Source organism: Onychostruthus taczanowskii, unplaced genomic scaffold (genome assembly GCF_017590055.1).
Source record: "Onychostruthus taczanowskii isolate IOZ18803 unplaced genomic scaffold, ASM1759005v1 scaffold25, whole genome shotgun sequence".
Classification (NCBI taxonomy): Eukaryota; Metazoa; Chordata; class Aves; order Passeriformes; family Passeridae; genus Onychostruthus; species Onychostruthus taczanowskii.
The window spans coordinates 5,687,455-5,815,661 of record NW_024499796.1 but is presented as its reverse complement, the minus strand read 5'-3'; the positions used below and the strand labels follow the sequence as shown (position 1 = coordinate 5,815,661).

Below are 128,207 nucleotides of genomic sequence, written 5' to 3'. Positions count from 1 at the left end.
GAGGGAGGGAGGGAGGGAGGGAGGGAGGGGGCGGCCGCGACCCCCCCGTGCGGAGAGGAAGGGGCAGGAGCGGCCGCGCTGTCCCCAAACGCCGCGGCTGCTGCCCCCGGACAGCCCTGTCCCGCTCAGGACGCCGCAGGGCTGAGCGCCGCTCCGCTCCCCTGCTCATCCTCCAAACAGCTTCCCCTCCAAAAAAAATCGCAATTGAAAATATAAGCCCTGTAACCCCCTGCCCAGGCGCAGAGGCAATGCGGGAGCACTGCTGAACGCGCCGGCGCTCGCTCTGTGAAACCAGAGCTGGATGCTTTGACCGGAGAAAATTCACCCATGGGGACATGGAGAAGTCCCCTCCCTGCTCCGGCCCCTTGGGCCGGGACCCTGGGGGCCTCCCCCGGCCCCATCCCGCTTCCTTGCCCCGGGAGTCGAGGCTCCCCGGCACGGAGGCGGCTGGAAAGGGGCCCCGGCAGTGGGATTAGGAGAAGCAGCAGCTCCTGCGCCCATAGCCCTGGCTGCTGCACGCAGTATTTGGGGGAAGTTTTAAACCCAGGCACTTCTGCGGAAGCCCACAGGTCAGCACGGCTGGCTGCTGAATCTTAAACCCAAATCCTTTTCGTACAGCCCCTGCTCCAGGCAGCCCAGCCAGACAGGGTCCAACAGCCACATGCACACGCTCATCACCCTCCCAAATCGCTCCCCATCTCCCAGACCCGTTCCTGCAGGGTCCCACCACCCCAGGCGCACCTATCCCTCCCAATCGCCCCTCTCCCGGGGGGAACCAGCTCTCGCCCGCCTTCACAGTGGAAGTTTCTGGGGCTTCAGTCAAGGTTTCAAAGGCTGGAATTGGCAAAGACGCCTCCGCACCGCCGGTACACACACGGGGAGGGGGAGTCGGGGTGCATATGCCACAGGGACACTCAAAAATCCCTGCCACTGAGGAGCGAGGTGATCCCACAGCTCCGCGGAGCCGCGAAGACTCACACGCTCTCGGTGGCGCAGTTATTTATTTATTTTAAACGCTGGTACATGACATTTTTCTTCTTACGAAGGCGGCAGCAGCAGAAAGCCCATCACAGCCTCTCCTGAAAGCAGAGCCTGGAAACCAGAGTCTCATCTGCATATTCATAAGTACCTGATAAATTAATCATGATGGCAGAAGCATTCAGGCTAGAAGGGAGGTGACAGGGGAAGGTTGCACCCCCCAACACAAGCCCATCCTCACTCTCGCACACGCTCCTCGTCTTCCAGGCACAAAATGTTTTGATCCCTTCACAAGTCGGCTGAACCCCCTGGGTGCTGCGGGGAAGGGGCTGTGCCCCCCAACACGCGGTCGGCACCCACCAGCCCGCCCCCCACCCCTCCGGTCCCTGGCTCCGGTGAGAGATGCAGAACAGATGGGCTGGAGCGGGGTGGAGAACCCAAAATCTGAGGGAGCTCAGCTGCCGCCGCTGCACCCCGCAGCCCAGCCGTGGGCTCTGCTCCCGTGTCACCGCCTGTCCCCAGCGCGGTCCATCGTGCCCGACCTTTAGCTGATGCTGAAGAGTTTGACCCTAAAAATCCCTCCATGTGCTCTCTCCCTTTAGTGCTCTCCCGGCTGGGGGCGAACGGGCATCGCCAGCGTTTCGTGCCCGGCAGCCCTGGAGCGGGAATGAGGCACAGAGGGTGCTCTGGAAGGGACAGGCGGAGTGCGGCTGGCACAGAGGTGCGAGATGGGCACAGCCAGGGGAGTCCTGCGCCGTGCCAAGGCAGAGGCTGTGAGCGCACACCGCTCTCTCTGCCAGCTGCGAGACACATGTGGCTTTCCATTCCCAGTGCGAAATGCTCTCCACAAGCAGATCCGCTGCTGGTGTTCTCAGTGTCACCACGGTGAACTCCCTTGTCTGGGGGGAGTCACCCTGCCCGGAGCAGAGACGCTGCCTCCGGTGACAGGGGCAGAAATTCAACCCGCGGCTGCAGCAGCGCCCGAGCCCAGCCCGCTTTTCCTCAGCGGGGCGGGCAGGAGGGACAGGAGGCACCAGGGAGCTGCCTGTGGAACCCAGGAGGGTCCAGATGTCGCTTGATTTCCCTGACCCAGAGGCGATTGCCAAGGTGGCTGCCGAGCTGGGCTGGGCTGGGCTCACCAAGAGCAGAGGGTCAGCACAAACCCAGCACCCGCCGGTCACAGGGCTCTGCCCTGCACCCTCAACACCCCCCCAGTGCTTGGAGGGCTCAGATCTGGCTTTAGGGAGTCACAGATCAAGCCCAGTTCAAGCCAGCAGTTCAGCCAAGTCCTCATGCCACTGAAGCAGCTCAGCCCAGATGTCACTGCACATCCACAGGTCTGTCTGCACCAGGAGGGACAAACATGGACACAGTGATGGAGAACTGACCTTCCCATCTCCCAGGCTGCCAGCCCAGCCCACCCCCAGCTCCCAGGGAAAGGCTGGGCACTACCCGAGGAAAACCCACCCTCACACCACGAGCCAAGCACCAATTCCCAGGTGCTGACCCACAGCTGGAGCAGCTCCATGTCCTCCTACACCACAAGTGCCAAGAACAACAAGAACAAGCCCATATCCAGTCCCAGCAGCCCATCCTCAGGAGAGCAACCTTGTGCTCTGCAGAACCCAGGCAGGATCTATCTGTCCTTCCTTCCATCTGTTGATTTTGAGTCAGGTCCCTCCCATCTCATCTCCCCGGCTTAAACACAAATGAGCAGAAGAATATTTTGGGATCTGCACATGTGAGCAGATGTTTGCAGGAGTCCCCTGCAGAGAGAGCAGTAGGAGAGCAATGGGGGACCCAGCAATGTGGTGGAGAGGCCGCCGCCGTTAGCTGTCTGTTTAATATGTTGGGTTTGGTCTGGGCCTGGGTAATTAGCACCTGAGCAGTAATTATTCACACTTGGCCTTTCTATATCCTGCTTATAGATTTGATGATTAATGTGGCTCCTTGAGTTAAGCCTGTCCTGGATTTGCCAGCACGCAGTGGGAAAGTTAGGAGGAGGCTGTTGTGTGGCAGAAGCTGCTGTCCCTCACATCGAACAGCAAAAACAGCACAATAGAAAAATTAGAGTAAAAAGCACTTTCCACAGAAGCAGCAGCCACTAAGCACAGAGCAGCCATCTCAGCAACACTCTGCCACCACCATCGATGCACGAGGAGCTTGGCTGTACAGCAGGAGAAGCAAAAAACCTCCCTCAGCATTCAAAAGACACTGATGCCAAATGATTTAGGGGTTTACTGGCACCCCAGAGACACAAGCTGGGCAGAGCTCTGCAGCAAAGTTGGGGTGCACAGACCCCCTCAGCCACCTTTCCATCAGAGAAACACAATGAGGGGTCTGCAGAGAAGGACCTGCTGCCCCCACAAGCTGGGAAATGGGGAAAACCAGCTGCTAACTTCTCCACTTTGGGACTTACTCAGCTCAGCCAAGCACAATCCATAATCCATAAGGTGGGCTCACCTGCTCTCCTAAGCACTGGCTCCTCTGGTGTCACTGCTGGTCCTGGGTGAGGGGGCTGTGCTGCCAGTGATGGTCCTGGTCACCTGCAGAGGGACCTGGGGCTGCTTTGCAGCACTGCTGATCCAGACTCTTGCAGGCTGAGGGCTTCTCCAGCTGCTCCTCGGGGCAAAAGACATTTCCAGCAGAGTTACTCTGGGATTTCTATGCCAGGCAGGCAGGACCTTCATCCAAGATCTCAGCCAATGCCAAACAGCACGTGGAGGTTGGCATGGAGAGAAGGAGACGCCAAGCCCAGAGGCAGAGCCCAGGCAGAGCTGCCCTGGCTCCCTTTCCTCAGGGAAAACACTGACTGACTCCATGGCTTATAGATAAAGGACCACAGAGGGGAGAAGCCCCCACCAAACCTGCTCTTACCCTCACTCCTTGCCCCATAACCAGTCCAGCTGAGCAGAATCACCTGTCCCACACCTGCAGGGAGTGAGACAGAGCATTAACCCCACCTGTGCTTCTGCCCAGAGGAAGGGAAAGGGTTTTCCCAGGGAAACTCCCACAGTCATGGTGCTGCCGTGGACCATTCCTGCTCCCTGCAATCCTCCTTTTCCTGGGGCTGAAGCTGCCCCTTTTTGCCTGGCTGGCAGGTCCCCATCAGGCTGGATCCATGTGATTGCTCCCCCATACCTGCTGTCCCAAACTGATGAGGACTCCTGTGTGCCAGGGCACAGCCTCTGCACCGTCCCCCTGCTCCCACCTTTCCCGTTTGGGAAGCTCCAGCAGCCACTTCATGGCCCCACTGGGCTCAGCCCCAACAGACAGGAGCAGCTTTGGGGCAACCCCACCTGCCTCAGGTCCCTGATCATTTCCACACTTCCATTCTGGGAGCTCAATTTCTAATAAAGAACCACCAAAGCAGCGCTTTCTCCCTCTTCTCCTCACTAAAATGAGACTTTTGCATTGAAATATGTGAAGCTGCATTTTTTTCCCTCCCTTTTTCCCCAGGTTTTGCAACATGAAAGTGGATGTTGATGTGAATGGAATTTTGAAATTGGAGACTGGGAAGTTCTGTGCTGGGAGGTGACTGTTTGCTCACAAAATCTCCCTTTTTCAAGCTCCCCGATGAAATTCTGCACAATTATTTTTGTCTCCTCCTCACCCAGCCAGCCCGGTGCCCCGCACTGCTCCTGCTTTTGTTTCTCCTCTTCTCCCTGGTGAGGATGAACAAAACACCAACCATTGCCCATGCCCACTCCTCCTCCTCCTCCTCCTTCTCCCCCTCTCAGGCTGCCAGCGCAGCCCGGTGCTGCCCGCCTGGCAGGGAGTGCTCAGCATCCCGAGATATTCCCATGGACTCCCCCCAGCAGAGAGCCAGGGATGCACAGCTCAGGGAAGGCCATGCCAGCACCTCACCCTTCTGTTTGCTTTGGTGCTGGAGAGCAAACACCAGCCCAAAATACGTGTGAAGGGACAGGCTTTCACCCTCAGCAGCCCCGCGCTGGTGTGAGGCAAGGGAGAGCTCTGCAGGCAGCTTCCAGCAGGGGCTGGGATGGGGGATGACCCTGCACGGGGGTAGAGCAGCACCCAGGGTGTCTGGGGAACATTCAGGACCAGAGGAGAACCCCACATCCAGGCTCTGTGGCTGCTCTCTTCCATCACCCATCACCCCACAGCTTGTCCCCACAGCACCATGAGCATCCTGGCTCTTCCACATGCACCAGAAGGCAAGGAAATGCTGAAAAGCCCAGGAGCCAGGACATGGAAACCCCAGGCCCCGTGGTGCTGTGCCCTCAGCTCGGTCACACGACGGATGAGGGGGAGGACTGAGCCTCCAGTTTCTCCCCCTGGAGTTACACTGGATTAACTCAGCCTTAGGTTGTTTCAGGAGCACTCACATCCAGAGCTCCTTCAGCCCGGCCCACTGGTGCCTGCGGGGTCAGGCAGTGCCTCTGGCTTATTCCCGGGCTCAGCAGCTGTTGACTCGGGAAAATCCTCAGGTTTTGGAGCACATCTATTAAAACAAGCAGCACTGTGGCCATCCAGGCTCTTCCCCTTCTGTCTGTGAACCATGGAGACCTCGTGCTTCAATCCAGCAGGAGGGGAAGAGTAGCCAAGTTCCAGCCAGGGTGGATCAGCAACTCCCAGCGGGGCTCAGGACAGGGTGTGATCTCCTTTCTTTGTCCCATGCTCCTCACCACAACAGGCAGTGACCAGAACACCCAGACACGTTTGGGATAGGCAGGATAAGGGGTGCAACCAAAGACTGACAGATGGAAACCCTGCAAGAGGGAGGAAATCTGGTCCTTCTCACCCCAGTTTCAGATTTTCCTTGTTTTTGGTACCTCAGGCTGCAGTAAACAGGACAACACCACCAGGCTGGGTGGAGGGGACACACAACGAGCTGCTGGAAGCCAGCTCATGGTCAGCTCCCCACATTTCATCTGACTGATGTATTTATGTCACCCCATGCCCAGATTCACTGGATTTGTACAGCAGGATGGTGTTTTTATCTTTGGTCTCCAGGTGGGAAAGGGAGGCAGTGTCCTCAGGTAAGGCTGCAGCAGGCTCCAGGCAGAGCAGGCAACTGAACACACAGATCCTGAATCCAGTGGCAGCTCTCTCATGTATATGAAATTTATGTCTGACTCTCTCCCCAGGGATTCATCTCCCATCTTTCCCCTTTAATTATAAAAATTAGTAGGTTTGAGGTATATTTTGAGGGTTTTTCTTTTCCTGTGTTGACAAAGTGCAATACTTGATGACTCTAACCCCAAATTCTCTGTGACACAGATACTCTACCAATTATAAAATACTTCCAAGCTCGCTCCATAAACCCCTTTGCTGTTGCTATTAGTATGCATTAACATTTTATTGGTGTTACAGGATGAAACATCCAGTCTTGCAGCTCCAGTGGGCTTGGGGATTTCCAGCATCCTGCAATATGTATCCGTGCAGAGGAAATTAAAATGTGGATGGATCAGCAAGATACAGTCAAATCCTCTACAGTAATTTGGAGAAGACTAAACTCTGGTGCTAGTGGAGCATATTCCAAGCTATCTAATAGAGAGTTGATGATCTCTGTAACAGCCTTTTTGTAAGTTTTATTCTTGCCTACAAGGGAATTTTTTCAAAGTGAGTATGTAATACCTAAACTAATATTTTTAAAGGTATATGCTCTAAACCTGGAAAAGCAAGGCCCTTTGCAGAGCAGTCACTTCCAGTGATTAGCAAGTACTTGATAAAAGAATTTACTCTCATATCTTACAATCGAGCTGCAATTTCCTCCCACAGCAGTCATTTCTCTATAGTTTGTATCATCATAGGACACACAAACTCTTAGGAATATCATCATGCTTTGGTCTTTTAGCCATAGTACAACCAGATATTCTTCAGCAGCATCAGCACTTGAAGCCTGAAGTGCTGTGTCCACCCAACAGCTGTTGGAGCATGGTGCTGGTGTCCAGCATCACATACTTCACCATCTCAAAGAAAAGCCCAATTTTCACACATAAAACTGGGAGGAATTCACATCCAAATGGAAAGTCTGGGTAGTTGACTTGTGCAGCGCAGTCTGCTTGGGTTTATCTCTCCCAGGTGCCTTAAAACACAGAAGTAATAAAGAACTGATCCTCTGCCTTCTCTTCTTCCTCCATTTATAGGGTCAGGAAAACCTTAATCTACTTTCCAAAAGGAAGGAAAATGTGCTCAGGAGGACTCAACCCCACACCTCGTTGGGTCAGGCCCTGCAGTGCCACCCCTACAGGAAACCCCTCCTGGGGATTTTTTGTTTCCATGGGTGTGACTGCACCAAGCATTAAGGAGCCCAAATTCTAATGAGGGATTTTGATGTCATTTATTTTCTGTGTTACAGTTGCAACTGGGAACATGGGGAGGGACTCGTTCCAATTTTAGCGACAACTGCATTAATGCCCTGCACAGAGCCAGCCCATGTAGACATTCCCAAGCCCAGGCTTTTTATAGCAAGCAGAAGCAACCACTCCACCCCCTGAAAGGCCTTTTCCAACCTCCAAAACCTGCTCACAGCCTTGTGCTCCTCAGAACAAGCCTATCTCCAAGCTGATGAAGCCCATCACAGTTCAGCCCTCGCTGAATCTGATGTGGAGACAGCCCTTTTTCAATTTGGCTCATCCTAGTCTGAAGTTTGGCACAATTTTAGAAGACCCTGTGTGTCCCCAGGATGTTCAAGGAGTTTTCTCCAATGTCAATGGCAAGAGTGCTCATCCACCAAAGGGGAAGCAAAGCTAAACGATGAAGATATCTCCTCTTGGATATTGGAGCATGAAATTACCTCCAAAAGCTCTGCTAAATTCTACCTCAGAGCCAGGGGAGTCCTTGTTGAAGCAGCAAGAAGATTCTTTGAGCTTCTCAAGTGTACAAGGTTTCCACCAGTACGCTGGCAGCGGGAGAGTTCAGGTAACTTTAGCAGTTATCATTAACAACCAGTTTCACCTCTTCCAACCCATTTCTGCCTCCTTCCCTCTCTCAAGAAGCCAGTAGAGTTGCAAGAACACAGTGCAGAGTGCAGGGCTCTTGTGTGGTTCAGCAGCAGGTCCTTGGGGTACAAAGTGCACCTTCATCTTGGCAAGTGCCCACTCAGATTTTGCAGGTCCTGCTGTGGGGGCAGCTTTGTTTATCCACTCGCAGGATCCCAGCACGGCACGGTGGAACTGAGCCACACACCAGGGACAAGTTAATACAGCAACAATGACATCAAGTAGTTCTATTTTTTATTCTGTTACTTCTATCTCCACATGAGGCTGCTTCTCTCAACTCTTACTTCATCACTGGCTGCCGTAAGCGATCATTTATAAAGGAGGGCTGTGAAGGAAGAGACAGGGCAAGGCTGCAGCGACTCAGGAAACGCACCCCGTGCAAAGGCAACAGCTGTTAAAGAGCAATATGAACTGGCCCACGTATGGCAACGCCAAAGATCCAGCTCTGAAAACTGAATTTTTAAAAAAATAGCTTGGTCAGTGGCTGAGGGGGAAGATGGCCAGAAACCCACGCTAGGTCTGCTTCCCCTTCACTGCGCGTCATGTTCACTGAGGGACACGCTCAAGACAAATTCAAGTGCCTTCAAAGACAACATTTGTGATCCAAGATGACATTTCTGCTCCCCGTCCACCCCTCCACACCGCTGCTGCTTTTAGCAACACGCGCTCACAGTTGGCCTGTGTTGATGGAGAATGTAACCCAGAGACAAGAAAAGGAGCATTTGCTAAGCACAGCTACACTACCTCCAACCATTTGAGAGAAGGTCTAGGTTTAATTTAATCCAGGTCTATTATAAGTCCAACAAAGCTGCTGAACTACACTGATGCTGGAAGTCCTGAGTCAGCTCCTACAGCAGGACAGGAAAAACATCTGAAGGAAAAGGTTCCAGTTCTCACCCTGCCTTAGAAACAAGGCTCAAACATCCTTTGGTTATAAGAGTCTCTGATCTTCAAGAGGTTTGCTGGCCTGGGATCAGGCTTTGCACATCGCCTACCTGCCAAATGCTAGATGAGATGGGGGGTGGACATAGCAAAAAAGTTAATAAATAAACCACACAATACAACAGAAAGACATCTTGGAAGGACACAAAGACAGATCAGATGTACTTGATCATGCAGTTAAATCAAGAATCAATTTTAGTGCAAGCACAAGGTCAACCACCAACATGGCAAGTGCACCAACAGGGCCCTTCCCTGTGCCGAAGGCTCCGGCCATTGGCTTCGCTGGCTCTGCTCCCAAAGCAGGAGCAAACCCAGTCTGAGAGAGACCAACACAGTCACCAGTGCAAAACACAGAAACTTTAATTAAACCTACAACACGGGGTGAGGTGGGAAGTGCTGCTTGGGACACGGAGCAGCCCTGGGTGCTGCCACGCGTGTGGGCAGAGGAGCTGAGCCCTGGGATGTCACTGGGAGCAGGAGGGAGGCAAAGCAAGTGGCAGCCACGTGACAGGGGCACATCCCAAGCGGGCTGAGAAGACTCAAATGAGAATTAGCTGCTTGACATCCCAAAATCCCCAGCAGGACAGATGTGCAGACTCGGGCAAACAACAAACACAAAGCTGTGCGTGAGCCTCCTCCCACCGCCTCCGCAGGTCCCAAGCCCAGGGACACTGTCCCAGGGAGCAGTGCTGCAGCTGCAGGGGAAGGAAGCACCTCTCCACCCTTTTTTGGTGCTGTCTTCCACATTTCTGGTGCTGTCTTCCACATTTCTGGAGTCCCTCCCATGTATCAATGTCAAAATTTCCACCCATCCTTTTGAATGGAAGTCTCATTTCCACAGGACGACCTGTAGAGATGTTTTGCTGACCCTCAGGGAGATAAAGAAAACCAGGGGCTTTTGCTCAGCCATTGCTGGCCAGATGCTGCACAGTCATTTAAAGTATGGGGACACCTGCCAAAAGATACAGCAACGTGAGGGGACACAGGTGGAGACACTGTGAGTCTCTGCTCACGCACAGGCTGCTCCACTGAAGATGGACTCATCAAGTCCCAGCAAGCACACAGATCTCCAGCAACATTCCTGGAGTGGATCCATTTGAAAAGCAAAGACAAAACACATCCCATTTAGGAGTAAAGCAAGACTTAACCCCAGTCTTCCATTTTCATTTAAAATACAAGTTTATAGAGTTGTTCCAGGCAGGTCAAAAGCTCCTTGTCCCCCACCCCCTGCCCAGGGCCAAGCCAGGAGCAGACAGGACAGCAACAGTGCCAAAAAGTTCTGCTTCAGCTCTGTGAACATTTCACCACCTCTTGACTTAGACTATTTTCTTACTCTCCTTCCCCTGAGTGCCTGCAATAACCTTTACAAGAGGGAGTGAGTAGGTTAAAAAAAAATGAAAAAACAATTTAAAAAAGAAAAAATCACAACCATGTTTCCTCCTCCCACCCCAGCAGTAAAGCAGTGCAGCAGCAAAAGCTCAGCAGCCTGGCTGGGGGCAGCCCCTTCATGGTCTGCAGGAATGCCAGAGGAAGGATTCCTGCTGGTCCTGACCCCCAGCAAACACCAACCAGTCCAGTCCTCTGTCCCTGCCACACCCAGCCTGGAACCCCAAGAAACATCCCCACTGCAGCTGCAAAGCTGTGCACCAGACAGCTCACCTCAAAAACAGCACCAGCCCCTTCTGCCCTCCAGTGATGCTGCTGGTGTGATCCAGATCACCTGTCTTCAACACAGTGCTGCTGGTGGCACTGCAAGTGTGGTTCCCCTGCCTGAGCTCCAGCACAGCAACATCAGCAGGGAAGGACAAAGGAAAATAGCTTTCTCCAGGTATAACCTGCTGACCTGGGCTACTTATACTTTTTGATTCCAGCACGAGTATATGAATGCATGAGAAGCTGCATGCTGTCCCCTCATGCTGCCTGTGCTCCAGGGATGTCCCCCTCGAAGAGCTGAGGATCGTGCTGCTTTGTGGGGAAATCCCTTTGCTATGGGGTGTCACTACAATTTATGACCAAGCAGGAGCAACCACAGTCACCTCGTGCCACTGAGGCCAGCCCAGCCCCAGAGCAGCAAAGCACGGGGATTGCAGAGGGCAGGTTGGACCCAGTTATGGATGTGTGTGAATTTGTGTCAGGGTTTGTGCCAGTCATGAGGGGGCCTGAGCAGTGTCTTTGCATAGCTGTTCCCGAAGAGCTGGGTCCCTCCAGGGACTTTATCTCCAGCTCCAGAGCCAGCTCAGACGCCTGCAACCCAGAAGTTTCCCAGCTTCACCCAAGAGAAGAGGTGCTAGTGAGAAAGGAAGGCCCAGGAAACCTTGCAGAAGAGGTGGAGGGCACTCTCCTTGCCCAGAAAAAGGGAGAGACGGTACCCTGGGCTTCCACAACCTACAGACACTCCCTACAACTCCCTCTTCCCAGTTCAGACCTCCAGTGCAGGCAGAGCTGGCTGATCCAGACACGCACAGGCTCACACCTCACCCCGCGCACTGGTTTCCCAAAGCAAACAGCAACAGGAAACTCCAATGAAATTCAAAAGAGAAATTGCAGTTACTGCTGCCCAACACATACACACGTGCCTTCCTCCCCTCCACACCCCTTTCTCTTGGGAAGCGAAGCAGAGGGCCTTTCCAGCAGGGCAGCCCCTGCTCAAACCCATCCCCATTCCCGGCAGGGAGGCGGCACAGCGGAGCAGCGTGGCCCCGGCTCGGCCGCTGGCCAGACGTCCCAGGGTGAGGATGTGCAGGAGGAGCTGCTCCAGGTCCCATCTCCTGTGCCAGGCCAGCGAGTGCTTTGGATCTGTGGTTGCCGATGAGGATGTGCAGGAATGGATGGGCTGGGTGGTGAGGAGGGGTGAGGGGAGGAGGAAGAGCGCCGTGCTGTGCCTCCGCTGCCTTGGCTCCTCCTGCGCTCTCCTTAAGATGTCACAGGTTGGATGGGGAGCAGGCTGCCGAACTTAAAGTGCTGGATCACAGGAAACTTCTCCAGGCACTGCAGGAGGAGAGATAAAGCGAGGTGAATTCAGGAGACATTTCCACCTTACACACACAGCCTGAGCCACATCCTGCCCGCAGGGTCAGGGTTCGGGGCCACTCAGCTCAGACAAAGGCAGAGGATCAGCCCCATGTTTGCCCCCCCACATTCCAATCAGACTTCGCAGGCCAGGAGCATTTCATAACCTCATCCCCTTCCCTTCAGCCAGAGTCTTTTTCTTACTGAAATTCAGTATAGGGAGGCCTGGAGCAGAAGCAGCATGTCTATGTCAGCAGCCTTCTCCCTCACCACTCTCCTTGCCCGAGCTGATGTCTTTGAAGAGCTTCACCCTACAAACACTGAGAATCCCCTGGGCAGAGAGACTCTCCCCTCCAGGCCAGTGCCAACACTCTGGGTTTGAGGCACCATTCTGCAGCTGCAAGGCACTGCCCAAACTGCATTCCAGACTCTCAGGTCTTTGATGGACAAGCACCAGTGATTTTGCAGCCATAGTTTAAGATACGATCCTATTTCTAACAACCCCTCACCCCTGGGAGGTTAGCAATTCCCACCTCCCACTGAAGAGTAATGGATCACAGGTCAGTCACATAGATCCACTACAAAGCAGAGTAGCTCAGAGCTGCTTCCTGCAGCTACACCGGGCTCTGTGTAGGGCGAGTGGGGCTGCAAAGGCACAGCCCCTTCCACTCACCAGCCAACAGCAGGAAGGTCATGGACTGTGGTCAATAACGTCAGAGTTTGCCAGCACTTGCCTGGCAGAGCCACTCAGAGCTCTTGTTTTTGAGTCACTGCAGACTCAGACTGCCCAAACATCATGGAGGGCACAGAGCAGGCTCCACTCCATCACACAGAGCTCAACAGTCTGTGTTCACCAGCCATGATGTGTTTACAGCTCTCCATAGGAAGGAGTCTTGTGCTCTCCATGGGGCCAAACTGGACTTGCTGCAGCAGGGAAGACTCTGGGGCTGGAGAGGAAGCTGTGTGCTGCAGACAGCTCTCACCCCAAGGCAGGATTCGAGCACAGGCACTCTGCCCTTGTGCTGTCATCATGGACAAGCAAGATTAGTGCCCAGAAGCCCAGGCCTACAGTAATCCCTTCGGAGCCAGAGGTCAGGCAACTGGCTCCAAGCACCAGCACACTGGAGCCAAACAAGTTTAGAGGTGGTGAAAGTACAGCATGGCTGCATCCACTCCTGGGGAATAAGAGCCAGACAGAAAACCACAAATCTCCATGGCAGGGCACCAAGAAGTAAGTCCTGCGAGCATCAGGGCATGTCACCTTCAAAGCTTCCTAATGCTCAGAGCTGCTGCTGTCTCTCCACACAGCCACTTAGACAAACTCTCAGAGGAAACAGGGCTGGGTAACATGGGCATGAGTGGAGAGCAGAGAGAAAAGAACACTGGAGATGCTGACAGCTTGAAATGTCAGCCCAATTAGCTCCAAGGAGTCCCATGGAAGACCAGACTGGTTTGAGCTCCAGATGGAGAGACTTTACCACCAGTGGGAAGAAGGGGTATCCATTCCATGTAACACACCACCAGCTCAAGAGGAGACAAGCAGAGAAATTTCTCCTCCTCTATTCAGAAGGACTAGCACAAGTTTACTGAATTATCAGCTGTACTGAGCAACAGGGCCTTCCTTGCATCAGCTGTGGATGAAACTGAACCCAATACTAGCCCAATTTCAGGCTTATTTCTTCTTGCCACCATCTTGATCCCACTGAAGGTCTGCTTGGGACTCTACTCTACTGGGGAGTAGAGTAATGCATCAAGTCCAACCTTTAAAGATGGAACTGGGACTAGATTAGTTACAATGGAAAGTATTTCCTGACTGACTGCAGAGAAGGAAAGGTCAGGAGACTCAAAAGCAGGCTCAGGGGAAAAACATCAAGGCTGCAGCTTTAACCACACTCTATTCTGTCAACTTCTTCACTTGCCTTTGATGGAGAGAATAAGAAAAGCCCATGGACTTTCAAGCAAACACGTCTTCACCCATTATATTATAAATAGACACATTTGGGATTTCATAAACACACAGAGTTGAAGACACATTGTCTTCAGTCTACTGCTCATCTGCCCTGGAGTGCCTGGATCCAGAGCACAGCTCCTGGACACACAGACACACCTGAGCTTTCTGTCAGCTGTTTAAAGCCATCCCATAGAGGAGACAGAGAAGAGATAAAGCCTTTGAAGTGCTTTTTAGATGAACTAGGTCTGGGGGCTGCCCCACTCCCACCAAGTGGGATTTCTCCTGGTCTGTTTCCAGCAAGTGACCCCCTCCTCTGCTGCTGCCCCCACTCAGTCCCAGTCCTGGTCAGTGCTCCTCAGCCACCCCAGGCATGTTACAGAGCTGGAGCCTCCAGCTGAGTGTCTGATTTCACCTGATCTAATTGCAATGGGTGATCAGAGGGGCAGGGAGAAGGGAGGGGAAGACAAATAAAACCTGAAATCTTGCTCTCACTTTGCCAGTTAGACAAAGCAACACCACAACCCCAAACCTTCCCTCTCTTTGCCATCACACGCCCCAGGCTCTGCCACAGAAGCTGCCTGCCTTGAGCTGGACAAAGACCCATGCCAGTACTTGAGGGGTGCTGCTGACTTCTCTTCTGCTAATGCTGGCAGTGGCTAATTGCAGAGACAGCACTGGTGAAGGCTACACAGAGAGCAGAAATACACCAGGAGCCAGCAGAAAAGAGACAAGGTCTCCAGCAGTGACTTTGTACCTGGCTGAGACACCCAGATGGATTCAGTTTGCAAAGGATGAAGGTTAAGTGACTCCTAACCTTGTGTCATTCCCAGAAAATCAGTCTAAGAGATCCTCCAGTTGCAAATGTTGGTGTAACCTGCAGGGCCAGGCACACCATAACTGAAAGCTCTGCCCAGCCATACTGCCATGTCCACATCTACACCCCTATCACCTCCCAAGCCAGGCAGGAACTGGCTGAGCCAGCATCAGGGTAGAGAACTTCCCAGAACAGATTACATCTAAAGATATATATCTATTGTACAGAACCCTTAGGACCCCTGAGCAGGAGCAACCCCTCTCCTCTGCCTATCCAGGTGAACACAACTTCCATGCCATGGCAAGAGAGAACATTGCACAAGGATCATGTTTTTAGGATTAGTCCTTTAAGACCTACAAATATTACCTGAGGAAAAAAACTAAATTTAAAGTTCTTTGGTTGACTCAATGTTTTTTACACTTTAGCCTAAATTAGTACCATTTACCCTTCTAAGCAGTTTTTGCATTCTCCCCTTGACACAGCTACATCTCAGCTATTTCTAGAAACCCATCCATACTGGATCCAGCATTTTCACACATAAAGTAATCTGCTAATCAAAACAGACTAAGGCCTTCAGAAAAGACCATGTCTTGGGTGCACATAGAAGAGCCAAATCTAGAGAATCCCCAAGCTGTGCTCTCTCCAGCCAGGGGACAGGGATATCTGCCAGCACACACTGGCCCCAAGTCATCAGCAAATGTGTGCACTGCACTGTGGGCTCATCACTGCCAAGCTCCTCCAGCCAGGTACAGGTGGGAGCAACCACAGCACAGGGCATGTGGGGTACCAGGCAGGAGCAGCTGAACATCCTGGGGAATGTGGGATGCCAGGGGAGCACCCAGCTTGTAAAGGAACTGATCCAAAAGAAAGGAAGGACCGTGGCAAGGCTGTTGAGGCAGCAGCAGACCACACTGAAGCTCTAGGTCTTAGGATACTCATGTTTCACTTTAAAGGCACTCACAGCGCTGTGGTCTTCCCTTCAGACCCCTCAGCTCTCACAGCTTAGCCTCCAGCTCAGGGTTTTCCAGCAGGCAGTGTCTCCAGCCCTTGTGACAGAGCTGCAGCCCAGGGACAGCCCCCTCTCCAAGGAGCAGCCCGGGGCACCCCTCCCAGGAGCAGCCAGGCGAGGGGGTCGGCCCCCAGCCCCACTTCTCCTCTTTGGAGGCTGGGAGGAAAGCTGAGCTGGGGGCGGAAGGAGCCAGCGGGCCTGGGAGTGACACCTCACAGATTAGAGAGGTATGTGGCCTGGAACCTAAACACAGGATGTGCAGTGCAGAGGAAGGGCTGGGGGAGGGAGCGGCCGTTCGGCACAGTTAACCCCTTTGTGCGCTGGGCCTGAGCAGAGCTGTGTGTCCCAGCAACGGGAGCTTCTCCCAGCTCCCAACAGGAACATGGCTGACACCAGCAGCACTGCTGGGTGTGGGATTAATTCTTTCAGGCACCACCAGTCCACGCCCCCCAGTGCCAGCAAGGAAGGAGTTCCTCCATCCCTGCTCCTCCAGCACTTTAGTGCAGCCAACACCGTCCTGCAGAGCCAACACCGTTCCCTCTGGAGGTTCCTGTCCTGCTTCCTCAAGCCCAGGGTTAGCTTGAGCAGGAAGGAAGATAAGGGAGAGCCAAAACTGCCCAGTTCTCCAGGTCAGGGTTCACCAGGAAAGCCTGGGGCAATGCCAGCAGAGCTGGTGGGTGGAGGGTGGCCAAACCAAAGAGGTGGCTGTGGTCTCACTGGGCTGGCATATGGCATGGATAGGGCTTGTAGAAAGGGTAAATCAGTAGGAAGCATTCAGCCTGCTCTGGGGCTCTTGAAACATGGGATGGTAATTTAAAATAAGTCTGCTCTAGCTGGTAAAATAGTGGTGGACCAGAACAACAAGCAGGTCAAGACACTAGCCCTAATCTGGAGATCTGCACTTGCACTATGGTAAGACAAGACATGGCAAAAGTCACGTTTGCAAGGAATGGCCACTTTGGGATTGGTTTTGGGGCAAACACGAGGCAGGAGCTTCCTTCAAGCCAGCAGCACCTGAATGGCCAAGGGCTCCCAAGCCACAGCCAGCAAGGAGTAACAAATGGCTGTGATGGGGTCTCCACACCTGGAGCAGCACAAGAGCTGACCCAGGGTGCTGTGAGAGAGCAGGTGAGTGGCCGAGCAGCCTCCCCCTGCCCACAGCACTCACCTCTGCCTTGTACATGCGGATGAGGCCCTGGTTGACCTTGGACCAGGAGGGCACGGCGCTGATGTTCCAGAGCTGGTTGGAGTGCTCGGCAAAGGGGCCTGTCTTCATCTGAAAGAGACCCAAGCACAGGGCTGAGGGAGCTGGGCCAGCCAGGAAGCTCGTGCACCAGCAGTGACTCATGCTCACGCTCTCTCCAAGCAAACATTCCCACCAAGCCCAGTGACCCACGCACCAGCCACCTCACTGCGTCTTCCCTCCCTCCCTCCGTGCTCCCTCCCGCTGTGGCCACATCACATGAAGCCGTGGCAATCCAGCTCCCCTCCTTCCCTGATAAAATTAAGCCTTTTCCTGCCACGCTTTCCTAATCAGACCTCCTTCTGCACACCTCCCTTTTAATGACTGTATTAAAAAAGCCCCAATAAGTCTCGTTCTTCCCCCCAGTAGAGTTTGGCTCAACGCTGTTCCTATTCTACCCAGAAACCTCCCAGTGCAGCACTGCTGGGCTTTCCAAGAAAATGACTCATTCCCCATTCAGATCAACAAGCAGCAGCAGCAGCAGCCATTGCTGCCTTCCCTGAATACAGAGGGCAGTGCAGGTTGGCAGCAGCTCTGCGTCCACAGCCCACTCCACACCTGCCTCTCGCTGAGCAGGGCCCTAGGGGAAGCAGGAGCAGAGGGGACATGCTCTCCAAACTAGCTCCAGAGCCACGAGCTGCTGGCTTGCAGCAGATGCTTTACATTTTTTTTCTTTTTTTTTTTTTTTCCTCCACTGTTTCTCTTCCCAGGGTGAGTGGTTTGGAGGAGGGAGGGCAGGAGCGAAGCTGCAATCAGGGGCAATTGCATGTAGATTCCCTGGGTGGTTGTCTCTCCTTCTCCTCCATGAACAAAAACAGACCCTCAGGGAGAAAAAGAAATACAACGCAGCCACTCTGACTGAGCGAAGTTCCCATGACATCAGAAACCACAAGGCCGAAGCTCACGCTAAAGAGGAGCGTGGGGAGAGAGGAATCTCTTGGACTCTCATTCCCGACCTGGGGCTCAAACAACTAACCCCTTCCCTCTGTGCACGCACAAGCCTGGAGAGAGGGTGGGAAAAGCACCTCCAAAACAACCTCTCTGCTCACTAAAAAAGCAAGCAGGGCCAATCAGTGTGCTTTGGGAAAATGCTGCTGCCTTTCTGCAATGCCTGTGTGACACCAGCCTGCAGCAGAGAAAGAAAGAAAGAAAGAGAGGGAGAGGGTGGGAGGACCCAAAAACCTCACTGTTTGGAGGGTGATGTGCTTCAAACCCGCTGGCCTTGGGGCTGGAGCAGCAGGGGAAGCGGGTCTGCAGCTCTGCTTGGTGCCGGGAGAGCGCGGGTGCATCTCCACTTCCCCTCGGAGGTTCCTGAGAGCTGGGGGATGACAGATGAGCCACTCCCTGTCCCCTCCGCCACACACTTCCCTCGTGGGCACGAGATGAAACGTGCACACGCACAAAGCACGGCGCTCCCCGGCAGCGCCGGCGCGTTACCCAGTGCCAGGATTTGGCACCCAAAGCAGCGGCTGCCAGGGAGCTCTGCGCCAGGCGGCTCCAGCAGAGCCTCCCCTCCCCACACAGGAGGTTTGGCTGCCTGAGTTTTGATGCCAAACCTTCCTTCCCCCGGTGTCACTGCCCTTCACAGGGGCACAGCTGCCATCAGCCACCACCACCGCGCCCTTCTCCCTTTCCCAAGTCAGAGAGCGCGAAGGAGGCAGGCACAGCTGGCCAGTCCCACGCTCATGCCTGGCACGGCCACCACTGTGGCCCTCCTCACCCAGATGCCCAGCAAGGGATGGCTTGGCTATGGCTTCAAGCTGGGGCGGGAAAAATAAGAGGGATGAGAAGGGCAACAAAAAAAAAATCATCTCCTTCCAGCCACAAAGGGCGAAGAGGGAGAGCTGGGGGGGGGAGAGCGAGAGGCGGCGAGCGCGCTGCAGTCCCGCAGTGACCCCAGGGGAACGGAGTGAGTCAGAGCAGCCATATTGAGCAGGAAATTACTCACAGACGTGGCGTTCCTGCCTCTCGGTTCCCAAGAGAATCGGCCTTTTGTAAATGGTTCCTCTGTCAGTGCAGGGGGGAGGGGGACGGCTGAGGCCGTGCTTTCCTGTCAGCTCCTTCCCTTCCAGCAGAAACCCGAGCCCTCCCTTCCCAAATTTAGAAGCCAGATTGAAGCTGAAATTCCTGCTGCCTGCCCTGAGCTCTCGAAGGAGCATCTGGGCAAGTGCACTGATCCCCCACAACAGCTGGGGTGTACCCAGCTCCCCTCCTCTGCACACCCACAGGCAGCCCTACATCACTGTCCTCTACAGCCCCTGTGTGGCAGGCACCACAGGGATGCTCCTAAACCCTCCTCATCCTCACACTTTCAGGTACCACACACACCCCTCTGGCAGGCAAAGGCAGCAGCAGGGGAACAATTCGAGTCCCAGCCAGCTTTGCAAACCTCACCCTGTTCCAGAACCATGTGTTCACGTCCAAACCCACCCTGCAGATTTCCCAACATCAGGTCAGCTCATGCAAAATTCAGTGCTGTGCCTGGGCGCTCCTCTAAGGAGGATGCCGTGGGGGGTTTAGCCTGGACATCATCTTGCTGCTGCTTTAAAAGTCTTGAGGTTTAAATACACGCCTGGCAAACACCACAACAGCATATATTCATATTCCTGAAACATCACCTGGGAGCTGAGAACAGTATCTGCTCAAGAGAATATTCTCTCAGTTGACAGAAAACAACCTTCCTCAGTTGTAGTCTGAAACAAAACCTGCTCTCATGTTGGCAAGACCCACTATGGGAACTGCTGTGGTGTTTGTTACATGTTTAACACCTTTAAAGGAGAGCTGTTTCCAGATGACAAGCTCAGAAGAAAATAATATCGTTCATTTATTAAAGTCTTTAATCCCTTCTACCTTTTTTCCCTGCTATTTTGTTTTGTTGTTGATTTTGGAGAGAAAGGATTTGGAGGGCACTGAGGCTGCCTCGCCCCCCCTAGTGGCAGTCACGGCCTTCCCGGGCGCTTGGGAGAGAAAAACCCAAGTTTTAAAAAGAAAATCTTTATAAAAATGAAGCAGTAACCCGCACGGAGATGCACTGAATACACCATGGATTTGGTAATGCCGGTTGCTGCCGTCCCTTTCAGCTCGCGGCAGGAGGGCCGAGAGGGCTCCTTGCCACCAGGTGGCACTGGGGATCTCGGAAGAAACACTGAATTCCATGATTCACAACAAATGTGCGGGAAAGGAGCTCAAATCACTTATTTGAAAAGCCTACTAAAAAGCTGACTTTCTGCAGGCAGAAGCAGAGTGACCTGAAGCAGCAGGATTGTGCTGGGTATTTTAAACTTCCCCTGTCAACTGGGCGCTGCAGAATCTTCTACACACGTTTCAAGAGATGTATGTTTTTTAACAGGTCAGTGCACTGTCTGCATATCACACAGGCCTAACTAAAATAAATCTTTGACCATCTTGGCTCCTGATTTCCTGTCCTCATCTTGATCTCTTCCACCAGCACCTCTTTATTACCCATGCTATGATTTATCTTGGCATTAAGGGTTAAACCCTGTGAGGTGCTGAGTACCAACAAACCCTACCAGATTTAGCAGGACTTGACACAGCATCTCCTGGGGCTTGGGCCAAAGGCTCCTATAAAGATTTCCTACATGAAAGGCTAAGTTCATAGTCTGTAACCTCCCTTCCCATCTAATCACTAAATTAGAGAGGCAAGGAAGGGGGAAAGTGAACAGAACAAAAGGGAAGAACTGCACTCTGTCCTTCAAAATTAATCCCATCAACTTCCTCCTGCCAGAGACAAGAAATCCCTCACCACAACAGAGCGGGTAGCTCTTGCTCTCCCTGTCCAGACTGTGCAGTGAAGGAACTGGGAAAAACACAGCCAAATCCTCCACTGATGCTGCAGGCAGCAAGCCATGAGCTCCCTCACTGAGAAACAGCCCAGGGCTGCCAACAAGCTGAGGATCACCCTCCCCTCTCCAAAGGGCCCTGCAGTGCCTGAGCAGAGAGAGTCCTGAGAGAGAGCCAGCTGGGGGAATCTCAGCACCACCTCTGCTCTAGGTCAGCTGCAAATAAGGTGCATTTAATGGGCAACTCTTTTAGTAGAATCTGGAGGAGACAGAGAAGCACAGAGGTTTGGGAACCTGCCCTAAGCAAGGGGAGGCCCAGGGCTGCCAGGCAGCACCCAAGGGCTGCAGGGAAGGGAGGTTGTCTTGGCAAGCCCAGTCATTTTGCAGCTCCTACTTCATCTTCCGAGTTTATCTACAGGAACCAGTCTTTTCCATCCAAGCTCCCACTGACTGATCCAAAGTTATTTGTTTGCACTTGTTACAGCTCCCTTCAACTAGAATCCACAGCCCATCCAGCTTAATTACACTTTCTTCTCAACATCCCTGTCTCAGCTCATTCAAGGAGAACACCTCTGCCATGCAACAATGGTTCATCTGCACAGTTCCATGAGAGCAAACAAACAGGCAAAGGAGGAAGAAAAAAACACTGCCAGAGCCAAGTATCTAATGTCAAGAGAACATCCCTGTGGGACAAACCTTCCATTCCTCACCTCTGTAATGAAGAGGATACACTCCAGGAACATGAAATCCTTATGGTTTTCATTTACCACCTTCTCATCAACAAAGTGCCGAGGCTCCAGACTCGGATGGTCTGAAAAGAGTAAGAGACAACAGGAAGTAACCTGTATGGCAATCCCCTCCTGAGAGCAAGTTCAACCAGGTGGTGTGCTGCCCCTCACCCAGAAACAACCCTCCCACCAGAGCTCTTCAAAAGGCAGCACAGAGTTGCTCCCCTCTATCTCATCTCCCACTCCAGTGCCTCTGCAGGGACAAAACTCCACAGAGCAGAAATTGAATTTTTTAGCACCAAAACCAAGATTGGCCTTTTAAAAAGCTTCATTGCAGTCACTGCAATACAGAAGTACTACACAAGGAAGCTTTCCATCTCCCAACCAGCTTTACTTGGAAAGCTGAGGTAAAAAAAAAAAAAATCCAAGCCCCAAACTCTTCTGCTGTATTATACACAATCTGATGTATTTAAATTTAAAAGTCAGCCCCAAGTCCCTTCATCTTTACAACCTAGACAAATGGGGCAGAGGGTAACCCAGGACACAAGAAGATTTTTATTAGTACCTATCAGCTGGGAACTGCCCCATATGAAAGGCAGGAATTGGAAGTCATCCAAGCCCCACACGCCCTGGCTGCCAGCAGGTTCCATCCTGTAGGTTTTCTGCAGTTTTCGCATCACTTCCAGGTACCTGAGACCAAAGAGAACAGGAAAGGTTAAGGCAAGGCTTCTCCTGTCTTTGACTTTTGTGAGGACAAGAAAAACCAGTTGGGGAAAGGACACAATTTATCACTGGTAAGCAGGACCCCCCACATACAGCACAGTTCACAGAATACATATATTCAGCTCTTTTGCCATAGAAAGCAGCCTGATGGTACCTAACACCAAATGCACAGAGAAATCCAGTGGCAGGGGTTTGTTTTATCTGCAAAGTCTTATGATTGTGCACATCCTTCCTCATCCCCACCATTATTTGAAAACATTGACACTTCACATCCCTTCACCAACTTCCAAAAGAGCACAGAGTTTTCTACCTTACAGCAATCACTACTTCCACTTTTCAGGTGGAAAATTAAAGCTGGAAGTACTATAGAAGGAAATTGTTCCCATGCCACCAAACAGTGATACAGCTGGGATTTCATCTCTGGACTCCAAACACCCATTCCACCAGTTTCATCACTATCAGCTCTACCTCCTGGGCTGGAAATACATCTAGAGGAGCAGTGGAGGCATGCCAGTTGCATATTTTTTTTTTATTTTTGAAGCCTGAGGAGATGTTAGATCCTCTGATCAGATACTCCTGTCTATCACAAAGCACAGCCTCACCCACAGTGTTCAGTAACTTGTGCTCCACTAAAGTAACTTTCCAGAAGGACACTGCCTCTGAAGACAAGGGGCCATCAACTCTTTTTGAGATAGTTATAATGGGTCAGTGTACAGTCCATTAAAATGTACATCTGCTCCTAATTTTGTCTAAAATTGTCTTCAGCTTTCCCATTCTACCCTTCCCCCCCCAAAACAGCCCAATACTTCAGCCCTTCTCCTCCCATTACCTCACCTGTTAAACACTTTGAAGACAATGGCCATCTGGTCATCCACTCTGAGCACACCGATTTTGCAGAGGCAGCAGAGAAAGGCTGCAAATGCAGCTTCGTGCCCTGGAGTTAAAAGACATGAAGAGACATGACACAGGTGTCTCTGGCCCCCAGGACAACCTTTCTGTGGGCACCACAACAGCTCTTCAGCAATCACAGCAGTCACAGTCCCCTCTCAATCCTGTTGTCACTGTTAATGCCATGAGCTGACAATATTTCATCCCCCTGCAGCACCCACCCAAATTATACCTTCTAGACATTCTTAAGGTGATCATTAACTTAGAGAGAAGAAGTTCTTAAGGGAAAATAGCTCCAACTGGGCATGCTGGGAGCAAGGCAGGGACTTTCCCAGGAGCTTGGCACAGCAAGGGAAGTGGAGCACTGCAGAGTCATCTGCTTGGGGGATGCAAGAGAACCTCACATCTGCAAGCAAACAGATTTCCTCCTGCTACAAAAATATCTCCATGTTGGAAGGATGCTGATCCCACAACACTGCCAGGAACAGTTTGTCCCAGAAGGTACTGGGATCTCAGGCTAAGCCTCTGCAGCTTGGCCCTCCAACAGCAAGAAAAAGAAACAACCAGCAAACCCAGAAATGTCTTTTAGTGGGAAGGACCACGGAAGAAGGGAGAGTACAAGATCAGCAGTTCCACACTATAGACAGGTACAGCTCCCAGTGTAGGAACAAAATGCACCCATAATCTGGACACTGTGAGCCAGGACATGGGTCCCTGGCCTGGGACACAGGGATGGAAGGAGAGGTTGAATTTCCTTCTCTGAGCTGACCAAACCCCATCCAGCCTTTCCAAGGACAACATCTCCCCCTGGTGCCAGTGAGCCGCAGCCAGCACTGCACAGCCTCCAATCCTTCAGCCTTTACCCACAGCCTCCTCTTCCTCTCCCTGCCCAAGTGTCCAAAGCCATGTTTCCTTCCACTCATCCTGCTCTCCTGCCTTCTGGGGAGGACACAGCTATTCTCCAGAGGAGCAAAGCATGCAGAAAATTTTGTATTTAGTTCTTACTGAAGCCTTTGTGGCTACTTCACCTGCAGTTCAGTATCTACTCAGGTGCTTCTAACTTCAGATTTCAAAGCCCCTCTGTAAGCAGTGATTCCCTTCTAGGGACCATCAGACCATGACAATGTTCCTCTAGAGACACTTCCTACCGAACATGAACAAGGTTCTCACTCTAGTTCTGATTCAAGCCAGTGTATTTTATCCCTTTAAACTGTCTGCTGCAGGACTGCTGCATGCAGTGAAGCATGTCCTACAGCTCAACCCAGAACAGCTTGGTTCCCATCTCCTTGGATGAGATGTGAAAGGGTGTCACAGCTCTAGCACAGCTCCCAGCTCTCAGTCACAGCCCACACAGGGCAGCGGGGTGAGGGGGCCCTAAAAAGAAGGTGTTCATTTCAAGCTTGCCCTAAAAATAGTGGTAATGATATATTTGAATAAATACAGCACCCAACTCCAAAGGTCCCTTCCTGACAAACCCAGCCCTGGCCAGTGTGCAAGCCCAGGTACCTGTGCCATAGTCAATGCGGGTGGAGTTCCCCACGGATTCCTTCAGGTACACAGCCACTTCTGGGGCAGCATCAGCCAAATGCTTGGGAATCACTGCTGACACCAACTTTTCTGCCTCCTGAAAGACACAAGACTCCCCTGGGTGAGCACAGATCTGTCACAGTCCCCAGGGACAAGGCGCCCTGTGCTCAGATGCTGTCACAGCGTGAGGGCTGCAATGGTGCTCTGCAATGCCTGGAGGTAGCATGAGAGAGGAGCAAATTCTCCTGTTAGAGAAGTTATCTCTAGAGATGGAACAAGTCAAAGAGAGCTTGTCCTGAGACCCATTCAGGCCACACACATCCTGTAGGACAGAAAAGCCTCATCACCCAAGTACACTGAACCAGTTACCCACTGAGCCATCTCCAGGACAAAAGCATCACTAGAGCAGCTGCAAGGCCACTGCTGCTGGGACTGGGGCTGTGCCACCTCCAGAGCTTGGTGCAGGGCAAGTGCTCTGAGCTGAAGGAATTCAAGCAGTTTTCCCTGATCTTTCTCTCATTTTGTGACACAGTGGGCAGCTACAAAGCAAAGGAATTCCTTGGGCTTGGACAGACCATGTGACTCATCCAGAACTTGGAAACCCAGCCAAGAGCATTTCCATGGCCCATATGCTCTCACAAGAGGAAAAGATAGCACCAAGTCTACGGTAAGTGATGTGTATCAAGGGGTGGATCCTTCAAGGCTTATCTGAGCAATTCCTCTGTGAGCTGCTTGGCTGCCACACAGTGACAGAGCCATTCTCCCACCCCTGCTGGGCACGCTGCCCTTCTGTGGGAGCTGCAGGTAACACTACACAGCACAGACATGCTCACCTGGTCTAGCTTGGCGTACCAGGTCCTGAAGGCTTTGTTCCCAAAGCGAGAAGGTTGATCCACTGGTGGGGTTTCATCGATCCATCTGTCGAGGGTGTTCAGCAGAGCCACCAGCTTTTCAATGGGCTACAGAGAGCAAGAGGGTGAGGGGTCGCAGGGACATAAAACAGAGCAGGCCCTCAGTCTCTGACATCTCTCCCATTGATGGGAGTCATTAAAGCCCACACCATTTTTCCCAAGAGATGCATGTGGAAATGGGCTGCGCCAATCCTCCTCAAAATGCAGAGGGGACAGAAAAACCATTTTTCCCTGCAGGAGAGTAGTCCAGTACAAAGCCCAGCCTGAGGCTGACTCCTCAGTCACCCACACAGTCTTCCATGAGCTGTAACAGCACTGTGCTACAAAATCTCTTGGAGAAGAGCTGCAGAACAGTCCTCACAGGACTGAGAGGCAGGGAAGGGACCTTCCACACAATAACTCAGGCTCAACAGCTTAGGGTCCTGCACTCCCTGTAGGATAAAGAACAGCACATATACAGTGCTATGCATCCTCACCACTGGCTGACGATGTGATTTAAAGGCCCTTCTCAAGGCTCTAATAATTGTCCTGAAGTGTCTCTTAGGAGTGAGGATTAGCAGTTGATGCTGTTAAACCACAACGCATTTGTACAGCAAGTCAACCTTTTCAGCATGATTCCTGTTGCTTCAAACTCCTACCAGCCAGACCACCAGGCAGCTCCAGCCCAGGGACACCCACTGCATGCGGCAAAATAAAACCTATCCAGGGCAAGAGGCAGCCTGGTTAGGCCAGTGCTCTCATCAGAGCAGGAATGAGAAACTCTCAGAGAAATGTCTCAATTCAAACACAAAGCTGATGGGAAGACAGCAACAACAGCAAGACCACAGCCGTGTTTCTCACACCCAGTGCTGGAAGTGACGGACCCATGTGGAAGGAAAAGAGGTGCAGGAGATGGCACAGCACAATGTCTCCAGCTGTGCTGTCAGACCAGAGCTGGCCAATGCACACCCCACCTCCCTGCACGGCCCAAATGGCTGGAGAACAGCTACACCCCCCCATACCAAGAGGCAACACCACAGGCAGCACTTTTAGCAGCTCCAGACAGTTTCAGGAGGCTCTGCTGACAACTGGTCAAGCCTGCCAGAGGCTCTGGGATTCTCCCTGCCTGACTCCAAGCAGCTGGAGAGCCATCAGCCGCCACAGCAGCTGGCCAGGCCCCGGGCAATGTAGGCTCCTCTGTCTCGAGAGGGGATTCCTCCTTCAAGGGGACAAAGAGGACAGCAGAAGCAGCGGCTGGTTTGACTTTGCTGGAGGCATCGACCGTGTGAAGCTGGCTGGTCTCCTGGGTTGTGGTTCAATTCTTCACGCTGCTGTCAGGAGGACAAGGAAACAGCAGAGCCCAGCAAGTTTCCAGCCCTTGAAGTGCCACTCAGAAGGGGTGGGCAGAGGCAGGCATGGCAGAGCTGTGCTGCCACTGAACCAGCTGCAGGTCACTCTTGGGGGAAGGGTCTCATGGCAGACACAGCCTTCCACAGACAGTGACTCCTGAGGTGCCACCCCAAGGACATGGAGGGATCAGCCAGTGAGAACAAGCAGGAGAGGGATCCTCCCACCCCAGGACCTCGACATTTGGCCACTGAGCCAGACCAGAGATGAGACAAGACCTGAGCACACTGAGAATACAAAAAAAGGGACGAGACAGCCTAAAGCTCTAGGTGACCCTGAAGGCACAGACCAGTGCCCCAGATACATGTGGACCAAAGCAGCACAGCCCCCTCCGCAGCAGCTCCCTGCTCCCGAAACACTGTAGGAATCAAACACGTTCCCATTGCACTGGGCCATGTTTGGACTCAGCCCTACTCCTTCCTGGCTATTGCATTCCCCTCCAATTAAGCAACAGCATCCCCAGCACTGGGTTGCATTAAATAATTAAATCGTGCTGGTGATTTATCCGCCGGCACCAGCAGCTCATTATGAGCAGCCACCGTATTTCAAACCCTCTCCACGAGCACTCGGTGCTGCCTGGATAAATGGCTGGCATGGACCAGCTCCTTCCCTGGGGAGCAGAGAGCCCAACCTCCCCTTCCCCACTCGCTGGCTTTAAAGGGATTAAAAGCCCAGCCCCACTGAACACGGGAGAGCAGGACCCAGCTGCTGGCTCAGCCACATCAATAAATAATTAAAGAGCTGTGGCTCATTTTGGGCTCAAGGCCCTTTGAAAAGGGGGTAACTAAAAGAAGCAGCTTCCCATTGTCCAGCAGAGGAAGCCTGTACATCCAGGGCTGACCCCTGGGGGGGAGAAAGCAGCTTATGGGAACACAGCCATCAGCACCACTGCAGCCTGTTTTGCCTGGCTGGGTTTTTAAGCTCTATTTTTGCTTTACCTTTCCAGTGATCAAAGCAAGGGCAGCCTCCCCCCTGCTCTCCTTGCTCTTCTCGTTGTGCTGATTTTGCATCTCCTTGACCCTGAGTCTGCCACCGGTCCCAAAGGCAAACCACAGGGCTTCCTACAGAGCACAGACCTGTCAGCAGCTCTCAAGAGCAGGGGCCAGGCAGACAGAGGTGCTGAGGAGGCATCACGGCAGCGAAAGCTGCCCGTGGCGACCAACTCTCCCCCTCTGGGCTCCTCAGGCCCTGTCAGAATGGGGAGCTGCTAAAATCAGAGCATTTGCTGCTTCCCCTACTTCCTTCCTGGAAGCAGAGCAAGCCACAAGACCGACCAGTTTCCCCCAGTGCATTGGGCTGTTTGACGGGAAGGTTGCTCCTTGCATGGCAAAAATTAACCTCGCCCTCCTCACTGCACTGCACCTCTGATCCAAGCCACTGCTCCAGGCTGCAGCCCCAGCAAGTTGCTGATAGATCCCCACGTGGAAAACACTCCCTCCAGGAGGGGAAGGCAGGTCACAGCCTATCACTCACACAACCTTGTGCCAGACACAGTGTCTGTGCCAGAGTCTGCTATCAGTGCCTGTCAGATGCCTGCAGCAAACCCTGGACAGCTCCACACAATGTGTCAGTAGGAGCAGAGCAAGCTCAGCAAGTCTCCAAGGGGGCTCAGCCCCCACAGGATCCAGCAGAAAGGTTGGTACCAACACACACTCTTTGGAAACCACTAAGCTGCCTCTTTCAAAGCAGAGCAGACCATACTTCCAGTTTTTATTCCATGGCAAAGCAATACCAGTAAGTCACAGAGTGGATATGCATTCAGCAGGAAGGATTTCAGGAGGTCATTTGCCAAAGAAAGGTGTCCCTGGCATTTGATCAGGGAGGAAGATGGGATGGCACAAAAGCACATCGGTAGCAGGTACAGCAAAAGAGAAGAAAGCTGAGCAGAGATGCAAGAAGAGGCCACGAGGGGCTGAGCCTTTAAAAGCACAGATAAGCAGTTTGATCTACAAAGGAGCCTGTGTGAACAAGCAACCTCATCAACAAGACAACCCTGGGGATGCTCCAGCTGTGCCTCAAGTCACAGGCTTCTGCTCTCCTCAGCATACGGGAATGAGATTTGTTCCCTGCCACTTCCCAAGCAGGTGGGATTGAGTCTCATGTTACTTGGACTGTGGATGGAAAACATTCACTCCAAGAGGGCTCTTCTGCAGACACAGCCCTGGTACAGCTTTTCTTGACAGCTCAAAGGGCTTGTGAAGAGGGTTGGGTTTCCCCCCCACCTCTTTGTTTTGTTCATTTTTAATGCTTTCTTTCCCTAGAAGTGCTCTGTGAATGGTTGGGAACAAGCGAGATCATGACAAAGACAAAACTCAAAGGTGAAATGCAAACAGCAGAAAGCAAGAGCAGCATTTGACAGCAGTTTCTACTTAATTGAAGGAACAAAAGAGGGACACAAAGCCTGTTAGGGAGAGACTCATTATCCCTGATCCCCTCCATGAACTACAGGGGAGTTTCTCATTCACACACTGGCTCCTAGAAGGGAAGGCTGGACACAACACAGTACTTCAAACATGAAGACTGGATTAAACACCATCAGCTGCCTTCCCACAGCAGAAGGAAGCTAAAAACACAGGGCCCAGTCTGCTGCCTATTTTGCCCAGATCTTTAAACATCACTCTCAGCTTTCTTGCACAGCCTTGATCAGTAAAAATGTATCCAAGAATCTCCTCATTGCACACAGACCAAGGGAGGGGGATTCAGTGTGCAACAAGGAAGCCAAGCTGGTGACCAATGTGTGCTCCGTGGATTGGCAGCACCCAGAGAGCCCTCAGGGCAGCAGAGACACCACTGAGGGTGCCTGCCCTTTCCCTCTGGCTCCACCATGACCTGAGAAGGTGAACAGCCATTAAAATTGGTTCTGGCAGCAGGCAGGGACAAGTGACAGCCACTTTCATGCAAAGGGAAAACCAGGTGCTTTCTGCTTAACACCTTGGAAGGGGCAATCCTGCCCCACGGGTTAAACCTCCCAGCCCAGCATCCCTGTGAGCTCTGCAGGCCCCAGGACTTTCAGCAGGACCCTGGGCAAGGCAGGTGCAGCCGGTGACACACCTCGAGGTCACAGCTGTCCAACCACAGCTGGCACAACCTGGCTACAGCCTGGGCTGAGGAGATGGGTGCAATTAACACAGTCTGAGCAATGAGAAGGGACAGGGAGAGAAGTGGTTTGCCCATGGATTTTCCTACAGAAAAACCACTTGGGGAACAGGAATGGGACAGACATGCCAGCCTTTTGCCTGCAACCAGGGGGGAATATCACATCTTCAAAGCATCACTTCTGCTTCTGCCCACTTGCTCAATTTCCCATACACCAAGCACATCCAGTGTCTCTGCATCCTGAGGGGAGGATGGCACCCTGATATTTGCATTCCCAACCATAGCCCAACACACAATCTCCCTTGCTCCCAGATGAATTACTAATTCATTCCTCACCCAGAAAATACTCACTGTAGAGGCAAAAAAAAAAAAAAAAAGGCAGGAAAGAAGTAACAAGGGGATCCAAACTCTTGTCCTACCTCTGAAACTTTGTATTCACATGTCAGCTTCTTGCCCCTGACACCTTCGTTCAGAGTGAGGATGAAGCCCATGTAGTCTGCATACGCCTGTGAAAACACCAAGAGGGAAGAGCTTTAGGGAGAGCCCAGGGTGTGCCAGAGCACCAAACACAGCACAGGAGCATCCTGCATCCCAAGGGAACCTCTCCCAACACACAACACTGCTTCCTTGGAGACACCCAGGGCTGCAGGGCTTGCTGTGAAATTGCTGCTCTTTTTGGCAGCCCCAGAAGCAGTAGGCAGGTGGCGATTGCATTGCTGTGAAAATTACAGAAAGGAGAATCCTAAAAATGCTCACACTGACCCCAAAATCATTCCCTCACCTCCCATCAGGTCAAATTCAAACTCCTCTAGTTCTGCAGAGTCTCAGCTGTGCCCAGGCATCGTGCTCTGCACTGCTCCTCCCAGACCTGTGCTGTTACCTTCCCTTTCTCCCTTGGACTCTGCCCCTGTGCTCACAAAAGGGAAGTGGGAGACAGCCCAGGCTCCTCACTCCTTCTCTCTTTAGATTTGCTGCTTTGGAATCATCATCTCCAGTGCAGCTCCACAGCAGCACACTGCCACTTCTCCCTCCCTGTCTCAAAATCCTGACCAGGATCAAGTCCTTAAACACAGGAGACTGAAACTGGAAGCTGCACCCAGAGGTTTGCTTGACACCTGGCTATAACCTCAGTTTCTCTCAAGACATCTCTCATCAGTCATCAAGCAAGAATTTGCCTCTAAGAGGTGGGACAAGTCTGGGCCAACACCCCAATCCCTCAAAGGCAGAACCTGCTTGTTCCACCAGCTCCGAGCTTTAGGGAGAGCCCAGGGTGTGCCAGAGCACCAAACACAGCACAGGAGCATCCTGCATCCCAAGGGAACCTCTCCCAACACACAACACTGCTTCCTTGGAGACACCCAGGGCTGCAGGGCTTGCTGTGAAATTGCTGCTCTTTTTGGCAGCCCCAGAAGCAGTAGGCAGGTGGCGATTGCATTGCTGTGAAAATTACAGAAAGGAGAATCCTAAAAATGCTCACACTGACCCCAAAATCATTCCCTCACCTCCCATCAGGTCAAATTCAAACTCCTCTAGTTCTGCAGAGTCTCAGCTGTGCCCAGGCATCGTGCTCTGCACTGCTCCTCCCAGACCTGTGCTGTTACCTTCCCTTTCTCCCTTGGACTCTGCCCCTGTGCTCACAAAAGGGAAGTGGGAGACAGCCCAGGCTCCTCACTCCTTCTCTCTTTAGATTTGCTGCTTTGGAATCATCATCTCCAGTGCAGCTCCACAGCAGCACACTGCCACTTCTCCCTCCCTGTCTCAAAATCCTGACCAGGATCAAGTCCTTAAACACAGGAGACTGAAACTGGAAGCTGCACCCAGAGGTTTGCTTGACACCTGGCTATAACCTCAGTTTCTCTCAAGACATCTCTCATCAGTCATCAAGCAAGAATTTGCCTCTAAGAGGTGGGACAAGTCTGGGCCAACACCCCAATCCCTCAAAGGCAGAACCTGCTTGTTCCACCAGCAGGAACAGGCTTGTTACACAGGCTGTAAACAAAAATTATCCAGGAAATTGAAGGGCTCAGCTCTAGAGCCCGTTCCAGAACAGCACAGTGGGAAGAAACCAACCCAGGCTAGTGCTACCAGGACCAGGCAGCAGAATCATGTCTAAGGTGAGCTCAAACAGGGCTGGGTAAATCCAGTTTGGTTATAAAGTACAGGCCAGGCAGGATGAAACAGTCACCAGCTTCTCATCCAGCTTGTTGGGAGGAAGAAGTAACCATTACTGCCAAGTAATTTTCCTACAAACAAGCACCAACTCTTTTTCTTTAAAACACAAATTCAATTATTTCCCATTCTCTGCCCAAGCCTCCTTTACTTCCTGGCTGTTCCCAGGCCAGACCTGGCTGCCACCAAAAGATCAGCAGCATTTCCCAGTATTCCCTGTCCCCAGAGCCATACCTGAGATCGCTTCCACTTGGCCATGTCAGAAACCACATTTATCTCCTTTTTGGGGACCACGAAACATTGCTGGACAGGAGGAGCCACCTCCTCAGAGGTGCCTGGGAGATGCAAAAAAAGAGATAAAACAGAGGCACTGAGGAAGGAGAAATCCTCTATTTTTCTTACTCAGAAATGAGTTTTATTTCTCAGGAGATACAAAGCACACAAATCCATCCCAGCTGAGCTGTAATCTCACCAAGTCCTCCTCACCAACATCCTCCTAACGACACTGCAAGCCTTCAGACAAAAGCATTATGTCTGTTTTCATTGTTAAAGATGCATTTCCCCTTCAGACAGAGACTAGTGCAGGAGATAACAAAAGCAACATCCAGCCAGTTTAATTATTTCTGTCTAGTGCAGCCAAGCCTCAGGTCATGCAGCCAAGCTCAAGCTGAAGCACTGAGCTCTCCTACAAACTAACTCTGCCTTGTTTTAAAGTGTTAAGCCTGACCTTCATTCCTCTAGAAAGGATAATTCCTGCATGGACAAGCTGGAGCAGTGCAATAAAGGCAGCCCAGAGCCACAGCCCTGGTCCAGGCAGCACCAGGACTTGGGGAATGATGGGACACAACCTCTTCCAGGTGGAAGCTGTGAAGATCATTTAATTTCAAAGCCCTCTCAGAGCTAAGATGCAATATTCAAAGCAAACACCAGGACTTGGGGAATGATGGGACACAACCTCTTCCAGGTGGAAGCTGTGAAGATCATTTAATTTCAAAGCCCTCTCAGAGCCTAAGATGCTCTATTTAAATATTTAAAGTAAATGTGAGTTGCTAATGAATTAGAGGGGATCTTTTCCCCAGCATCTGAACCCAGGGCCCAACTTGCAGAACCAGAAAAGTTCCAGGAGATTGAAAGTAATTTGTATTATGCTCCTATAAGTACAGCTTTTAATAGCAGAGACAGTGCAGAGAGCACTGTCAAGGAACCTGGGCACTAATGTCAACTTATTAATTCTGTCAGAGTCACTCAGTTCACCTTTTTAAACCCAGAAAATCTGCAGGCACTTATGCAGCACCAGCTGCCCTGACACACTCCAGCCACTGCTGTCCTCAACCCAGCCAATTCAGGCACCACCAAACTCCAACTCCTTAAAATATCATCAGCTGCATTTACACAGAAAACAACATCCAGAAGCATCAGCAGCCTTTTCCACAATTCTCTCTAGCAGGCAGATCAGATTAAAAGGGATCCAAAGTCCCAGGAACCACACAGAGTCCGCTGTAGATTTGTCATACAACCTTTGACAGTCATTTGACTTCTCTGCCTTTCACATTGCCCATGCACAGAATAAATTCAGCCTCATCTCCTGCCCTGAATGTTGCAATGTTCAGTTCATTCCTGCAGAAGTCACAGCAAAACTTCCAGGTATGGGGATGAGAGGGACAACATGTGATGAGTTTAAATTAAAGACACGTGTGTCTCTCTTCTGAAAATTCAGCACACAATTCACAGTGACTCACACCACAGCAGTGGAGCTCTGCTTTTAAGAGTTTATAACATGAAAACCTCCCAGGCAGTGAAGTGAAAAGGCAAACACTGATGTGTCCATCAGTACAGGTGACACATAAATGCCAGGGCAGAGCCCTGATCTGGTGTTTGCCATTCACAGAACTCCTTTCCTCTCTCTGTGTTTGTTTCTCAGCCATCACCGCTTCTGATCCACACTTTGTGCAATTCCTCTTGGTGAGGAGACCAGGAACAGTCAAGGAAGGAAAGAGTGAGGGCTGCAGGGGTTACAGTATTCTGGGATGAGCACACAGGAGTCCAAGCCCACTGGTATGATGGAGCGCGGCGGGTCAGCTTTATGAGGAGAAGCAGCTCGGACAGAGGAGGCACCGTCAGGCTCGTGTCACGGCGTGAGGAGGGGAAGTCAAAGGCTCCTCCACACGAGAGCCAGGCACAAAACCGGGCTGGGGGCCACAGGGATCCCCGATCCAGAGGCTCAGTCCCGACCACCGACCTCGCCCTGGGCTGGTGCGAACACTCGGGGCCCCAGGTCCTTCACACCCTCAGCAAATCGCCCCCTTCCTCCCTCTCTCTGGGCCGGGCGTTGCTGCCACCGCGCCCCGCAACCCGGGCCCGGCGCCCTCGGCCCAGCACCCCCGGAGCGTGGGGCCCTGTACCGGCGCTCCCCGGCCCCGAGCGCAGCCCACCGCCCGGTGGTTCCCAGAGCCCCCCGGCCGCTCCTCACCTGTCCGCCGCTCGCTCTCTGCCATCTTCCCGCAGCCCGGCCCGGCCGCCCCTCACCTCCCACCTCCGCGCACGCCGAAGCCGCCGGCGGCCATCTTTGAGTAGGGCACGCCGCCCGGCCCTGTCGTTCCCGGGGCTGTCACACCGCGGAGCGGCCCCTGCCGGCCACCGTCGTGCTCGCGCCGCCATGTTTGTGCAGGGCGCGGCCCTCCCTGCCCACACCGGGGCGGGACGGGTGTGCGCGGAGGGCAGCAGAGGGGCGAGAGACAGGACCCTCCTCACCATCTTCCGGACAAGGCAGCGGAGAGAGGGGCCACAGGACGGCTTCGCCACCGGCCGCGGCGCTCCTTCCGCTCAAAGCATGACTCTGCCTTTCCCAAAGATGGCAACGCGGGATTCGCCCCACTCCAAGATGGCGGCGGGGCGGCCCCGCCCCGGGGCGGCGGAGCGGCGGCGGCCGGGGTGTCCTTGCGGCGGGCCCGGGGCCCGGGCTGCGGGGCCATGCTCGCCTTGGTGGCCAGGGCTGCGGTAAGAGCGACACCGGGAGGGGCGGCTCCGCCAGGACCGGCCGGAGACGGGGCGCGAGGTGGCGGTCGAGGGTCGCTACATCGGGCAGGGGACAGAGTGGGAGGGCGGCGAGCCCGGCTCCGTGCGGGGCCTTTAGCCGGGGCAGCGCAGACGGTGGCTCCCGGCAGTGTCGCTGTCGGGTCCGGCCCGGAGCACAAGCCGGGTCCCCGGTCAGGGCCGTGCGCTCGGATGGGCTCGGTGCCACCTCCCCCGGGAGCGGGGCAGGGACCCAGCCGAAATCAGTCCCTCAGGCCCGCTGGTTTCTTCCCGTGCCCGGCGGCAGCGTGCACGGTGAAGCTGTCCGGGGCGGAGATGACAGTCCCAGAACTGTCAGGGCTGGGATGGATCTCTGGAGATCACCCTGTCCAACCCCCCTGCCAGCGCAGGGTCACCTGGGGCAGGTGACACAGGAAGGTGTCCAGAGAGGGAGGCTCCACACCATGCCTGGACAGGCACTAGGGCACATTGCTCTGCCATCCTCAATGTGAAAAAGTTATTCCTCATGTTGAGGGCAGACTTCTTGTGTTTTGGTTTATGGCCATTGCTTCCTCTCCTGTCACTGCACCACTGAAGAGAGTCTGGCACCACCCTCGTGACGCCCACCTTGGTGATATTTATATGGATTGTTGAGATTCCCTGTCAGCCTCCTCCTCTTCAGATTAAACAGGATGAACTCACACAGTCTCTCACTCTCCTCATACGAGAGATACTCAAGTCCCTTAATTATCTTTATGTCCTCCTCTGGACCCTCTCCACTGGTGCCTTGTCTTGTACTGAGATGTCCAGTTGGGGCTGGACAGCAGGAAGGTGCCTGCTGGACAGGGAGGGGCCGGGGAAGCCCAGGCAGGTGGCATTGGTGGCTCCCAACGTGCCCATCCTGCTGCACACACAGCAGAGCTGTCAGACCCCTGCCAGGCTCAGGAGCTGCTCCTTGCAGTCCCTTTTGGGTCCTGACAGGAGGAGACAGAGCAGCAGAACAGCAGCTGCAGTGTGGATCCACTCACAGTTACTGAGGGACCAGGCAGGGCACCCAGTTGTCTCTGGGCTTAAGGGGCACTCCAGATTATGATTTAAAAAATAAAAGACAAACCTCTGACATCCTGGCACTCAATTCTGTGGCTATGCTAAGAATCAGCTAGGAAATTCCTTTTGCCCCCCAGCAGGTGGATTTCCTTTCCCACCAGCTTTGCAGGCTCTGGAAAAGGTTCTTTGCTGTGCTGGAAGGTGGCTCAGCAGCGATGTCAGCCCACAGGCTGGCCCAGTCTGCACACCCTGCTCCACTGGTGTTCCTTTTCCTGCTGCTTGTGGCAAGGGTTGGGCTGTTCCCTCCGTTTGCTGCCAGCTGTCCCCTCAGCTCTGATCACTGTTCCTTCTCCCACCAAATCCTTCAATTTAATCCCAAACCAAACAAGAAGGGGACAGAAAAGAGGGAAGATAACAAATGCATTCCACATTTTAACAGACAGTGGCTTCCATGGGTTTGTTTTGGGATTTTCATTGTTACCCCATGGAAAATCTGCAGCTGTTTCTTTGGGATCATCATACTCTATTCAAGCTATGCAGACTGTGCTTTCTGCCCCTCAGTTTATTAGACAAACATGAAGGAGGGGTTGATATTCCTTGTGACTGCATGGCACTCTGATTGCCCTGCTATGGAGATAATTTTTGTTTGGTTTTGGGGTTTTTTTTAAGAGTTGACAACCCAGAACTGCCCAAAGTCTCAGTTTGCAATAATGACCACACATGCATGGGGAGGGAGGGCAGTTAAGGTACTGCCCATGGTGCCACCTCCAGGACATAAACTGGGGTCTCTCCTGCCTTATGTCCACGTATCTCTCCCAAAAGCCACATCAGTTTTGTGGTCCAGGCAAAGGCTGAAGGAACAGCATCCCCACTTCTGCCCCAGAGCTTGCTCAGAGCGGGGCTCTAGCCAGGTATTGATCAGCTGCCCGGAGGGGCACCTTCAGGGCAGTTGTCGCAATCAGTGATCTGATAATTGCTGTCCCCTGCCGGGGCCGTGCCAGCCCTGGAGCCCTCTGATCGGAGCAGTCATGTGGCAGCTGGCTAATGAGGTGACGCCCTGCATGGGCAGCACATTGTCAGGTGGAAGAGGAGACCCAGACAGGCCGAGGGAGAGGTTTACGGTCTCTTCTGTCCTACCAGCCATGGATAGGAAGCAGAAGCAAGCACAGAAGGTACAGTATGCCCAAGCTGCTGTGATCAACACCTTTCTTTTCCTCCCAGTCCCACTCTTCTTTTATGCTTCAGTAATTTCTTCTCCTGTTGTTTTTCTCATTCCTTCTCCAAACCTCAATCTCACAGCTCTTCTCACAAAGGTCCCACAAAGACCCTGCTGCCCAAAAACAGGGCAGTTTTTAGGGGGCTTTGTCACCTTGTACATTAGCTCTTTCTTCTCTGTGCTTAACTGCTGGGAGGAGGTGTGGGGACAGCTATTTTCTCACTGCTTTGGAAGTCAAAGGGAATGTTCTCAGTGGCTTTGCATTCTCAGTACACTCACTGACAATGCAAAGTCCAGAGTCCTGCAGGAGTGTCTGATTCAGTAGATCCATGGGAGAGGGAGGTGCAGGGGAACTGGAGACCTTGAGAGTACTATTGAAACATCTTCAAGCTCAAGAATGTCCAACCCTGTTCATCCAAAAGGATGTTGTTATTCTTTTTGGGGAAAACTGGTGAGTTGATTTCCTGGTGAGCACTTGGGTTTGCTCCATTATATTTTTCCAGCCAGGGAAGTGGTTGGTGCTTTTGCTCCCACATGACCCATTTGGATCGCAGGAGCCTTTTGGCATCACCCAGAGTTTCCTGGATAGACAGAGAAGAGGCATTTTAATCCTACCCCAAATTTAGCTAAATTCTGCCTCCTCAAAGCCAGAAGGGTAGTTTGGCTTGGCACAAGGGTTCTGCTTTTTTAGCTTTATGCTTTTGTAAGAAATAATGAAAGTTTCTGATAGTACATAAGATGATTATTTTTTTCACAACTTCCTTCCCACTTACCATGGGATGGAAGGGTTTGACTTTGTCCATCACATGGAGACTCTCAGCTGGAAGGTGTCCACAGACTGGGGAGATGTGTCATTATCCCAGCAGCATTTTCCCTGAGGATCTGAGAATAGGTATCTTGGAGATGGAGTTTCTCTTCCACAGCTTTCCTGGATGTCCTGCACCCTCTCCAGCACACAGCCGTGATCTGCTGCCAGGCTGGGACACCCATGTGCCCGCAGAGAGGCTGGGATGGAGACTCCTAGACCCAGGTTCTTTGCTGCCTCGGGGGAAGCTCTGTCTCGACATGTGCTCTGTGCTTTGCAGGCCAGGCCCTGTGGCCTGCTGAAGCAGACAGCTCTGAACAAGATCGCGGGCAGATTCCAGCTGCACCAGGAAGCGCTGCCCCAGCTGCCCGTGCCACCGCTGCAGCAGACCCTGGATCGGTACCTGCTGGCCCTGCAGCCCATCATCAGCCCCGAGGAGCTGAGCCACACGCAGCAGCTGGTGGCTGAGTTCCGCAAGCCGGGAGGCGTCGGGGAGAGGCTGCAGAAAGGCCTGGAGAGAAGAGCCAGGAAAACAGAGAACTGGGTAGGTCAGGGCTCTGGCCCCAGCTCTGGTTAGGGAGGGTGGAGGGCTGATGTGCATCTCTTCCCTGTCCTGGCTGCATCCACTGGTACCTGTGTTTTAATGACATCACCTTCCTGACCAGTGATCTCCCCAAGCTGTGCAAACTCCTCACCAGGACTTGAGTGAGCAGAGAGATTATGGCAGAACAGGGAGTCACTGGCCCTGCCTCTGGCTGCTGAAGGCTTGATCCTTTCAGCATCACACAGCTGCCTCAAGAAGTTGAAGGAAACCCTCTGCTCAAGCCCTCCACCAAAAGCCACCCATGCCTTGCTCAAATCCTCCTTTCTCCTTCCACCTGCGTAGTACAAACCCCAAACACTTTGTTTGCAAAGTGTGGGACGGAATTGGGGGCTGGATGCTGAGACCCATCAGCCAGGATTGGGTTGGACAGCAGCAACAGCTCCCTGCATGTTTTCTTTTTTCATCCCAGCTCTCAGACTGGTGGCTGAAGACAGCTTACCTGGAATATCGCTTGCCAGTTGTCGTCCACTCCAGCCCAGGTGTGGTTTTACCTAAGCAGGATTTTCTGGATCGACAAGGTCAGCTCAGGTAAAATCCTTTTCTACCTTCCCTCAGGTTATAGGTGGGATGAGCTTTCTGTGCTCAACAGGGATGAGGGTATTAAGGCAGACTGGGAATGAGTAATGTGGTCCCCAGGTCTGAGCTGTCTTTGCTGTAAGGGCAAGGCTGCCAGGCTGTAAGGAAACTCCTGGTTGCACCAGACTAAATATTTCATCAGGGAAGAAAAAAGAGTCTAGTGGTTCAGGTATTAAACAGGGACTGAGAAACTGCATTTAGGTCTTTGCTCAAGCACAGATCTTCACTGCAAAATGGTCCCATCATTGGCTGAAGACATTGTGAGGATGTATTGGAGGCACTGTGATTGTGTGTGCAGTTAAAGGAGGCAGAAAAAGTAGCCCAGGCATGTAAAGGAGATCACCCAGAAATGCCTCTGAAGTTTGCTAGTTTATAGGGATGGGGGAGCCTGACAGGGACCATCCCCTATTGTGATTCATAGTTTGGGAAAACAGTGACCAGCCTTCCCACTCCACAGGCTTTTCCTTGCAATCAGACCCTGCCATGCCCTCTCTTCCTCATGGACTCCCTTTAAATTTTAACCACCACTAGCAGTGTGTTGAATCCATCTGCAAAACCTCAGCACTGACCTTTACACAGGTACCTTTGCCACAGTTACCAGTCAGCACTGCCCTGGCAGATCTAAAGTACCAGCCAGGGGATCAGTGAGGCTGGGAACAAATCCTCCCTCCCACCCCTCGATACACCTGAGCAGAGGATTAGCCTCACAACAGTGCAAGAGTACACAAATGTCTTGAAAGCTCCCTGTCATATTATTCACTCCTAAGTTTTCCAAATAATCTGGGGAGCTGCAAGTGCCCAACCAGTGGAATTCAGCAGCTGCGTAAGAAGGGGGGCTCCTGTGTGTTTCAGTAGTTTGTGGCTGCACAAAGAAGTTACAGTGCAGCTTGAAATTAAAGCTTCCAAAAGCAAAAGGCAAATTTTGAAAGTGGTGTTTTTTTACTCCTTAACCTGGCAAAACTGCTGGCTGAAAACAAGTCAACCAACCTCTTCCATGTCCTCGAGCCCAGACTCTGCTTCCAGGCTGTTAATTCTCTGGAAAGGAACACAGACCCTCTTACTAGAGTTTCCCTCATGTTTTGCAGTAAGGCTGAGGAATTTTAATTGAAAACTAGTTTGCAGAATGTCTCACTTCACAGAACCCTTAGGTTCTTGGAGTTGTGTCCTTTGATCTTTCCTAGGCATGGGCAGGCTGAGCCAATCTAAAGGATACTGCCTGCAAATGCCAAATGTTGGCACCATGTCACTCAGCCAACAACACAACCTCCTGTCCCAGTGACCTCCTGCCTCCTTCCTTCAGTGACAGGGGGGAACTCCCATGTCAGAGGAGGCCAATCTAGCTAAGAAAAGGTCACTTCTAGCTAAGCAGCTTGATGTGGCATGTGACAGCCCTGCTGGGAGCTGGCACTGGCACTGTTTACGTTGATCCTGGTAAACACAACACCTCAGTGTCCACATGCAGCACATCTGCTTTGTTTCCAAGCCCTCAGTGCCAGAGAAATGTTCTCCAGAGTTATGTTAGCAACAGGATGTTCACTGGGGTGGGAACTCAGTCTTAGATGCAGGGAGAAACAGCTGCATCTTGGCTTGACACTCCTAGGTGGCCCCTAGCCAGGGAAGGGCAGAAATCCCCTTCTCTTGGTGCTGCTTTAATGCTGAGAATCAGAAGTCAGATGTGATAAAATCGTAGCACATCAGTAGCAATCACTGCTATTAGAGGGTCATTAATGCATTACTGAGTCCTTCTTTCTTGAAAGCTGTCCAGAGTTCCTTGGCTGTGTAGTAAGACACCCAAAAAAAGAAAGTGCCACACAGTAGGACTATCCAGCAGTCTCAAATCACAGCCCAGAGTGGCTGTGTCAGTGGACCAGAGATGGGCACAACAGGGACTTGGCAGAAAGGCTGAGCTTTCTGAGGAGTAGAGAACAGCTCTGCTAATCCTCCTCAGCTCATCCCTCAGCCCCAGAAACATCTGTGCTTGATCTCAGCTTGTTACATTTGGTATTTTTCCAGGTTTGCTGCCAAGCTGATCGAGGGTATCCTGGATTTCAAGAGCATGATTGACAAGTGAGTTACGGACCCTCCTGAGAACTCACACCTTCTTTAACGTCACAGAGAGGCTGAGCCTTGTCCATAAATCTCCCACCTAGAAAGGCCAGAGATGACAGCACAGATTTGGAAAGAGATACTGTAATCCCCAGTCCCCTCCAGTGGAAAAAAGCAAACTTACTCTTCTGTCTTCACGTTCTTTGTTTACCTTAATGCTTTCATTGGCATGGGAACATGCTTGGAGGGAGCAAGCACAACTGACAGTGTCACGGAGCTTTGCACTTCTGTTTGCTCACAGGACAAGCTACAGCTCAGGCAGCAGGAATTTGAGTCTCTAACATTGGGTTCCTGGTGTTTCTCACCTCCCAGCTAGATAGAATGAGCTCTAGAGAAATTTGTTCCTCCCTTACCCCTTTTCTTTTGGTCACCAGCAAATCTCTGCTGGATGCTGGACACACCTTATTTAAAGTCCAAAAATATGTTTACCAACACCAGCAGTCAAAGTTCAGGGTAGTTGGAATATGACTGCAGAAGCGAGTGATTGAGCCCCTGCCTAGTTCATGAATCATATCAGCACATCAGACACTCATCACTCAGAGCTACAGCCATGGAGTACATCCAGAGACCTGATTCTCTGGTGTCACAGAAAGGACAGTGTTTTTTCCCTTCCCAAATGAAAGGCCACTAAACAGACATTTTTTGTAGCCTGTACTAAGAAAGCTGCTAGGAATGGGGAAGGACAGCCCCTTTAGGTTTTGCCAGAGGGAGGGAGGGAATGCACCTGCAGGGCAGAGCGTGTGGCCTGTGTGGCAGCACAGGGCTGCTCACACTGATCTGATCTCTCTCTCCTTCCTCCTTGCCTTGCTGTGTGTCCAGTGAGACCCTTCCAGTGGAGTACATGGGTGGGAAGCCCCTCTGTATGAACCAGTACTACCAGATCCTCTCATCCTGCCGCATTCCCGGGCCCAAGCGGGACTCCATTGTCAACTATGCCAAGGGCAAAAAGCAGTCCAGACACATCACAGTGGTTCACAACTTCCAGGTAAGGCAACTGCTGGGCTTTCAAGGTTTGTTGAGGTGCAGGTGTCCCTTTTGCTAGCTGTTATCCAGATTTCGGAAAGGGAATAACAGTCTCTGGCCTCAAGGTTTTTCTCACTAGGGATATGTTCCTGCTCCCTTTATCCCCTTTGGCCAGCAGCAGAATTGCCATGTGTAAGCAACAGACTAGAGGCAGAAAAATACTGTGTTCCTCTGTTTCTTGTCCCTGTAATTCCTGTCTCTCAAAGCCCAGAGACCATGTCTGCAACTGGAAACTGAAAGTGAAAACTGGATAACAAAAGCCTCCCACTGCAGCTTAGTCTCAGAAACAGGAATTCCTCCTTGGTCCTTGTTACCATGGCTTCATAAATCCAGGGCTGTATTTATGCCCTGCAAAGGAAGCTGGACTTGGGTCTCTCAATTCTGAGCATCCTTCAAAAGTCTTGCAAGCTGAGTTCTTCAGCCAGGCCTTACCTTCTCAAAGTAGCTGTTGCCAGTTTCTGGGGCTAGACAGTTATCTTCTCTCACTGTCTGTCTCTGTCCTTGTCCACTCTTCTCACCTTCAGTTCTTTGAGCTGGATGTTTACAACAGTGATGGATCTCCCCTTACTGCTGACCAGCTCTTCATTCAGCTGGAGAAGATTTGGAACACCTCCCTCCAAACAAACAAAGAACCTATTGGGATCCTCACCACCAACCACCGAAACAGCTGGGCAAAAGCCTACAACAACCTCCTGAAAGGTCTGTAGAGCCCCTAACACACATGTGCTAACAAACAGCAGATCCTTGCATAACAAACCTCCCCACTGTGCTCTGCTCAGTTCTTTTGTTTGGAAGCTTGTTTTGGACAGATAACAGGAGCCTTCCACCTTAAAGAAGCAATCATTGCAATCTATTGTAATTTTTGGGTTGGGAGGTGTGAAATTTAGTGAAATCCCAGAGTTTGTTGCCTTGCAAACGAGTAGGATGTAAGAATAGTGAAAAAGGAGGGTGAATGCAGCATCTTCACACCTGTAACAACCTAGCTGGCTGCAATTTTAGTAGCTGTGTATACCCCCACTGAGGTACAGTGGGAAGCCAGCACTGCGTCCTTCAAACCCACTCTTTCAAATTTCTCTCCTTCCAGTGACACAACCCCCTCTTACTCACGGTTCATTTCTGTCCCAGATAAGACCAACAAGGAATCCGTGCGTGCGATTGAGAAGAGCATCTGCACGGTGTGCCTGGATGCCCCCATGCCCCGCGTGTCCGACGACGTCTACAAGAGCCGCGTGGCCGCGCAGATGCTGCACGGCGGCGGCAGCCGCTTGAACAGCGGCAACCGATGGTTCGACAAAACCCTGCAGGTAAGAACTGATGCTCTAAAGGTACTGAAGAGGTGGCTCTGGAGGTGTTCCCTGAGATTACAAAAGTCCGGAAAATCCCAGGAACCTTTCGCAGCAAAGGTCCTCAAGTCAAGAGAGTGGAAAAACAAGGGAGACAAGGAGTGGTGGCTGACGGTGTGAGATCCTGTGGTTCCCTGTGCAGTCACCAGCATTTGTTGCTGCCTCAGGGACTTGTTTCTTTTCTGCCTCTGCCCACGTTTATTCAGTGCAGCAGGTCTTTGTGTTCCTTATAAATCAATTTTCTGCCTGCGGACAACAATGCCTCATCTGCTCGGAGGCAGCCCAAATGATGTCTGTTCCTTGGATCTCCTCCAGGCTTGTCACTTTTCCTGGTTCTGCCACAAGCTGCCCAATGGCATTTTGTTTAGTTTTTTGAAACACGCACTGCCATCCCACAGCATCCCTCTGATCTCTTCTCCGTTCAGTCTTGTCAAGATCCTTCAACAGCAGCTGCTGTTGGAGCTTTTTCCTTCATTAGCTGGTATATCCTGGCTTGTGGATTGTAGCAATGGTGCTTTAGAGGACTCTTCTCATACCTGCTAAACTGTTGAGTGTTTTCAGTTGTTTTGTTCCTATTTGGAACTCTTCATCAAGGGGATAAAGTTTAGATGCTCCAGCTTATTGAAAAGTAAGGGTAAGCTAGTATGTGGCAATGTTATTCCTGTATTGTGGGTGCATCTCAGTAAACCAGAACCACCGAACCTCTCTGTGTGGCCAAAGCACTGAGCACACCAATATGTCAGGCACACCCTTATCCAGGGAATTCTGCAGAACTCTAACAGTGCTCTCAGATCTTCTGCACCTGCTGAAAGGATTCCACTGCTGTGCTACTAAAGGAGAGCTCTCAGTGTGCAAGCACAGGCTCTGACACAGACAGGGAGACACTGAGGTCTCTCTGGGTATCTTCTGCCTCACATACTGCCTGTCTTCAACACTGTCCTCTCATGCTTCTCTCCCAGTTCATCGTTGCTGAAGATGGCTCCTGTGGTCTTGTATATGAACATGCTCCCTCTGAAGGCCCACCCATCGTTGCTCTTCTGGATCACATTGTGGAGTTCACGTGAGTCCTGCCCCTGCTTTTCCCCAGCATTGGAGATCCCTTATGGGCACTGTGAGGGGTCTGTCAGGCTGTGACCAGTGTCACGAGGTGTTAGGGAAGGTCTCCTGTGCATTTCTATTCAGGCTGTGGCATTCCTAGCTGAGCCTCATGCCAAAGGTCTGGTCAAACAGAACCATTTCTCTGTGCAGGAAGAAACCCGAGACGGGCAAATCGCCTACAATTCATCTGCCAATGCCCAAAAAGCTGCGGTTTAACATCACCCCGGAAATCAAGAATGACATCGAGAAGGCAAAGCAAAACCTCAACATGTGAGTACAGAGAAGTGGGTGGGTGACTGAGGGAGTAATTCTTGTCCCCGTTTGGAGCCTGTCAGTGGTTTAATGAGACCTTCCCCACTGCAGGCAGTGAGTTTTCCCAGTGATTTCTGGGTTCAACAGCATTGAGCTGAGCTGAAAAGCACTGCCAGGAATAAGGTCAGAGGTGCTAGAAAAGGGTTATTACTGATTCATCCCATTTGCTAAGAAAGGGCAAGGCTTTACTGGATCCAGTCAAGAATACTGGAGCATAAACACACACATGACCATCTAACCTGGTGAAGATTTTCAGTAGTGGCCAAAAATTCTTACTTCTGTGGTGCTGCCCAAAGAGATCTCTGTGTGCTACAACACTCTGTCCCTGCATAGGTCAGAATCCAGATGACCTGTTCCCTCTGAGCCTTGTGAAAGCAAATCCATGCCACTGTGTTACAAGAATGAGCAACAAAGGAACAGTTCCTCTTTCTTTCCTTGTAGAATGGTTGAAGACCTGGATATCAAAGTCATGGTCTTTCATCAATTTGGGAAAGGATTTCCCAAGTCAGAGAAGATAAGCCCTGATGCTTTTATCCAGCTGGCCTTGCAGCTGGCATACTACAGGTAAGACCACGGTTATTCCTCAACCTCTGACAGACTCAAACATGTGAGCTTGATAAAGCTGGCACAGACAAGGCTCTCCCAGGGCAGACTCAGCTGTGTGGCTTTCTCCTCCCCGTCCCAGGATGTATGGCCACGCCTGTGCCACGTACGAGAGCGCGTCACTGAGGATGTTCCGCCTGGGCCGCACCGACACCATCCGCTCCACCTCTGTGGACTCCCTCAAGTTTGTGCAGTCCATGGACAGCCCTGACAAATCGGTGAGGATCTCAAAGAAGTGGAGTAAGAGGAATCCAGGAAAGAGAAAAGCTGTTTATTTGGCTAACCTCTTGTCATCTGGTTTCATCTAAGAAGGGCTGCACCCCATACTGAGCTAAACCATAGCTTGCAGTATCTTTACACATCATGGGTTTGATTTGATTTTTCTATCATATGTACTGAAAGCCTGGGAAACAACATGTGGATGTTTCTGAGCCCACCAGAAAGTCCTTTGTAAGGCTGTTCAGCTACTCAAACTGAGTTCTGCTACTGATGGATGAACTCTGTTCAGAATGAAGTAATGCTGCCAAACAAAATGATGTAAAATTAAATCTAGTAAATATAAGTGAGTTTCATACAGACACACAAAGCAGAAATGTCCTCCATTCTAGAGAACAGCCAAAATGAGGTTCTCTGTTCTGCAGAAAAACTAAAACAGATTTTTGTGTTCTCAGGACCAGGAGAAAGCAGACTTGCTGAGGAGAGCCACACAGGCCCACAGGGAATACACAGACATGGTGAGTGTCCTCTATGCAGACAGGCTTGGGAGTTTACCCAGCAATTGAGAGTTCTGGGCAAAGACAAGACCTGAACATCTTTTGCTCCTGACACAGCAGTGTGGCCATCAGTGTTGCATCAGTGTTACTGATCTGGCAGTGCTCTAAAGCCACAGACTTAATCCTCTCTAGCTGGTGTGTTCATGTCCCTTGTGACTGACCTAAAGGAGAGAATCAAGTATTACAATAGCTTCATTTCTTACCATCATTGTTGCTGAAAAACAACGAAGTTGCACAAGGAGCCCTTAAACCAGAGGGAGTCCGTGGGCAGGAAATGTAAGTTTGTTTCCACTGGTGTGTTTAATTTCACAGTCCTTACAAACAAGATTATTGGTCTTAAAGGCAACGTCTAGTTTCCTTCTAACTTCAAACATTGAGAGACTTTTTAAGAAGTGTTTTCTTTAACCCAAAGTTTTGCTCACTTCTGCTGGCCTGGCTTTCATCTGTCCATCCTTGCTTTCCTCCAGGCCATACGGGGCAACGCAATAGACCGGCACCTCTTGGGGCTGAAGCTCCAGGCAATCGAGGACCTGGTCAGCATGCCTGAGCTCTTCATGGACACAGCCTATGCTGTTGCAATGCACTTCAATCTCTCAACCAGCCAGGTACAACTCATCTGAGCCAAAAGCACTCTGTTCCTTATGCCTTCCTTCTCCATGTTTCTCTTCAGTTCCTTTTTGTTAGAAACTCATCTACATTGGGTCAGAAATTTCTTAAGCTGGCTGTCAATCCCACAAAGCTAGAGATCTGATCTTACACATGCCACAATCCCTCACAGACATGTAAAACAGTAACATAACCAAAGCCAAGATCACCAAGAGTGTTTGGTGTCTAAATCAAAGTGGTATCAATGGAAGTCAGCAGCCAAAGAGCTTTGTGTTAAGTGCTGTGTTCTGATTCTTACTGAACAGTTCTACTTGTGACTTACTACAAGCTTACCCTGGGGAAAAGCACTCCTGTGTTAATGCAGAGGAATACCATTGCTGCTAAATGGTAGGATCCAGCACATGTGGTGGGAGGTGAGGGTGACCAAAGGCCCTTCCAGAGCAGTTTAATGAGATGAGTTTCCTCTGTTGACAGAGCTGTTTCCATTTGATGGTTTCATTTTTCTCTGACTGGTCAGCAGGGTTTAATCACGTTGTCTCCACAGGTCCCAGCCAAGACAGACTGTGTGATGTGTTTTGGTCCCGTGGTTCCAGATGGCTATGGAGTGTGTTACAACCCCATGGAGGAGCACATCAACTTTGCAATTTCAGCCTTCAATAGCTGTGCTGACACAAACGCAGCCCGCATGGCACATTACCTTGAGAAAGCACTGCTAGACATGAGGATCTTGCTCCAGGCTGCTCCCAAATCCAAGCTGTAACAGGGAAACCCCCCAGTTAAATGGGCTATCCCTGATGCACTGAAGCTCCCAGTTCCTCAGAAAACGATTCAGAGAACAGCTTGCCCTGGAACCTAAGAAGATGTCTACCATTTGTTTTCAGCAAGATGTTACAGAATAGTCACCCACAGACATCAGACTCTGTAGTGAGAGGAAACACTGCCTCATAGCAAAGTAGAACTGAGTGGGCCTCTCCCATCAATGCAAAGTGCACCTTCCTGTCCTCAAAGAGGACACAAATATAATTTTTATGAAAACTACTGTAAGGGAATACAGAAAGCACAGTGCTTGCCAGTGTCTAAACCCATTTGGTGAGGAAGGTAGTTCTCGTGCATGAGAAGCAGGGAATATTTATTGTATGACAGAACTACTGCAAGACCAAGTCTTTTTCCTGGTTTCATCTTCTGAAGAGCATCTTCCAGTCTTGACTGAAGATTTTTCTACTGCTCCAGCAAAGCCTCATCATTCAACTTCAGCAAGGGGAGAAGGAACTTAAGCCAGGGCAGATCCAGTCTCGTTAGAGTACCCTGCACTACTCATCCCAGGCACTCCAACCAGTACAGGTTTTACAGGAATGTTCTCTTCCCCTTGTTCAGGACACTGGGATCTCCTTTGTCTTACACTGACCCTCTTAACAACAGGACATGACTTGATACAAACTAAGGTGATTTTTACTGTTTCAGGTTATTTTTGTTGTTCTTGCTCTGGGCTTTTTGTTAAGCTTCCTGCCGTGGTCCTACCATTGATCATCCAGCTCAACCTTAAGCTTTTTCCCCATAAGCTTCTACAAAACTCTCCTCATGCAAGTTTTGCCAGCTTTGGCTTTAGGTACCTTCACATCTGCAGAGATGAGAAGGAATTTCCTAGGCAACTAGCAGGACACTTGCTCCATTGTACCTTTCTTTGGAGCTGAGGAAAAGAAAAAGATGCTGACTCCTTATTAACAAGCCACATGCCTGATGTCCTTCAGGACACACACATTAACCCAATGTGGTTTTACACCTTGCTTTCAGAAACAGCATTTTTTGTGCACAATGTTATGCCTGAGCTGTGGACAAACAAGGATGTTTCTGATGGGAACTCCAGAACATACTTCCATTCCTGGCCCACAGAGCTGAAATCTGTTAAAGGGCAAAGGAAAAAAAAGCTGCAGAAACCCTTTTTTCACTCTGCTGTAACAAGGCAGAAAAATCTTGAAAAACAGGAAGAAAGCAGGGTACACATAACCCTGTAGGTTTTTTTCTGCACTGTGGCAGCCACTGTTCCCGCACAGCACCTTTTCTGCCACTCTGGGGAGTTATTTCTTACTGAAATACTTCTCCAATTTGTGCCAGCTTTATTCTGTGAGAGAATGATCTCATATGATACTGTTTTTATGTTCAGTTGACAAACTTGAGACAGTAAAAGATTATATATAAACATTAACATACAATGGTAGCATAGGAACTGCTTCCAACCAACCTGTCAGAACCCAAGCTCCTGACTACACTTTTATTTAGTAAAACCATAAGGTAATAAAGGAATCTAGTGCTCTTTCTGCAGTAGGAATTCTGTATTTAAATTGCACACCCTTCAAGATGTGTCTGCTGGGATGTCACCATAAACAAGAAGCATTAGGAGTGTGATGGCCTGCTTTGTTAACAGGGAAATAATTGCAAGGGACATGGATCAAAGTGCCTTGATGAACATACATGAACAAATTTGCACTAAAGCTTTTTAAAGTAAAAGAAGAAAAAATAATTCTAATTTGCTTCTCAAAATATACATGCCAATGCTTTGGCTTTTTTTTTTTTTTTTCCTGAAAGGATGTTATTTCAAAGTGTCTATCTTATACCTAATAACATACCTTTAAAGAGGAAAATTTAATTGAAACTCACCTGCACAGCCAGTGATTGTATTGAACTTGATTGAACTGCCACTTTCACATCATCTACATGGATTTAGTTGATCTTTTAGAAGAATCCTGAATGGAGCCTAAAAACATGAATAGGAGCACTACAGACCTGCAAGCAGAAATCCCTGCTCTGGTGACTCCTCTGTATCAATCAGACTGAAAACTGCAAGAGGATACTCAGTATTATCAAACTCTAAATGATTGTGTAAATACAACAGACAAGAACAAACCTTACTGGAATAACATCTGGATTTATGGAGCCTTTACATGGAAAAAAAATATTCCTTTTGACAAAGTAATCCTCCCCCCACACTGAATCAGCCTCTGTTGCCAGGGGATGAATTATTTTTCCATGTCTGCAATGCCTTCAAGCACAAGTAGCACCAGTGAAGTATTTGAAACTGGCCCTTTTCCACTTCTGTCTCAAAGGGGAAGGCTCTCAAAGCAAAGTGCCTATTAAAGACTAAGCATAAGCATGTGCTGCTGAAGACTGTACCTCAGAAGATTGGATTGATCTATTCTGCATCTAAATCTGGACATCCCACTAGCTTCAGCAGAGTACAGCTGCAGGGAGAAGACTGAAAGAGATACAAGATTCCTAAACCACCTAATGAAACCTTATTAAAACACAGAGCTGAAATTCAGATGAATGAGGTTGATTTTTAAAGTGCTTGAAAGGACACTAAAATCATTACAAGGTTTTTCCTTTAAAAAGTCTTTTCTTATGGCACAAGTTCTAAAATGTGATGTCCTTCTGGTTTGTATCTTCAAGATTTTTTCACTCTTGACTTACTGAATACTGTTCTCCCTGTTTCTGATTGTTTTATCAAGAGAAGCCCATTGTCTTAAAGGCACATTAAGTAGAAGAAAGTAAAGCTCCAGAAAAATGACTGATTTGGAACAAATTATTTCAGAAATTCATAGACTGAAAATATTCAGATAACTCTTGGGGTATGAGTGCAATTTTTGACACAGCCTGATAGTGTTGCATGTTTTGCTGGTTAGCTGTGTTAAATACTATTGGGTAGTGGGATCCATGTCATGCAAAGTTTGGAAATGTTTGTTGAATAAACTGGGACACAATAAACAGATAAATGCTACAAAAAGGCTTAAATCTCCTTAAACACTGCAGAAGTTACATAACTGCTCTTAATGGGACAACGTTTGTGTGGGGATATCAAGAACAGTGAACCACAGCATTCTGTCACCTTCCTTTTATTGTCATATCTCCATCCAGCCCCCTTGAGTACAGGGGAGAAAGAGAAATCATCTGCTTGCAAAGCCACATATTCCAAAGAAAACATTCCATTTCAGAAAACTAGTGGCAGGAGATTTCATACAAGTGTAGGATAATAAGGCAGAGCTCAAATCTTTTTCCTGCACAGCACCATTTAGTTAAGAAAATCCATGGAATCACTAAGGAATTTCTACTGTATATCAAGTATTGCAAAGATTTCTGAAAAGTTACAGCAAAAGTAGGCAGAAGATGCAGATTACAAACAACTCAGAGAGAACAGAGGAGAGTTTATTACAGTGTCTTACAAGAGCTCTTCTTCCTCTCCCTCACTCCTAAGAATTACTGTAGGAAGCTTGGGTTTGAAGGCAACATGAAGTAGAACAGCTTTTTACACTGCACTGCTGTCCATGAGGAGATGAACCCTCTTCCCTAAGCTCAATAGGTGTTTCCATATATTTATTTTTTCCAGCAGTCTGTCATAACAGCTCGAGAGGCTGGGGAAGTGCTAAGCCACTCCTGAAACAATCCACTCTTTCAGCAACCTTGGAAGAGAGGTGTGATCTCTGTTCTGGCTTTGTCAGTGCACTTACAAGAGATATAAAGAGAAAATGAATTGTTTTGCAAGACATTAAGTACCAGTTTTCAGACTGAAACATGTGGTACCACCATGTCACGGGACCTGTCTGATGTCCTGTCTCATCCCAACAGAGCTGGTCTAAGGCAGATCAAATGTCCTTGTGAAAGCTGCAAGATGCCTCTTGATTATGATGCACCTTCAAAGCAGACCCAGTGCTGGGGTCCTTCAGATGTTACAGGATTGCTTATGTTATGCAAGTGCTAAACAGTTTTTTAAAAATTTATATATAAACTTGCTGTACCAACTGAAAACAGTTAATTTACTACCCGTAGCTATTTAAACACAGAAATTTAAACAGCCTTCATTCCTGATCTCCTGAATCAGGATCACTTTCTATAGTTTACACTCTGGGTGTCCAACAGCAACTCCCACTCCACACAAACACACAAACTCCTATAGCAACAGGCACAGATGAAAACTTTAAAAAAAACCAAAAAAAAACAAACCCAGGATGAACAGGAAAAAAAAATCTCACTTCAAGCAGCTTTATAATGCAGGAGTCTGATTAAAGTGGAGATAGTAAAACAAGCAGCAAGACTGAGATGTGACAGTCATTTTACCTCTGCTCATGACTGCATCGAAGGCACAGCGATGACCTTTGAGCCAGTTCTGAAGCTGTCCTTTATCTGTGAAAGTTCAAGTCAATTGTGCTTTGAATAAATACTTCTCTGTAGTTACACTTGAACTGCTGCATTATATACTAGAAATACAGAAAGTGTCCATGCACAGCCCTGAAGCACTTTGAGTATAGCCCTTGCCAGGTCAGTTCATGGGTCACAGAGGTCGTAGGCATCACCAGCACACAGAGATGGCAGGCACACTCCCACAGAGACACAGCATCCAGAGCGCCACCGGCCAGACGGAGAACCGCAATGGAAGAAGGATGGAAAGCAAAACTTGCTTGCAGGAGTTCAGCATTCAAGGTTACAGCTGCAGAACCCCGACCAAGCTACTGTGATAACTGGCAGGAGCCTCTGCTAGGACAAGTTTCCTACTTGGGGTTCATGGATGGAGTCTAACGAGGCTCATCAAGGAATAATTCAGAGAGCAGCTGAGCTAGTTGTTAGTCATTTGCCTTGTTCATTTGTGGTTGTCACTATGTTCATTCTTAAAAATCCCTCCCTTAAGCTTTAACAGAAAAAAAAAAATCCAGTGCTTAAAACAGAGACCAGCAACTGAATTTTGTAAGGCTTTGGGCTGACTCTCACTGGAGCACAGCACTGCTCATAACCAATGGGCTTCCCAGTGCCCTCGGCACTCTCAGTACAACAAAAGCTGTACAGAGCACAGCAACCCTGAGATAATAAAAGTATAAAGGAAGAGATGGAATAAGTGTGAGATATGTATGATAATCCTGCCACCTAGAAGAGATTCTCAAAAGGACACTCTTGCTAATTACACAACAGGAGCAGCAGTGGAAAAAAATAAGTCAGTATATTTGTGTTTTTCCTTTGTTTTACACACACACTCCCCTTCACTGGTATCCATGCAGGATTCCCTGCAGAACTGTCACTAGTGTTAAAAATCAGATCTTTATAGTCTGTCTTTTTTTCTCTACCAAGTAGAGTTGGAATTGGTTTTGATCTCCCAAACTGACTGCAGAAAGGAAGGTCTTCCTCTCCCTTCTGTCTAGGTCACCCCTCCTAGATCCCCTCCCTCCTAAGAACCATGTAAGAATGAGAAGCCCTAATTAAACATGACCAACTTGATATTATAGTTTTGTCATCTTCTTCCAAAAAAATTTTTTAAAAAAAAGCAAAACACACAATCAACGCCTCACCCACCCCATAAACAATAGTTCCATTTAAAAAAATAAATAAATAGTGTGTATATTTCATGCTGAAAAAAAAAGTCACAGAAAGGATTCATTTTTTGGTTTTCCCTCCCCCGAACACGACACCAGGCATTTTCTCCCCCCTCCCCTGACGTAGACACGATGGTACATCCAACCATGTGCATCTGTGTTCAAAATGAGTTTCTACTCCTGCACGGTCCCACATGCATCAGGGAGCATCCAGCTTAGCTGCTAAAGCAGAGCAAAGGCTTTCAGGTTTTGGGTATGGTCCCTGCCTGTTCCTTTGGTCCGTCTCTTAAAAGGCTCCTTGCTGCTCCCAGGTCTCTGCTCTTGTCCGTCTCCGTTGAAACGCGCCCTGGTCCCCACGTTCCGGTCACTGCAGCTTCGTACCCAGCTTGCGCTGTCTGTTCCTGCAAGGCAACACGGGCACAGGTGACACAGGGGACCCCAGCCCCATCCCAGGGGGCTGCAACAAACCACAGGGAAATACAGGAGGATTGAAGTGTGCCTCTGCTTAGCTACACACAAAACTGAAGTGCCCCTGCCATACCCGCCAAGCTGATCATTCCTTCCCTCTCCCCACACTCCCAGAACACCCACCCCATCCTCAGAGTACACAGCTCACGTGTGGATGCAAGATTATAAACAACTGCTTGCAAAATCCATAAGCCAGGGAGCCGAAATGGTACCTAAATGAGATTAAATTATTGAATCACACCCTCTAAGGCTCACCTTGCAGATGCAGTCATTAACCCACAACTTGGTATTTCCTTACTTTGAGCTATTCTACCCACAGCAGCCAAAAATTATCAGCTACATATCAGAAAATTAGTTAATAACTGCATCTGAAAGGTCAGAGCAGCAACAGCTCCTCCATTCCCAAGAGAACCTACCTTGCTTCTGCTCTCGTGACTGTGTATTCAAACCACAGGATGTTAGGAATGAGGCTGGTATCTCGGATTAAAAAGAACTCTGAAATTGGCCTGAAAAAGGACAATGTGGTGGAAAGGGGAAAATAATTAGACTTTCTTCACTGGAATTTTGATTTTAAAAAAAATTTAAAAAACCCCAAAACCCGCTCTACTTAACAGTACTACTCTATCACTTCAGGCCGTCAAAAAGATTCTTTGTTTGATTTTAAAAAAACATTTTTTCTTTCCTTATGCAATATTTCCAGACTATATTACATGTAAATAGCTCTGCAATTTGACTAGGTCATTAGACATTCATTAAGAAAGGTCTGCTGTTCATCTTGCAAAGCTCCTCCAGCAGGCTTGCCACACCTCACAGCTTTAGCAGGGCTTTACAAAACGTAGCAATTGATTGAATTCCCTCTTCCCCACCCTTATCAAGGACACATGATCCTTTGTATATATGCATGCACAAGAAAACATGGAGGAACAAAGTAGGTTACACAACAGCCAGTATGCAAAACTGGGACAGAGCCCAGGAATTCTCATTTCTAACATCCCTAACAAACCTCCACAGAATAAACAGACTTACCACGCAGCTATCCTCGGGAAGAGGGGAGTTAGGATCTCCTGTGTGAAGGCAAACCAGGCTATGGCCATGATGCTTCCTGCCACACCTCCATATAGGACTTGGCTCCAGGTGTGGTAAAGCAAATAAACCCTGCAGTGGAAGAGGAGAGTCACCAGACAGGCTTTAAAACAAAAGGAGCCAAGACTCAGGAGCTGAGGTGTCACTGGACTCACAGGGCGCGAGCTATCCTCCTGACATTAAAAGTGGATGTCTTTTTTCAGTAAAAAGCTGACAAAAATAGTGGGGGGTAAAAATTGGGGAAAATTCTTCCCTGCTACAGCAGCTTTGGCTTGGAGCACTTCTAGTTTGAGCTTAACTCAATAACCCTCCACCCATCTTCGGATCAGCTGAAGAACTAATACTGTTAGTTCCCACAAGAGACTTTTCCAAAGGCAGTAACAGGACAAGTCTCCTCCAGGCCACCAAAGCTGGGGCTTAAAGGCTTTTAAGAACATGGACAGCATTTTTTTTTGTGATTTTGGTGCTCTCCAATGTGACAGGCACAGTGGCTACAGGACCAATGTGCTCACTGTGACTCCATTCAGAGCTGCACTGTTGGCCTGAACAAGCTACATTCAAAATTCTTTTTGCTCACATATCATTATGATCATCTTATCTGACCTTCTGTCTAACATAGGTCACTTGATTTCCTCTAATTTTGTTTTAATTAGACCATATACTGCTGACAAATTTGTCCTGTCAGGCTTTTAAAATAATTAGTAATAAGTAATCAGCTGTAGTGTACAGTCAACTGTGCCAACAGGTAATTACTTTCCTGTGGAAAATGTGACCCTATTTCTAGCTTGAATTTGTTTGTTTTTCCAATTACTAGAGCTCACTTTACATTTAATCTACTAAAGAGAAAAAAAAATCATGATCACAGTTCCATTTTCTTTATCTATCTCAACACAACTAAATCTTGCAAGCCAACAGCTCTAAATGTTTTGATTAACTAATGCTCAAGCAAAACAGTGGGACTGCTCAACTGTAGCCATCCACATGCTGCAGACGCTGCTGTGCCCAGGCATGGGGCAATGCCTCCACACTGAGTGCTGGAAAAAGGGCAAGGCAGTGAGGCTGGATGGAGCATGGCACTGAAGCCCGTGGGGAACTGGCACAAGTTCAGCTGATTTGGGGTTTTGTAAATGCTTCTGTGAAGCACCACACACGGAGAACCTTTGTTTATTGAGTCTCATGGCAACACTTCTACAAAGCTCTGACTCCTGTGGCACAGTGGAGAATTAGGTGGGAAAGGCAGGGTAAGGAATGCCAGGGCTGCTGGCTGGGACAGGCCACGAGGCTGTATGAGAGCAGAAGAGGAACAGTTGCTGCATACCTGCTATATGAGACTAGCAAAGCCACTGTGACGAGGCAGATGGACAGCACATGTCGCCATAGCAAATCCAGAAACCTCGCATTGTTTGTTTGGTGCATTCTGAAAGACATGGAGAGCCATTAGCACAGGGCAGGGAGCTGAGCAGTCCTGACCTCCCTCCCTCTGAAACCCTAGGGAAGCTTTACTCCACTGGGGTCATGGGCAGCTCAATCCCATCCCAGCAGCAATCTGTCCCACTGGCAGAAGTTAAAGAGCAGCCAAGAAGCCACACGTGTTTCTCTCCAGCTGTGAACAGGGATTGCTGTGATGGAAGGCAGGATGCTCACACTGATGTGAGAGGCACGTGCTGGGCATATGCAACAGGGAGCCAAGACAGAGTCCCTCCATCACCTACAGAGCCAAGAGGAACTGAGTTTTGTCTTCCTCCACACATAGAGCCACGAGACAGAGCCATGCCTCAGCAAGAATTTCATTAAAGCACAAGTAAACCCAGTACTTGGTAAGGGAAGTCAACTAAAAAGTCATACAAGTGGACAGATGGTATTATCCAAAAGATTGTAGATAATCCCACTGAAACTGAGACAAAATGAAAAAGCAGCTCTTCATTTCTCCTCCCTATCCCCCATCTCCTCCCTCACACTGGGGCACCATCACAGCTTAGAGAAACTCCAGCCCTACATTCAGATTGAGACAGACATGCTCCAATCCCACCCGAGCCACAACAAATTGTGCAGGCCCTCAGATTTAATTCCATTATCCCACTCAAGTGACACCCAGCAAGGGAGCCACCCATTTCAGGTGTTTCAGCATATTAACAGCCAAAATCTGACCTGGAATTTTTACCTTAAATAAAGGAACAGAAAGGAATAGACAGAGAAAAACCACATGAACTGGGAGTGGCTGGACGGCATCCCATATTTTGTGGTCACTGTTGAATGGGCTTCTGGGAAGAGAAGAAAAAAGAAGAGTATGGTCAAGGTATGGTCAGCAGCTGGAACACTCCAGATGTGAAGCCAGACCGTGCTGCTGGAGCATGCACAAAGCTCACAGGACATGTCCCTGCTCAGGAAGCTCTGTCAGCTTTTTTACACCCAAACATCCACAGCCAACATGAGACAAAGGGGGAAAACCCCCCTAACTCCCCCCAGTCAGCATTCCACCCCAAACTCCCCTGACACCACCACACTCATGGTCCATACCCTACCTTCGCACGGCCGAGGCTCCCGGATTACATTTTTTATTAACCAGTTCACTGCCTCGTTGAACACCAGCCCTCCCAAGAAAGAGATCTGTGAAGGCAAGACAGCTGTGTCATCCCCTCTAAGAGATCCTTCTACTTACCAGGCTCTCTCTGTTGGTAAAACCCCAAACATTATGCTTCTAATTTTCTTTTTTGACTACTAGAGTTAAAACCAATGGCTTCCAAATTCTATACCTGAGAAGAAAAGTATTTATTTTCATCTCACTTTCTATGTGGCAACATATTGTGTACATGCAGCTTTTCAGCAGCTGACACACAGAAAGACAAAAATGGCACAGCAGGGCACTTCTGCCAGCACCTTGCACCACTGAGTGCAGAAAGTGACCTTTTTAATAGGGCAGGTTTTTGGGAACTGGCTTTTCCCAGTGACCAACAGGGGGAGTGCAGACACTGTTATTTGGGTAAATAGTTTAAAACAAAGGTGACTTTTTAGGCTTTCTGGCTTTTCCCTCTATGAATATTTTAATCTTGAAGCTGCTGTCTTCAGTCTAAGATGAATTCACATTCTGAGCTAAGCCAGACCTGGTAGCATTTATTTTTGCTCTTCAACTTCACAGTTCATACACCTCCCCTAAATTAGTCCTGCTGCTGTGATCAAATTCCCAGCTGGTGATGACACTGCCTCCTTAGCACTCAGTCCTATTCCACATGATGAAGCAATTTTTCACTCCACATCCTGAGCCACAGCTCAGGCTGCTGCAAGTCAGCCAGTGTCTCTCCCCAGCCCAGTGGTGACTACCCACACGAAGAACTGAGACTCAACCTCAACACTTGTCTCCTTACCAACACCAAACAAATCCCTGTACTGGGAATCCTATAAATCTGTGCAATAGTTACTCTGGCTTCTTTTCTCTTTTGGGCCAACACAAAACCTGTGAGTTGTCAAAACTGTACAGCTGCCTTCCCTAGTTAAAAGTCCTATTCCCTTGGGCCACTGGTTCCCATGACACTGCGGCCCCACATTTGAAATGTGCTGTCAAAATCCTTTCAGTGGCCCCTGTTTTATCTGTTTACTGAGGACAAATGCTACAAGAGGTTTATAAGTCCTAGAGGGAGCTTATCCATGACACTGATTCCCAACTACCTGGCAGAGCAGATAAAAAGCATTTTAAGAATTTGGATTGAAACAAGTCTTTTCTGCCCCTGGTATTCAACTCACATTTGAAAAGCAGCTCCTAAAGACAGATGCAATCCCTTGGAAAGCTTTAGGTTTTATTTTTATCCCCTTTTCTGCCTCAGTAGTTCAAAGAAAGTGCATCCCCCTGGGTTACACACACCATTTCCTGGATATGCTGCCCAGTGCTATGATCCTACTGGATCTTGGGAGTGTTCCCACTCTGCAACAGCATTCTGTACTTCCTCAGACATCTCCCTCGATGGCTCTGGACAGATAATGTCCAAAACACACCAGCATAACAGAGAAGTCAGAAAAGGCTGGGCAGCCTTTTAACCTGGTACGGGTGCTAAGTGTCTCCTGCTGTTCCCTGACAGGAAGATGGCTTTCCTCAGCTTGCTCCTTTTAGAGAGAAAAAGAAGTGTGAATACAGGAGCCCCAGGTGACAAAGGAAAAGACTTTTGTCATAAGGAGAGGCTGGGAAAGGAGAGGACTCACCGTGTGAAGCTCTCTCTTGAATATGATGAGTGTTACAAAGCCAACAATAATGAATATTGGACCAAGACTCAAATAAGCTAAAAGCTGGCCAGAGAAATCACCTGGGGAAACAAACGAGAGAAACCAATCAGTGTGAACTTCACAGGTACTTGCCTGCCACCACCACATGGGTCAGTCCGAGCCCTGCATCACAGAGGGGCAAACTCAGCAGTGCAGCAAGTCCCTGTGATCCAGAGTGACAGAGGAGCTGAGGCAGGGGGACAGCAGCGCTTCCTTGCAGGTTCAAAATCAAGGGTGAAAGGAACCTGGAATCATTCAGCAGAGATTACTGCCATCCACTTTACAACAATAACCATGGGTGTGGGCCCAGAGCCACTTTAATCCAACATGAGCACAGGCTGCTGCAAAAGAGGCAGCATCTTTCCCTTCTCCTCATTCCTATTTCTTCTCTGAGCCAGCAAACAGTCCCCAAACAAATCCTTTCCCACTCCCTCACCAAAATGGGTTAGTTTTCAGCTGGATCAGCTTCCTAATCTGTCTCACCATGTGTCTGCACAAACACCAGCATGAGCAAAATGGGAAGGAAAAAACAGCTAAACATAGCAGGAGATGTCAGGGAAATAAAGGAGATTCTGCCTTTTTAACCAGTAATCCACTTGTACCACACAGAGGGGGATTTGGGCCTCCAACCCAAATAATTAAGAGTCTAGTTATCCCCCAGGGAGAATCAGGGAGCAGCAATGGGGCCTCACAGAGGTCATAAGGTCCCTCAAAACCTTTATTCTGAACTGCAACAGACACAGAAGTGGGCAGCCACAGTAAGGAGCAGCTGTGCATTTTGATCCAAGTTTCTCTTGCCTCTCTTCCCCAAAAAGGAATGCATACAGAAGTATTTGGAGAAAAGATGTCAGCACAAATTCCGAGGACACAAAAAATTATCAGAGCAATTTTGCTCCAACATCAGCAATTTGTATGAGAAGAGCCAGAACTGTCTGCCAGAGAATCTTTAAATACAGAAGACACAAACTCGCTGTATGAACCCAGAGAGCAACAGAAGAGATGGGTACTTTGAGTATTGGTTCTCACAGACCAGATCCTCTCCATCCCATCACTGAACACAAAAGGCTCAGCCCCCACATAAATTGGTCCCTTCTTCCCTCCTCTCAAAAGGAAACAGGATGCCTCTGCAAGTCTGAGCATTGGACTCTTTCCTAGATCAATTCCACTGCAAGGCACCCAGGCTCTCCAGCCCACACACCCACATTTCAAAGCAGCACTTGGCAAAAAGGACTTTAACCTCAGCCTCTGAGTGCTGGAACTGATAAAAAAAAAACAAGTTATTGCTCCTTTACAACAAAGTTCATGCTGCTGCTGTTATTGCCACATAGTTGTGGTTACATCAGGTATAGTGCATGGAAGCCTCTGGAATTCCAAACTCTGGGTTAAATTTGGGAAGCAGCAACATCACCAGCAAGGATTACTAGCAGGAGTTAGGTGAAAGGAGGAAGATTTGGAGGACAAAACCCCCAGGCATGCTGGGCTTCCACTGAAGTGAGGTTCTGCTTTGGTTTTAACCCAAAAAGCATTGGAAGACACTGAATTTTAAACTTTTCTTGCTCCATATGGCAGGTTTGTCTTGCATCAGGTGCATTCCAAATGCTCCCAAAGCAATGGGTTATGGTAACACAAAGGGGATGTAAGTGATGGTAACACAAAGGGGATGTGACAGTACCAGTTACTTGGCAATAGACAAGCCCCTTATGGTTTTACAGAAATCACAAACTCTCAACAAAATGAGCTCTGTCATCAATGATGAGGGAATTCATGAGAGAAGGCACCTTGTCAAGAGACAATTAAACTACCCTGAAAGCCTTAGGAATACTTTCCAAAAGTCTCAATTCCAGCATTACCAAATAAAGAGAACTCATCATCAAGAGATCACCGTGTTTCAGATCACTCATTCTGTTAATCCACGGTACATAAAGGCTTAGACTTCCCCATTAAAAGCTATAATTTTGTCAAGTAGAAATAAAACCAGATTATTTATCTTCTCAGAGGGTTCTATTTCTTGTGCAGATGGTGGAAAGGTACTTAAACAAGTAGTCTTTTAATTTAAAGAGGATCAGCAGTGGTGAACTCAAAATCCTCTGTTATGTTATATCATAACAATCCCAATAAATCAAATCACCCAGACTTCACAGGCACAAAAACCACACCTGAGAGGGGAATCAGACACCATCACTCCCTCCAGGCACAAAGTCCTTCACTCAATCTTAACACAAAAGCTCCTCAAATATTTCAGCAGCCCATTTAGAGCAGATATCACTAATAGTACTTCATGTTCCTGTGGCTAATGGCAATTAAACACAGTCACATTCTGAAGCCGCTTTTTCTACAGAGGAGGCAAATAAACAGCTGGGCACTGAAGGCAGCACTGGAGCTACCCCAGGAAGGCACCACAGCCATCACAAACAGCCCCACTGGATCAGCAGCTCAAGGCAGAGCTTCAGTGAGTAACCCAGCTCGGAAGGACTGGAAATCCCCAGAGGAGGAGGCAAAGTGAGCTCTGAGAGAAAGGCCAGCGCTGCTCAGCGCTCCGGGGGCCTTGGAGCGTGATTACTTCTGTCACTCCCGTCTCCTCTCACGCTCCAGTGCGCTCCCAGACTTATTCCCAGGGAAAGGAGACGTGCAGGACAGCCACGGTTTAAAGTCCAGGCAGATCTAGCAAGCAGCACCCCTGCCTTTTTTTATAAAAAATTAATTTTCCTTTAATTTGCTAAACTTGGGAATTTTAAAGCAGTTCCTCCAACCAGCAGGAACAGAGACAAAATCGCTGCAAAAACGCAAAAAGAGAAACTGCTTAATATATATCTTGGGCTTCATTTAGTTTTAAATTCTGCTTTTTAAAAGTCCAGCCTTCCCTGGACATTATTTGCATCCTTTATTTTTGCTTTTTAAGCTCCAACTACCCCATTTTTGGGCAGCCAAGAGATAAGTACGTGCAGCACTATACATAGCTCAGACACACGCTATTTTTTTCAGTCTTCATTCAGCATCTACTTCTGCTCCAATTGAACATTTTACCCAGCATCCTGTCGGTGGAAATAGCTGAGCTTCATCAGATCTCCTTAACCTGTATAGGATGTAAAAATGTGAATCAACAGCCCCCAACCACATCCTACCACAAGACTGAGCTTTGCCACCACCACTTCCTATTGAAGGATCTATTTGTGGCACTGACACTGGTTGTGTGCTCTTGGCTAAGTGCATATGTGCAAGTTGCACAGACAACATGCAGTGTATGAGTGTCACTAAATCACTAGATGTTCATGATATAAAAGAGTCATTTCCTCTGCTTGTGAATATCCCCATAACACGAGCTGTGGGACAGCAATAATATCTACAGGAGGCTTCAAATTATGGCATAAAGGCAGGAATGAGACATAACTTCTGCAAGGAGATTAAACATAAACCCTGCATTAAAGCAGCCAAACAAGAGTGGGATCTGCTTCTTCCAGGAGATACTGTTCAGCTCTGGAATGAGCCCTGACTTGTGGGGCCTGCACAGAACCACAGGAGGGTTATCAGAACAAACATTCCAATAGGAGCTGCATGTGCTGATACTGAACAGCAACAAGAACTGCTGAGCCAAAGCACAGACACAGCACCTTTGAACCTCTTCACCCACTGACTGATTCTGCACACCTGCCCCTCCAACTCTGCCTGGCTGTAGGAAACATCCTGGAGACACTGGGAAAATGGGAATATTCTGTCCTTCTGCAGAGAAAAGGTTTGGCACACCAGGTTTCTCTCCGTAAAGAATTTGTCCAGTGTGAGAAGGTCCAGAAAGTCCCAGAGCTCTAAGAATCCCAGCTGCACTGAAGAGAGGAAGTTTTCTTTCTTTTCTCCAAATAATAATAAAAAACCCAAACAAACCAGGAACTCAATGTTTCTCCAGTGAAACTCACCCTACAGGCAGGAAGTCCCTGAAGATGAGTTTTAAGTCTGCAGCACAAAGTCATCCCATGCAAAGCAATGCATACGGGAAAAAACAACCCTAATTATACCCATGACATGACAGGATTCAGTTCAGTTGTTATCAAACAAAAACCCTCAGACTCAGTGAGTGCCAATACCTTCAGACTAGCATCCAGTGCTCTGCAGCAGTCAAAAAGGCAAGAAGAACATTTTTAAGAGCACAACAGAAGTTACTGTTACAGCACTACAAAAATTTATTATGCAATTGTGGTGTCACCAGCTAAAAAGGGAGAGTACACACAGAAAAGGCAAGTAGAATGGGGACAAAGATAAGTATGCAACAGCAGCCATTCAGAAAACATCAAATAAATCAGATTTTCAGCTGCAAAAGGAAAACAGATGATACAACAGTTCTATAAAGTCATGAATTATATGGAGAAATTGACAGCAAACAATTGCTGCCTCTCACTGCACATGAGAGAGTGTTTGATGAAATTACTGAGCAGTGGACTTAACAGAAAAGAAACAACAACCACATTAAACTACAAAGCTCAGTGCCAAAGATACCGTGAGATCCAAAGTGGAAATGGATTCAAAGAACAATTAGAGATACAGCTTTTATAAATCCATCAAGGACTTCACAGTCCTGATGCAATCACCAGCTCATTACTGGAAGGACACAGGGAAGAAGGATTACTCCTGCCTACCTGCCAGCAACCTGACACTATGCCAGATCATTCCTTGGTCTCACCAAAGCAGAGCTGGTAATATTAAATGCTCCAGGATCAAAAAATTCTGAAAGCAGCATCAGGATGATATTTTTACAGGCTGTCCTCTGCAGCAGCGTGCTTTAGCACACGCAGGCAGCACTGCCATGGCTGATTTTTTTTCTCCCTATGTTTAATCCTAACATTCCCTATGGGTAATATTTCAGTCAGGTCTCCAAGACTGCATTCCTCAGACCAGTCTGCAGTTGATTACCACAGCATTCATTTGCTGTTTCTCATTTATTTTGCCCAAAGTGGACATCACAGAAAGCCCTGGAGAGCTGTGCAGCCACACAAGCAACTAAGGATGGGTCTGATGTATCACTATTGATAAGGAAACATTAGATCAGAACAGGGAGTGCCTTTCTGGAAACACCTCTCCCCTTCACAGTCAGAAGCAGAAGCTCAAATCCAGGCTTCTTCTGCCAGGCAGGAACCAGCAGTGACAGGTTTTTACCCGGTCCCAGGGAGCAGGACCATCACCCATGGCAGATGAAAGCTGGGGTTCTGCACTGGAAATCTTTAAAGATGTGAGATTTTCAGAGGTGGTTGCCACAGCAGCTCAGCAGCCTCTGGGATCAGCCAAGAGCCGAAGCTGTTTGCCACAGAGCAGTGCATGACATGCCAAGAGAGCTTAATAATTGATGTTGGTAAAAGCAGGATCTATTTCTCGTTCCGACCCTCTCAGCAGCACAAGGCTGCATTAACTCCACTGTGCTGAGCACGCTGCCAACACCACTCCTGTATAAATATACATTATCTAGGCACTTTATGGACCTGGACTTCAGATGTGCTCAGGCTGAACGTAAAGAGCTTTCTAAATAAAGTTAAGAGCACTTTCCCCAAATCCAGGTAAAAGCTCCAGCCCTATGGTTTACTGCAAGTCATTCTTTTATACCAAAGTGTTGTCTACCTTGCCTCAGTAAAGCCTTTAATACTGCTTTCCACAGTATTCTCCTGGAGAACATCCACAGCTTGGATGGGTGCTCTGTTTTCCAGGTAAAAAACCTGTCCAGGCCCAGACTGGTGGGGAATGGAGCTAAACCCAGCTGGGGCTGGGCTCAGTCCTGAGTCAGGTTCTGTTTCATACATTTATTAATGAACTGGCCAAGGAGATCGAGTGCACCCTCAGCTCACTGATGACACCAAATCTCCCTGTGCTGGACACTGCTAAGGCCCCACCTCAGATCCTGGGGGCAGCTTCGTGCCCCTCACAACAAGAAAGACATTGAGGGGCTGAAGCATGTCCAGAGGAGAGAACAGAGCTGGGGAGGGATCTGGAGCACCAGGAGCAGCTGAGGGAGATGGGGAGGCTCAGCCTGGAGAAAAAAGGAGGCCTGGGGAGACCTTCTGGCTCTGCACAACTCCCTGACAGCTGGGGGCAGGCATCAGGCTCCGCTCCCAGGGAACAGGGACAGGAGAAGAGGAAACAGCCACAAACTGCACCAGGGGAGGTCTAACTCGGATATCAGGAAAAGCTTCCTCACAGAAAGGGCTGCCCAGCCCTGGCAGAGCTGCCCAGGGCAGTGGTGGACTCCCCGTGCCTGGAGGGATCTAAGAGCTGTGTAAATGTGGCACTTGAGGATGGGGTTTAGTGGTGGCCTTGGCAGTGCTGGAGGAACAGCTGGACTCTGTGATCTCAGGGGCTTCTCCAACTTAAATGATTCTATGAAAATAAATTAACAAACTTTTATACCTCCAGCTGCTTTATTATTTTAGTCCTTTGTCTCCACTTTCATACACACATTTTATCCAAGACAAACACAGTGCCCATCCCCTCCAAACACAACCCTAAGCTGGGTGGTGATTTACCCCTCCACACAATCATCTCCTCCCTTTGCCTAAGAGCTCTCAACGCAGAGAGAAAATATTCAGGTTATGTCACACTGTTCAAGATCTGACAGATAACCCTTGAGCAGCGATTTCCACCACCTTCATTTCCCAAACCAATCCAACAAATGGAGCACAGGACGCTCTGTGTATACTGCCAGGTTCAGATAAGGAGATAAGACACAAAGATGAATATATCAGTGCTACTGGCAAGATTACTTCCCATCTCTCCCAAACTGACACATTAATATATTTGAGAAGGGGGATGGCAGAGGAGCTGACAGTGTGGAGGAAAATGCAAGACAGAAAAGGAAATGCCAGTATTTCACATAAAGCATCAGAGAAAACCATGAAACAGCCATAAGGGGGAATGCCAAGAAATAATGCACTTCCAGTGCCAGATATTTTTTCAGTGTTGTCACATTTCAAGTCTCCTAGCTAAATGGGCACTTTCAACCCAGAAGATCCCTAAGCACTTTAAAAGCTTTAGGAATTGCACTGCTGAGAGGACCTTTCATCATAAACTAAAATTCAGTTAGTGAAACAGGACATACAGCAACACTCCATGGCAAGTTGGGGGTCTCACTAGAACTGGAAATACTGAGAACAGTGTTTAGACAAGATTTGGATTTTGAGCAATTGGTTAATACTGTAACTCTGACACTTCATTTTTCTATTATCTCTGATTATAACAAGCACCCAAACCCAGCACAGCACAAAGCACCCACAGGAGCTCCAAAGGACCACAGGTACTGATGGGACACAGTTTAGGCATATGCCAGCTAAACACAGACCCATTTGCTCTTGCACATCAGGAATTCATTCCACCCGGCTCAGGCTGCAGGCTCTTAGTGGATCATACCTATCCCAGCTGGAACAGCCCATCCTGCACTCAGGCACCCATTGCTCCTCAACGCTGCCAGGACACAAACCCACCTCGCCAACAGCTGAGCCACAAAACATCCTGTGCCTGGAGTGCTCGGGCCATTTCCCTCAGCGCTGACTGCCCAAAGCGCCCCCAGGAAAACCACCAGGTCCAGCTGGGACAGGGACACCCGGCCACCCCCACTCCCAGCACAGCCCCCAAGCCCCCCGGCAGCCGAGCCCACCCAGGGGACACGGCCACCCTGGCACATCCCCGCTCCCCGGGGCGGCACGAGGGACCCCAGAGTCCGCCGGCACGGTGACACACCAAGCCAGACCCTCAGGGCACGGAGCAGGGAGGTGACACCGACACCAGCACGCTGCTGGGGCGGCAGCGGGAGCTGCTGACCGTGGGTGGGACCCTCGCCTCAAAGCCGGGGGTACCACACATGGCCAGAGGGCTGCAGGGGCGGCGAGGCGGCGGTGTGGAGCGGGCAGGGCGGCGGTGGAGGGCCCAGAGGCTCCGGGATCCCCGGGACGGAGCCGCCCCTTCCGAGCCCATTCCCGGTCCCCTTCCCCGACCAGCCCCTCAGCCCGGAGCCCCCACCGCGCATGCGCAAAGCCGCTCCCGCCGCGGCTCCCAATCTGGCAGAGCGCCTCGCCGCCCCCAACGCGCACGCGCGCCCTGCCGCCTCAGCGCTGCTGCTCAATGGCTCACAATTTGGCAGCCGCCAGCGCGGCCCTCGGCGGCGCCGGGGGGCGGCGGGAAGGGGCCCGCCCCGCCCGGAGGCGCGGTGGGGACGCCCGGCAGCGGCGAAACGGAGCGTTACCTGCAGGATACTCGACGTGAGTGAGGGAGACCGGCCGCCACGGCGCGGGCAGCGAGCACTCCCCGACTGCGGCCATCTTACCCGGATACCGGGCCGGGCCGCTATGGCCAATCGGGACGCTCTTGAGGGGCGGTGCGGCCAATGGGCGGGGGCGCGGGGAGCGGCGGGCCAATGGCGGCGCGCAGCAGGTGAGGCGCCGGGCAGCCCAGCACCGCCCAATTAAACATCCAGCCCGGGGAGCGCCTCAGCCAATCGGCTGGCGGCACCGCGGCCCGGCAGTGGGCGGGCGCAGGGAGAGGCACAACCAGTCGGAGGAAAGGCGGGCTCCACGACGTTTCTTCATTGGCCAGAGTTGCCGTGCGGATGGGCCAATCAGCAGCTCGCTCTGGCTCCAGTTTTCAGCCAATCAGCGGCGGCGCTGGCGCGGCGGGCGCGGGGTGCTGAGGCGGGGGCTCGGCGGGAAAATGGCCGGGCTGGGCTCCCCTCAGAGCCCGGCGGGGACGGCCCGGGCTCCCCTCACATCCCTGCACCCGGCGCGACCCACCCCAGGTTCCCCTCACACCTCGGCGGGAACAGCCCGGGCTTCCCTCACCTCCCTCACACCCCGCTGGGAACAGCCCGCGGGTTCCCGCTCGGGCTGCCCTCACACCCCTCTGCAGCCGCCACAGTTGCTGTAAAAAAAAAAAAAAAAAACAAAAAAAAATCCACAGAAATAACTTTTTTTAAAAAGTATTTAAATGAGAATCGTTCATTTCAGAAGGGTATTACTACATTCAGCTGTACATCACGCCATCTACATCACTGCCCTAGCCCGGGCATATTTCTCTTTTCTCCCCACAGAAGTGATTCACTGGTAACGTCCAAGAGCTGCTAAAAGTGAATATTTGGATTTTTTTATATAACACCTAGGAACCACAGGTGTAAAGAACAACCAGCTCCCGTGCGGGTGTGCACACGTGAAAATAAAAACCTGAAGTAAAGTCATTGAATGTCAGAATGGTTTGTTTGAGAAAGCACATTAAAGCCCATCTCACCCCACCCCTGCCATGGCAGGGACACCTTTCACCAGCCCAGGCTGCTCCAAGCCCTGTCCAACCTGGCTTTAGCCACTTCCAGGAATGTGGCAGCCACAGCTTCTCTGGGCACCCTGTGCCAGGGCCTCACCACCCTCACAGGGAACAATTTCTTCGCCAAATCCTGGCAGAAAATCCTTTAAAGATTCCACAAAGGCCAGGCAAACACCTGGTCCAGGTGATACCTTTTTTCCCCCCCGAATACCTTTAACTACAGAAATCACTTTGAAGACCAAGCCAAAAGGAATGTTCCCATATGTGACCCTAGAAATAAGACTTACCTGGGGAGCCTCAGGAAAAGCAGAACATGGAGCAGCACTGGACAGAAAAGCTTTCAGAGGGTAAATCCACCTTCAGACCAAACAACCAAAGTTAATTCAATATTATAAAAAAAAAAAAAAAACGTGTAGAAAAATAAATATGCAAGAGTGATCAACAAAGGCATGGGGCTGCCTTTAATTTGCGTCAAGGAAGCACGTGGACCAGGATTTCCATCCCGTTAATTAGGATTTCAAAAAGGGCAGAAAACTCCTTTTCCTGCAGTTGTAACATACCCTCTTCAATTATGATTATGTCCCATTAATTTCAACAAGCTCTTCGTAACTGACATTCTCCTTGGTATTTCAAGAAGTAAAATAGCATTAAAGTCTTATTATTTGGAAAGAAAGAGAAAATATTTACTGCAGGAGCTCAGTTCGTTGCAGAAGACTGCTATGAGGGAGCATGAGTGATTTACTCCTTTCATTACTCAAGTTAAATAAATCTCCTCCTTTCCAAGCTATTGAATGTAGAGTTATGCTGGCAGAGTGGATTACATTTGATCTATGTACCATGACAAGTACTGAAAATTGTGGGCTTCATTGCTGTATTCACCCACTCCTTCCTGAACAGGAGAAAAAAGTGTCAATACACGGAGCAGCCTTTGCTCTGTGCCTCAGCACAAGAAAGCACAAAGCTGCTCTGGAGCTGTAATGAGTGTGGAGTCTGACTCCATGGAAACTGAGACAAACTCCTTTTAACTCTCTCAACTAATGATCAGGGTGTGGCGTGAGAAAAAATTTTCCTATCCATGAACATTTTATTTGCATATATCCGAGTTCATGACAGGCTTGCATTAATGCTAACAGAGACTCGTTTTTACTTTTTTTTTTATTTTTAAGCGTAGGGATGAAATTTTAATCACTGTGGAAGAATCAGCCAATCAGTTTCAGTCTGGTTTCTCTATCGTTTGAAAATGAAAGTATTTAAATCCACTGTAGTTGTTTCAGGAGAGCAAGAAGATGATTTTCTTGCCTTGCTCAGCAGATAAGCAGCTCTGATACCAACCCACAGGCTTTAGTCTGGGTTTCACAGTTTGGGAAGCTGGTAAATGCTGCAGGAACTTGGACAATGTTTGAGAGGTTCTGCTCCTCACTGGGATTTCTGTTCTCTCTTCATCACAGCCTACTCACACCACACCCCAACACAGTCAAACCACCACAGAAAAATCTGAAAAATGAAACCCCACAGTTTCCAACCACAGCTCAAAGTACAAGGACTTGTTTTGTTTATTTTATAGACCACTTCATCTGTGGACTTTTCAGCAGACCCAGGAAGACTCCCCATGCAATCGAACCCTTTAACTTTACATTTAAACCTTTCAAGTTCCTCATTTTAGCCCTAGGAACAGCAAGCCTTGTCTGATACCATCACTAGCAGCAAAGGTGCCACCACAACTGCCACCTAAATAAGAAACAAAAGACTGAGTTTCTAGCATGTTTCTCCAGGAAACTGAGGAACAAAACCACAATCATGAAGGAAAGTTTTATTTTACTTGTAATGCCCACATCCTAAGATTAAAGATATTTTTAAAAAATTAGCTGCAAAGAAAAAGATAAAAGCAAAACAAGAACAGATTTTTACACCTTTAGGAAATCAAGAAAAAAAAATAGGCACAAGTTTACATTCATTAGTTTCAGATATGGCAAAGGAATGTTCTACTGAAGAGGGATAAATAAAATCCTGCTTTCCCACTTCCCTGTATGAGACAACACAAGTCATGCTCTTCAAAGCCACACTGATCTTGTAGATACAAGGCAGATTTCTCCTCATAATTTTTTTTTTTATTAATGTGCTTTAAAGACCATAAAGACCCTCCTAGAGCCATTTGGCACAGTCTCTACATACATACTAAAGTACCGAGGATGTACTTTATACTTTAACCTCTGGTGAAGCTTGTTACAACCTCCACATAAAAAATGAAAGTCATGCATATTTTAAATTCTGTTTAAGCATCAGACACTATTGAGGGATTTTATTTCATTGCTGCTAAGCCCCTTTAAATCCCCATCAGTGTTAAAATCTTGCAAGTGTCAGCCCAGGATGATTTAACCCCTTGACCATAAGAGCTCATCACTAAAAAAGGTGAACCTCTTATCTCAAGGGGCTCTACCCCAATACACAGCTGCTACTAATACTGAAGAATTTCCATTGCTAAACACAGTCAGCTGGGGAAGGGGTTTTCTAGGGATCTCAGGAAGCCAGAGGGCAGGCAGGTGTTCCATCACACCCTTTAACTCTACCCTGCAATACAGCTGAGTACGAGAATCACCTTTTGGGCTGGGCCCTGCTCTGGGTGGGATCAGTGGAAGCAGCCTGAGGGCTGCATCCAAAGGACTTGAACACAGCAGGTTCCTGACACCTCTGCTCAGGCCAGGGAAAGCTTCTGCCACAGGAACAGCTCCTGTCAACCCCTGATTCCTGCAGTTCCCTTCAGAGGCTGCAGACACCTTCCTGCCTTTCCTCGAGCTACACCAGGACTGGGGAGGGACAAAAAGCAGCAATGAAGTGAGGGGGAGGTGTAGAGAAGTTTAACATCCATCCCAGTAAAGATAAAACCAGTTTGTCTCGGCAAACATCCTTGGCTGGTGCAGGACCAAGTCACTGCTGGTGGGAAAAGGCGGAGAACTCGACCTTCAAGAAGCTGCGGATGTTCCCGAGGCAGATTCCTCTTTACCTTCACTGGGAGGGCTGTGTAACCTACTTGCAATAAGGGCTAAGGAAAAGCATCAAGCTGTAATAAAACAGTCTTTCTTCATTTGATTGATAAGGAATTTACAATTTCTCAGCTTCAAAAGCCACAGTGCAAGTTAGTGTTTGCTTCAGGGGGACCCTGTTTCAGTATCCTCTCCCGCAAGGATGCAAAAGCCCAAAGTCAGCAGCCAGTGTTTTTGTCTGTACACAAAACAGGCAGGCTGCCCAAGAACTGAGGACAAAGACACTCAAAACAGTAAATAAATACACATAAAACAACACTAAAAACAAACAAAAAAAAATTAACAGCACTGATTGTTTAGAATTACAATCCATCTCATTATATTAATCTTCACATTTTAGCATCTTTTTAACCACTATACAAAAGCTGCTGAAGTGACTTTCTTCTAAACCAGGAGCACAAAGCACTGTCAACATTATTTTTTTGGCAAAGTAACTTGCTTTCAGAATATACTATACTTTCAAATCACAGTTTACATGTAGCAGGTGTGTCATTCTAATACAACATTCTCCATTTCTTTTCTTCCTGCACACTACCAGGAGCAAGACATCTCAGAGACCCTTTCTAGTTTCCACTGCTGTCCCTTAAAGCCTTCTCATAACAGTTTATTCCACGCAGCCTCACTTGGGGCAGCTGCTCCTAATTTCTGCCTCAGCATTGTCCTGTTTATTGCATTAATCTGGTTTCCAGGATAAGCCACATCAGTCTGATGTGCTTACAGAGCACCAGATGTTACTGTGCTCTACACGCACCCCCCTGCAAACAACTCAGGAGCATTTCAAGGAATCACAGAACCACAGAAGGGTCAGGTTGGAAGGAACCACAGTGGGTCATCTGGTCCCACCTCCCTCCTCAGGGAGGGTGTCCCTAAAACACATGGCACAGCACATTTATCTGCTTCTTTTATGTCCTTCTGTTTACTTTTTTTTTTCTGTTTATTTCCTTCCTGTTTTTACCAGCAGAATCCACATTAGATATCTGAAGAGGAAGAAAGCATTTGTATTCTCCAAGCCCACACAGTGACTTTCCACTCATATGGAAATTCCAGATTCTTACATATTTTTTTCACTTGCAAAAATACATCTGGGTAAGCCTTGTGTCTTTCACCCATAACAGGCACAAGGGGTAACTAATCAGTCTGGAACAAAAAAAGGCTCATGTTTTTGTGGAAGTCCTGAAAACCTCCTCATTCCGAGGGCTGGACTTTGACCTGTATGTGGACTGAAACAGAAGAAGGCACAGGCTGGATCTCTACTTTTATCTGTGGCATTGTACTCACAGAGGACTCAGCAAATCATTGCAAACCTCAGTCCTGCAAGCCAGGACTGCCTCAAGTCAATAACATGAAGCTGACTCAGGAGAGGTTTAGGTTGGATATCAGGAAAAGGTTTTCTACCCAGAGCGTGGATGGGCACTGAACAGGCTCCCCAGGGAAGCGGTCACAGCACCAAGCCTGACAGAGTTCAAGAAGTTTGGGCAACTCCCTCAGCTCATGGTGGGAATGTTGGGGTGTCCTGTACAGAGACAGAAGTTGGGCTCAATCCTGATGTGTCCCTTCCAACTCAGCATATTCTATTATTCTGTGATTTTTATGATTCACTAAGTCCAGCACGCTCCACTGCTGCTGTCCTACACGAGTATCCAGCTCAGCTCACATCCCAAAGCAGCCAGATTCCAGGTGCTGGCTGGGCAGTCAGGATCACAGCATTTGAGAAGCACTACCATACACACATCTGATCATTACCCAAAATCATGCTGTATTTCTTAGAACTGACAGACTGGAAAGACTCATTTCCTCTCTAGAAACTTGATCTCAGCTCTCCAACTATCCACACACATAACCTCACATCCAGCATCTACACCTCTCACCACCCTGTGCACAAAAGCAATAGGCACCACATTATTACCCCTTCCCCCTGCTTGTACACACCCCACACCTCCTACCCAGCAAAAACTGCTGCTGGCTCATTCTGAAATCCAGCAAGGCACTTTGATGGGTGTCAAAGACTTTGTGCAAGCACAGGCAAGATGCAAATCCCCTCCCTCCTCACACTAACCTGCCTTAGGGGCAAACACAGACCTCAGCAACCTCCTAAGCAAGGATGACCAGGACACAGAGCTTGTCATCTGGTCTCCAAAGAGCAGCAATACCAAGGGAACAGACCCATTTCCCCAGAGCTTCAGACTGCTTACAAAGTCTGCATTTTACTTCAGTGCTTTACAGAACTATTTCTTCCTCCCCAGGAAAGAAATCTTTGCTAGTCACATTGCATATGGTATCACACTTAAGGTACAAATCAGCAGTAATTAGTGTCTGTAGGAACACAGCAGAGAAGAACAGTAATAAAAATCCCAAAGCAAGCAAAGCCTCCTTGAGAAGCTAATGGTCAAATGGAGAATGTACCAGCGATATTCCTGTTCCCACACACAGTCGTAAACATCAGGGATTCACCTCCCAGAAAACACAAAGGCAAAACAGGTACATACATTGCCCTACTCAAGAGAACTGGGCAAAAATCTGGGCCCAGGCAGTTCAGCACACGATGTATATATGAAACATTAAAAGTAATAAAATGACAGGAAGGTGGAACAAAGAAGAAATTCAAACCATAAGTTGGCAAGTGGTCCTGGATCCATCCCAGCAAACACTACTGGCTACAAAAAGCAGAAGGTCCCACCAGATTCCTGTGTGTTCACAAAGTCTTGCTGCCACCGCTGCACTTTTCAGGTAGTTTTATCCATCTCTGGGAGGAAAAGGTCCTTGTACAAAAGTGTTTTTCCTGCACTGACATCAGATGAGCTCCTCCTTCAGCGGCTCGGTTTCCCCGGGAAGCACGCCGTTCATCTCCGGGGAACTCTCGGTGCCCAGATACCCCAAGAGGATCTCGCTGCGCCGCCGCGACAGCTGCAGAATGTCCTCTGCCAGCAGCTGCACGGTCGTGTACCTCACGTTGTCGAAGTCAAACATGTCCTTCAGATACTGCACGATCTGGTGCTGCAAGAAAAGGAAGGTTACAGTCAGACCTCCTTCACCTGCTGGTACCAGCCACCAAGAGCACTCAGCAGCAGCTTTGAGCCAGCAGACAGGAGTCCCACACAGATGAGGCACAGAAAAACCACCTCACCTTGAAGAAACTGCAGACTTCAGATAGCTGCTGCTTGGGCCCCAGAAAACCAAAGGCTAGAACAGGACTGACATGCTCCGATACGGAGTAGAAATGAGAGATAAAGCCATCTGGTACCTGTCACAGGGAAGGACAGAATTAGTTGGTCTTCATTCTCAGACAGAATTAGCAGCTTATTCCATATCAGCCACCAACTCCCCTGCCAGAAAGCTTCAGTATCTGAAGTTAAGAGCTATTTGGAACATCTCTTCCTGCAAACTACATTTATCTTTCAGAACCCTTGAAGGATGACTAGAGCTTTTTATCTTCATGTTTCTAAACTGCTATTTCAAGAGGAAAATGAACAGAAGAAAATGAAAAGCAATCACCAGCAAGCCTTTATAGCCTCTATTTATAATTTGCTGACCAGGCCAGGAAAGGACATGCAAATATCCAAGGCAGTGCTACTGCATGACAGTACCAGTAGAGCTTCCAGTTCTCTCATTTCTCTCTGTGCCATCTCAGGAGCCAAACCCCGTCGTACCAGCTGGCTGTGGGATTGAGTTGAAAAATTGCCAGAGGCCACAGACCCTGTGGCAGAACCAGGGTTGTGAAGTTGTGGTTTCCTGTTCCCCTGCTCCATAAACTCATCTGCTGTGATACTTTAGGAAGTCACAGATTTAAGTGAAACTCATCAAGTAATGGCTAATTAGCATCAGCACTGGGGAGTGGAGCAGTGCCTGAACCTTCCTTTTGCTACCAGCAAGGAAAACACAATTCAGGAGCAGTCCCTTGTTGCTTGGGGTCTGTGGCCATTCCTGCAGTATTGTGAGCAGGGAGAGGGAATTCCAGACAGGCAATATTGTCATTTGAATCCTCACATTAAGAAAAAGGGAGAATAAACTCAGACTGATTCAATAAAATACTGGCATAGCACTGGAGCAGTGACTGCAGGACCCCAGGGCTCTAAAGCATCACAGAGAATGTGACTCTGTTCAGTCTTCTACCACTTAAGATTTCACACTTTATCAAGATCTATGTGTTCACTTTACAGCCTCAAATACATTAGATTCTTTCCCTTTTAATTTTGCTTACCATCAGAAGCCTTCTTTTTGCTTTCAAAACTGACCAGCAAGCAGTTGCTAGAGCCTACAATTACAGAGAGACCGTTAGTTATTCAGATTATTTAAAAAAACCCAAAGTTTACCAACACATTGTCATCAAAACATCAAAGCAGTCACCCTTTTGGGCCAAAACCTCTTTAAAATGACAAAATTAAAGCAAACTGGAAGCAGATTTATCCACTTCAGATCCATTCCAGAGAAGCCTAAGGGTTTTTGAAGATTGTTAATATGATCTGACATAGCTGCCCAACAGCCCACGATCCCCTGTAAGCAGACAGCTGTTACAAAGTTCCATTTTACTCTCAATCTATCAAACTAATCAGTCTTAAAAATACAGCTGGGGGGCAGAACTAAAGGAAAGCTTTGCAATTTGAGCTTCACTGTCTGCCAAGGTACTGCCAGAATGAACGACCACATGCTAAAACCCACATATTTTTCCCTACATTTTGGCCCTTTTATTCTCATTCATAAAAATAGGTGCTGTCATCTTTTAACATCTCCATGGCATCACTGATAAAAGCCCCCAGAGCCATAAGTCTGGTTGCCAGCCAGATGCCTTCAGAATAAGGAAAGCTTTCCTGTAAACAATTTCCATGCACAAGAAGGCTGTTGTTTAGAACTTCAGGAAAGCGTGGCATTTATAAAGAGAGAATTCAGCTCAGCTGGGAAAGATGAGGTTATGCTCTTTTCTGGCCTTGGCACTGGTCTCACACTCACACCAGCCCTCCCTGTCTCACACACCGTCTCCTTGAAGCTGTCGGACAGCCAGCGGTTGCGCAGCACAGCCAGCACGGAGGAGGGAGGGTTCTCCAGATCCTCAAAAGCATCCATGAGGATGAAGTCCAGCACAATATCAAAGAAGCTCATGCACACCACCTGTCAGGGAGCAGAACAGTCTGTAAGGAGAACAGGTTTTTAAAAGAGAGACAGGCTCTTTTGGTTTGAAGCAAGAAGATGTAACAAGCTGAAGTCAATATAAGTGTATTTCAACAGCAAGTCTTTCACACCTGGGCCATTCCTACACGTGCACTGTAATAGTCACAGTGATTTGGCTTGTAAGGGTCTTAAAAACCACCCAGTTCCACCCCCTGCCATGGGCAGGGACACCTTCCACTAAACCAGGTTGCTCCAAGCCCCATCCAGCCTGCCCTTGAACACTCTCAGGGATGGGAATTCCACAACCTATCTGGGCAAGGATTATCTTCTATCTCCTCTGCAACTCTGTAAAGACAATGTCTTTACCAACCCCTCTTCCCTCAAGCTCCTGCTGTGTGGTTGGCCAGGTCTCCTGCTTCAAGGCATAACGCAGCATCTCCTCATAGCTTTCCAGGAAAGCTTTGGGATTCTGGAAGAGCAGAGAAACAAAACAGAAGTTTAACTACTTGGATTTGAGCTGACATCAACATCACAGTAATCACCAGCATGCAGATGAAGTTTTCTTCTTCCAACACGCTGGAAAAACTCTGAGTTGGGATGGGGGAACAAGTATCCCTGTGCTCAAGACACAGTTTAGTTGTTACACAAACTTCCTACCTTTTCAGCTTTTGTCATCAGTCCTATCATCATCTGCTTCCCAACCTCCCCAAAAAACAGCTGATTGCTTTCATCTTCCAGCAGCTCCTGCAAAGGGAACACAGATGTCTCTTATGAGCACCTACACACCCTCAAATTCTAAGCTGGAAAAAACCCAAAAGGGCAGGACATGAAGTAGTGCAATGCTGCACACACCAGTGTCGTTAACCTTTAATAAGCTGGAACCTAGGAAACAAAACTGCACAGCCTGGGAGCCTGGAGCCATTCTCACCTGGAATGCCTGCCTGACACAATGCAGCTTTGCCAGGAAATCCTGGTCACTGTAGCAGCCAAGGAGCTCTGTCCTAAAGGAAAAAGGGAAGAATTGTGTAAATTCCAGTTCTGATGTCAGTGTTCCTACAACTGTGGTCCCCTACAAACAAAAAACTAAATTCCCAGTCTGTGCATAGGAGACAGGAGCAGTCACATCCCCTTTATCCAGCTCCCTGGGGGAACAGAGCACCTCTGCCAGGCTGGTGCAAGACTATGCCAGCCTCCCAGAACAGTCACACTTCCTATCACTAATTTCCTGGAACAATTACTCTTTCTTAACATGCAAGTCCCTAAAATCTGGGGTTAATTCCCTGGGAAGGCCGAACCAGCAAGAAGGATGGTATGATTTTGACCCCAATGGGTTATTCTGGTTATAGGGCTGCTCAAAGGCAGATGATGTGTTCACAGAGGGGACACCAGGTCCCACAGCTCCAGCTGGCTCTTCACCTCAGCGTCCGGCACGCGACCTTCCCTTCTTTCACCAGCTGCAGGGCTTCTTCATATGCTGCCACTGGCTTGGAGAGGTGGAATGGTATTTGCTCAAAGGGGAGAGAGTCAAAGAGCTGTAGAGGTAACAAGAGACATGGGAAGAACAAAATGAGCTCATTAAATATTTGCAAACAGACAAGTGAGTGCACACAAGCAAGATGGGCCTTCAGAGAATCTTCAGCTAGCAGAGTTTGTCAGTGACAATTGTTTCAGGCAAAGACATTTCTTTTTTCACCAAAAGCTGTCTCAGCTCTGACACTGCTCAATATTCCATAAAATTTACACCACCAAGCCATCTTAGATAGATAACAGCACTTTCCTAGCTGTTATGGCGTGTTTTCTGTAGTGGATAAGAAGACAACATGGATGTGCTGGTTGGAAAAGCCTGCCCCATGCCCCTCATTAAAACCTTTTCCTAACATCCATCGTGAACCTCCCAGCCTGGGGTTGTTGCTCTGTGTTTGATCATCTTCCTTTCCCAAGATATGTTTGGCTCTGCTGCCTTTGTGCCTTCCCTCCAAGCCACACAGGTGACACACAGGTGACACCTCAGTCACCTCTGCTGCAGAGAAGAAGGAATCCTCTGAAGTGGAGCTGTCCTCATCATCCGTCCGCAGCCGCAACGATCCGTCCGCCAGTGGAAGCATCAAGGTCTTCTCTGCAGGAGAGAAAGAAGCCATGTGTGTTGGACTTCATGGACCAACATTCCTCTTAGCTCCTGTGCTCTCTTCCACTCCCACTTTGTCACTCCTTCACCTGGCTTATAGAAAAGACATAAAACCAGGCAGGAAATTGGCGTTTTACTGCAGCCACGTGCCCTACCTAGATCCAGCAGCACGCTGTCCGACGGGAGAGAGGAGCCAAACTCTTCCTGGAGGTGGTAGGCTCGGTGCAAGAGGGACTCCAGCTTCTCAGCAAACTCCCTTTTCTGGGACTCCTCCTGGAACACACAGAAATGTCACCCTTAGTTAGCCAGCTGGGCACAGACAGATTGGACAGCACGAATACGGGAGGAAATTTTCAGTAAAAATGGGATTTGCAGTCTGCAGATTAAATGATTAAAAATAAAAAGAGAGAGGAGTCATTAATCCTACAATGCAGCTAATAATGTATGGGGAGGGAAGCTTTTACACAGCCTACTCAAACCCTCTGGCTTTTGAGCTTCATAATTTTGTTTTCCTGTTAAAAAGGGAAGAAAGAACTAAAGACCTTTAACCTGCCAGCCAGAAAAACAGATATTTTAATAAGTTATACACCACTTAAATCTCCTGACTTTTGCCTTTAGCCTAACTTCCAGGAGAAATCGCATCAGGAAACCTGAGTTGAATGTAACAGGATATCCAGAACTGGATAACAGAATATTTATATTAAGGTGCTGGGCATAAGCAAAGTCTGCTAAACAACACAGAAGGATGGGAAAAAACAGAGGAAAATAAGACTTAAACAGCATCTTGCCTTCATGCCCCTATGTTTGCATGAGTATCTCACCCAGAAGACAGGAGCATTAACAAGAAGCACAGAATCTATTTTCATAATGAATCAACCAGTTTTAAGGCAGTTTTAGAAACACTACAGGGCCCTTCAAGGAGAGCCAACAACAACAGAATCCAGATTTGACTTGGATAAATATGATCCAGCACAAAAGACAAATGTCCCACATAGTTACTACACCAGACTCTGTTTACAAAAGGCTGGGAACACTTTTTTTTTTCCAGTGAGAACTCCTGGAGAGTTCGGAGTTCAGCTCCTTTCACAGTCCTGAGTTACAGCAGGTTTTTTTGGCTTTGTGGCTGTCACTGAGCCATTCTAGTTTAAATCTCCTTTAACACAGGTCTTTCATGAGGAGTCCTCAAGTCCCAGACAGCAAGGGTGTCCTAAAATCCTGCTTTCTCTACCTGCAGAGGCTGAGTGAGGTACACATCTCCCTGCAGGGACCAGGACCATACCCAGCTCCAAATTCCCACTGCTTTCCTCCTCCACACACACAGAGCTGGGCTCTGCTCTCCACCCAGCTCCCAGAAGTATCAGTGACCATCAAGATCTCCATTTTAAAGGCATTAAAAAGTTACAGAGACAACAGTGCCAGCCAAAGCAGTGCTGCATTCATCACAGCCTTTTCTCCCCACAGCCTGTGCCACGGGAGGACACGTGTGACAGTGAGTGACACGAGGCTGGAAGGTGGATGGAAACGCTGGGGAATGAGGGGGCGAGACGTATTAAAAAGAGAAAGAAATTAAAAACACCCACTCCCATTGCATAAGGAAGCTGCAGATACAGACAGCTCTTAAACAGAGTCTGGCCTGACTCTGCCCTTAATTTGCTCTCCTTTTAACCTCCCACCCAGCACCCAGGCTGGCCTTCCAGCGTGCAGGGACCTACCTCTGAAATGTTCTCAGACATGCTGTCTTGCTGTTTGCTGCTGTCCCAGGGCACAGGGGTGCTGGTACAAGCACTGTCCCTCTGCCTGATGCTCAGGGCCTGTTCCCATTTCTGTAGGGCCTCTTCAAACAGCTCCATGCCTGGAAACCCAACCAAAAACTGGCTGTGAGAGTCCCAGGGCACTCAGGAACAAAGAGATACAGGATGAGTCTTTGCTCACTCAGACAATCCAGCAAAGAGGGAAATCCCAAAATAAAGAATAAACATATTCTATTTCCTTCCTGTTTAAATATGGTTTACTCTGGATTAGAAGGAGAACATCCCCAAACTGGTTAAGGCATCATCCACGTTACTGCCAAAATACTGTTCTCTGCACAAGGTGAGCCTGTTGCTCAAGAACAGTATTTTGGAAGCAAATTATTCACTGACAAAAAAGGTTTGGTTTTTTGTAGGAGAAGATGGGATTTCTATTTGAGCTTAAGCTGAGAATGGAAGGGATCTTTCTGTTAGAGCTCTACATTGAGCTGCTGATGCTCTGTGTCAATTCTCACCCTCTTCTTGCTCTCACAGTGATTAACAACCCCCCCAGAGCAATGCTACCCTTGTGCCTGCTTACCTTGAACATAGAGGCTTTCTGCACTGGAATCACCAATGGCTCCAGCATCTCCCATTGCCTGGGCCTCCCACATCCCTGGGGGTACTGGACTTGAGGAGTTGACTGCTACCATCTGCAGGAAGGGAACAGAGAGCAGCAAATGCCTTTTGAATTCTCTTAAAGTTAGAGATGCTCAGATCAAACAAACACCAACAGCCTTCAGCAAAAAGGCATTTTCCTTCCCCATGTTTGCCCTTGTGCTCCCCTGCATCGATGAGCACTGAAAGGAGAGCCCTGATGGAGGAAATAGCCCAGGAAAGATCCAAAGCAATTGCTACAAAGGCATCAGGACTTTTATGGAAAGCTCACATCAGCCCCAGCTGCCTGTACAAAAAACACTGGAGATGGCAAGGAAGCAAGCACAGTCCTAACAAAAGAAACAGTTTCCCAGAAAAAATACAGCTGAGGATTTCCCAGAGGGCAAAGGGAATCCTCACTCTCCTCTTTGTAACCAGACCCTCTCCTGGGAGGGCTGAGCTTGACAATCCACACAGCAGTGTCAGTTCAGCTTTGTCCAATTTCCTACAAGGGCATCAATGTCTTCTAAAGTTTGACCCAATAAAGTGCTGGATTCAACACTATCAGTGACCAGTGTTTTCCTGTGGCTTACACAAGGATGTCCAAACATGAGCCTGGTACTAAAAAAAAGCTACAATAATCAGCTGACAGATGAATTCCTGTCCTGCCTCCATTGATCAATCCCTGTGGAGTGTTAATAAATCACCTTGAGATCCTGAACTGCAAATCATCAGTTCTCTGCTGCCAGTTTACTTACTGGATGGCAAAGAGGAGCCCAGGAAGCAAAGGAGAGCACAGGCAAAACCTGCAGCTGTGCAAAGGATGAGCTGGTTTTTCCACCATGTAATATAAAAACTGTAAGTACAGGGTCAGCTCATCTGTACAGAAACAGATGCCTCTCCATGGGGATATCCCCAGCCAGCCACCATCAGTGGAAAAAGATATTTATTTATGGATTGCTTTTTATTTAAAGAAAAACAGAACTTCAGTGACACAAAACCTGGACAGCATCTGTGTGAATTGAGAAGCCACGGGGGAATTACACGGCTGTGAGTCCCTGTGGAGGGGAAATAGCTGGACACAGCTCGGTGCTCAGGGACACATCCCACCACACCGCAGCTCCCCAGGGAATGCCGTGCCTGCCCAGCGCCGCGCCGGCACTGCCGCCTGCTGGAGACACGCTCCGGCCAGCACGGGTTCGGGCAACTCCTGGTGCCTCAGCTGTACTGAAAACAGCAGCTCCAGCATGTGCTGAGCAGTGCTGCCACACAACAGCTCCTTCCAAAGGGGTGATTTTTCCCCTCTCCCTGCCCCATCGCTGCCAAGCAGCCTCTGAGCCGGGCTATGAAAAAGAACAGCTTTGCAGCAGCTCACAGAAGTTTGCAGGAACTCACAGAAGTTCATCTGTGCCCCCCTGCTCCAACAGAACGTTAGCTCTGAGCGATGGGGAGGTGAAACAGGTCTTGAAGACACAAATTCTTCCAGTTTAGGTCTCACAAAAGGTGGATATAAGCACTGATGGTTTCTCCTGCCTGGTTAAGCCTGAATTACCTGTACCCATAGGCTGCTCCTTTCATTTTGGAGTAGGTAGAATGACTGGGCTGTGTTCTCACCCTGTTTCCTGAACAGAGCTATCAGATTTTGGTAGCTGATTTGGTTTTAAGAAGAAAGCAAGCCCCAGCACAGAAGGGAAGGGCTGCTGGGCCACCCTAACCCCCACCACAGAGGGAAACAAACAAGCTCTCCATTGCTGTGAGACCCAGAAACAACCCAGCCGAACTCCTTGAGGGAGTCACAGACAGCTCCAAGGATTCACGGCCATGTCCCACAGGGAAATCCCTCCTGAGACTCCTCCTTGGCCAAAGAATGGCCAAGGAACCTGGAGCTCCTGGCCACAAGAAATTGCTGCTCCCAGGGAACTTCAGACACTCAGTGCAAGGTTAACATCAGACCCTGCCCTACAATTATACTGCAATCTGTTCTGCTCCATGGGCCAGCACAAGCCCAAGGACCAGGTGATCTCGTGACAGCTCCGTGCACTGACATCTCCCAGCCCTGCTAACCAGGTCCTTACCGAGGCGAGGCTGTGGGAGGAACTGGAATGTTTGCTGGGCTCAATGGAGGAAATCCCGCTGAGCGTGTCATTGCTCTTGCTGCCAGGGCTCTGGACTCTCCTGCTGGAGTATCCTGCAGTTGGGAAAGTCACACAAAAACAGGATTTTAGGCCCAGTGAATGCAGCAGGGAATAGAGAGGGGAACATCACCTTGTCCAGTGTAACTGTCAATGGGCAAAGCAGTATCCAATACCTAGAAATAAGCCACAGATCTCCTGTCTGCTCCGCTTTGCTCTGAGACTGGTGTCAGTGGGGATCTGAGGCTGAGGAACGTATTCACTGCTTATAGACAGCAAGAGGCAAGTGGAAACAATCAAGCAAAAACTGCTCCACCTTTCCTCAGGACAGGCAGAACACGGACACTGCTTCCTTAATTTTCATGTTTCACCAAACAAATGCTTCATCCCTAAAGTGCTTTGCTGAGGGCCTGGGTCAGTCTTACCCCTAAAATCAGTACAAGTGATGAGGAAGCTGCCCAAGGTCTGGGAGTCACCACAGAGCTGGATGGACACTCCCAACTGCCCAGCCTGGCTCAGGCCACCCTCCCCTCCCCTCAGCTGAGCACTGACATCACCAGATCAATGCAGAACCAGGCCACTGCATGCCCAGGTCGTTATTATTGGGGCAGCCTGGTAATGGTCCACAGGCTGCCTACAGCAAAGGGGTGGGAACCACAAACCTCGGAGAAAACATCAGGATACCTTTTGTTCCCAAGACTGTGTCTCTCCCTCTGCTCCCCAAACCCCGAGCTCACGGCACTGCTCTTCAGAATCCCCACTTCATCCTGCGTCAGAGCCTTCACAAACGGCTTTGCTCTCCCCTCCCCATCGCTCCCTGCACCACCTCCTTGGGGATTTTTCCCTTTTTGCCAACCTTTCTTCACAGAGGAGACCCTCCTGGTCGGCAGGATGGGCACTGTGATCCCTCCAGGTTTAAAGCCACACTTGTCTGGAGCAATTTGCTTCTTTCGGCGGCGGCGGCGCTTGAGCTGATGAGCCGCGAGAGCCAAGGCCACCGTGCCCAGGGCCGTGGCAAAGAGCACCTTGCGCAGGCCTGGGGACAGCCGCAGCTGGGAGAACACCGACTGTACACACAAAAGAAATGGAAGAGCAACAATGAAAAACCAATTCCGCTGCTCTTTTTATTGAAAAAAAAAATTTAAACAGTGTTAAATATGAAATATTTTGGCTTTACCCTCCCACCCATAAAACACGCCCTCTGCTACACAACTAAGACATAGCAGCAGAGAGACTGTGGAGCATCATTTTGACAGGACATGGAGAACTTGGGTCTCCATCCTCATTGCCAAAACACTGCAAAATCTGCACACAGCCTGGGACAGATGCAATCCAGATAACCCAAATTCAGCTCTGAAACCCTGGTGTGAATCTGAGCTTTACTGCTCTGAGTGCTGCATCACCACAAATGGGGAACATATTACTCTTCTTTAAAAGACAAGTCTTTTTTTAGAGCCTTTGATGAGGATAAAGATTGAACCTGGGTGTTCTCCCAGTGAGGGATGTGGGAGGCGCTTTTCTCTCCTCTCCAAGCCCACTGAGAACTCTCTTCCACCACCCCCAACTCCCCCTGCAATTCCTCCAATCCCTCAAACTGCCCGGGTCCCCCAGCACCACCCCACCATGCCTCCATCTCACATAGACAACCCCGCAGAGCCAGCCCAAGGAATGTGACAGGAAAACCCTTCCTGCTCCTCGTACCTGCCCAAAGGTCGTGTAAACGAACACGGGGATCTCTGCCACGGTCATTGCCAAGGCCTGCATGATGGACATTCCCTCTGTCCTTCTGAATGCCATGTCTGCACCAGGATCTCGGCACCTTCGGGAGCCACGACGGGGAAGGGCACTTGTGGATGCTGTGTGAGCTGCTCACAAAAGAATCCAACTTTTCTCTGACATCTGGCTCAGAGTCCTGGAGTTGGCCTTCATCCAACAATCCTGCTCCTGCAGGAAGAGGGGGAAAATCAGGTGAGTGAGAGGAGCACCCGCCCTGCCCTTCCTACTCTTTATGAAACACACACCAGGTCACTTGGAGCAGCGAATCTAAAATATCTTCTCACCAGCAGCAGCAGCAATTCCTTTGTTTGTCCTACCAAGCACGGGGACAGATTCCCAAACTGCTCGACAGCAGCAGCACCCTGGGGTTTGACAGCTCCAGAGATTTCTACACGAACCAGACCTGGCTGCACGTGGCTGGAGGGATTTTGTTTGCAGTCCCCATATAAAAAAAAGTCCCAATTATCCCAAATAACCACACACGCATTTCCCTTGCCAAAACTCTGCTTTCACACACTTTCCTGTGCATCACAGCCCTGCTCAAGAGCCACCAACCACAGGGGGTTTGCCCAGGAGGTTCCACTGCTGCCAGCGGGGCTGGGCAGGAGGGATGTGCTCAGGGCAAGGACAGAGCACAGAAGGCGCTGATGTGTGACCCCAGAAGGCGGTGACAAAGCCCTGTCCCCGCACCCACTGCCCCAGCACCTCACGGAATGTTCTCGGGACAGTGGGAGCCCGCAGGGACCGCACACCGGACATGGGCTCTGCCACAAGGTTAAACACAACCTCCTGGCCACAGCAGAGACGACGAGAGCAAAGTGCAAGGAATTTTGGGAACAGAAAGCAGCCTGGGGTTACCGTACCGGCACAGCGACTACAGGCACCGAGGTACCGAGGCAGCCCCTCTGTCCGGGCATCTCCCCCAGCCCTGCCCGCCGTGGGCACCCGGGGGTTCAACCTCCGGCCCGGCGGGGAGCGTGCCACGGGAGCCCCCCCGCACCTGCACTGCAGCACGCCGGGCCCTGCAGAAAGGGCTCCCGCACCCCCGCAGCATCCCGGCACCCCGACAGCCCCCGCATCCCTGAGCATCCCCCTGCGCCCCCGGGTGCCTCGCACCGCTGCTGCATCCCCGCATCCATTCACCCCGGGGGCATCCCCGCCTCCCCCGCACCCGGAGATCGCGCACCCTCCGCGCCTCCCACCCCCATGACGGCCTTCACCCGGGGGTCCCCTGCTCGGCGCTCCCCTCTGCTTCCCCCCCACTAACGATGGTGCGGCCCGGCGGGCCCGGCCCCCGCGAGCGGGAGCGGGCGGCACCACTCACCGCGGCGGGGGGGGCGCGCGGCCCCGCTCGGCGCCCTCTCCCCGCGCCGCGCGCCATGGCCGCGGAAGGGCAGCGTCTCCTTCCCCCGCGCCGCAGCCCACCCAGCCAGGGGCGGGGCCAAGCGGCGATACCGCCCCCGCTCCCATTCCAGCCAATCAGAGGGGAAAGCCGCCCGCCGCTGCGCCAATCGGAACGCGCGCGGCTCGGGGATGCGGCGGCGATCGCGGCGGAGCGGGAAGGGAAGGGGCGGGGAGCGCGGTGCGAGTTCCTATTGGCGGACGCTGACAGCACCCTCCGCCGCCGCCGCCACGCTTAAAGGGGCCGCGCCCGCCGCCCGCGCCCCCGCCCGCCAAGGCGCTGTCGGGGCTCACGGACTCTGTGAGAAGCCGCAGCCCTTTTAAGAGACGCGGAGCGGGCGTCACCCGGCGCTATAAAAGGCGGCGGCGCGGCGGGCGCGGTGACAGCGGGGGCGCGGCGCGGCCGGGGCGGCTTGGGGGCCGCCATGGAGTTCAACGTGAAGAAGCTGGCGTCGGACGCGGGGGTTTTCTTCTCCCGTGCCATGCAGGTGAGGCGGGGCGGGCGCCACGGCGGCGGCACCGCCCGGAGGCCGCGGGGCGGGCGATCCGCGGGTCTAGGCCCGGCGGAGGCAGGGGGTTTGCTCGGGGCGGGGAGGCTGGAGAGGGAGATCGGAGCTGGCTGGGTCCGACTGCACTGGTGGAGCCGCAGCCCCCGGAGCACCCTGCAGGTGCATCCCCTCGGGAGCATCGCCCAGGCCGTGGCTCGGGGGCGCCGGGGAAGGTCCCGGGAGAGCCCCGGGGATGGCCCTCGGAACGGGGAGGGACAGCGGGGCACGGCCGTGCCTGGCGCTTGTTGGCCTCAAAGGAACAAAGCTGTGTGAGCTGGCACACGGCTCCTTTGTCCGTGCCAGCCGGGAAGGGATGCAGCGATCTGGAGGAGCTGCCCAGGGATGGCGCGGAGTCCCCACTCTGGAGACATTCCAAACCCACCTGCCCCAGGTGACCCTGCCTCGGCACGGGCTTGGGCGGGATGTTCTCCAGAGGTCCCTTCCAACCCCAGCCGCTCTGGGATCCTGTGGGATGCTCGCTGTCGCTGGAGGTGCCCGCACCGGGTCTGTGCTTCAGCCCCTGGGGAGGTGCAGGGGGTCCCAGGCCCTGGGAAAACACCGGGATGTTCAGGGATGGGAAGGAGCTGCTGAGGCACCAGGACCGTGCCAGGAAATGGCAGGAGCTGAAGGGGGGTTAGAGTGGAATTAGGAAAAGGTTCTTCCCCCACAGGGCAGTGGGGCACTGAACAGTCCCCGGGGAATGCTCACAGTCTCGGGGCCTGCAGAGCTCCAGGAGAGTTTGGACAACACCCTCAGGCACAGGGGGGATTCTTGGGGCTGCTTCTGTGCAGGAACAGTTGTACTTTGGTGATCCTTCAAAATATCCTGATATTCACAAACTTGAGATCAGGAGCTTCTGGGGATGAACCCCCAGAGCTGTGAAGAAATTTGGGTACACATGAGCAGCAGGTGGTGAGATGGAGCTGCTGAGTGTATTTATTTCTTGGGCATAATGAGTGAAAAGCTGCTCTTGTTTGGCCAGGGGAGGAGAGAGGCGGGTCAGAACTGGTTGGGATCCTGCCTGGAAGGTGAGGTCCAGCTGGTGGCTCTGGGACTGGGCTTCTCGCTCTGCCTATTGTGTGGGGGCTGGTAAACAAAGAGAGCAGAGCTGCCTCGTTCCAGACCTTCTGTGCAGTGGAGTAATGCTGGCTCTGCTGGGGACTGGTCTCCTGTAAGCAGATATCACCTCCTGTAACCGTGCCAGTGAGTCATATGTTATGAAAAAGGGAGATATTAACTACAGGTGCAAAATAAAGAGCAGATGGAAAACCTAAAGATGCTGTTCTCATGCAAACGACCTTGGACACAGAAGAAATGCTGGAGAGAAATCTTATGTTTAGAAGCCTTATTGTAAGTCTCTGCTAAGTGTTTTTTAGCTCCAAGGCGTAGGAAGGAGACAGGCCTGGGAACAGTGTCTGCACACAGTGATTCCAGAGCAAGGAGGCGTTTATAAATCGTGGCTGCTGCCTGCTACACCTACTCCACTGTCTCCTACATGAATATTCATATGCCTAATTACAGTAGTAATTTCTTGAAACCAAATGAGCACTGGCACTTGTGGACGGCGAGCAGGTGTGTAAGGAGGGGGAGCTGGAAGGAAGGAGATCTCTGAGGCTGAAAACCACCTCATGAGGGGTCACTGCTGGGGGAATTCAGCCTTTTTGGGTGCCCACGGAGCCCTGGAGTGGGTGAGCCCTGCCCCATCTCCCCCAGAGCCACCACTGACTGCTCAGCTCTGCTGTGGGCAGTAAGGGCTGGGTTTGTAGCCCTCTTTAGCACTGCAGATCTTCTAGGATGGGAATAAGCTGTCTAGAAAAAGCTGTTTTTTGTAGTGTTTGGAGATGCTTTCTGCAGCTCCAGGCATGTAACAAAGTGATGTTTTACTGGAGCTGCAGCAATTGGGAGATAAATGGACTGGCCATTATGTGCTGTTCCACTCAGACAGCATTTGCTCCTGCTGTCTGGCAGAGCTGTCTGACCAGCACAGAAGCTTCACTTGAACTGGAATTGGGGCTCAGCCAGGGGGAAAGGAGACATGGTCAGCACAACACCTCTGGGCTGGCTCAGGGCAGGAGCTGGTTTGAAATCTGTCAAATACAACCCAACAGAGGTGCTGGCAGAATGATTTTGGACTAGGCTTCTCATGGCAAAACCCAATCAAAACAGCTCAAACCCACTGCTTCCTTTACCTGGCTCTTCCTTGCTCAGGCTTCAGTCACGGAACTCCTCCAGAAAAGCAGAGCAGACACGAAAGTTGGGGTAGGAGAGTAGTGACAGCTCTGCCACCCTGGGAGCAGGGAACAAGCTTCTAGGCTGGGGCACTGCAAGGGTACAGAGCTGGTGTGGGATTCAGCATTCAGCTGAGGGTGGCCTCTGCTGACACTTGCACCAGTTGCAGCCATCAGATCTGTACTCTCTGAGGGGATGCAGCACCTGCAGACAGGCTCCTCACTCTTCATCCTCACTTGAAGGAGGGCCTCTGTCTTGGATCAGAGGCACCTTCCAGTTTTCATAAGTGGGTCTGATCCCAAAGCTTGGCCACTGGAAGCTCTGTGGTCACACACTGGATTTCTCTGATAGGCTGCAAGCCAGGCTCTTTCAGGGAAGTCTGGAAATAATAGCTTGGCCACTGGGAGCTCTGTGGTCACACACTGGATTTCTCTGTTCTAGATAGGCTGCAAGCCAGGTTCTTTTAGGGAGGTCTGGAAATTACTGTAGGTGTCTGTCCTTTGTCAGTTCTGATGTAAACAGGCTCTGGGTGAAAATACCCAAGGGTGAATGCAGCTTTTGGGTGCTTATCCTCCCCTAATGTCATTACTAAAACAGCTAGAGGCTGACTGACTCATCCTGAAGCCCCTGCAGACAGACAGACTCCCCCAGCTCCCTGAACTCTGGTGATAAAATAGACTTTTATAATTAGTAGATAAAATAAACCCTCTGCTTGCCAGCCTTATTAGTGCTCACACTTTAAAAGTTGAGAGAGCAGAAGGTGACCCAAGGAAAGGGCAAGGTCTTGGTAGGGACACAGCCAGGACAGCTGACCCAAGCTGCCCAAAGGGATATTCCATACCATGGGACATTGCTCAGCAATAAAACCTGAGAGAGAGGAGGAGGTGGGACATTATTGTAGAGCACATTTGTTTTTTGGAGTAACCTGGACACGTACTGAGGCCCAGCTTCCCGGGAAGTGGTCACACATCACTTCAGATGGGAAGAAGGCAAGAAAATCTTTTGGTTTCCTTTGCTTCCACATGCAACTTTTTCTTCATTAAACTGCCTTTGTCTTGAACTGTGAGGTTTTTCCATCTTATTTTCAACTTCCCTGCTCTGCTGAGGAGGGAAATGATAGAGAGGCTTGGTGGCACCTCACGTCCAGCCAAGGTCACCCACCACCGCAGTGCTTTTCCTCTCCTGAATGCCTGCTCGTGAGTTAACCAAGCTGTCCCTGTTAATGGCTTCCTTCTGTCCTCTAGCACAGTTTCACTTGGCTCCCAGCCTGGCTTTCCTGCCTCCTGGTGGCCAAATACTTGGAGCAGACTCTCTAGCTGGTCCAGAGTTGTTGAAAAGCAGGTAGTTTTCAGATGCTGAGTGGCTGTGGCTTCTTTCCTACTGCAGCCCTGTGCAAACGGGGAGCCAGATTTGCTCAACTGACTCTGTTGTGCTTTTGATCACCAAAAGAGCAAATGTTACTGTGCTTTGGGCATTTTGAGTCTTTGAAAAACCCAACAGTTTAAATCTACTGGCAGCTACAGGAAGCTATTCCTGGTTTAAGTCTCCTGGCCCAGGTTTGATCTTTGTAATTTAAAGTGGAAAGTCATAAGTGACATCCAGCTGGATAAAATGGGGACTCTGCAAGTGGCACAAGGGCCTGAGCTCTGCCACCAGATCCTCTGCAAGGGGGCTGCAGCCACCCTGTCAGAGATACAGCACACAGGCCTGGGCTTTTGTTATACTGGGATTTTTTTCCCATTTTAAGGAAAGGAAGGTGCTGGTGCTTTCAGCATGGGCTGTTTTAAAGCCTAACTCTGTCCTTCAGTCACAGGCCTGTCTGATCTGTTCCTGTGGTGCAGAGGAGCCCCTCCAGCTCAGCACTACTTGCTGACCCTCCTGACATCCCAGAGTTGTGTCTGGCAGCTCTCTTGGGGGAAGGGGCTTTTCCCCAAGCTGTGAATGCTTAAGACAGCTGCCCTAACTGCAGTCCAGCCCATCCATGCTCCTGTTGGGCCTGTGGCCCAAGTGCTGCTCTCCTGCTGGGTCACCCTGTTTGCCCATCTGGGCCCTGATAAAGCATCTCTTGTTCCTGCTGGCCAGCCAAGCCTCCCAGAGGAAACCCAACCTTTGGCTGAATTATTCATGTCCTGGAATGCAGCACAGCTCTGCTCTTCCTGGAGAGAGAGTGGCACTGACAAAAGGCTGCCCTGCATTATTAAGCACCTGCTCTGGGTCAGCTGCAGGGATGTTTCCTGCAGGGGAACAGCTTCAGCACTGCCACCTGGCTCGTGATCCCGGGATGCAGAGCTGGGAATTGGTTCAGAGCTGTTGACCCACTCCTCAGATTCTAGAAAACAAATGGGAGCAGTTGTGCCACGGCAGGATGGAGGAGCTGGAGATCCTTCCCAGCACTGCAATTGCCTGTGCTCTGCCAGCCCTGCCTCTCTCCCCAGGGATCTGCACCAAGCCTGTAAATCAACTTGACAAAACCCAGTATCACTCCCATTTGTGGCAATCTGTTGTAAAAGACAGCAGTGATTCTAGTCTGGGAGCAGCAAGATATAAAATACTCAAAATCTCTTTTTACAGTCAGGAGGCTTGAGTATGATCAGTTCATTTTTCCTGCATCTCTTGGTGTCACAGTGAAATATTTTTATCAAATTTCTGTGTTATGAAAACAGATTCTGAAGAATAGAAATCCTTTACAGGGGAGTACTGCCTGAAGTGCTTGAGTAGCCAAATTTCATACTCTGCTGTTCTTCTACCCTTCTTTTTTCTGGGCAGCCAGGTAAGAAGGGACCAGCAGCTGAGATCTGTTGCCACTCAAAATCTCAGATTTCCACTTGCAGCAGACAAAAACACAAGCTCATAGGTCAGTGTAATTTACCTGCAATCTCCTGTGCTGGCTGTGCTTCCAGGAGAAGCTTCATCTGGTCTCATGGCAGGCTGCTCCTGCAGCAGGTGGCCCTGCTCTCCTTGCACTTCATGGCACATCCCCACCACTGCTGTGAAGTCAGGTGGGTTCTCTGATAGGTCTAAAAAGTCACATTAGAGGTCAAAGTGAGCTGGATCAGTGACACTGGGCAGGGACAGCAGCCAGGGCAGCCCCTGCAGTGAGGCCCCAACCCCCCGAGGCTGTGCCTGGGCTGGGTTCAGCACTTCCAGCTCTGGGCAGGGCTCAGGGAGGCACTGAGGGAGCGAAGTGTCACTGGAGTCACAGCCTCCCGTGCCTTGCACCCGCTTCCCGACCTTCATGCCCTCCTTTCCAACCCTGAAAGAAAGCCTGAATGAGGGATTGTCTTCTGGCCTGACCCCTTGGAGCCAGGGGCTGTGGCTGAGATTCCTGCCCACCTCCCCTTCTGGCATTGCCAGGCACCCCCAGGCTTGCTGTGATCCTGGTGCTGCCCCCAGCCTTGTTGTGAGACAAACAGCTTCAGTGCCTGACTTGAGATAAGAATTGAGTTTCTGAGCTCTGGCAAATGCTGAGCTGTGACCCCTGCACTGGGTTACACAAAACAGCCACAGTGATGCCAAAGATGTCACTTGCTAATAGAGCAAAGGAGCCCAGAGCTGGAGTGTTCAGGACAGTGGCAGTAGCACTGTGGAGATGCTGGAGGGCTTCAGCAGTGATCTGGCACTGCAGCAATGCTGTAAGAAGCTGACTCAGTTCAGCTGAAAAGAAATTGGGTTTAGGTTTGACAGCTCCAGGGCAGATGCTGGTGCAGGATAAGCCTAAACTGCAGGTAAAGGAGCTGGACTTGAAAGTGAGATGAGGTCTCAAAATGTTTTCTGGGAAAGGGGGGTGAGAGAGACTTACCTTTGCATCAAAGAGTCTTGTTTAGGAAAGATCTTTAACAGATGACTCAAGAATTGGTGCCAGATACCTGGGAAGTCCCAGTTTGCTGCATGGCAGTGACTCAGCCCAGCCTGGCAGAGTCTGAAAACAGCCCTGGGCTCCCAGACAGAGGAAAGCAGCCTCAGCCACTGAGAGCCGTGTGTGACCTCCAAAGAAATCACAGACCAACCAATACAAACACCCTCTCACCTCGAATCTGCTTTTACCCCTGTCCAGCAGTGGCCAGGGGACCATGGCAAGACCTAGGTAAAATTACATGGCAATAACCAGGGGCTCTGGTGCAGAGACCAGTGACAGATCCCTGTCCCTGCAGCTGAGGACCTGTCACCACCCACGTCTGACAGAGCACCAGTGGCTGGAGCTCCATGGTGCCAAACAGGTCGCTGTGTAAACATACCTGGAGGCCCTGTGTATCTCAGCCATCTGGTAACAGGACTCCAAGGGCTGCTTGGCCCTGCTCTGGGCTCTCCTTATCTCACTTGGTCACTGGGCTGGGTGAGGAAGGAAAGAGCTGGCCAGGAAGCCTTTCAGGAAGGGCAGCAGACCCCAGATCAAGACCCCATGGAAGGGACATCTCGGCCCAGCTAGAGCTGAGCTCTGGAGTAGGGAAAGAGAGAGGAGAGGGTACCAGAGGTAGATGAGACAGGAGCTGCATTTCATCTCAGAGCTTTAGCCAGGCTGTGATCTTTGGCATCTGCCTGTGCCAGCATTGCACAGCACCATGTCCTGGTGACTCAGCAATGGCATCAGAGACCAGTAACAAGGGTTAAGGGACATCTGGAGCCTCTGTTGGACCCCAAATGGCACAGCTGTCCAAAGGGTCTTTTAACATGATCCAACAAGATGCTGGTTCTGTCAAGAGCAGGGAATTGTGCTTAAAAATACACTGAAATTGGCTAGCTTCACTGGAAGGAGCAAGTGGGAAATGGGGATGGGATGAGAGGGAATGGATTTTTCTGTCAGAAATCCCTTTTCCTCAGAAATATCCTCTCTCAGAAATGGAGGGTGTCCAGGCCATCTGAGGCTGCATCTGACAAACCTGGTCAGGTGCCCAGTGTGAAAACACCACCTCATTCTCCCTACTGCTAATTTTAGACTTAAAAGGAATTGCAGAGGGAGGGATTGTCCATTGCCAGTATGAATCTGAGTGCTGAGAAGAGTTGGACAGTGTTATATTTCAATTCCCTGCTTCAGAGTGTGGCCCAGAAGAAGAGTCACTTGCTGGAAGTGGTTTTATTAAATCCTGAGTTTGAGTCTCCTGACTTCAGGTGACAGTGGCATTCCTGACCCCTTGGGTTTGCAGGACACAGAGAGATCAGTAGGAGATGAAGGGATTTAGCACCTTCCCTCATGTGAAGGATGTCTGTTGCTCTCCTGCATGAAGCAGTGGAAGCCATGTGCATATTTAAATAGATCCCTCACAACTGGAGTATTTCTGTACTAGGACCTTATTAAAAGTTACTTATTTTGGAACACCTCTCAGACCTGGAGTCTATTTTTAGCCCAATGCTTGTTCTACTCTTGGGCAAAAAAAATTGCCCTCCCCCTGGAAGATGCCTGGGAAAAAGGAATGATACCTTGAAGGGTTTTTAGCTCTATTCTAAGGTAAACACACAAGACAAAAGCAGCTTCACTGTCCCTTATCTCTCTAACACACAGTCTGCTTTGGAAGAACAGACCTAATGACTGCCTTCTTCCTGCAGTTTACTGAAGAAAAGCTGGGCCAGGCTGAGAAGACTGAACTTGATGCCCACTTTGAAAACCTCCTGGCCAGGGCAGACTGCACAAAGAACTGGACAGAGAAGATCTTGCGTCAGACTGAAGTTCTGCTACAGCCAAACCCCAGTAAGTCCAGCTTCTGCTAAGGCTTGAAGGACAAATGTCACTTGCAGCTCAGTGCTGAAAGACGTGGCCTCTGGCAGGGAGCCCTGTGGAGCTGGTGGGGTTTGGGACAAACGTGTCCTTGCAGGGCCTGTCCTTGTTCCCTGTGAGTGAGAGCACCTCGCAGCCTGGCAGTGCCCCGGGCAGGGACACCTGCTCCTGGCACTGCTGCCTGCTGCCCAGAGCCTCACTGAGGACTGCACGGGCTGGGCTATCATGAATCCCACTTCAGGGACCCTCTTTCAGCCTCCCTGGTGTCCCCACTCCAGGTGCCAGAGTAGAAGAATTCCTGTATGAGAAGCTTGACCGGAAGGTGCCTTCCCGGGTCACCAACGGGGAGCTGCTGGCACAGTACATGACAGAGGCAGCCAATGACTTTGGGCCAGGGACACCTTATGGTAAGTCAGCCTGGCTAATGAAGAAGTCCTGGGAATCCATCCTTTCCCAAAAGAACACCCCTAATACTGTTTTGCATTCAGATGTCTGCAGCAGGCTCCTTCCTGACCACACAGAGCATCTTCCTGCTCTTAAATCCTCACAGTTGTCCCTTCCTGGGGGAGGTTTGGGCTTCTTTAAGCAGCAGACCTGCACACAGACACAGCCTTCACTTCCAGCTGTCCTTGCCCCTGCCACGAGCTTTGTTCCTGCTCTCCAAATCAATAGCTGTTCAATAGTGAGTCCTGTTACAGCCACAGCAGCTGTAGCTGCATCTGTGGCCAGCACTGCCTAATCAACTCATGTTTTCTGCTCTGGTGCTTTTTAATTTTCTGCTCTGTTCCTGTGCCTCTGTTTTACGAGGCAAAGAAGGATCAGTCTGCGCAAGCATGTAGAGCAGTAAAATACATCAGTGGCATGAGTGCCTCAGCAGGTAGATAAGATCAGAGCTGCCCTGGGAGCAGTGAAATGATGCCTCAGGCCAGCAGCAGAGTGGGTAGGGCTGGAGCTGGGGTGGGACAGGCAGGGTCACCTTGCCCAGGCCAGTACAGCTGTGTCTGTGTCCCCCAGCATGGCAGTGTGGAAGCTCTGGGTGAGCTGGCTGAAGCCAACACATATTAATTAGTTTCTCTGGAGCTGAAGGTTGCTGTTGTTGCAGGAAAGACTTTGATAAAAGTTGGAGAGACTCAGAGGCGCTTGGGCGCAGCAGAACGGGAATTCATCCGCTCTGCCTCCATCAGCTTCCTGACCCCGCTGCGCAACTTCCTGGAGGGGGACTGGAGAACCATCTCTGTGAGTGTGCTACCAGGGAAGGGGAAGCTTGTCACGTCCCTGGAGACAGGGAGGGCAGGGGGAGAGGGAAACAGAGCTAAGAGAACCCCTTTTCTTTCCCTGTGATAAAGGATGACTCCATCCCTCTCCCCTTAAAGAATGCAAGGATGAGGAAGTACGAGCCCTAGATCTGCTCGGGTTCCCCCTCTGATAGGGAAGGGTTACCAGATGATGTGCAAGAGGAAAGTAACTCATTTCCCCACTTCCTGCAGCTTGTGGGCACCACCCATCACAGGCTGCCCTGTTTCCAGGAGGTTATCCTGTATCCCTGGCAACCAGCCCCAAAACTCTTGCTAAGGAGATGAGCATAGCAACTGGTTCTTTCTCCCTTCCATCTTTTAATAAAGAAATAGATTCGATTCCTAGGTGATACCACACCCCCTCCTCAACCTGCTTCTAAGCAGTGTCCTCTGAGCCATCTCCTGTCCCTTCCAGAAAGAGAGGAGGATCCTGCAGAACCGACGCCTGGACCTGGATGCCTGCAAAGCCAGGTTGAAGAAGGCCAAAGCTGCCGAGGCAAAAGCAGCGGTAACTCCTCCCCTCGTTTCCCTCCCCGTCCCCCTGGCCCCAGGGCTTGGCTCACATGGTCAAAAATTAGGTTACCCTGCTGTGTCCTGTCTCTGGCAGGCATGGGTGTGGGAATTCCTCATCTGGGGTGGAAGGGAACTGGGAGCAGGAGCCCTGTGCCTGTTTCTGAGATGCCCTCCCTTGGGGGAATTGTTGAAGCAAACAGTTCTGAGCTTCTGGAGTCTGGAAACTTGCACTTGACCCAGGCTCCTGCCTCCTGACTGGTCAGGGCTGCTGGATGAGTTGTGCTAGTAAAAAGGCTGCATCTTCTGAGGACTTGCTAATTTTCACAGGGGACCTTAAACGAAGCCAAGAGAGAGCTGAGCTGGGAGGTGCACAAGGGAAAGGCTGCTGGAGCTCTGCAGCAGTCCCAGCCTGTCAGACTAGTTAGGATTCTGGCAGCTCCCAGGCAGGAGTGCTGTGGGAGCCTGTGAGGGGTGGGCAGGGTCAGACTGGCTACAAGGTCTGTCCCTGAGACTCTCTGCTCACTGTTTATGTGCTCTAGTTACAGGCTTGTCTTGCCCTCTGGCTTTGGGGAATTCACCACACTGGGCACTGATGGGTTCCCTGGAGGGCCTGGTTGGACCTGGTTTCATCCTGCAGAGCTCTGGCTGTTGGCACAAGGACCTGCCAAGTTCTGCTTTGCCCTGGGGCCAGGAGCTCAACTGGCAAATGTGTGCATGTCAGAATCAGACTGTCCTTGTCAGTCTCTGGGATGCACTGGGATAGCAGCCCTGCTATGAGCCTGTTTCTAGCCATCTGCCAGCTGGGCCCCTGGCCTTGTCTCTCCCTGGGTAGCCAGTTCCCAGGTGTTTCCCTTTCCTCCAGCTCCTGTTCCATCCACGGCAGATGGGGAAGCTGTGCTGAGCTCTGCAGCCCTGACAGAGTGCTCAGACCTACACAGGACAGCTGTGAACAGAAGTAGTAGCTGCCACTTTAAAAAAGCCTTCTCTAATCAGTCAGGCCCCCCAGATCCTCTGAAAGTAACTTCATGAATCTCCATTTCCCTTCTGGAGGGGACAGTGCCCCCAGTCTCAGGGGAAACTGGTGGCCATTGTTTTAAGCTCAGAGCAGGAATTCAGATACCTCCTGTGCTTCCTCCCTTCTGCCTTCTTTACCTTGCTTCCTCCAGGAGGTGATCCCAAGGTCTCTCACCTGCACACACTCTCCTGGTTTAGGGACTCCCCTGTAGCTGGAAAAGAAAAGCTTTGTTTCCCACTGGAACTTTTGGGGTGCCCTAGGCAGGTGCAGAGCCAATCCAGGCTTTCCAGGGTGTCCTCCCCAAGCCAAGCCTCAAAGTAGCAGAGTGGCTGAAACACTGACCAGAGCAGCAGAGCACACTCAGCTGCTGCTGTGGGGACCCATCTCAGCCAGCTCAGGAGTCCCTGGGCTCTGGGTGCCTCCCTGGGTGCTGGATGACAAGGTGGAAGCTCCCAGCACTGGGGAGAGCTGCTTCCTCTGCTCTAAACACCTCATCTAGATCACAGCATTCCCTGTGACATGCCTGGAGTCCTGTGTCACACCTCCCCATCCAAGCTGAAGTATCCCAGCTCTCCCAGCTCACCTCTCTCTTGCTGCTCTTTCCCCTCTGTAGTGCAAATTCGTGTTCCCACAGCTTCTGTCTCCTGATGCCCCTGGAGCTGCTGCCCAGACCCGTGAGCTGCTGTGAAGCACCTGGGCTTGTGCATTTCCCACAGACTCTGTGCTTTGTCCTCCTGTTGATGCTGTTTTGTTTACTAACCTTTTTGTTTTGTTTCTTTGTGATTTGCTCAGTGTGAGGGAGATGTGAGTATTGACTATGCTAACAGTGCTGTGATTTTTTTTTTTCCTTTAACACCTCTCATTGTCTCTTTCCCATTTTTAAAAAGAAAATTCATATCTCCTTTGTCCCGTTGGGACTGGCCCTGCAGCATGTTCTGAGTGTGATCAGGGCTGTGGCTGCCTGGGAAGGTGCTCCAGAAGGATGGGAGTGTCAGAGACCTGCCTGCAGCCCCTCTGGAGCATCCCTTGGGTCCATCCACATTGCCTGCAAGCAGTGCTCAAGAGAGGCAGGGGCTCCCCTGAAGATCCCCTCGGGCTCCTCCAGCTGCAGGCAGGAGGAGGTGGGCTTGGGTGGCCAGTCCCTCTCTGGAAGGGCAGCCCAGAGACAATGACAGGCAGGGTGATCTGGTTGTGCTGCTGTTCTGCCCCTTTTGCCCACTACCAGAGTGGAAGGGGGAGGGAGGTGGGTCCCTTTTGACCACTGCTTGCAAATACAACTTCTCCGTGCACAGAAGTACAAGAGAAGCTTGCCTCCTTCATCCCATGTGCTGTGACTGGTTTTGGGACTCCCTGGAGACCAGGGAATGGGAGGAGAGGTTTCTTCAGTTGCTCTTGATCTTCAAAAACCAAAAAGCATGAGCAGCTATTTCTCTGAAACATCCTTTCTCCCCACAGGGAGGAGTCCAGCCTACTTGCTATGCTGGCTCAAACCTCACTGGTGCATTTTTCTCCCCTATATTCAGGTTTAACTTGCAGTAGGAATTGCTCCTCCTTATTCCTTCCTCCAGCCATCCCTAAAACTCCTAAATGGTATGAAAAAAAAGAAATGGTTGGGGCTGCCTGCCTGCTCTTCCACACACTGGTCACTCATGCCAGCTGGCTGCTTGGGGCCAGCAAAGTGGGTCAGTGTGTATAAGTGGATCTGGGTGACAGCAGGGAGATTAACTTGGGAGAGGGAACGAGGGGCCTGAGGGGATTAACAGCAGAGCTGGGATGCAGCAGGACTGTGCCAGCCCTACACAGCACCTGTGTGCAGAAAGGGCTGGCCAGGAGGATTCCTGGTGTCAGACTGCTCCTTGGTTTGTCTCTTTGGGTAGTGCTGCAGCCAGAGGCCATCCCAGGGGAGGCCTGGCCTTAGCTGAATCAAAGCACCACGTTCTGTGGTGGTTAGTGAGCCCATAACTGTGGGGGTGGACTGGATCCATTGCACTTCCAGGGAGGAAATCTCTGGAGTGCTCAAGTCTTGGTGCCCCAGGGCAGAGGTTGAGCTGTGGAAAAGGTGCTTTGGAGGTTTCCTGACCTCTGGGGTGAAAACTCCTACACTGCCTTTGGCTAGACCTGGCTTAGCTAAGCCATGTGCTGCCTTCCTGAAAACAGCAGGTGTGGCTCTGTAAGGAGGAAATGTGGCTTGGAGAGAGTGAGAGCAGTAGAAGGCACTGTGGGAGGATGGTCCAGTGCTGGTAAACACTCCTGCTTTAAGGGCAAGGCCCTGTGCAGTGACCCTAGGCAGGAGACAAGGGGAAGGGAGGTCCTGCCCACAGGACTGAGCTAATGCAAGCAGAGCAACCCGCTGGCTGCAAGGGAATGGGAGTGCCTTGGGGATCAATGGGAATGCCTTGGGGATCAATGGGAATGCCTTGGGGGTCGTGCTGTGGGAGCTGACAGCTGTAAGTGCAGGCAGAGTCCTGACAGCAGGAGGGTCTGCTGTTGAAGAACCCAGTGTGGCTGCCCAAGCCAGTCCACCTCCACTGCACCGGCCTGAGCTGAGCTGGCAGGAGACCCTCCTGCCTCTCACCAGAATCTGAGCAAAGCTCCCAGCACAGGCAGGAAAAAAGCCACTGGTCTCTTGTTCCACCCATCACCCAGTGACTCCTGGTGGCTCCTGTGGTACCTTGTCCATGACACTCTGTTCCCCCCCAGGCTGTGCCTGACTTTCAGGAAACCAGACCTCGTAATTACGTGCTCTCGGCCAGCGCATCAGCGGTAAGATCCCCTCCTCCTGGCTGCTCCTCCTCCTGGACACGGCCTCTCCAGCCTCTTCCTGCCCCTCTCTCTACCTGACTTAGGCCTAGTGCTCTGCTGTTTTCAACATTTTAATGTGACATGGGCTGCCCAGGCTCTGGCTCAGCCTCGAGGATTCACATCACCCCTCTGGGGGTTCCTGCTCAGGGTCTGGCCCTTTGCAGCTGGGCTTGCTTTCCAAACCAGCTTCCCTGCCAGCCCTCCTCCACATTTCTAGTGGGGATCTTCTGATGGTTTTTTATTACTAGGGGAGCAATTGAGAGGAACAACCCCCAAGAGTGGCCTTTCTGGATGGTTCCAGCTGTACAGGGGCAGTATCACACATGTGACTGCCTGGTCTGTACTGTGGTGTCAGAGGCTTTGAAGCTGGTCAAGAGAAGCAAAGGTGGAGGAATCTCTCTGCCAGCAGTGTCAATAACAGTGCAGGTTTGTCTGTTCTGCAAACAGAAGTCATTTTTGACAGTTTCATTGTGTTGGCAGCTGTTGCACAGCCAGATGTGCCTGGGGTGGGTGAGCAACCCACTGTGTCTCCACTCTGTTGCACTGAGTGGATGTGGCCAAGCAATTGAATTCCCATGCTGTGTTCATGGCTCCCCATTGCACAATGTCACATTTCTCATTAAAATGTTGAAAACTGATCATCTTGCTTCCTAAGTAGCATTCAGAACAACACTGATGCCTGCTAGCAGAATAATCTGGGAGTGGAAGTGCTGGGAGTGGGATCTGCTGATAGGAAAAAGGACAGCCCAGCCTTCTCAGAAACAAAAACCACAATGGAAACAAGCTGGATTTGGTTAATGGGAAACCCATCCCATCTGGAGACAGAGGTGTGTCTGAGCTGACAGCATCAGTGTTAGTTCCTAGGGGGATCTGTCCTGACCTTCTTGGAGAGCGATGCTGGGATCAGAAACAGCTTTGCACAACACTAGAAATCAATTTCCATCAGTCCCAGGCTCAGTGATGAGAGTCCTGCAGAAGCAGCTGATGCTGGTGGTGCTGCAGCAGCTGCTCAGTTCTCCTGTCCCCTCCTGCAGCTCAGAGCCAGCTTGTGGCTCTGGCTTTTCCCTTGGGAAGGTCTGTTCCAAGGGACTGCAGGAGCTCCAGGAGACCCAGAGGAGAGGAACTGGGCTCTCCCTGCCTCTGAACAGACCAGGGCTGCAGCACAGCTGAAGACAAGCATTTCTGCATTGTGCATTGGCATCTCCTGAGTGCCCAGACACTCGGTTGGACACGTCCAGCCCTCACCAAAAATCACCTTGATCTGCTTCTGCTCTATTGCAAAGCTGCTCTGGGGAGCAGGTGCCACATACAGGAATGTAACAGAACAGATTTTGAGAGGTTTTTTAGGCAACAAGTGTCTACCCTGGGACATCTGTGCCTAGCTCAGTGCTCCCTCAGCAGGCTCTGCTGGTGCTGGTGGCACTGGCAGTGAGAGCAGGGCTCTGGGAGAGCAGCCAGCCTGACCCCATGGCTTTGATGATTGCACTGCAGGGCCTCCTACCAGGAGTGCCTGTGGGAAAGGTGCTGGCCTGACCAGTGTCAGGCCCTGTGGCTTCCAAAACTCTTTCAGAGGCTGCAGTTGGTGGGTGAAGGGCCACCTGAAGTCCAGCTGCACTGGCAGGGGTGACATGAATTACAGTTTGCATCTCTAATTAGCAAAACAGGCTGAGCCCAGGCTGCTCCCTGGCTCTGTGCAGGCAGGGCTGCTTTGCTGCAAGCTCTCAAATCCCAGCATTCATCCCAAAGGGTCAGGCACTGCAGCAAGGTAGGAGCTCTTCATCCTGTTGCTCTGCTTTTCTTCCAGGCCCGAGTCCTTGTGCTACTTCTTAGTGTGCACTGAGTGCAGAGCAGGGGCTGCTGCTCACCTGGCTCTTGAGCTGGGCTCCTTTCTGGAGGGAGGGGTTGGTTGTGCCCAAGGTAACAGCTTTGTCTTACAGGTGAGCAAACAGCTCAGCTCTCTCCTGGACCACATGCCCTCAGCTGGGCTCTCATTTGGATTCCAAATTTATTTTGTTGGTTTTTGGAGAGGTGGATAACATGGTGCTTTTATTTTTTTCCCCTTCCATGACAGGAGGGCTCAGATGGAATTAAATCCAAGAAAAAAAAAGCACCTCCCTTGTTTTGTACGAGTTGGAGGCTGAGGAGCCATTTCTCCTCTCTCCCACACTGACCTTTTGTTTTTGTGTAAGAAGGTGTACATGAGCTGTGCAAGCCTAAATATCCCTTTCTCTCAGACCCTGCCATGTGCTGTACTCCCAGGAATGATTCCAAGAAAAACACATTGAGTGCCTTAAAGAGGATTCCTCTGGCTTGAGCTGGGGTGCAGGAAGACAACAGCAGATCATGGCCTTTTCTGCCCTCTGAGCTGTCCATAGAGGAGCCACACAGAGTTTTAGCCCAGGGATAGATCTGGGCAAAGCTGGGCTGTCCCAGAGCACCACAGGGTCAGATCTGGAGGTGGCACAGCAAATGCAACAAAGAGAAACAAATCTGGCTACAAATTCAGTGTGTGCTGCACTGATTAAATGGGGCTGCCAGGGCTTAGGTACTGTCCACAGTGTCTGAGTGGAAGGCCTGGGGTCAGAGGGGAGCTTCCCCTTGCTCCAAAACCATGGGGATGTGCTGGCCTTGTGCCGCAGTTCAGGATCTGTTTCTCAGCTTCCTACAGGATGCTGCCACCACCTCCTTCCAGAGTAGGAGCTCTTAGAAGTGGGACTTGTGTCCCCACACATGGCTGAAGTTGGCCAGGCCTTACTCAAACCAATTTACACTAACATCCCCATAAAAGAAGTGGGACTTGTGTCCCCACACATGGCTGAAGTTGGCCAGGCCTTACTCAAACCAATTTACACTAATAAAACATCCCCATAATAGTCAAAGAAAACACCCACCTCAGCACCCACACCAGTACAACAATTCCAATCAAGCAAGAGGGGCTTCACCCCTCCCCAGTGCAGGCAGGTCCTGTGGGTGCTCCTTAAATTGGCTGCTGCAGTCTCTCTGCACCTGGGGCTCCCACAGCCCACCTGAGCACAGCTGGTGAGCAAAGCTCAGCTGGGAGAGCCTGCTCCAGACAGAGCCTGCTCTCCCTAGGACACCCATGTCCAGCACAGGTGCCCCCAGTGCAAATTCAGCTGTGTCTGGTGCCCTCCCAGCCCTGCACAGGTGACACTGGGTGGTGAAGCTGAGCTCCACAGGGGTCATTCCCCTGGCCCTGCTGGTGTGGGTGCTGCAGGCTGCTGTGCTCCTGCATCCAGGGGGATTTCACAGTGCCAGGGCTGAGGCAGTGGTTGGCTGCTGAGGAAAGGCGAAGCCAAGGACCTCTGGGAAGGATCCATGTGTTTTTCTGGCTCCTCTTTCCCTTTGCCGTGTGTGACTTCTGTTCATTGCTTCGTGTCCTGAAGCCAGATCCCACCAGCAGCTGGAGGTGTCCAGTGTTCTGCTGCCTCAAGTGTGCCCCTGTGGATGAGGAGAGGAGGAAGGAGTCCTGTGATGTTTTGCCTGGCTCAGAGGCAGCATCCAGCCCCTGCTTCCTCCTTGCTGTGCCCAACAGGCCAGTTGGCAGTGCAGGCTGGGATTATCCCATTGCTCTGGACTGTGGGTGAGGAACACTTGCCTCTCTGTGGCCTGAGCTCAAAAAGCTCAATTGCCTCTCCATAATCCTAAAAAAGGGCTGTCCTCCAACACCAGCCTCTGCAGCTCCAGCAAAGTGAGCCTTGCTGTGCAGAGGACTCTGCTGTTAATCCTTTTTTTCCTGGAGCCCATGGAATGCAGTGGCTGTTGCAGCCCTGGCAGGGACTTCCCATTGTGAAACTGAACTGGAGGGTACAGGAATGAGGAGAAGGGGCTTGGATCTGGCAGCTGCTGCTGGGTGAAGGGCTGGCTTGTCCCTGGAGTTGGCCTGCTGTGTCCATGGAGCTCCTTGCCTGTTGGTGTTAATGCTGAGTGCTTCACGACGTCTCCAACACTGATCTCCTTTCCTGTTGCTCTGTGGCCCCTGCAGCTGTGGAGCGACGAGGTGGAAAAGGTAAGGACCCAGCTGGAATGGTGCTCAAACCTTCTGGGGGTGTTCAGAGGACAGGGGTGCTGTGGAACCCTGCCTGTTCCCAGGCAGGGAGGATCAGGAGGATTGTGTGCCCCAGCCCTGATCCCTCTGTGTGGTTCAGTGCAATGACAGCAGCTTGGGATGGCTGTCCCTGCTAGGAGACACTTCCCTGGCATCCAGGTGTGTCTGTGTGTGGTAAAAGGAGACTCAGAGCCTTGCACTGTGTGACAGGAGCAGAGGTGATGGTTGAGCTGTGACCAGTTCTGCTCCTGTGGCCAAGGCTCTGATCCTCCATGTGCCTCTGGTAGCCCCTGGCCTAATCCATCCAGCTGGCTCCACACAGAGCTGGAGCAAGGACAGAGCACATCCCCAGCTGCTGCAGGGAGCAGCTCGGTCAGGGGGGAGCTTTGAAGCCTCATGGGGTTGATTCTCTCTGGATGAGCTGCACTTACCCTTCTGATCCATGGAGGCTCTGGAAGGGAAGTGTGGCTTGTCCATGAAGATGGAGGGAGGGCTGAGAGCAAGGTGAGCTCTGTGTGGAGCTCCAGCACTGCATGGAGCTTCCAGAGGCTCCTTCTGGGCTCCTGTTCTTTCACACCTGGAACACCCCCAGCAGGCATTGCTGTGAAGCCTGAAGTGCAGGATGGCAGAGGTTCTGTGTGCTGTGCATGACAGCAGCCTGTTGCTGGTACTCCAAAGGCATCTGCAAAATGGACTGGCTGTTCCTGACCCAGCTCTTCCTTCAGTCCCTCAACCAAACAAGCTGGCTACAGTCAGCTATGAGCATGCAAGGATCTTTTCCTCTATCCTCTCTTTGGGTTATTCTGCTTGGATAGACTGAAGTGTGTAAGTAAATGTTGGAATTCTCCATGTCTTGGAGAAGCACAAGACTGGAAGGTCACCATCCAGCTCTGGCTTTATAGGAAATTACATCCTGCAACTGCTCAGAGCTGGCAGGGAGAGGCAAATCCCAGGCAGCACCAAATGGAGCTGGGTCTGCCTGGCACAAGTTTAAATAACTCTGAATATTGGAGTCTCAGCTCACAGGAGCAAGAATCACTTGGTGTTTTGAAGGCATTGCACTGGTATCTCCTGTTACATTCCCCCTTCTCCTTTAAATAATCCCCTTCATACAGAGGATGCAAGAAAATAGATCAGTTGAGTTGCAGCTTAAAATAGACAAATCTGATTATAGGACAGTCAAAGCATTTCTTTGTTGCAGCCTGGCTCTCCACTGGTAATGCTGCTGCCAGATGAGAGCTGTGCTGGCCCCAGCAGCACCTCCAGCTTGTCCTGCTGGGAATACTGGCTCTCCTCTGGGGTCACCAGTGATGTGGCCTCTGCTCTGAGACTCAGCCCGGCTGGATCAGCGCTCTGGGCTCAATTCCAGACATGTCAGTCCTGTGCCAGAATGGTCAGGGCATTCCCAAAGCAGCAAAAGGAACCCCTGCACCAAGGCAGCTCTCTGATGGCTGCACACTCCTGGAGGAGGGGAAGGGTTCTCTTTCCAATGAGCTGGAGCTGAGTGGGTGTCACTCTTCTGTGACCAGTCACAGCACACCCCAAGAGGACACCAGCACTGGTGTTAAGGAATGCTGCAGAGAACACGTGGGGATGCTTGTCACCCTTTCTGTCAGCAGGAGAGGAGAGCCAGCACCAGAGCACTTCTGGAGATCTCCTTGCCAGGATCCACCTGGTGTTCTGGTACTGCAGAATTGCCCCAGTGTAAATGCACTGTTTGGTGGGGGGAGAGATGGTCTCAGTGTGAGTCTGAGTCCCCAAAGCTGCTGTGGAGCTGCCTGCTACTCAGCAGTGGTATATTCCTCCTGGCTCAGAATCAGTAGCTAGCCCCAAAGGAGACCCTTGGGTAGAAGTTGGATTGGGATGTTCATCTCCATTGCAGATTTAATTAGCAGCAGCAGTTTGGTAAATGCTGCCTGGCCTCAGTCTTTGTTCTGTGGTGATAAAAACAAAGCCACTGCACTTCCAGAGAGAAGCTTAGGGAGGCTGTGACATTCCTATGCCTGCAGGTGCAGAAAGAGGGGATTAAAGGGACCAGAGCTGGCATGGGACTGACTTCCCACATACCTCAGGATTAAGAAAGCCTCTCCATCTTAACGTTCTAGTCTTGTGGGAGTGGGAGCTTCCTTGCTTGATGCATCAGTTTTGAGCTGCCATTCCATCACCTGCAGTGGTCCGGTGTAGGATTAGGCAGGAACCATTCTGAAATGCAGCCAGAGGCCTCTGGCATCCCAAGCCAGGGTCTCTTGTGCCTGCTGCTCAGCTGCCCGTGGGTGCTGCTGCCAGAGGGGGCTGTGAGGTGGGGGCTGCAGGGCACAGGGCTCCTGCCTGGTGCTGCCTGAGCCCCGTGTGTTCGCAGGCGGAGCACGAGCTGCGGCTCACTCAGACCGAGTTCGACCGGCAGGCAGAGGTGACGCGGCTGCTGCTGGAGGGGATCAGCAGCACACACGTGAGTCCTCCTGGGCCCCGGGCTGGCAGGGACTGCAGGGACTCCTGGCTCCTGCCGAAGGATCGTGGAGTCCTGCATGTGGAGTAGGGGTACAAGAGGTGGTAAATTGGGGGTACTTCAGGGGAGCAGTAGCTGCTGCGAGAGAGTTTCTGTGCCTGGCGGCCAAACTCAGCCAAGCTGATGGTCCCCTTCCCTCCAGGTGAATCATCTTCGCTGTCTCCACGAGTTTGTGGAGTCTCAGACCAACTACTATGCTCAGTGCTACCAGTTCATGCTGGATCTACAGAAGCAACTGGGCAGGTAAGACAAGAGATTGCTTTTACTTCTCTGAGGGTTATTGATCTCCTTACCCCCTCCCACATCATAATGTTGGGCAGAAGTTATAAAGTGCCCTCACAGCTCTGACAGGGTTTCTGAGTTTACAGTGATGACCAGTCCTGGTGCTGGAGGTGCATTTGGAGCAGGCTTTGCCATTGGATTTTTACATTCCTCTCAAAGCACGATGGCCATGGGAGTTTGAACATTCTTCCTCTAAATTAGTTAAATCACACAGGACTCAAATTCCTGTTGCCAAGCAATGAGCCTGAGCATGCTCTGCTGCAGCAGTAACAAATCCCAGATTCCATATTCTGTGCTGCTGGCTGCACATCCCGTGGGGTGGGCTGGGATGTTCTGTCTGGTACTGTCACAGCAGCACAGGCCTGACCCAGGGCGGGCTGTTGACTCTACGTGCTCACTCACACTCCTGTTCCATTCTTTTTCCATGCCTGCAGCTCCAAAGGAGAAATGTAAGTATGATATCAGCCAGGATGAGCTCTGAGGGCTCTCCTTCCTTCAGTACTCTGGGATCTCTGTGTGATCACTGCCAGGGCCAGAGCTATACCCCCGTAGATAACTGAGCCTGAGCTCCATCACTGTCTCTCTCTAGAGAGCCTGCAAAGCCTGGGAGCCTCCAGCTGTGGCATCCAACAGCACCAATGCCCATCCCTTTCCAGAAGAGTTAGCAGGCAGAACAGGTAACACAGACTGTGTGAGAGCAGGGCAAGGACACAGCACAATGGAGCCAGTCAAACAGAGGCGAGAGCAGCACCTGCCCAGCCCCCTCTGCAGTGCCACACATCAGTCTGGTACTCTGCAAGTGGTGAAACAGAGCCCTGGAGTCAGACCAGGCAGACAAGTGTCACCTGCTGCAGTCTCAGCACCTGAGAACTGAGGGTGCTTCCCCACATGAAGGGCAGTGTGGGTATGTTACAGCTGCCTCTGTAGGCTGCAACTCTTGAGCTTCTTCTCTGCAGAGCAGCTGCTGAAAGGAAGAGCTGATTGTGGTTCCTCGGGCTGGAGCCTCACTGAGCTGTGCTCTTCTCTCCCCTGGAAGATTTTCAGGTACATTCGTGGGCAACGCAGAATCCGCATCTCCCGCAGCCGCTACCTCTCCTCCCACTGTTGCTGCTGCCACGCTCCCTGCTGTGCCTACAATTCCAGTGGTGCCCACAATTGTTGGGGTGCCCAACACCGTGGCAGAGGGTGTGCTGAACCCCAATGAAGTCAAGCCTCCTGCCAGTGGGACACGCAGGGCCAGAGTCCTCTATGACTACGAAGCGGCTGACAGCACCGAGCTGGCGCTTCTTGCAGATGAGGTTGGTGCCTTTCCCGAGTGTTGGATTTGGCTATAGCTACCCAGCAGCCCATGGTGTGCCCAGCAAGGACTGTGGTTCCTTTTCCTGCCCCTAAAACCTGCTTTATTAATAGAGTCTTTTCCTGGATACCAGTATCTGCTGAGTTGCAGTGAGCTTGTGCTCACAACCATTTATTATTAACATCACCCAAACAACTCCTCCTGCTGAAGCCCAGCTGTACCCAAAATAAAATACTCCAATACTTAATATCTTCACTGTGACCCTCAAATACAGCTGGCTTATCCAGAGCCAAGGGATAAGCTGCTGGCTAGAGGCCTGCTCTAATCATGCTAAGACAAAAAGAAAAATCAGCAAGTTGGGCACTTTTCTCTAAACTGAACTTCCATATTCAGAAGGGATGACATAGCAACATGTAAAAGTACCTTGAGTCACTTTGGAGAATGATAAAGCAACAGGGACATCACTGGGCAGTTTTCCATAATCTTGTGTTAAAGCTGCAGATAGCTCCAGGGAAAGGGCACAGATGCCTGCTAAATGAACTTCAGGAATTACTGTTCTTTCAGTCCTCACCTGACTGAACTTCTTGGCTTTGCAGAGTAAGGTCCTGTCTAATGTGCTGTCTTCTCTCCCCAGATGATCACTGTGTACAGCCTGCCAGGCATGGATCCAGACTGGCTCATAGGGGAAAGAGGGAACCAGAAAGGGAAAGTTCCTGTCACTTACTTGGAACTGTTAAGTTAAATGTTAAGGAAGAATGTACAAGCAGAGTGCACCCCTCATCTGGCACTTCCAATGCGGATTTCCTCATCCGAGACCATTGCTCTCTTCAGGGCCGACACTCCATTGCTAATATGGGAATTGTGGGAAAGAAGTGGGAACACTGTTATGGTGAGGTTTTGGGAAAGGGCTGATGGCACCCAAGACTGAATTCGTTACCTACCAGTGCAGCCTGCTTTGAGGTTAGTCCTGATGGCACAAGATTCCATGATTACTTTTTCCCTTCCCTGCCCTAGTCTTGTTCCTCCCAGTGGCTTTCCTGGGGTGAGTGAGCTGTGTCCCTCAGCAGCTGCTCTCCAGTTACACTCCCTGTGTCAGGTGTGGGTCAGTGCCTGCCTGCCCCTCCTCTCTTCTCCAGCAGTAGAATTGCCCAGTTGTCCAACCATTGAGCATTCCAGCAGGGAAGTGTCCCACACACCCCCTCTGAGCTGTACTGGCACACAAGGCAAGGAGGCTGCAGTTAAAATTTAGGAGCCTGTTAAGCCCACCCACCCTGCCCTCCCCTGTGAGACCAGCAGTGCAGTGCTGGCCAAGAGCCACAGTCACTGTCCTGGGGCTGGAGGCTCCCACCTACCCCTGTCCCCTGAAGCTGCAAGATTTCTTTGTGAAGACCAACCTGCTACTGTAGGGCCTAACCCCAAACCTCTGTGCAAGGGACCATGCATCTTGCTTGCATTTCCTCTGGGAAATTGCTCTTGGACTGCAAAGTTTACAAGCCTTTTTACAAGCTTCGCTCCCTGTGTTATTGTCCAGGCTTTTCTTTCAGTGTGTCTGTCCAGGCATGTTTTAGCCTGACTTTATTTCCACCCTGAATCACAGATTTAATGAATGTTTCCCCTCCCATGTCAGCAGTGAACAGACTTGGTGCATCCTAGTGCAAAGGGACAGTCCCACCTGCTGTGACCCCCAACGAGGAGCTGTTCTTGGCCACACACACCCCACAGCCCAGGCTTAGCTCAGGTGTGTGTGTGCCTGCTCACTCTGGAATGAACTCTTAGCTAGAGCTCACCTAAAGGACTTCCACTTGGTGTGTCACAAGTTTTCCACTCAAGCTGGATGGAAGAGAAACTCACCTGCACTAAATTCTGTTCACACCCTTCCCCAGGTATGTCAGAATTAACTTTGCTCGTTTATTGATCTTTTGCACTTTCCCCAAAGGTTTCGTGACCATTCTAATGTAACAGGGCACTGTGCACCTGTGTTTGTGGGGCTCATGGGTTTCAGCACTTATTTGCCAATAAACAAACTGCCTGACCTCCTGCCTCAGCATCTTCTGTGGGCTCAGGGCTGTCCTTGCTCCCCAGCCACAGGGCTCTGGGGACAAGCAGGGAGACAGAGGGAGCAGCTCAGGTGGAAGCAGTGCCCTTCTGCTCTCCCAGGCTTGGAAGCTGGGGTTAAAAGCAGAACAAAGCTGCTCATCCTTCCTGTCCCACCTGAAACTCCCAACACACTGTCAGAGCCTTGTGGTTGATTTCTTAGCTGACACATCTCAGTTGTACTACAGCTTCAGGGCTCTGAGAAACAACAGCTCCTCCTGCACTTGAAGCAAAAATAGAGCAGCAGGATGACTTCAGCTGCTGAGACCCAAGTGCTATTCTAGATCTAACAGACTTTTTTAGTTGTTATGGAAACTAGATCTGCTGCTAATCTAAAATCCTAAAGTCTTGTCCCTAACACCCAGCTTGAAAGGAACTCCTGGGAAAAGCAGTTGTTGAAATGCTCTGTAATGCACCAATAAAGCTTGGCTGTTCTAGTTAAAGAGAACAGGGAAATCAAATGATGCTGCTGTTCTAGTTAGTTTTAAAACTGCCAGGACTACCACTCTCATAGTCCTGATCTATTAGAGATCTACTCCTGCCTATTTCCCTTCCAGCATGTATGTTTTCCCTCAGGCCAGTGCCATCCCTGTTCCCCTGTTATTCCTCTCCTTGATTCATTAAAGCAGCAGCAGCATAATGAAGCAGAAAATGGTCTCTTCCCTCAGAGCAGCCAGAAGGAATTCTCTTCCTGGCACCAGCACTCTGTTCCCTCTGCAGTAGGAAAAAAAGCACATGGAACATCTATTGCTCCTCCTGACTCTGTACAGGGAGGTGACAATTGTGGAGTCCCCTTGGCTGGATCCCCTCTGTGCCTGAGGGACAGGGACAGGTACAACTCAAGACTGAAATGCTGCTGCAGCTCTAAAACAACATAACCAAGAGCACCCACTGCTTTTGCTGTCTGGCACCAAGGGCTGCTGCCAAGCACCACCAACTCACTCTTGAGTTGAATAAACATCTAGAAGAATCCATTCTTGTTGAACACCAATACAGTGATGAGCACACTGCAATTTCCAAAGCCAAAAGGAAGGAACAAAAAGATCCCGACCACAGCTGTCAAGTAACAGCCTCTGCTGTAACTGAAGTTGCTCAGATGGACCAGATTCCAGCTTTGCTTCCCCTCCCTTGGCAGCCCTTGTCCATTTGCTGTCTCTGCACAGTTGTTCACCTTCAGCTCTCCCTGCTCACACCCAGTTCCCCATGGCACAAAGTGTTCCTGGTTACAGGCTGCCCCATCAAAACACCACTGGGTTTAGGACTGCCACACCACCTCACAAGCCCCTCTTCCCTTCTACTTTAAGACTTTACTCCAGCCAGTTCAAATCTCTCCAAAGCCCTCAGGGCACATAACACTAGATCAAACAAATGTGCCACAATATTGCCAGCACTTAAGCTTATAAGGTAAAAAAGCCCAAATAACCTCAAAGCAAGATAATCTCATTTTCTAGCTCTAGTCTCTTAAAACCTTTGAAATTAAAAAGGTTCTGGCTGGTAAAGCAATCAAGTGTCTATTTAGGAAAGAACCAGTAGGTTAATAGCTCACAGCTACATTGAAATTTGATTTCTTAGCTTAGATTAAGTCTGTCTAGATTTCAGGGTGTATTTTAAGAATAATCACTGACTTTCTCTTACTATCATTACTACACACTGAGCCTCAGAACCTTACAGAGTTTGTTATCTAGAGCCACACCACACGATGCACCTTCACTGTGCAGACAGGGACTCCTGTGCAGGGCCCACCACCACGTGCAGGGGAATCATCCCTGAGGAGTATTTTATATTGCTGCTCGTTTCAAACCTCCTACGAGCTCCCCAACAGGAGAGTAAGAGAAAGGGAGTGGGTGTGGGAACCCAGGGAATCAGCCTCTAATTACAATCATTTCAGACAGTCTCTGGATTGTCACAGAAGTCACAACATTAGCTGGGATTTCAGCTCAGCAGAACTACCACCCAGACACTGCAAAACTGGTGCTGCTGTGTCCAACACAAACCCATGAACACAGCTGCTGTCTATAAAGGTTTTAATATCAGTATAAATAGGGCACAGTTACAAAAAACTGCAAGACTGGAGCAATGGAATTTTGAAGTAAAAACCTTAAGTGAGGCCTTGCTCTTCAGAAACACACACAACACACAGACTGCAGGGTGAAGGGAAGGCGTGAGCACACATACACCATCGTGCCTTGAACCATTCAGTACAAAAATAGCAGTAGAAAGATGGTCTCTGAATTGCTGGCTGATCCCTTGGGTGTGCCTTAGCTGGACTCCACACAGGAGACACAGATTGCACCTTGTGTTAGGAGCAGAGTTAATGCCCAGCAGAAAGCATCTCCTCTCTCCACCCAGCCACAGCTTCCCCAGCTGAGGCACAAGCTATAAAAATAAAGGTTTTGACTGTTCAGTGCTTGTACCCAGCCAGGATGCTCTGGCAGACAGGGTGAGCAGACTGTGCACGTGGGCTGCTCACGGAGAGCCAGCTGGGCTCTCCTTACATTCACTCTGCTCCTGGGTGGCAAGAGTTCCATGGGATCTCACTGCTCAGGTGACACCACTGCCCACACCTGGCCTCCCTCCCTTCCCAGTCCTCATTACAGCTCTGCCAAAGGTGATGCCTTCTGTGGTGGACGTGAATTGTTCCGCTGCAGGTCCTGAAAAGGGAGGCAGGGCCAGGACGGGATCTATCTCTGCACGTGCCGGACAAAGGCCTGCACCAGCTGAAACAAGGGCTCCTGCCCCTCTGGACCCAGCTTGGAGGCAGACTTTCCTTGGGGAGAGGGAAGGACCCCGCTGGCAGGTGAAGAGGGACCACCCCGGCGGAAGTAGCGGGACAGGCTGGAGAGCAGCGTGCTCTGAAATTGAAGTGTAACAAGTCAGCTTCGTCCCACCACACCCCCCCTCCCTCCCCCAGGCCGGTGCTGTGGCACAGGAATGTGCCACCGTGAGCAGCCCGAGGCTGTTCAGTCATGCTGGGAAATGGGCAGCCACAGACACTGAGCAGTGAGAGGACAGCACAAGGTGCTCACCAGCTCCGAGCTGAGCTCCTGCTTCATGCGCTGCTTGTCCCGGGGGTGCACAGCCGGGTCCCGCAGGTACCGAACAGCCTGGGAGATGAGCAGGTAGAAACAGTTCTCCATTGTAAACATGAGCAGAGACCTGTGCAAGGAAACACAAATCAGCACGAGCCAAAAAGGTCAGCACGCCTCTGGTTTCCAGGTCAAATAGTTAAGGGATGTACAAAGATACACAAATGCCTCTAAACTTCAGTTCTGATCTGAGGAGCTCGGACTGCTGCTTGGCTGTAACTACATCAAGTAACTGGAAACTTACTTGAGGGTTTTGGTTCCCTCTTGCATATTCAGCCCTGCAGCCTGAGGGAAAGGTTCTTTCTTCTTATCCATCTTCAAGGGAAAAAAAGACAGGCATTAGAGACAGGAGATAGGAAAGAACTACTCATGCACTTCAGAGGAATGAGCACTCTGGGATCACTGCAACTGCCGTGCTCCCAGACACAGAAAGGGCCATACCTCTCCCAGCATGTTCAGGGCCACGTTGACTGTGGCAAGGAGTGTCCCAAAGGAAGGTGCCACATCCGAATCAAAGGCTGGTGTGGTGAAACTCAAGACAAAGAGCACGTTGTACTCAGCAAGGTCCAGAGACTGTGAAGGAAAAGAAAGAGGAGTGAGACCCAGAAGGCCATGAGCATGGTGTTGCCATAGGAACAGGAATACCCAGTCCCTTATCATGCTTTTTGTATGGAGAAATACAAGCACTGTGATAATTTCTCAAGTCTCAGGTGTGCAGCTGGAGCAGTAAAGTGCCCTGCACAGCACTGCACTCAATCAGACTCCAATGCTCTCCTCTCACAGCTGCCATCACTGGCACACCAAAGTACTGGCTGTTCCCAGAGGCACAACAGGATGCTCCCTACCCAACAGTTAGCAGAAGTACACTGCCAGAATAAAGGATTAAACCTTCCTTTTCTGAACCTGGAGACCAGGCATTGGGTCACACCACCACGGGAGGATGACAACAGGATTATCCTAAAGAATGGTATCCTGAAGGTACAAACCAACTGGGTTGTTGTCTGCTCCAGTAAGGTCACACATACACAGCCTTGTGTAGATCACACAAAAGCTCAGCCAAGTCCTCCCCTCACACTGTGCAGCGCCTGATTCCCAAGGCAATTCCTCGTCTCCTGCTTTCCTGCTCTGTGCAGAGCAGCAGACAGGTGTACAGTAGGGTCACTGCATCAAGCAGGACACACACATCCAGAATATCCCTGGAAATGCTGGAAACTCCCCCCTTTGGAGCACCCACCTGGTCGAGGAGGATCTGGCAGACATCAGGGGTGAAATGGCGCAGGGCAGCGAGGGACTTGCTGAGGATTTTGAGGAGGCTGTACTGCACTGTGAGCAGAGCCTTCTGCTCTGCTGCCTCTGACTCGGGGCTGGGGTGCTTGGAGGAGGCCTGAGGGTTACGCTGCACCCGGGGAGTCACGCTGGATGGAAGGGAGTCACCATTTTTGGTCTGTGGAGAAAGAAAAGAGAAAGTCTGGAATACAAATGGGATTATTTTGCACTAAGACAAATGTTTGGAGGAAAAAAAAAAAAACATTGTGAACAAAGAGAATGAAGAAATAAGGCACCCAAAGTCTGTCACTTGCTGAGAATCTACAGTTGGTGTGGGCTGGGGAGACACTGCATTGCAGGGAGGCAGCTGCAGAGGTTGTTTGGATTCCACACTCAGGAAAAAGAATGATCAACACACCAAGCCTGAGCCATGCTGAAGGAACTCTGCAGCAGCAATGCATCATCTACACCTCGTGCATCTGAAGATGTCCTAAGAACAAGAACTATCTCCCTTTAACAAATTAAATCAAATTAAGGACACCAGGTCAACAGTAGCTTAATTAATGGCACTCCAGAGTCCTACAGCAGTGCAGCCTCCTTATGACACCAGGCCATTCAGCACAGGCTGCTGGTTATCTAGGACTGGCTTTACACAGTCCAAATGTTTTCAGAGTCCAGACTATTCTCAGCACTTTTTTTTTTTTTTTTTTTTTGCTGTGAAGAAATGCAAATCCTAACTGTTGATGGGTGTCAATAATCACCACAAGGATTATCAATAATCTATTCAATACCCAAGACCCTTTATAATGAATAATGCTCCCTTCTAGCAGGGAGCATGGCAAAGTTTGGTGTAGGATCCTCACCTGCAGGTAGTGCTGAAGCATTTTACGGCTGTGCAGGAGGGAGGTACAGGCCTGGCACAGGTAACACAGATTCACCTGAAAGAAATAAAGTCAGGGAGAAATCTCAGAAAAGCTCAAACCCTGTCTATTCACTCCCACTGCTGGAAGCTAGAAAATCCAAACATAGCACTGTCATCATAAGGGATTCACACAGTCTCTTAATTTCCCAGCATTTTCTTGAAATCACCTGGCACTAAGAACTGTAAATAAGCCACTGAATTGCTCAATTTACTTTTCCAAGCTACCACTTCTCTCTCTCCCAACAGTTATATTTCCTCACTCGAGACAAGGTACTGACAGAATGGGCAGTTAAATGACCTCAGCTGTAATTCCCATTAAAGGAGTGGTAATAACAAAGTGATATAGTGCCATTTTCTCTTCAGACAACCAAATCCCTGCACTCCAAGGCAATGTATCATCCTGATTCCTACCTGCATGTCCCTCATAAGCTGTGGCAGGTGGAAATGCCACTCCTTTGTGAAATTTGAGAGCTGAAGAATGAAGCCAACAGTGTGATCAGCCTCTTCCAGACAGGCCAAGCTCTGCACGGTCCGTACTGCATTCAGGCACTGGGAAGGAGAGAGAAGTAAATCAGGGCCATGGCAGATAAGGGACAGATAGGGTAACATCCCATCCTCCTCTCACAGCTATTTCCACTGTAACCCTTCCCAAGGCAGCAGTGACTTTTCAATGCCTCCGCCCTTTCTGACTCATTTCCACTGCTGTTGGAACAGAGGAGCCAAGTGAAGCACAGAGGCAGTTTGTGGCACACCTGAAGGATCCTCTCTTGATGGACACCCACAAAGTCCAGTGCTTCTGTCAGGAAGTTGTATCTCAGTGTTTTGAGAAGACGTTCCATCAGGGACATGGAGAGGCGATAGACCCCGGGCCAGGAGGGGACATCCAGGGACTTCCGGGAGGAAGCAGATGTCTGAACAAATCACAAACAAAAATAAGTGACTTTTTTTCCCTCCACACCATTCCAGCCACAGCCTGCAAGGGCATGGGAAGCTCTCTGGGTGCATTCCCAGCCAGAATGAAGGAAGCAGCACCCACCTGAATGGCTCCATTTGTGCTGAGCTGGTACACGCTCAGGAGGGGCAGGCACACACTCTGAGTGACACCAGCTCCAGCCATTGCTGCTGCTCCCTACAAGAACAGACTGCTGTTGGAATCTTTGCCTCTGCTCTCTGAGACTCAAGAGACTTGTGTTGCAGCAGATATTTTTATCCTTTGTATTTTCACCACCCTTTTACAGAACTTTCATCTACATACACTTCTGTGTTGTTAAAAGTTCAACATCAAGAAAAGCAAAATCAAACCTGCATAACTGTACTCAAAATTCCCATTTATCACCTGCTCTGCTATGCACATAGTCTTTGCAAAGGGGTTTAGGACAACCTTGTTTTCACCTAAAGCCCCACACAAGTTGAATTTGAAATAGATAAGTAACACTTTATTAAAACTAATGGAGAAGCAGGTTCCAACACTCAGTGCTGGTTTAACGAGGGGTATTTACATTGCAGAATCCATTCAGTGAAAGTGCCTGCTCTAAATGACAGGTCTGCCTGGCTGGCTGACTCAGCTTTTCCCAGACATCCCACTAAGGAGAACAAGGCACACTAAGCAGGTGTACATACAGGACCTGCTGCTTGCCAGTCTCCAAAAAATACCCCTTTATCTACAGCTCATCGTTCAGCTGCATCACAGACAGGATAATGAGATAAAAAATGAGACAGACATTTCTTATTTAAAGTGTACAGCTATGCACTCTCACTTCTCTGCATCTCTCACCTGCTGAGTCCTTGCTAAGGTCAGCAGCAAATGTAACGAGGCCTCTGTGAAGTGAAGGTTTTGTTTAACTCTCAGGCTGATCTCCAGTGCAGCAAAGATGGTAGGGAGCACAGGGACTTTCCTAGTAATCTGCAGCCAGTAGTCTCCATCTTCATCCACTTCACAGAGCTCCTTAGCCAGGTGCAGACCCAGAACACACACCTGCAGTGACATGGAAAGGCAGGTAGGTACAGGGCTGTACCAAGAAAAATCTCATAAGAATTTACTAACACAACCTGAAGTTCAGTCATTCTCAGAATCACACATGAAGGCTCCTGGTATCCCTCACATTATACTCTGTACACCTCTTGGCTGTATTAGCACTCATGACAATGTTTTTTAGTGCACACCTGAAGAAGAGGCAGCAACAGCCAAATTCCCAGACCGATGTGAGCCAAGAAAACATTGAGTAATTCTGAAATAAAAACTGCTGAAACTTCCTTTGAAGACAGCAAGCTACAAGGGAAAGTTGTTCCAAGTGTCATGAAACTTTTGTCTAGAGAGAAGAGACAAGACTGCAGAGCAGATGAGCAGGTCCTTTACCCCGTCCCGCTGGTCCTTGTGCTTCACTCGGGAGGCATCGTCAGTCTCCATGCTGTCCTTGTCATCTGCAGCATCTCCCAAGGTCAGGCTGTGCCGAGTCTGGTCCAAAAGAGCAATGACCTCATCCTGGAGAGTCTCACACACACTCAGCACCAGCTGGGGGTACTGGGGGATGTCATTCACTGTGACACACACAACAGACACCAGTTAACACACAGTCCTTGTACTCAGCTTTCCAGTTTAACTGGAAACATCACTGAGCCACATTTCCTGGAATTAGCATTTATTCTGTTCTCATTTCAAAACCTACAAAACAATGTGAGCATCTGTGACTAAGTTAGATATTCATGTCTAGGAGGATATATTAAGGGATTATGTTCATCTCAATAACAAAACCATGTAGATTTTCTCATACAAAGTCATATAAACTCATGACATGTCAAAACACAAATCAAGCACTACTATAGACAGATTATTCCACCACAGCAATTCCCACCTACTGCTCCTGACTGCTGGTATCAGCCTATGCAGACTGGGTGCAGTCCATGGTCCATATAAATCCATAAATACTACATTCTTATCAAAATCATTATAATAAATTGCCTCACATTTTACCAGCATGACTAGAAACCTCAAATTCAACAGCAAAGAAAACAATTAAAATTGTTTTCTTTAAACAACCAACCGTCCACTTTCTATTTATTTTTCAAATGTACACATTTGCAGAGCCAAAGCAGTGGGACAAGGAACACAGACAAGTAACCTGACACACTTTTAATCACAGTTGCCTTTGTAGGTGCTGCACAGAGAAATATTGCCCAGATTTCACTGAGGGTCTTCAAGTGCCACTGCACTGCCAGATGCCCCACAAGGGACAGGAGTAATGACTAGGCTGGTTTCTGTGGTTTGTAACAAAATGTACCCTTTCTTGTGTTTGGATCTTTTGTTATCTCTAACTAGAAATCCATGTCAGAATCTAAGCTCTACAGTCACCCTGAGAGAGCCTGACTTACACATCCTATGAGCTGTTTCCAAAAACACACAGGAACTAAACTGACCAAACAGAGGTTATTGTCAGGGAAAGACAAGAGAAGGGAACACATGGACATAGTGAATGAATGATAAACCTCACCTCTTTCCAAAACTACCTAAAGAAGGGAAGAAAAAAGGAGAGGAGTCCCACAGGCTGGTGACTACATTCAGCACCCTGCACTACTACCAGCACCAGGTGTGTATCTTGCACATGCTGGGTGTAAAGTGTGTTCAGCCCTGGCACCTCGACACCTGCACATGCACCACCTCACCTTTCATCTCCTTCATTTGCAGAACAGTGATAAGAGCTGAGAACACTTTGGCTTTGGTTTTCTCCATCATCTGCTGATCTGCCTGTAGTACTCCCTCCAGAATCTGCGTCAAGGAGTTTATGATTTTATCCACAGAACTCAACTCGCTGACAACAAAAAGGGAGAGCTCTTCAGATTAGACAAGATCCCTCAATAAGTATATTGGCTTGAATGAGCTGTGTGGATCATAATTTATATGACCCCTAAAAACAAAAGCAGTTCTTCAAAGTAAAGTTTAAATCACCACCTGGATCTCACTAAAGACATTCCACAGAATGAGAGAATGCATTTTCCCTCCATTGTGAGAATCAGAGTGAGAAAGCAGGACTAACTATCACTAAAAAGCTCTTTTGCTACTTTTCACCAGCAAGCAGGAAACAAAATTAACTGTACTGCTACCAGAGATTTCTCACCATTTCACCAACAACCAAGAGACATTTGACATCCCAAAAGAGAATGCAAAGTTAAGGCTTCAGTTTTACCCCCAGATCACTAAGGGATTCTCACTAGAGCAAAACACTTCAACACAATGTCCCAAATTTTTATTTAAACATGACCTGCCAAGGTACTATTTCTAGCAGTGACTAAAAAATATCTGAACAAAATACCTACCTTTTCCACTGCCTGAGCAGGATCAGAAGAAGGGTACACAGCATAGACCCCAGCTGCAGACAGGGCACTGACATGGGAACCTGGAGCTAAGGAGAAATACTGTAAGAGTTACAGCTGGAACAGTCACAGGTAGAAACACTTCAGAAATGCTCAGCACAAGCACCAGCACCAAATGACCAAGTTTGCTCTTCAGAGCCAGGACCCTCACAGGGTCATTTAGTGATGACAAGAATGACACATACAAAATAACAATTGAAACAGCTCATCAGTTCATGGAGAGAGAGACTCTGTTTCAGCCCATTTTCACAGGATCTAAAAAACCCTAAGATTACAAGTATCTGCAGGAATAGTGCAAAGAAGATAAGCAATTAGGAAATGAAAGAACTGATAGGAAGCAACACCTACCAAAACCCTGGTGCCATTTAGCACATCCAGAAACAACTCCTGATGAACTGCTGAATCAGTCAGATGCATGATATCAGCCTAAATCAACAAAGATAAAGATCAATCAGCACAACAAAAGGTGCATTTTCTAAGCAGCCTAAAATCAGTTTACTGCTTTGTTACTTTAAGAATCCATCAATATTATAACTGCTGAGTTTTACAGAAATCACTTTAGTCCTACATTAACATCGACAAGAAGCTGGTAATGACTAATTGCTTAATGGTGCAGCCCTGCCCCCCTCAACATAGGAAAAGCTTGTCAGGATTGCAGAATTACTTAGAAACCCTCAAAAAATTATCTGCTACCTCCCTCCTCTGCTGAGAGGACAATATGCTTATTTTGATCAAACAGCAAAACACCACCCACTCTCACCTCTTGCACCATGCTCATGCCTGGACTGTGCTCACACACACAACACAACCAAAAGAAAAAACCACTGGACTCTGCTTAGCTGGCCCTGGGAAGCTGCTGACATTGTATTACTGCAAATGCTCATTTCAGCCTCTCCTGCAGGGTGAGAGGCAGCCTTACATGGCTTGTGGAGATGATGAGCAGCATCCTCCAGGCTGAGAGGAGCATTTGGTACTCGGTGACGGAGGCGCAGCTGCTGCCCTCGGTCTCTGCCACGTGCTGGGCCAGCGACCTCACGTACTCTGACCAGTAGGAAAAGCGCTTCTTGCCGGAGAAATTCTTCAGCGTGTCTTTCAGGGACTGATCCAGTGAGCCCCTGACCAAATCAAGAGGAGAAGTTATCTTCATTTATTCCTGGGTCAGAAAATACTACTTCTGAGATTCAGGGAGGAAAGCCAAGGACACAGCTTGCAAGTGAAGGTTATTCCACATATTTGACCTGTGCAGGGAATCCCACTTTTTGCATCAAATATGAAGGAAAAACATGATCCCTGAAGAAAATCTGTAATTTTTTTAAACTGATTTCAGTTCATCCTGACTTTTCAATGTATGAAACAGCTGTTACTTTCCAGAAAACAAATCAAGTGGGAGAAAACTACTAAATGTGATTCAATCACTACAGGTTTACTCAGCTTAGCTGACAATTAGTTTTAATAAATACTGTATATTCTTATTTCAGGATACAAGGAAAATACTGATATATTCTCACCTGAAGGCTACAGAAGAATTGCAATATTTTTCTGCAATTACTGATTGCAAGAATCTCAAATTAATGTCTGTCATGTATTCATGAATCACCCCCAGATTTTCACAGCATTACACATGCTTTACCCATCGAGGCCCATATGGTGTATCAAGAGTTAACACACACAGTTTAGATAACTTAAAAGTACAAGGATGAAGGAGAGACTACCAAAGACTCACTTGACAACATAGTAGATCTCCAAGCAGATGATTTTCATTATTAAGGCACAGGTATCCAAGACACTGAGCTATGAAGACAAACAAAAGACCCAAGGGGAAAAAAAAAAATCAAAGTTTGAGCTCTACAGGGCAAGCAAAATTCTGATTTATCACTACCCATCCACTTAGGATGGCTGATACTCCAGCCCTGCAGGAGACTTATTTCTCCTCCAATAGCAATACTTATGCCATTTTGATGACAGACTGGTGACAACAGGGACAGAATACTGTGCTCAGAGTTCAAACTCTTGAGTGAGAGCACAGGGCTTTCAGAATGAAGGAAAAAACTCGCACAGAAAGGAAGAAGAAGAACCTAATCAATTCCTCCATGATATCAGTCAGCCTGAGCCCAGATTATGGATACACTTCAGGCAGCACACCTTCTACAATGAGTGTTACCATAGCTGCCACACCACTATTTTCATTTCATATGTGAATAAATAGAGAATTGCAAAAGACAGTTCATGGCTGCCCAGTCTCTGAAAAGCCAGACCACATTCACTTCAGCTTCGGCCTGTGTTTTACCCACTTGGTCACAGCTCCTTTTAGGAAGCTGTAAGCAGAGGGAATGGCCACACACATCACTCAAAAACCTTTTCTGAGGAGTACATAAATCCCTGCATTTTGTTTGGATGTAACTCACCTCTGAGGATTCGGAAGGCGGAGGAAGAGTCCCAAAGAGGGGATTAGTTAAATTTTCCCAAAACTTTGGCCTAAAAGACATAAACAAAAGTACTATCAGCTACCTCTCTCATGCCATGTGCCTAGCAGCATTTTGAGTGTCCCAAACTTTGTAGAAAATGTGCTTTGGTAAGTGCAAGTTTATTTAGCTCTGTATAAAAGAAACACAAATATATTTGATTCTGACACACCGGGGCTTCTCATCTTCCACATTCAAAGCCCAGACAGCGCATACCCTCACCACACACTAAGATGCAAATGTCCCTGAAAAGTGTGATAAACCACAGAAAGAGTGTTTTGGAAAAGAGGAAGGAAAATGCCTTGTCGAGGAACACCAACTCACTTTGTCCTCAGCACGAGCATGGCGCTGTCACGGCGGTCCTGCCACAGCGCGTGCAGGAAGCCGATGGCAGCGCGGTGCAGGAGGGGAGGGCACCAGTACCTCTCCTGCTGTTTGGAGTCAATCAGCTCTAACACCACTTGGAGGCAACTCCACTCCCCCAAGCTGAATTCCTAAAGCAAAAGGAGACAGGAAGTTACAATGCTGGAGAAGTGTATTGTTCATTATACACAAATCTTTGTCTTTCTCACTGCCAGAGTGTCATGAATGAGTGTTTTAAGGTGCTCAAAGAACAGCACAGAGTGAAGAGAGCAGGTCATAGGCACCTTTGATCTTAGTGGATGTTCTGTAGCTAACCCAGTATCTGCCTTGAAATACTGGCAAAAGTTTCTCTTTGGTTTCAGGGAAAAGCAAAACTGGGATAGCACCACATCCATTAAACACAAGCACAACCTGCATTTATCTTTACATTAAGCACATCAGGTTACAAGAACTATCAGATTTTAGCATCCAGTGCTCTAATATGCAAAAAAAGCCAGTGAGTCCTCGGGCAAGTATCTGCTATTGTACCTTTGACCCATCACTGCCATCCTTCACTTCCAAGTTTAGGAACAGCTCAATGAGCCCAGGTTGTGTCTCCACTGCAACCGTGAGGAACTCCAGGATCATGACCTTGATGCGCATGTCCTCGATCTTGCTCTGCAGGTGGGTGAGGAAGGCATCACGGATGGCAGCAGCATCACTGCCCAGGCAGGCATACACAGACATGGGAGCAACCTGCCCATGGAAACAAACACCAGAGGGAAAAGTAAACATGCTGTACACAATGCTTAATTCTGCATAAAAGAATGTATTGAAACTCACAAACACTTAATACTGAATCTATGAACCTATCAAAGTAAGTTGTCATTAAGAAGGAAAAAATGTGACAAGTGATCCAAACTTTCCTCTTGAGCAATTCTACTCTATCCTCACCTGCTTCTCAAAGGTTACAAAAGAAACAGAAAAGACAAAAGAAAAATGAGTTTTGGTATTACATTTCTTGAAATAAATGAGTCAATATCTGGATTTATATGCTTTTAGAAAGCTACAAATATTCTGATGTTTAGCAGACAAAAAAGAGTAAGTGTAAAAGGCTTCATAAGACTAAAGTCTACTTTCACCAAGTTCAAAAGTATAAAAGTTGAAAGGTCCCAATAAAAACTTAAATAGGATACTCTTCTCAGTAAGATGGTACAATTCCAGGTAGGAAGGTCTAGGAATTGTATTTAAGAGTGTAACTAGAGAAAGTTGCTCAAAAATTGGGAAGAGAACAACTGGAGGTGCAAATACTTTGCAGAAAAAACCCCACTCATGGGATGCCTCTCAGTGAGTGCTGAGTGACTTCTGAAACAGCAGATCACATAAAAAACTAAAGGATTGTTTAGATGATTTTTCATGTGCCCTAACTTACAGCTGTCAGTCCACCCTGCTTCAACTGACTTGCACTAAGCTCCCTGATACAAAAAAGCCTGAGGAGATTATTAGAAAATATTTCAGTTGTGGAATCAGTCACAAGGGGAGAAGCAAAGGAGCACTGATGTGTGTCTCATCTTACTGTAGCCAGTCGTTTGAGCAGCTGGATGGCCAGGCGTGGAAGTGCAGGGTCATGCTTGTGGTAGATGTATTTGGCCAAGACAGCAATAAGGTTGTTCCCATGAGCACCTGGAGAACACAAATAAAATCAAAGAGAAGAAACAACAAGATGTAACTATTTACCAGATAATTATTTCCACAGCAGAAGATGAGAACTAAGTTGGTCTCCCAAAAGAACATGGTATGGGTCCAGCCAGAGGCATTAACAGCAGCTGATTTAGTACATTCTGTAATTACAATAATCTCATTACAAAGCAGCAAACAATAAGCCATGTTTGATTAATCCTTTAAAAGCTGTCCCAGAAGGGAAGGAAGAATGCCTTAGAGGAGGGAGAAGAGACCTTCTCCCATCAGCAGCAACCACTTTTTGTAACCTGGAAACCTTAACAAGTGTTTGTGATGAGACACACAGTGTCATTTGCAAATGACCCAGAAGCACAGCTCCCAGGCTGCCCCAGGGAGCAGTACCCACCATGCTGAGTGAGTGCCTGCTCCAGGGGAGACACCACGCTGGACGGGGGCTTCAGCCGGATGACGTTGTTGGTAACGGAGAACGCCAGCTTAACTGTCTGGATCAGCAGCTGGCCTTGGCCTTGGGACTCATCACTGCTTCCAAAGAGAAACCAAAGTAAGGAACTGTGCTCACAACCAACATTTATTATTTGCACAACATTCTCAGAGCAAACTCCATCAGAGCTACAAGATCACTCGGAGCCAGCAAACAGAAGCTGCCCAAACAGCCACACGCCACTCACCTGCTGGACTGGGAGGCCATCACCATGTCAATGGTGTCCACCCCAATTCCCATGATGTTAATGACAGCTTGCCCTGCCTCTGTGTTGGCCAGGCTGAAGATGCACAAGGACTGCAGGCTGGGGGCATTGCTGTGGCACAAACATAGGACAGTGTCACCAGGAGCACTTGGGGCATTTTGCCACGTTACACTTAGAAAACGACCACAAAGTAGTACAAACTACCACAAACCTCCTCATTTCTAGACCCCCACTGACCCTTCCTTTACTCTCCCTCCTACTTCAACCAGAGTACACCAAATAGGAAAGTGGGGCAGTCTGTTCCAAAAAATCTATGTACTCTTTTTGTTTTTACCAGAAGTTCTAGAAACCAACGTGATTAGCTCTGTCCCTAATCTTTTGCTACCGTTCCTGTACCCAGGAATGCAGCAAAGAGCTCAAACCAGCATTACACAGCTGTGCCAGCTCCCTCCTACTCTTTTGAATTCAAAAACTGAAACAAAATGACAGTGATTCCTGCACTATAAACCAGGCTAGTGCAGGTGTGAGACCTCTCACCTGTCTTACCTGCTGCGAGGATCCATTTCAGGGCATAAGTTCAGTATAGCATGGATCAGCTGCAGAATTAGGCACCCTAAAACACAGATGAAATGGACTACTCAGTTTTTGAAAACCTTTGCCTTGCTCCTAGTGTTTTAAACAAATCACAGCATCCAACAATATCAGGACATGTACAATGCAAATCCCAAATGGCTGCTAGAAAAAAGAAGGCAGATGCTCCCTTTTATTCCCTTCCCCTCATACTCCCTCCCCCCATTAACATCCTTACCAATTTTCTCTCTCACACCATGAGAGTTGTATCTCCATTTGTGGTAATTTGGTAACATTTCCTTCAGAACAAACACGATGCAGGGCACCAGGCCTTGGCTCTGGGTACTACCAAGCTGTCCCTAGGAGAAACAGAAATGTTATTTAACCTGGAGGGGAACAAGAAAACTTTTGGAGGGAGATATTTCTTATTGTCTTTGAAATGTGAGAAAACCATGGAACACAGGGATTTACAAGCAATTTCTAGTCTTTTGTAGTCATTTGAGACGAGGCAGTTTTTTTTTTTTTTTGGTTAAGAATCAGATCAGAGAAAGCACAAACAGCAGTGCAGAAGGGAGAGTCAAGCAAAGTTTACTTAGAGAGCCCTGCTGCAAAGAGACTGATCCCACACATGGCTGAGATCACTTTCACTTCTCCATCCTAACAGCTCAGAGCTGGTGTCACACCAGAGCACTCCAGAAGCACTCACCCGGACAAGAGTTGTTACCAGGTTCAGGAAGGAGATGGTAACACTGTACTCGCCTTGGGGCTGCTCCATGCCCATCAATAGGTTTCCATAGCCCCCAGCATTCATTCCCTCTGCACTGTGAAATGAGCAAGAGTTCATCACATGAATAGCAGGATTCTGACATGAGTGAGAGGTGTCAGGTGCAGAGATTGCACACTGGCAAAAAGTTCTTATTGCGTGTTATAAATTGGTTAGGAAAAAAAATGGGGTGGGGAACATGAATACCTGATCATGTGATTCATACTGGACAGTGGATTGGCAACAAATGGCAAGAACCCTGTGTGGTGAAGGTCAGTCCAAACCTGCAAGAGAAGAGTACAGATACTTCTTCTGATTTACATATAAATGTACTAGCTCTCACCAGCAAGTCCTTTCCTCACCTTGGCTGGCATCCGAGAAGCCAGGACTGTCAAACAATTGACACAAGAAGCAATAACATCCACAGGGGGAGAGATTACAGTTGTTAGCCTACAAAAGAGAAACAACATACATGAAAAAAAGCACTGCCACCTGTGGTCTAGTCTGGTTTTTTAATCAAAAAGCTTCTTTCCCTCTCACTGAAGTACACATATATAAAATTTAGGCAGATAGATACAGACACCAGAGTCAGCACTTTCAGTCTAGACTTGCCACCTCCCCCTCACACCTGAGTCAGATCAATTTACTGCCAGCAGGCTGTCACAGCAAACAATAATTATACAGCTGAACATCAATTCCCAGGCAGTTAACTCTGGGAGGAGTTAATAATTACAACTGTTTCAAAACCTGTGAGTTACTGCTCTAATGCTATGTTTTATCCCTGTTTCATGTAAATATAGCTACTAATCAAAATTACCTTTAAAGGGATAAAATTGCACACCTTTCAGGAAAGAAGCAGAAGAGGAGGCCATTTCTGCTGTATCAAAACATTAACCTATGTGTAACCAGAACAGTTTTGAGAGCTGAACACCAGTCCTGGGGAATTCAAGCACTGACACAAATCCTGTAAAGCTCTTGGCAAAATAAGTAATCAGCTATCCTTCAGGTCACTCCATCTGCTTAGGTAC

The 128,207-nt window shown here is 49.7% G+C and overlaps 6 protein-coding genes across 15 annotated transcripts in view; 2 read left to right on the top strand and 4 right to left on the bottom strand.

The window, feature by feature from the left end:
- Positions 1 to 7,270: 7,270 nt before the first annotated feature.
- PTPA (protein phosphatase 2 phosphatase activator) lies at positions 7,271 to 34,762 on the bottom strand. The gene is made up of 10 exons (XM_041406487.1): positions 34,613 to 34,762; positions 32,377 to 32,477; positions 30,393 to 30,479; positions 25,414 to 25,539; positions 24,560 to 24,677; positions 23,000 to 23,099; positions 22,008 to 22,132; positions 21,425 to 21,525; positions 16,840 to 16,947; positions 7,271 to 11,876 (listed from the first exon to the last, which is right to left on the bottom strand). The coding sequence occupies exons 1-10, from the start codon at positions 34,635 to 34,637 to the stop codon at positions 11,802 to 11,804; spliced, it is 966 nt and encodes a 321-aa protein (XP_041262421.1). The 5' UTR covers positions 34,638 to 34,762; the 3' UTR covers positions 7,271 to 11,801.
- Positions 34,763 to 34,783: 21 nt separating this feature from the next.
- CRAT (carnitine O-acetyltransferase) lies at positions 34,784 to 51,038 on the top strand. 2 transcript variants are annotated; one of them, XM_041406484.1, is made up of 15 exons: positions 34,784 to 35,139; positions 37,271 to 37,373; positions 38,503 to 38,766; positions 39,236 to 39,354; positions 41,416 to 41,469; positions 42,328 to 42,493; positions 43,056 to 43,230; positions 43,657 to 43,835; positions 44,834 to 44,934; positions 45,123 to 45,242; positions 45,726 to 45,848; positions 45,970 to 46,105; positions 46,559 to 46,621; positions 47,128 to 47,265; positions 47,811 to 51,038. In XM_041406484.1, the coding sequence occupies exons 1-15, from the start codon at positions 34,799 to 34,801 to the stop codon at positions 48,024 to 48,026; spliced, it is 2,298 nt and encodes a 765-aa protein (XP_041262418.1). In that variant the 5' UTR covers positions 34,784 to 34,798; the 3' UTR covers positions 48,027 to 51,038. The 2 variants fall into 2 exon arrangements, with proteins under 2 accessions (XP_041262418.1, XP_041262419.1); XM_041406485.1 differs by lacking the exon at positions 37,271 to 37,373 and having other exon boundaries at positions 34,988 to 35,139.
- DOLPP1 (dolichyldiphosphatase 1) lies at positions 50,196 to 67,724 on the bottom strand. Its single transcript, XM_041406489.1, has 8 exons — positions 67,628 to 67,724; positions 59,359 to 59,459; positions 57,690 to 57,774; positions 57,329 to 57,428; positions 56,486 to 56,584; positions 55,111 to 55,239; positions 54,501 to 54,590; positions 50,196 to 54,017 (listed from the first exon to the last, which is right to left on the bottom strand). Exons 1-8 carry the CDS (start codon positions 67,701 to 67,703, stop codon positions 53,981 to 53,983), a joined length of 717 nt encoding a protein of 238 aa, XP_041262423.1. The 5' UTR covers positions 67,704 to 67,724; the 3' UTR covers positions 50,196 to 53,980.
- Positions 67,725 to 70,489: 2,765 nt separating this feature from the next.
- On the bottom strand, positions 70,490 to 86,681 carry MIGA2 (mitoguardin 2). The gene is made up of 16 exons (XM_041406794.1): positions 86,580 to 86,681; positions 85,181 to 85,423; positions 84,336 to 84,546; positions 83,423 to 83,535; positions 81,292 to 81,403; positions 80,676 to 80,815; positions 79,119 to 79,236; positions 78,854 to 78,954; positions 78,255 to 78,370; positions 77,767 to 77,839; positions 77,496 to 77,582; positions 77,209 to 77,307; positions 76,704 to 76,838; positions 75,934 to 75,987; positions 74,860 to 74,976; positions 70,490 to 74,729 (listed from the first exon to the last, which is right to left on the bottom strand). The coding sequence occupies exons 2-16, from the start codon at positions 85,274 to 85,276 to the stop codon at positions 74,526 to 74,528; spliced, it is 1,776 nt and encodes a 591-aa protein (XP_041262728.1). The 5' UTR covers positions 85,277 to 85,423; positions 86,580 to 86,681; the 3' UTR covers positions 70,490 to 74,525.
- A 340-nt stretch (positions 86,682 to 87,021) lies between these two features.
- SH3GLB2 (SH3 domain containing GRB2 like, endophilin B2) lies at positions 87,022 to 110,950 on the top strand. 8 transcript variants are annotated; one of them, XR_005952830.1, is made up of 13 exons: positions 87,022 to 87,144; positions 94,975 to 95,116; positions 95,422 to 95,550; positions 96,246 to 96,379; positions 96,854 to 96,946; positions 100,667 to 100,729; positions 104,772 to 104,795; positions 107,194 to 107,283; positions 107,483 to 107,583; positions 108,057 to 108,071; positions 108,659 to 108,920; positions 109,554 to 109,879; positions 110,550 to 110,950. XR_005952830.1 is itself a non-coding variant. In XM_041406476.1 (12 exons), the coding sequence occupies exons 1-12, from the start codon at positions 87,082 to 87,084 to the stop codon at positions 109,659 to 109,661; spliced, it is 1,224 nt and encodes a 407-aa protein (XP_041262410.1). In that variant the 5' UTR covers positions 87,022 to 87,081; the 3' UTR covers positions 109,662 to 110,950. The 8 variants fall into 8 exon arrangements, 6 of the variants coding, with proteins under 6 accessions (XP_041262410.1, XP_041262412.1, XP_041262411.1 ...); XR_005952831.1 differs by having other exon boundaries at positions 110,547 to 110,950; XM_041406476.1 differs by having other exon boundaries at positions 109,554 to 110,950.
- A 2,070-nt stretch (positions 110,951 to 113,020) lies between these two features.
- NUP188 (nucleoporin 188) overlaps positions 113,021 to 128,207 on the bottom strand; it is a 25,237-nt gene continuing 10,050 nt past the window's right edge. For both annotated transcript variants that reach the window (XM_041406796.1, XM_041406795.1), the window contains exons 18-44: positions 127,542 to 127,629; positions 127,387 to 127,463; positions 127,123 to 127,237; positions 126,655 to 126,775; positions 126,393 to 126,459; positions 125,829 to 125,957; positions 125,546 to 125,679; positions 125,036 to 125,142; positions 124,009 to 124,215; positions 123,442 to 123,611; positions 123,061 to 123,130; positions 122,379 to 122,446; positions 121,575 to 121,770; positions 121,004 to 121,081; positions 120,599 to 120,684; positions 119,948 to 120,093; positions 118,644 to 118,825; positions 118,062 to 118,262; positions 117,324 to 117,416; positions 117,040 to 117,198; positions 116,699 to 116,836; positions 116,229 to 116,303; positions 115,334 to 115,543; positions 114,541 to 114,672; positions 114,344 to 114,414; positions 114,040 to 114,169; positions 113,021 to 113,865 (exon numbers count right to left, since the gene is read on the bottom strand). In XM_041406796.1, coding sequence (XP_041262730.1) covers positions 113,695 to 113,865; positions 114,040 to 114,169; positions 114,344 to 114,414; positions 114,541 to 114,672; positions 115,334 to 115,543; positions 116,229 to 116,303; positions 116,699 to 116,836; positions 117,040 to 117,198; positions 117,324 to 117,416; positions 118,062 to 118,262; positions 118,644 to 118,825; positions 119,948 to 120,093; positions 120,599 to 120,684; positions 121,004 to 121,081; positions 121,575 to 121,770; positions 122,379 to 122,446; positions 123,061 to 123,130; positions 123,442 to 123,611; positions 124,009 to 124,215; positions 125,036 to 125,142; positions 125,546 to 125,679; positions 125,829 to 125,957; positions 126,393 to 126,459; positions 126,655 to 126,775; positions 127,123 to 127,237; positions 127,387 to 127,463; positions 127,542 to 127,629 — 3,421 coding nt within the window. In that variant the 3' untranslated portion in view covers positions 113,021 to 113,694. The remainder of the gene's footprint in view (positions 113,866 to 114,039; positions 114,170 to 114,343; positions 114,415 to 114,540; positions 114,673 to 115,333; positions 115,544 to 116,228; positions 116,304 to 116,698; positions 116,837 to 117,039; positions 117,199 to 117,323; positions 117,417 to 118,061; positions 118,263 to 118,643; positions 118,826 to 119,947; positions 120,094 to 120,598; positions 120,685 to 121,003; positions 121,082 to 121,574; positions 121,771 to 122,378; positions 122,447 to 123,060; positions 123,131 to 123,441; positions 123,612 to 124,008; positions 124,216 to 125,035; positions 125,143 to 125,545; positions 125,680 to 125,828; positions 125,958 to 126,392; positions 126,460 to 126,654; positions 126,776 to 127,122; positions 127,238 to 127,386; positions 127,464 to 127,541; positions 127,630 to 128,207) is intronic.

Bases quoted from the DNA above. Each gene is read 5' to 3' on its own strand.
- MIGA2 (XM_041406794.1), bottom strand. From the start codon at position 85,276: ATGGCATTCAGAAGGACAGAGGGAATGTCCATCATGCAGGCCTTGGCA. The intron at 84,547-85,180 runs GTACGAGGAGCA...TTGTGTGTACAG, and splicing joins TTTACACGACCTTTGGGCAG to TCGGTGTTCTCCCAGCTGCG. The intron at 74,730-74,859 runs GTGAGGTGGTTT...CTTTTCTTGCAG, and splicing joins AAGTCTGCAGTTTCTTCAAG to CACCAGATCGTGCAGTATCT.
- SH3GLB2 (XM_041406476.1), top strand. From the start codon at position 87,082: ATGGAGTTCAACGTGAAGAAGCTGGCGTCGGACGCGGGGGTTTTCTTC. The intron at 87,145-94,974 runs GTGAGGCGGGGC...TTCTTCCTGCAG, and splicing joins TCTTCTCCCGTGCCATGCAG to TTTACTGAAGAAAAGCTGGG. The intron at 95,551-96,245 runs GTAAGTCAGCCT...CTGTTGTTGCAG, and splicing joins TGGGCCAGGGACACCTTATG to GAAAGACTTTGATAAAAGTT.
- CRAT (XM_041406484.1), top strand. From the start codon at position 34,799: ATGTTTGTGCAGGGCGCGGCCCTCCCTGCCCACACCGGGGCGGGACGG. The intron at 38,767-39,235 runs GTAGGTCAGGGC...TTTTCATCCCAG, and splicing joins CCAGGAAAACAGAGAACTGG to CTCTCAGACTGGTGGCTGAA. The intron at 39,355-41,415 runs GTAAAATCCTTT...GTATTTTTCCAG, and splicing joins GATCGACAAGGTCAGCTCAG to GTTTGCTGCCAAGCTGATCG.
- PTPA (XM_041406487.1), bottom strand. From the start codon at position 34,637: ATGGCAGAGAGCGAGCGGCGGACAG. The intron at 30,480-32,376 runs GTATGGCTCTGG...GTGTTTTCACAG, and splicing joins CCAAGTGGAAGCGATCTCAG to GCGTATGCAGACTACATGGG. The intron at 24,678-25,413 runs GTGAGCATGTCT...TGTGTCTTTCAG, and splicing joins GGTACGCCAAGCTAGACCAG to GAGGCAGAAAAGTTGGTGTC.
- DOLPP1 (XM_041406489.1), bottom strand. From the start codon at position 67,703: ATGGCCGCAGTCGGGGAGTGCTCGCTGCCCGCGCCGTGGCGGCCGGTC. The intron at 56,585-57,328 runs GTAAAAATTCCA...CATGTCTTTCAG, and splicing joins TTTCTGTTCCTTTATTTAAG to AATGCACCAAACAAACAATG. The intron at 54,018-54,500 runs GTAGGTTCTCTT...GTTGCCTTGCAG, and splicing joins GTCACGAGAGCAGAAGCAAG to GAACAGACAGCGCAAGCTGG.